This window comes from Medicago sativa, chromosome 6 (assembly GCF_051527215.1).
Source record: "Medicago sativa cultivar Bolivia chromosome 6, Bolivia_mono, whole genome shotgun sequence".
Taxonomy (NCBI): Eukaryota; Viridiplantae; Streptophyta; class Magnoliopsida; order Fabales; family Fabaceae; genus Medicago; species Medicago sativa.
Window position 1 is genome coordinate 54,913,095 of NC_140754.1, and position 144,179 is coordinate 55,057,273.

The following is a 144,179-nucleotide window of genomic DNA, read 5'->3' on the forward strand; positions in this document are numbered from 1 at the left end:
ATATGTTGCGTGCTTGCATTCTAGAAGATGGCGGAAGTTGGAATCACCACTTACCTTTGATAGAATTTTCCTACAACAATAGCTATCACTCAAGTATTGGAATGGCACCTTACGAAGCATTGTATGGTAGGAAATGTAGAACTCCTTTGTGTTGGGCTGAAGTTGGGGATAAGAGCATCATTGGGCCAGAAATCATTCAAGAGACAACTCTGAAAATTAAGTCAATTCAGGAAAAGTGAGAACAGCTCAGAGTTGTCAGAAAAGCTACGCGGACAAGAGGCGAAGACCTTTAGAGTTCAATGAGGGTGATCATGTATTCTTAAAGGTTACCCCTAAGTTAGGTTTAAGGGGTGCCTTCAGAACTAAGAAGCTGTGTCCAAGGTATGTAGGACCGTTTTTGATACTCAAGCGTATCGGACCAGTGGCTTACCAATTGGCCTTACCTCCAGCTATGTCGGGATAACATGATGTATTTCATGTATCGCAATTAAAGAAGTACATTCCGGATCCTTTCCAACCTGTTGAGTTAGATTCTATAGATTTGAGATCAGATTTGACATTTCAGCCGGAACCAGAAGGAATAATAGACCGTGACATCAAATCCCTCAGGAACAAAGAGATTCCTATAGTGAAAGTGGTTTGGAGAGGTTCGCCGGATGGGGAAGTTACGTGGGAGCTTGAATCGGAGATGTTAAGTCAGTACCCGCACTTGTTTTCAGGTATATTCTAAATTTCGAGGACGATTTTTTTTTAAGGGGGGTAGAATGTAACATCCCGCTTAATAGGACCTGATAACGATGTAATGCGTGCGTTTAAGGCGAGGGGCATTTTTGGAATTTCGCTTGAGGAAGATATTTATTTGATTTTGGGACTTTTACCTTCATAATATTTTCTCCACTCTCTCTCTAGGTTTTCTATCTTTCTCTTTTGCTCTTCCTTCTCTCTAAGATTATTACCACTACTCATCACCCAAACTTGAATCACCACTCAATCATCTTCCAAACCTTCACTAGACTAGAGATTAGGCTTAGTTTGTTGGCAAGGGAGTTGGTGCAAGCTTCACCAAAGATTTCTCATATCTAGGGTTTGTGGATAAATTGTTGTCAAGAGCTTGAGCTTGTGTGAGTCTACTTATAATCATCCAAAGGTGAGTTCTTAGATAGATCCTTTCCATGGGTTGTGTGTTGCTTGTGAAAGAGTAGTTGTTTTGTTAGGGTTTATACATATAAATTATTTTCCCTTTTCATGTGATGCTTGTTTTGCTTATGGATACTTGCTCTAAGACTGTTTTTACAGGTTTAAATGTTCCTAAGGGTCATATTATGCTTTGGGATACTTGTATATGAGGTCTTTTGATCAAAACCACCATTTTGGGTGATTCTGGACTGTTATAGCTCGCCTCGCGAGTAAGTTGCTCGCCACGGCGAGCTCGAAGGCCGCAGGGGGGGTGTTGCTCGCCTTTTGCTCGCAGCTGCGAGTAAGGCAGCTCGCCTCGCGAGCTCTTGTACTCGCCTAGGCGAGTAAGTCAGTGCAGCACTGCACTGTTTGCTCGCCTCTTGCCTTTGGTCGTTCTTCGAGCTGTTTTCCTTGGACAGTCTTTTTATAAGTGAACCCCTCATAACAATGTCCTAAGGCATAGGCTTTCAAATGTTTTCTTGAGAATAAAAGAGTGAAGCAAGTATTCGTTGGTGATGGCAAAGCATGACATGAGAGAAAGCTAAGTCCTGAAGGGGTAGCAAGCTATACACTATGATAAAGGGAGAGAACTTAGAGCCTCGATCTATATATCGAGAATTAGATAGTTAGGTCTTGAGATTGATTAATAAGAAGAATAATGAATAGTAATCTATTCACAAGTAAGATAAGACAAGAATCATACGAATAAGATTATTAAGAAGTAAGGTGTCGTGTCTTTTGTATACCTTCCAAGGTTGGGTACAAAAGGTTCTCCAAGGGGGAATGGGGTAAGCCGTGAGGGACCCGCACGTTCACTAAGGGAGTCCGGTACGCCTTGTTAGGCATTATTACCGGTAGTAAAGGATTAACTTCCGGGGCTGCTCCTCCTGGAACTAATCCGTAAAATGAATCCAGATGTTCTTGATTGTTCAACGCTAACTTCTAATCTAATGCTTGAACATGTTTACGCTTGCGTATGATTTAAGCTATGATATAATATGTACAAGATTAGAATCAAGTAAAGAAGTATGTCAAAGACGAGTTAGGTTTTATCTAGTCGTCCGACTTAGAGATGTGTCATGAAAGATAGCTCTTGATAATTAACGCGTATCTTGATATAGCGATCTTAGTCTTTTCCCTTGATCGCCATGATATAAATAGAGTAGCGAAACCTCTAGTAAGTTTGAGAATCTACGACGGATCTAGCATGCACTACCGTCTAGCCAAGAAAGACCACACACGTATAATCAACCGGCAGGTTGTATATTAGACACGTGATGACCATAGATTTTTCCCCAAGGTTATCACTAGCCTAGGTTAGATAGAACTCACTGAGGCATTATGTCTCATCCAACTCCTTATTTGTTCAGGGTCACAGGTTGCTCAAAGAAAAGGTAAGGAAAAAGCTTTTGATTGATCGAGTTTGCAGAAATCAAAGTGGAGTTGAATTAAGGATGCATATGTTATATTATTTAAGTTATGTTGTTAGACTTCGTAACTAGATCTATGAAGCAAAAACTTTGGTGTGTAATAATGTAACATATGACACGGAAGCTTTGTATCTTAACTCTCGACTTAAAGTCGTTTCTGTATTGTATAATTAATGTAACCAATATCACTCTCTAACGCACGTTTGATTATTCTAGATAATTTCAAACTGGGCGTTACAATCACTATAACCGTGATTTGCATTAACTGGAGAGGTTCATTTGTGGATCAGACTCCTCCGTTAAATTTGAATAATCCTCTCTATAAATGCACCATCATTGCAACAAATCACTATAAACGTACCATCATTGTCAAAATTGAATAATCCTCTCCGTCTGGCATCATGCATAAAACATAATGTACTGGTGGTGGTAGTGCGGCTGCTTATAGCAGCATTTTTTATGCAGAAAATGATGTCAGGGAACTAGCTTGCAATGTGTGCCACTCTTATGGTTAGAATTGGATCGTGAAGCGAATGTGTGTCACTCTCATCGTGAAGCCATCAAATGTGTGGATGTTTTGGCTTCGTTGGGTTGTGAAGAAGATTCTGAGTTGATTTTCTATGAGTAGTGTCGAACTCATGTTAGACCTTTGTTTTTGCTGATTCTGTAGGAGTTACGACTTCACATTTAGTTAATGAGTAGTCTTCTTTTTCGGGATTTGACCCTCTATTTATCGAAAAACAAAAAGAAAAAAATAGGTTGCAATGTGAGGGTGGTTGATCAAAAAGGTGGGAGGTTTTTTTTTTTCTCTCCTTTTCCCTCTCATTTTTAGAGAGGGAAACTCTAGTACGGATGCTCTTGCCCATAATGTTCTAAGTTTGCCTCTATTTTACGTCTCAATGGTGGTACTCACCCCCTCTTTTCTTAGTTGCTATGATTCATCAGGATAGCCTAGGTGTGCCTTATATTAGGCGTTCTCTTGTGTAATCATGGTTTAGGTTTAGGCCTCTCTTGCTTTTATTGATTTCGATCTTTTTATTACAAAAATCTTAAAACTATAGGTCAATGTAATTCTACAAATTTGGACAATACAAGGTTTCAGATTGTATAATTCGGAAATCCTTATAAAATGGTTCAAACTATATAATCCGAACATAGTATTTGGAAGAAAAAAATATGGTACATGAGAAACTCATGAGGTGAGAAAATAATAGTCGGATCTTTTGTGTGTTAGTTACAATAATAGATATTTTTTTTTATATTTATGAATTTTTTTGAATGCATTTTTATATTTAAGAATGTTATTTACAATTTAAATAGAAGATTGTTATTTTAAATTACTAGTGTATTTACCCGGCGTTGCCCGGGTTAGACATATTCATGAAGAAAAAAAATTTTATGTATGATATCCGCAAATAAAATTTATCACGGATTAGTATGTGATGAATATCTTAATAAAAACACACAAATATAATAAAATAAACCATTGTTATAAATACTCGTAAATTTATAGATGCACATACACATAAAATTAACAGGATTTAGTAAAAATATTAACACATATAAAAAAAAATACTGAGTGCATAAGATCAAAAGTTTGTTGAGATATTTATGTTAAATAAAATATTGGTATTTAAAAATAGAAAAAATAATAAAAATATTGAGAATCCCTCAAAAAAAATAAAAATATTGAGAATGAATGTGGAAGTGACATGTGGCATAAAAAAACCTTACTTTATATATATACTAGCAACAGACCCGTGCTAAGCACGGGGCACGTGCTACGCACGGGCAGAGCGTTGAAGTGTAGGTTATGTGTTGAAGCACATTTGCAATGTTATATGAATTGAGAAGATAAGAAAAAACTAATGATAAAGCCAACGTTAATGATAAAAGGGAAAATTATTTTGACTTCCCTTGAGATTTTCTTAAATAACACAGATACCGCTTCTAATTTTTGAAACACATCAATCTCCCTTCATTTTATCCATTTCAATCACTTTGTATATATACAATTTAATCAGTCATTTTGGTTTTTTTATATCAGCATTCTCTTTTTACAAATAAGTTAAATGAAGTGTTTTTCTCGCAATGGAGAAACAATAACAACATTTGTTTTTACCACCAAATAGAATCTAACATCGACAATTACAGAACAGATCAAAAGAGAATATAGAAATTATAAATTTTTTGGTGGATGAACATTGTGGTTGATCAATGAAAAGGAAATAATATTCGATATATCTGTATTATACATTAGAGTTTAAAAAAAAAAAATTAAACCACCTTGACCCAGGAGCAATAAGTTGGGGAAAATTACCTACATGAAAAATGGAAAAAAAAATGGTCGAAAATTAAATGAGTTTCATACTTGTGTGAAGAAGTTAATTGCTCAAAATAAATGGAATTAACAAAGTTTAAATCATGTTATATTATAAGAGAAGTGTTTGTCAATTTGATAAAAAAAAGGGAGATTAGTATTTAGTTAAAACATAGAGCGGGTGTTTGTGTTTTTTAAGAAGATCTTAAGGGAGGTTAGTGTAATTATATGTAAAAATATTTAAAATTGTAAAGATTTCATTATCGATAAAGATGTCGTTATAAGTCTTGTTTATAAACTGTACAACTATATTATTTATTGTGTTGACGGTCGATCCATTAATTGTTTTTCGCAGAGGTTCACGTTTCATATTTTTTTTTAACCTGATGTCGCGCCCGTATATGGGTTTGCTAGGGTGCGCCCGTGATTAGTGATTTTTTGTTATGATAGATTTGGGTCGATCCACTTGGTCTGATTTATTATGTTGTATCCCCGTTTTGGGTTGTACCTGAGTCAAGTCTAATGCCCTCAGACTCTTTATCTATTCTTTTTATTTAATATAATTTTTCTTTTGACTAAGTATTTTTAGAAAAGAAGCAATCTTGAAAATGTCTAATTTTTTGACAAATAAATATATGCCTTGTAATAAATATTTTGTAACTTTCTCGAAGTTATGTTATTTTTTTTTTTAAGAATGAAGTTTTGTTATTTTGTGATTATCAATCAAAAATTATTATTTTTTTTCTTAATGAAAATATTTTTTCAATGTTTTGTTAGTATCGAAGTTAACTGCCTCAACCATATTTTGTTATTTTATTGATAAGTGAAATTTATTTGTTAATGTTTTTTATTAAAATTTATATTTATGAATATTATTTTTTAGTCTAAATATGTAAACAATTGTCATTTTTTCATTGGATTACCTACAAAAGAAAAACTCATAGGAAAGTAGTTCTATTGCATCCTAAAACTAAAAAATCATAGGAAATTAGTTATGTATCATCAATAGACTCAGTGTCTGATAAAAGCACATGAACATCATAAAAAAATAAAAAAATTGGTACAATCACAAAACTTATTTTTAATAAAATAAAAATATATTTTGATATTGAATTAAAGTTATATATATTTTGATATTCAATCATTTAGAGATTATTTTTGAAAAGGTGGAATCAATATTGTGTTTGTTTATCATAATAACAATAACTTCTTTGAAAAAAATTGTTTGGATACAACAATATAAAATGGATTTTGTGTTACAAGATTATCTTCTTGTTTAAAGTTTTTTAAAATTTATAGCGAACCCCGTAGTGCTTATTTGTTACGAATTAAAATAAAAATAATATTGACATTCAATAATTTAGTGGTTTTTTTAAATTTTAATCAAAATATCATAATCTATTTTGTGTTTGTTTATGGTAATATAAAATCATTAAAAAAATTAATATAATGTAGTTTGTGTAGATACATCAATATAAGTCATCGTGAACTTACCTCAGTTGGTAGGGACAATGCATAATATATGCAAGGTATGGGGTTCGAACCCCAGCTACCACCAAAAAAAGATACATCAATATAAAAGAAACTTTTTGTTGCAAAATCACATCAATCTTTTGAAATATAAAAGAAACTTTTTGTTGCAAAATCACATCAATCTTTTGAAATTTATGTTCTCTCTCAGCTAAATAGGTTATTTTGTTACAAAAGACACAAAAAGATAAATATAAATTGACGTGTCAAAATATTAAGATGTGGTAAAATTATGATTTTAATGATCATTAACTTTCATAATTAGAGAAAGATAATAGATTGTATTTGTTTTTTTAACTCTTTAGATATTTAAAAGTTGAATTATATAAAAATTTGTTTTGATTGGGATTAAGATTAAGTTTGTTTGTAGATTAAGTTAGTGTGTTTTATTGAGTGAATTTGTTTTAATTTGTTTTTAAAAGAGAAAAAATTGGGGGAAGTTGAAACAAAAGACACAAAAGGATATAATTTTGATGACGTGCCATAAGATTAAGAAGGGGTAAGATTGTATTTTTTGTAGACAATACAAGGTTTCAGATTGTATAATTCGAAAATCCTTATAAAAGGGTTCAAACTATATAATCCAAACATAGTATTTGGAAGAAAAAAATAGGGTACATGAGAAACTCATAAGATGAGAAAATAATAGTCGGATTTTTTGTGTGTTAGTTACAATAATACATATTTTTTTTATATTTATGAATTTTTTGAATACATTTTTATATTTAAGAATGTTATTTACAATTTAAATAGAAGATTGTTATTTTAAATTATTTGTGTTTTTGGTTTATTAGAGACCTTTTTTTTTGTTACAATTAGAGACTCATTTTTACTATTGGGAGTTGGAACTCCATTATAATTCAGACGATCTTATAAAGAGTCTTAATCCCTTATGCCAAATGTCATACCCCAATTTTTGACCTAAGGTCCTACATTCATGTGCCTTTTGACCCTGATTAGTCTCTGACTTTTCAAGGAAATTTCGGTAGAGGGGTACTTTAAAATACCTCATTTTTTGTTCCGATATCGGGCCCTTTTCTCTCCTTTCTTTTTTTTAGTAAAATTTCCATCTTTTATTAATTTTCTTGTAATTTAAATTTTAATTTTTAGTTATTTTTATTCTTTTATTTTAGTCACTTTTTTTTTCCTTTTTTAAATGTCCAAAAAACATAGTACAAGTCTTGTTTACACGCCACTTTCAAAGGCACAATCTCAGAGTCAGAAACTTTTTTTCCTATTATTTTCCATTTTACCTTTTTTATTTTTAGTTTAATTACTTCTATAAGTTTTTTTATTTTTTATTATATAACTTTTTTTAATGAGTCCAAAAATAAAATGTCCATGGTCCAAAAATTTTCAAGTCAAGTGTCAACTTTCACATTCCTCTTTTAAAATTCACCATTAAACACCATTCAAATCACCATCAAAATCCATTAAACCACTTTTCCATTCTCATCAACCTCCTCACCTATAAATAGAGCCCTCATTCCACACTTCAAAACACACCAAAAGTTCTCTTGAGTTGTCAAAGAACTTTTCTCTCTTCTCCCTCATTTAGCTTGTGTTGACGAGCTATTCTTTTCTTCTCTCTCTTTTTTCTGTCCCTTCGGAATAAGTCCCTTCGGAATTTTGTCCCTTCGGTAATTTTTGTCCCTTCGGTTGTCCCTTTCTTTTATTTTCTTGCATTTTATTTCTTTTTAGCATTTTATTTTATTTTTATTTAGCATTTTAATTATTGTCATTTATTTTCCAGCAATTAGAATGTATTTAGGTCCAATGTAAATATAAAATGAGAAAAGTGTGTGTGTGTGTGTCTTTTATTTCTTTACCGCTTTATATATATAAAAAAAATACAAAAAAATAGATTAGGGATTTTGTGGTGACCCAACGTCACTACAAAAATCCACGCGCTTTTATTTTTATTGCTCCGTTGGTTTAATTTTCATTTATTATTCCAAAACAACAAAAACATTCAAATAACCAAAAAAAATCACAAAAATATTTTCATAATAAACCTTGATTTTCAATTAAGTGATCGTTCTTTTTACTTTCTTTCTTAATCAAATATCAAATCAATTTTAATCATACTTTGAGTCATCTTTCTTTCAATATAAAAAATACAAACAAATACTCATTTTCCACCTGGCTTTTATTTTAAAACCTTTTTTCAAAATTAATAAAAAACACCAAAACAAATCAAACGTCATTTTCTTAACCCCGAACTACGAGGTTTTGATCCCTCACGGGTGCGTAGGCAGAGGACACTCGTCCTTCCAAATCAATAAAATGTAGATAAACTAGGTCTCCTTTCTTTTATCATTTCAAAATTCCTTTTTAAAATAAGCAAGTTTATAGCACATCATTTAGATAAAACCAAGAGGTTCCCGTAGAGTACTACGGATATTTAGGGTGCTAATACCTTCCCTAAATATAACCAACCCCCGGACTCCCCAATTTAAATAAATTTTTTCAAAGTCGTGAAATAAAAAGTGAGTCAAAAGCTAACCAAATAGCCTTGATCTCCGAAAAATGACGCGACAGAAATGGCGACTTCACTGGGGACCCCTAAGAGGGTTAAGCCTAACTTGGCTTTGTTTAAAATTTTGTGCTTTAAACTTGCTTAAAAAAAATCAAAAAAAATCAAAAAATAAAAGATGGAAATTACGTGTATATTTGTTCTTTCTTCTTCTTTCTTCTTTCTTAACGTGAGTGGTGAGATAAGTCCTAACCCGGGCTTGAGAGAAATGTAAGATAGAAGTGGTAGAACCATAGTGGCATACCGAGAGTATTCTCATGTCTTGACGCATGTGATATGGCCACACTTAGCAGAGGAGCTTGAAGTGATATATGTCGGCGTGTGTTGTCACGTTTAGACTTTATTACTCTTAAGTTTCCGTTGAACGCTAAGGACCTTTAGTAACCCTTAGCCCATCTTGGCCTTTTAGGACGTAGTGCGGTGGCTAACCGAGTGTTGTCTCGGAATTAGTCGACACGCGATGCTACACTCAAACGAGACTTTCCTACGAACGTTGTTGGACCGGGTGTTGTCTCGGTATCCAATAAAATTCGGAGGGGGTTGGACTTTGGGAACTTGGTAGAACCCTTGTTACAAGTACAAATGAAACCATAGTCCTTACCAAAAGACGTTATTACCCTTGACTCCAACATTATGGACTTAAACCTAACCATGTTTTCACCGTTCTTTTTGCATAATCATGCATACATGCATTCATTCATAAACAACTCTTTTTCTCATTAAATACCGAAGGACTTCGATAAGTTTTTATAAACATCAGAGATATGAACCTTGTAAAAGGAACACCGAGAAATACATTTTCAAAAGTCTTTAATGGACCTTAGCCTTTGTTGGGGTGTTTTTCCTTGACTTTGCTTTTGCCCTTAAGGGAACTGTTCGTAATATTTCAAAATATCAAATGAAACAATGTTCCTTATGAAGTTTACAACTACTTTGACAAGTCTTTCAAAAAAATGTGTATATTTTTGCATAAACATATCATGCATCATCTTGCATTCATAGTTTCTAGTCCGTGTCTCATACTTTGTTTCTGTCTACAAAAGGTCAATCCACCAGTCTACTCGCATCTATAACACTCGTGCAAACAGAATGCATCAGTTTGAACAAGAAATCCACGAGCATTCGTGAAGAGGTAACAACACTCCAGGCCGAGTTAGAAAGATGGAGTACCCTGGTAGTTTCATTGGTAGCTTCGCAATTCCAGCAAGGGCCCGAACGCCAACATCAACAGCAGCATTGACAACAGGCTCCAAGGATACAGTTTGACCCAATCCCAATGACATATGCGGAGCTGCTTCCCATCTTGCTCATGAAGAACCTTGTCCAAACTAGAACGCCTCCTCGGGTGCTTAACGAGTTGCCGGTTTGGTATCAACCTGACCTCTCCTGTGCCTTCCATCAAGGAGCACCCGGCCATGACATCGAGCACTGTTTCTCTTTGATGATTGAAGTCCATAAGCTGATTGAAGCCAATGTCTTGCTTTTTGAAGATTGAATTCGGACGTGCTAGTTAACCCACCGTCGGACTATATTGTGACACATGGAGTGGATAGCCGCAATTGGGTCGCTTTTGATGTTCTTTCTACTACTTATCTGTTCAAATAATGTGTTTGTTGGTTGTTTGCTGCTTTTCAAAAAATCATTTCGTCCCGCCCGAGACAAAAGTGAATTTGTGCAGGGCTTTTTGCTTCATGTATTTTCCATCATTAATAAAAAGTCGTTTCTATCCCGACTTTGTTTTTATTTCATGCTTTTTCTGGAAAAATGGTAATACAAAAAACCAAAAAATAAATTTCATTCTCAAACATCTGCATAATCATAACATGTACTTACTTGTCAAAATCAATAATCAAATCATGCATTAATAAACCCGTTGAACACTTTAACCTTGTACTCTCTTCCAACTTTGAGTTCCTTGTGTCCAAAACTGAAGAAGAGAATGAAGAGATTCCTAATGAGATCTCTCACATACTGGGGCATCTTAGCCATCGAAGCTGCAAACAAAAATCAAGAACATTGTCTAGATGATGGCAGTCGTTTACAAAGACTGGCATGAGAGGGTACCATTGCCTCGCATGGATATCATACTTCAGTACACATTTCAACAGGGGTAACCCCCCTCCTTCCCTTAGTATACAACATGGAGATCGTGCTTCCCGTGGAAGTTGAAGTCTCATCAATAGGAGTTCTGCTAAAGTCCAAGCTTGATCGAATTTAAACGTATGACGACCTTGTACAAATATATCAAAAGAGGTTTGAAACAAACTTCCAACAAGAAGGTTCATCCCCGTGAATTTCAAAAAAGGAGACTTTGTGCCCAAAGGGGTACTATCTTTTCAACCAGACTACAGGGGCAAGTGGATGCCTAGTTACGAAGGCCCATGTGCAATGACTTTTACAAATTATGGACGACAACAAACTCACACGTCCTTTGAATGCCGGTGCAGTCAAGAAATACTCTGTCAAAAATAAAAGCTCGGTAAGTCGCAAATCTTAAAAAGTGGCTTAGGCAAAAATGAGCGTCTCGGTGGACTGAAAACCCAAAAGGGTGGTCCAGGCAAAAATTAGAGACATGAACAAAAATGATTATCCTGATAGGTCGAAACCCGAAAGGGCGATCTATGCAAAAGTTAAGGATCATGACAAGTAACTGCATCAGTCAGCACAGTCCACTTGGGGCATCCAGTCGTCAAAAGAACCTCTGATTCGAAGCGTCCACAAATCAAAGACTCGAAACAAGGGCAATCAAAGACTCGAAACAGGGGCATTCAAAGTTGTTAGGGAGTATAATGGTTATTGTGTTCAATGTACCTTCCCATATATTTACCATTTTCCAAATTTTTCAAAGATCCGGGGAGCCATGCCATTGGCAGGTCACCACTCAATTCATCAAAATTTGAGCCTATGCCCATTTATTTGGAACTCTCATTTATTCTATTTGCAAAATTTCTTCTATTTTTGATGGCAATACTTGAAGCAAAAATTTTCAAAAAAATACAAAAACTTTTTACATCTTTTGAAAAGTGTGAACAACAAGCACACTCTCTTTGAACTCGTGAGTAGTTGAAGCGTACATCCGCGTCCGCCTCGAGAACGGTTACACTCCGGAAGAGAAACATAGCTAAGCACTATGGAGAGGACCTCTGCTTGGAACAAGATGCTGTCACAGTCCATGAAAAAATATATACAAAAAAAAAATCAAAGCTCGCTAAGTTGAAAACCTGAAAAGGCGGCTTAGGCAATAGAGAGCGTCCCGGTGGACTGAAAACCCGAAAGGGCGGTCCACGCAAAAATTAGGGGCTTAAAAAGGAATATATTCCCGGTGGACTGAAAACCCGAAAGGGCGGTCCAGGCAAAAGTTAGGGATTTTCAAAAAAAAAAAATGAAAAATGACTGTTGAAGCATACTAGTGGAAGAACACTCTGCGTCGATTTACAAATGGCGACTTCTTCCAGACTCTTGGTCAACAATGGGCTTTATCCCCAGGAGCATCAGCTGCTACCTTGTGCCAGGTTTTACCCCGTCAGCGGCTCGATTTGTTTGCAATACTATCATCCCCAAGGAAGTCTGCCGAGTGTTTGTACTACGATGTCAGTCTGCCTCCCATCTTACCTGTTTTGTCTCGTCTCATCAAGTTCATCTGTCACAATCCAATCTGTACAGTCCTACATTCATTCATCTATTCATACATTTATACACAACATATACACAACATAATCTTGTATGGCTGTACCCTTTCAGTTCGATCTTCACATATTGTTGTGTCAAGCGAATAGCTTGCAAAGATCTTTTGTTACCTCTGTGTCAAGCGAATAGCTTTCAAACATCTTTTGTTACCTCTGGGTCAAGCGAATAGCTTGCAAACAATCTTTTGTTATCATTGGTGTCAAGCGAATAGCTTGCAAACCTCTTTTGTTACCTTTGTGTCAAGCGAATAACTTGCAAACCATCTTTTCTTACATGTGTGTCAAGCGAATAACTTGCAAATATCTTTTGTTACCTTTGTGTCAAGCAAATAGCTTGCAAAGATCTTTTGGTACCTCTGTGTCAAGCGAATAGCTTGCAAACATCTTTTGTTACCTGTGTGTCAAGCGAATAGCTTGCAAATATCTTTTGTTACCATTGTGTCAAGCGAATAGCTTGCAAGCCTCTTTTGTTATCTGTGTGTCAAGCGAATAGCTTGCAAATATCTTTTGTTACCTTTGTGTCAAGCGAATAGCTTGCAAAGATCTTTTGGTACCTCTGTGTCAAGCGAATAGCTTGCAAATATCTTTTGTTACCTCTGTGTCAAGCGAATAGCATGCAAACATCTTTTGTTACCTTGGTGTCAAGCGAATAGCTTGCAAACATCTTTTGTTACCTTGGTGTCAAGCGAATAGCTTACAAACCTCTTTTGTTATCCTTGGTGTCAAGCGAATAGCTTGCAAACATCTTTTGTTACCTTGGTGTCAAGCGAATAGCTTGCAAACATCTTTTGTTATCATTGGTGTCAAGCGAATAGCTTGCAAACATCTTTTGTTACCTTGGTGTCAAGCGAATAGATTGCAAACATCTTTTGTCATCATTGGTGTCAAGCGAATATCTTGCAAACATCTTCTGTTACCTATGTGTCAAGCGAATAGCTTGAAAACATCTATTGTTACCTGTGTGTAAAGCGAATAGCTTGCAAACCTTTTCTGTTGCCTTTGTGTCAAGCGAGTAGCTTGCAAACACCTTTTGCTTCATTGGGTCAAGCGAATAGCTTGCAAAATACCTTTAGAGTCGGGTTAATATCCTGCCAGATGTCTTTAAATCAGGTTGATACCCTGCAAATGCTTCTAATCAAGTCAATTTCAATGGTGTCGTCCCCAGTTTATCTGTTCTAGAGACGTCGCCAATCAATTTCAATTTCAATAGTGGCATCCCCAGCTTAGTTGTTCTAGTGATGTCACTAATCAATTTCAATTTCAATAGTGTCATTCCCAGCTTAGCTGTTCAAGAGATGTCGCTAAAAGTCTTGTAGACAATCTTTTCCCCAGTGAAACTACATTCCCTAGCGTAGTCGGATCCCTTTCTTTAACAAACTTGGGTATCCCGTTGTTGTTTCTCTCCCCAGTCAAATCATCTTTGCCGTCCTGCATTCATACTTATATCATGAGCATTTCACAGCATCTTAGGTCCAAAATTGGTGTACTTTTGTATTTAAGTCTCTTCGTTCCGTCAACTCGAAGATTCCATCTTCAACTCTCCGGACGAAGAAACTTAAATAAAGGCATCTGTCATACCCCAATTTTTGACCTAAGGTCCTACATTCATGTGCCTTTTGACCCTGATTAGTCTCTGACTTTTCAAGGAAATTTCGGTAGAGGGGTACTTTAAAATACCTCATTTTTTGTTCCGATATCGGGCCCTCTTCTCTCCTTTCTTTTTTTTAGTAAAATTTCCATCTTTTATTAATTTTCTTGTAATTTTAATCTTAATTTTTAGTTATTTTTATTCTTTTATTTTAGTCACTTTTTTTTTTCCTTTTTTAAATGCCAAAAAACATAGTACAAGTCTTGTTTACACGCCACTTTCAAAGGCACAATCTCAGAGTCAGAAACTTTTTTTCCTATTATTTTCCATTTTACCTTTTTTATTTTTAGTTTAATTACTTCTATAAGTTTTTTTATTTTTTATTATATAACTTTTTTTAATGAGTCCAAAAATAAAATGTCCATGGTCCAAAAATTTTCAAGTCAAGTGTCAACTTTCACATTCCTCTTTTAAAATTCACCATTAAACACCATTCAAATCACCATCAAAATCCATTAAACCACTTTTCCATTCTCATCAACCTCCTCACCTATAAATAGAGCCCTCATTCCACACTTCAAAACACACCAAAAGTTCTCTTGAGTTGTCAAAGAACTTTTCTCTCTTCTCCCTCATTTAGCTTGTGTTGACGAGCTATTCTTTTCTTCTCTCTCTTTTTTCTGTCCCTTCGGAATAAGTCCCTTCGGAATTTTGTCCCTTCGGTAATTTTTGTCCCTTCGGTTGTCCCTTTCTTTTATTTTCTTGCATTTTATTTCTTTTTAGCATTTTATTTTATTTTTATTTAGCATTTTAATTATTGTCATTTATTTTCCAGCAATTAGAATGTATTTAGGTCCAATGTAAATATAAAATGAGAAAAGTGTGTGTGTGTGTGTCTTTTATTTCTTTACCGCTTTATATATATAAAAAAAAATACAAAAAAATAGATTAGGGATTTTGTGGTGACCCAACGTCACTACAAAAATCCACGCGCTTTTATTTTTATTGCTCCGTTAGTTTAATTTTCATTTATTATTCCAAAACAACAAAAACATTCAAATAACCAAAAAAAATCACAAAAAATATTTTCATAATAAACCTTGATTTTCAATTAAGTGATCGTTCTTTTTACTTTCTTTCTTAATCAAATATCAAATCAATTTTAATCATACTTTGAGTCATCTTTCTTTCAATATAAAAAATACAAACAAATACTCATTTTTCACTTGGCTTTTATTTTAAAACCTTTTTTCAAAATTAATAAAAAACACCAAAACAAATCAAACGTCATTTTCTTAACCCCGAACTACGAGGTTTTGATCCCTCACGGGTACGTAGGCAGAGGACACTCGTCCTTCCAAATCAATAAAATGTAGATAAACTAGGTCTCCTTTCTTTTATCATTTCAAAATTCATTTTTAAAATAAGCAAGTTTATAGCACATCATTTAGATAAAACCAAGAGGTTCCCGTAGAGTACTACGGATATTTAGGGTGCTAATACCTTCCCTAAATATAACCAACCCCCGGACTCCCCAATTTAAATAAATTTTTTCAAAGTCGTGAAATAAAAAGTGAGTCAAAAACTAACCAAATAGCCTTGATCTCCGAAAAATGACGCGACACCAAACCATTATTGATATTATTATTTTTTTTTATGTAAAAGATTAATAATTTATATTACTAATAGTTTAGTTTAATAAGTAATTATTATTATTAAATTAACGTTAGTTTGCCAATGTTTGTTCCTAACCTCGGTATCTCTCTGCCTCACTCACCCCGAAACACAATAAATCTTCATACACAGACGGAGTAGAGATACTTTCCTCTGCCTCACCAACACCCAAATTCCTCTCCGTCGCTCATCGCTCAGATGTCCTCCTTTCCATGCTGCTTCAGGTTTCGTTCATATTCTTCTTCTAATCCCTCTTTTCTTTTTCCCTTCTTAGAAAAAAGACTATACTCTCATTCTAGGTTTGTTCCCAATAATGTTGATGATGTTGATAATGCTATTTCTTCATTCAATCACATGCTTCGTATGAATCCCACCCTATCCATTGTTAAATTCAGCAAAATCTTAACTTCCCTTGTTAAGTTCAAGCGTTACCCTACTGCTATTTCCCTTTCTCACCAATTGTAATTACATGGAGTTACTCCAAGTATTGTTACTTTGAATATTTTGATCATTTGTTACTCTCATGTTGGTCATATCAGATTTGCCTTTTCTATTTTAGCCAAGATTCTCAAAATGGGTTATCAACCTGATACCATTACTTTAACTACACTTGTCAAAGGTTTTTGTCTTAATGGTAAGGTCAAGGAAGCTCTACACTTTCACGACCATTTGCATGCACTTGGATTTCATTTGAACCAAGTTAGTTACGAGGCCTTGATCAATGGATTGTGTAAAATGGGACAAACAAGAGCCGCCTTGCTGATGTTGAAACAAATTGAAGGAAAACTGGTCAACACCAATGAGGTAATGTATAACACAATCATCGATGGTCCGTGTAAAGATAAATTTCTAACCGATGCCTATGAGTTATATTCTGAAATGATTACAAAGAGAATTTCTCCTACTGTTGTCACTTTTAGTGCTCTAATTTATGGATTTTGCATTGTTGGTCAACTGAAAGAAGCTTTTGGTTTGTTCCATGAAATGGTATTGAAAAACATCAACCCAAATGTGTATACTTTTAATATATTGGTCGATGCTCTTTGTAAGGAAGGAAATGTGAAAGGAGCTAAGAATATGTTAGCCGTTATGATGAAAGAAGGTGTAATACCGAATGTTGTTACCTACAGTTCAATAATGGATGGATATTGCCTAGTTAACAAATTTAATAAGGCCAATCATGTATTAAACACTATTTCTCGAATGGGAGTGGCTCCTAATGCCCACAATTATAATATCATGATTGTTTTATCTTGGTTTTCGGGTGTCAAACATTGATTACGTTTGAACCTTTTTAACCGGTGATATCTTATTTTTTCTTGGGAAGGGAAAAAGTAAGCAAAACCCTTGAGAATCGAGGTCCGGGAGTTGTTTTCGCTACGGGAAGGTGTTAGGCACCCATAACGACTATAGTAACCTATAGGAACCGTCTTTAATTTCTACGCGCGCGCTCTAATTTTTAAATGCTATTTGAAAGGTATTTATTAGTCCTAAAGGTTTTCTAAATGAAGAATTGGAGGGAGAAAGAAGTGTTCGAATTTTTATTTTATTTGAATTGAAGGAATTTTGATTCCCTGCCTACGTACCCTTTTAAGGGATCAAATCCACCGTAGTTCTCTTCCAAAAATGTTTTTGTTTTTGTTGGTTGATTTTAAGTTTGAAAATTGGATTTTGAAGAATAAGAGAGAGGCCTCAAGGGCATGAGATTAGAAAAAGGTGAGGTGGAATTAGTTACTTTGCAAAATATGGTCTAAGCATGATTAAAATTCTTTAAGATTTTGTTTAAGAAAAGAAAAGGAAAATTCAATGGGATTTAGATCCCAAGGTTTATAAAAAAAAGTATTTGAGTGATGTTGTTCATATTTTTGGAAAATTGATTTTTCTAAGTGTAAATCCTAATCATACATCTAAACATACAATCCTAAACATACACCTAAACATGCATATTCTAGCTATGTACCTAAAGTGATGTGTGTGCATTTGTCGGTGCTTGTGTCGGTGTACATCATTAGAGTCCATTGTCCTTATTACATCATTGGCCTAGATACATTCTATGGTCTTGCAAGAAATTTAAAGGCATAAAGTAAAATATTACAAAATTCCTAAGCTTTACATTCTAATCTTTGCATGAAAGTTAAAGTGTAAGAAAAATAAAGGATGAAGATATGAGATGGAAGGTGAAATGCTCATGATGAATGCAACAAAATAGAGGAAATTGTTAGTAGTATGGGGAATAAAGAGATGGAGGCATAGGTAAGTAAGATAGTACTAACAAAGTGACAAAACTTAGCAAAGCAAGTAGCACAATATGCCTAAAAGTTCACCACAATGACAAGGCAAACATAGGACTTATAATCCTCACATCATGACCACTTTACAAGGTATTTTAATTCAGTTTCTAACACAAGAATTATGAGGAAAATATCAAGCCAATCCTTGTAGCACATCTTAGGCATATTGTACACTTTATTTTCACAAGAATACTATCATTACTTGCAAAACAAGGAATTGACAAATCCCATTCACAAACAGCAAACACAAAGATGCAAGTTAGTGACAAGCACATCACAAGATTACACAATAAGCACATGTACCAATTGGATAAAAAAAGTCATACCAAAATATAGTAAAAATTTGCAAGAATTTAACAAGAAAGATATCTAAAGCACAAGCTACATCATGTACATTTCTTTTACCAATTTTGACATGTAAAATGTTCACAAAAGTATCAAGAAGCATACTAAAATCACATAGGAATTTTTAGGAATTTTTTATGGAAAATTTTAGACAAGCAGGGGTGAAAATAGCAAAAGGGATGGTACATATTGCAAGAAAAATCCAGAAAAGAACGAAAACCAGCAAGGGACAAAAGTCCAGGCCCAAACCCTAACCAACTTGGATCACCAGGAGCAAACACAGCCGTTGGATTGATCCAATTGGATCAAACCTTAGATCCAACGGCTAAGATGTAAAACCAAACGAACCAGGACTGAACCAGACCGGTTCAGTAGTTTATAAAAGAACTTGCTGACCGGTTCACTTCATTTTACTTCTTCGTTTCTCTCTCTAAGTTAAACCTTAGAGAGAGAAGCTCTCTTCTCTCACCTTATGATCTTCATCTTCTCCGATGGACACAACGGCGGAGGTGTGGTGGTTCGCCGGCGGCGCCACCACACCTGAACGTTTTCTGCAAATTTTTTACACCGTTGTGTTCACCTGAGTTTCCTCTTTACGATTTCGAAACTGATTTTTCGAAAACAGGCCTGGATTTGAACAGATCTACGCTTGAATCTACATCCTAGGGTTTCAAAATTTTCTTCTAATCTTTTTGAAATTAAACCCTATCTTGACTTATTTTTCACACTGATGATGATTATGAATCTGGATTCATGAAATAAATGGTGAATCTTGGAGGATTTTCATTTTAGGGTTCGGTCTTCAATCTTTTTCAAATCTTTTCGAAATATTCACTCTGATTCACCGTTTATTCTCGATTTCAAACCTTCGATGATGATTATGAACAAGACGAGAAGGTTTTTTCGAATATACATGGATTTTATTGTAGATTCGAACGAAAGATCCTTGAGTAAACTTCTACTTCCTCTGGTAAGCGTTGAACCGAAAATAAATCGGTGAAACTCTCTTCTCCTTCTTCACCGGTTCAAATCTTGCTTCGATCCTCTTCTTCTCACTCTCTCGTCTCTGTGATCGTTTGAGTTTGTCACTTTTGTGTCAAATTCAGGCTTGAATTGCAGAGTTTTGGATTCGATGATGATGATTTCGCAAGAAATCTCTGAGAATCAACACTAATTTGTTGAATTTTTGTTCAATTGAAACGGTTAGGGTTTACGTGTTCTTGAGTTCTGGAGAATTGGGGAAGAAACGGTTATGATTCGATCTTTTGGAAAGAGAGAGAGAAAGTTGAACTGTGTTTGTGATGTGGCGTGTTGTGATTGATCTCTGTTACTGCATTGAATGATGTGGCCCCTTTTATAGGCTGCCAAGTGGCCTTGGTGGCCAATGGTTGCTTGCCACCTGTCTGGACTTGTAACTAACTCGAAACTGGACTGAAAATTGGCTTGAGGGCCTTTGTGCAATTTCTGGACATTAAGGGACTAACCTGCAAAAAAAATGCTAAGGACCAATCTGCAAAATTGTTAAGACTCTAGACTGAAATGTAATTGACCAAAAGAATTAAAAAGTTTGACCTAAAAAAAAAAAATCGAATCAAAAAGGACCTAGAGGAAAATAAAGTGACTCAAGGGACTAAAATGCAAATTTTTTAGAATTTTTAGGACTAAAATGAAAATAATAATAAAATTGGAATAAAATTGGTAAATTGGAAAAAACGTAAAGTCAAACGATTAAAAACGACAAAACGGACTAAAACGAACCAATGGCTTAAATGAGGTACTTTAAAGTAACCTCTCTCTGCCGAAATTTCGTGTGAAATGACCAAAATGCCCCTAAGGCTAAAACGACTAAAATGACTCAGATGCAAATTTAAAAATGGTTTTTTTTGGCAGGGAATTAAAGCAAGAATTTATACAAGCAATTTAAAAGACTCAGAGACAATTTTTAGAATTTAAACAGTGTTTTAACACATGAAAAGACTAAAATGCCCCTAGGGGCTAAACTGACTCAAAATGACTTCAAATGCAATTTTTGAAATGGGTTTTGACATAGAGTGGGAACAAAGACTTACTCAAACTATTTGAAAGGACTCAAACCATTTTTCCAAAGATTGAAAGAAATTTTAACATAGGAAATGACTAAAATACCCTTTTATGTGAATTTGCAAGTAACATTGAAATAAAATGCAGAGAAAGATGTAATTGCTCAGAGACAGTTCAAATGACTTGAAATGCAAGAAAAGAAGAATTGAGTTAGTATTTTTAGGTCCAAAATTAGGGTATAACAGCTGCCCCTATTTAAGTTTCTTTGTCCGGAGAGTCAAGAGACGAAGTCTTAGAGTTGACGGGACGAAGATACTTAAATATTAACATTTGCACTGCTTTTGGACGTAAAAATACGTTTTCAGATTTTCAAAAATATGAATGCCATGCGATACTTTGAGTATGAATGCAAGACAAACGACTGGATTCTATGGAACATGTCATGTCACTGGGGATTCAGGTGGACAATGACAGGGTAGACAAACCAGGGGATAGAAAAAGGGTACAAGCTGTTCTTTGGATCGAACTAGCCACTTGACCGGGAATATAGACATAGGTAGATACAAGCCGTTCTTTGGATCGAACTTGACACTTGATTGAAAATACAAACAGATAGGTAGGCACAAACTGTTCTTTGGATCGAACTGGCTGTTTGGCTGGAGATATAGACAAAAGGGTAGATACAAACTGTTCTTTGGATTGAACTTGCCGTTGGATCATCACCACATCATGTAGGTAGGTGTAAACTGTTCTTTGGGATCGAACTTGTCGTTTGACTGATGACAAAGCATAAGCAGGGTACAAACTGTTCTTTGGATCGAACGTGTCATTTGCCCGGAAGTATAGGTATATAAGCAGGTACAAGTTGTTCTTTGGATCGAACTAGTCACTTGACCGATAACAAGATATGAATTGGAAGTCTGATTTAACAAGATACCAATTGAGCGTAAATTGTCATTGACTTGATTTGAAGATAGACATGACCATTTTTGTTGGTCCAAAAGCAAATTGAGGGTGAATTGACATTGATTTGGATTGAATTGAAAGTTGACATCGGAAGAGGCATTGAAAGACATTGAATTGAGAGTTGAAATTGATTTGAGTTGAATTGGAAATTGGAATTGAATTGAAATTGAGATTGGATTGACATTGGAAATTGATTTTAGTTGAAACTGAAATTGAGACTGGATTGAATCGCAATTGAGGTTTGAGAGTTGAGATTGCATCGAATTTGACAGTTGAAATTGAACTGAATTTGACGGTTGAATTGAATTGAATTTGACAGTTGAGATTGAAATTGAGATTGAAATTGAGTTTGACAGTTGAAATTTGGATTGAAATTGGAGATTAAAATTGAGTTTGATAGTTGAAATTGAATTGAGTTGAAGTTGAGATTGAAGATTGAAATTGGAAATGCAACACGTATGTATGGTATAACAAGATTATTGAATGTATGAGCACATAAAATGCATGATTATGCATGTATGAATGCTTGAAATGCATGATTGGTTTGTAGCTTGACAGAGAAGTTTCACAAAGATAGACAAAACATTGGAAGATTGGGCACGTAGTGGCTCGTGCTACAACATATTCATAGGGGAAAACCTCTTTGGAGAGACCGTCGTCGAGAGCAATATAAGCTTGTAGAGGAGGGACCCTTGGAGGAGTCTTTGATACAGATCGCCGTTGTTAGGCGTGTCAGTGCTGGGTAAATATCAGATGTTCGCATCTGTGGTCAATGCTTTTATATCATTTTCATTCTTTCATTCTTTCATTTTTCAATCCCATTTTTGCCTGAACCCCCCTTTCGGGTTTTCGATTCACCGGGGAATAAAATTCTTTTCATTGCCCCATTTTTGCCTGAATTGCCTTCATAGGTTGTTAATCAGCGGGGTGCTCATTTTTGCCTAAGCCGCCCTTTCGGGTTTTCAACTTAGCGAGCTTTTCATTTTCATTTTTCAATTTTTTTTTATTTTCATTCTGTTTTTTCATTCTTGCCATTGACCACAGATCATCCTGGGGAATAACCTGCTTGTAACACGTATTGAAATAGACATTGACATTCATATATTCATGCATGTTTCATTGAAATGTACCATATTGCTCAGGTTTGTTTTCAAAATAGACATAAAACGATTTTTCAATTTTCAAAAATGTTTGTTTCAGACATTGACATTATCAAAATGGAAAGAAAATATTTTGTATATAGCATTGAAGGTAGAAAGAAAAATAGAGTTTCAAACAATAGCACAGGCTCTAATTGATGTAGAAGAGTGAAAGTCAGCCAAAGGCATGACTTCACGGATTTACAAAGCTTGGAAAATGGTAATTTTATTGGTTGGTGATACATTGAACACGACGACCGCTACATTTCATAGAAATTTTGAATTCACAAGTACAGAAGCTTCTGACGAAGATGATCATTGACAGTTGCAGATGTCCCAAGGGTGATGGTGATTTGCCAGATATAGTTACTTGTCTTTTATTGTCAACCTCATTTTTGCATGAACCACCCTTTCGGGTTTTCGGCTCATCGAGGCGCTCATTCTTGCCTGAGTTGCGTACAATCTCAGCGAGCTTTTCCATATTCATTTTTTTTGTCCCTAACTTTTGCCTGGATCGCCCTTTCGGGTTTTCGATCCACCGGGAAGCGCATTTTTGCCTAGGCCGCCCTTTCGGGTTTTCAACCTACCACGCTGTTCTTTTCTTTCTAGACAAAGTATTTCTTGACTACATCGGCATTAACAGGATTTGGGAGTTCAACACCATCCATGTGTGTAAGAATCAAAGCACCACCAGAGAAAGCCTTCTTGACAACATAAGGACCTTTATAGTTAGGTGTCCACTTGCCCCTCGGGTCGGGTTGCTGACTTATCCTTCTTTTCAATACAAGTTCGCCTTCCTTGAATTCTCGAGGTCGGACTTTCTTGTCAAATGCATTCTTCATTCGCACCTGATACAACTGTCCATGAGCCATAGCATCCATACGCTTCTCTTCAATCAAATTCAATTGGTCATACCGACTTTGGCACCATTCAGCCTCAGTTAGTTTTGCTTCCATGATCACTCGAAGAGATGGAATCTCCACTTCTAGAGGGAGAACTGCTTCCATACCATATACCAAAGAGAAAGGAGTTGCCCCGGTTGAACTACGCACTGTAGTACGGTAACCATGCAAGGCAAACGGTAGCATCTCATGCCAGTCCTTGTAAGTAGTGACCATCTTCTGAACAATCTTCTTGATGTTCTTGTTAGCGGCCTCGACTGCACCATTCATCTGAGGTCTATAAGGAGAAGAGTTGTGATGTTCAATTTTGAATTCTTCACATAAAGCTTGCATCATGCTATTGTTCAGATTGGAACCATTGTTAGTAATGATCTTGTTAGGAACACCATATCGACAGATGATGTTATTCTTGATAAACTTGACAACCACTTGCTTGGTCACATTTGCATAAGAAGCAGCTTCAACCCACTTGGTGAAATAGTCAATTGCCACTAGAATGAAACGATGTCCGTTGGAAGCTTTCGGCGCAATTCTTCCGATCATGTCAATGCCCCACATAGAGAAAGGCCATGGGGAAGAGATAACATTGAGAGCATGTGGAGGCACATGTATCTTGTCAGCATAAATTTGACACTTGTGGCATCTCTTAGCATGTTTGTGGCAGTCACGCTCCATAGTTATCCAGTAATAGCCGGCTCTTAGCAGTTTCCTTGACATGGTGTGACCCGAAGCATGGGTCCCAAAGGTACCGTCATGTACATCATGCATCAATTTCTCAGCTTCTTGCTTATCAACACATCTCAACAAAACCATGTCATAGTTCCTCTTATATAGGATTTTTCCGTCCAGAAGGAATCTACTAGCCCATCTTCTCAAGGTCTGTTATACCCTAATTTTGGACCTGAAAATACTAACTCAATTCTTCTTTTCTTGCATTTCAAGCCATTTGAACTATCTCCGATCAATTACATCTTTCTCTGCATCTTATTTCAATGAGATTTGCAAAATTCATGAAAAAAGGGTATTTTAGTCATTTCCTATGTCAAAGTTTCTTTCAATCTTTAAAAATTGTTTGAGTCCTTTCAAATAGCTTGAATAAGTCCTTATTTCAATTCTATGTCAAAACCCATTTCAAAAATTGCATTTGAAGTCATTTTGAGTCAGTTTCGCCCCTGGGGGCATTTTAGTCTTTTCATGTGTCAAAACTCTGTTTAAACTCTTAAAATTGTCTCTGAGTCTTTTAACTTTGCTTGTATAAGTTTTGCTTTAATTACTTGTTAAAAATCCATTTTAAAATTTGCATCTGAGTCATTTTTAGTCGTTTTAGCCCCAGGGGCATTTTGGTCATTTCACACGAAATTTTGGCAGAGAGAGGTTACTTTAAAGTACCTCATTTAAGCCATTGGTTCGTTTTAGTCCGTTTTGTCAATTTTAATCGTTTCACTTTACGTTATTTTCCATTTTACCAATTTTAATTCAATTTTATTAATTTTCATTTTTAGTCCTCAAACTTTTGGTAATTGCATTCCAGTCCTTTATGTCTCAAACTTTTGTTTTTGGTCCTTTTTCCATAATTGCAGTTTAGTCCGTTATTTTTGCAGAATAGTCCACTTTTTTGTCCAAGTTTATTTTTAGTTTTTAGTTTGCAATGTGGTCCTTGTGTTAAAAAGTAATTGCAGATCGGTCCTTCAACTTCCCAGAATTGCACAAAGGTCCCTAAAGTTCAAAATCAGCCAAGGACGAGTTTGTTAAGGTCCAATACACATGTCAACATTCTATTGGCCTACAGATACACATGGCAGCCTATATAAAGCCACCTAATCATTGCCACCGTAACGGAATTCCATTCACAACGTGCCAAATCATCACAAACACCAAATTGATTCTCTCTCATCTCATCCAAGATCAAAATCATAACCGTTTTCAAATTCATCAAGAACAGTGAAGAACACAATGAAACCCTAGAAATTCCAGAATTCAAATTCAGCCAAGATTCATCACAATTTCGAAGAATTCAACACTGTTCTCAGTAATCCTCTACAGGATCATCATCATCGAACAGTTTGCTTCGCAATTCAGTGCGAATTCATCACCAAGGGTGACAAATTCCAGCACGATCATGAAGGCTTGAGAAGAGGAGAAATTGAAGCAAAATCAGACCAGTTCGAAGAAGAAGAAGATCAAACACCGATTTATTTTCGGTTTTGAAGCTTACCTGAAGAATCAGAAGCTCGCGAGGATCTACCTGCTCGAATCTCCAAGCAAATTCAGGTAAAAATGCGAAACCTTCTCATTTTCATCATCGAAGACTTCGTATTAAAAACGAACGGTGAATCCTGATGAAGAACTTGAAAAAACTCGAACAAATTGAAAACCGAAACCCTAAAACACAAAATCATGAAGATTCACCGTTTACTTTTTAATTCAGAGTTCAAATTGATCATTAACACAGAAAACGAATCAAATTAGGGTTTCAGTTCTAAGAAAGCTTCAGAAATTCGAAACGTTTCGAATTTGTGAAGGTTTGAGATCAAATCCGTTCGAATCAAGTGTAGATCGAAACGATCCGAACATCTTTCTGCAGAAAACAACAAGTTCGAATCATTTCGAACAATTTTCCTTCAAAAAAATATCAAAATCGAAGCAGTTCGAACTTTTTTTTCAAGAAACATCAAAATCGAAGTGTTTCGAACATTCTTCTTCAAGAAGTATCAAAATCGAAATGTTTTAAGCATATTTCTGCAAAAAAATGACAAGTTCGAAACGATTTGAGCAACATCGTTCAAAAATAACAAAGATCGAAACGTTTTGGGTCCGATCTGTGCTAGTTTGTGGTTTGATTCATGGTTTACGACTCGAAAGTCATGAAAGAACGAGTGAAAACGATGAGAGAATATGGAGAGGATGAGAGAGGTCGAGAGAAGATGAGGGAGTCTGAAGAGAAGAGAGAGAAAGCTAGGGTTTGGAATGATTTTGAACCGGTCTTCCTTGTTTTATATTGGAGTGAACCGAATTGGTTCATTCGAACCGGTCTGGTTCACTCCTGGACCTTGTGTGCACCATCAGATCTAGGGTTTGGCCCCCTGGGTTGATCCAACGCTCCAGAAGTCTTCTGGATGACCCATACCCAGTCTGTGTTTGGGTTTGGGCCTTAAGCCCATTGTTTTTCTGCATCTTACGAATTTTCTTGCTATTTCCACACTTTTGTTTAGTAATTACGCCTCCTGTGTGTCAAAATTTTGTGCAAAAAATTCCAAACAAATTTCCATGAGTTCTTGGTATTTTTTAGTGTTTTATGGTATTTTTGCATGATAAAATTTGACAAAAATAGATGCATTAATTCTTGTTACTTGTTTACTTTTCTTGTTAATTTTTGTTAAATTTTGCTATGTTTTAACCATGATACCTTGTTGGGTGATATTGATACTTGACATGTGACTTTGTGGTGTGTTTATCTCTAGATATGTGCTTGTTTTCTTTACAACTTCGTGTGTCCAATTATGAGTTTCTTGTCTTGCAAGTAATGATGGCATTCTTGTGAAAATAAAGTGTAAATATGCTTAAAATGTGCTATAAAGCTTGGCATGACATTTCTTCATAATTCTTGTGTTAGAACTGAACTAAAATACTTTGTAAAATGGTCATGATGTGAGAATTATAGGTCATGTGTTTGCCTTGTTATTATGGTGAATTTTTAGGCATATGTTACTACTTGTTTTGCCAAGTCTTGCCATTTTGTTAGTGCCATCTTGCTTACCTATATCTCCATCTCTCTATGCCTTATGTTACTAACAATTTCCCCTATTGTATTTCATACATCATGAGCATTTCATTTTCCATCTCCCATCTTCATCCTTTTATTTTTCTACACTTTAACTTTCATGCAAAAATTAGAATGTAAAACTTAGGAATTTTGAAATATTTTACTTTATGTCTTTAAATTTCTTGCAAGACCATAGAATGTATCTAGGCCAATGATGTAAAGGACAATGGACTCTAATGATGTACACCGACACAAGCACCAACACATGCACACACTTCACTTTAGGTATATAGCTGGAATATGCATGTTTAGATGTATGTTTAGGATTGTATGTTTAGATGAATGCCTAGGATTTACACTTAGAAAAATCATTTTTCAAAAAAATATGAACAATATCACTCAAACCATTTTCTAATAAACCTTGGGATCAAAATCCCATTGTAGTTTTCCTTTTCATTTTCTTAATCAAAATCATAAAGAATTTTAATCATACTTAGACCATATTTTGCAAATAACTAATTCCACCTCACCCTTTCTAAATCTCATGCCCTTGAGGCCTCTCTCTTATTCTTCAAAACTCCATTTTCAAACTTAAAATCAACCAACAAAAACAAAAACATTTTTGAAAGAGAACTACGATGGATTTGATCCCTTAAACGGGTATGTAGGCAAGGAACAAAATTCCTTCAATTCAAATAAAATAAAAATTCAAACACATTCTTCTCCCTCCAATTCTTGACTTAGTAAACTCTTAGGTGTAAATATCACTTTCAAAATAGCACTTAAAAACAAAGCGCGCGCGTAGAAACTAAAGACGGTTCCTATAGGATACTATAGTCGTTATGGGTGCCTAACACCTTCCCGTAGCGAAAACAACTCCCGGACCTCGATTCACAAGGGTTTTGCTTACTTTTTCCCTTCCCAAGAAAAAATAAGATATCACCGGTTAAAAAGGTTCAAACGTAATCAATGTTTGACACCCGAAAACCAAGATAAAACAGCTGGCGACTTCACTGGGGAGATTCGAGAGTTACGCCTAGTCTTTATTCCCACGCTTGCGCTCTTTTTTGCTTGTTTCTTTTATTTGCTTTCTTATGTGAATAAATGTTTAATTTCTTGCAAACGTGTGGGGTGAGAATATCAAAAGTCCTGCACCCGGGCTGAGTGAACTTAGGATTTAGGAGGGATATAATCGACAATTCATTCCGGGGGTTGCCTCGTGTTTTGGATTATGCGATCAATCCCACATAGCTAAGGCATTTTGGAGGTGATGTTGTCGGCGTGTGTTGTCGCGTTTAGGCACTTTACTTCTAATTGTTCTATGACGCTATGAACCGTAGATAACCGAACCCATCCATGGCCATTTTCTAGGACGTAGTACGGAGGCTAGACCGAGTGATGTCTCGAATTTTAGTCGTCACGCGATACTACACTCAAGTTAGACCTTCCACAGATAATCATGGAGCGAATGTTGTCTCGTGACACCATGGTATGCGTCGGAGAGGTTGTAACTTAGGAACCTTTTTAGAACCCAGTTACTATTTCCTAAAGCCCTAGATTCACCGGACACCGTGTCCACCCATGACTCCTCGACTTTGAACTTCAAACCCACCATGTTTTCTCCGAACTTGAACATAATCATGCATTCATGCATACATGCATACATGCATAAACCTTTGTCATGCATTGTTATCGAAGGGCTTAGACAAGTTGAATCTGTAAACATTGTAGGAATGAAGAAGACTAAGTCCTACAAGTTCAAGGAAGTGGATTTGGCTAGTTTGAGAGATTTGGCACTCAAGGTTGAGGATCCGACTGGTTTCCGACATCGTTACGGGGCTTTACTTACTATTCTCCAGACTAATGTGGATGAGAAGCTTGTGCACACTCTAGTGCAATTCTATGATCAGGAGTATCGGTGCTTTACTTTCCCCGACTTTCAGTTGGTGCCTACTCTAGAGGCTTATTCTTCCTTGATGGGTCTATCTATTGCTAAGGGGGTACCTTTCTCAGGACTTGAGCATCCTCCTACTCCATTGGTTATTGCTAAAGATCTCTATCTCAAGACCACCGATGTCTCCAAGAATCTTGTCACTAAGGCACGTATCCGAGGGTTCACTTCAGAGTATCTTCTTGGGAAAGCCAACCTCAATACCACTTGTCAGGACACTCTTGAGGCTATTCTTGCACTTCTCATCTATGGGCTTATTCTCTTTCCAAATCTTGATGACTTCGTGGACATGAATGCTATTATGATCTTCCACTCTAAGAATCCGGTTCCCACTTTGCTAACTGACACATATCATGCTATTCACGATCGTTCTGGCAAAGGTCGTGGATACATTCTTTGTTGTGTACCTCTCCTCTATAGGTGGTTTATTTCGCACCTTCCGCAGTCTTTCCACGACAATCCGGAGAATTGGTCTATTTCACAGAGGATTATGGCTCTCACTCCTAATGAAGTGGTTTGGCTCACTCCCGCTTCTAGGGTTAAGGAAATCATCTTTGGTGGTGGGAAGTTTCCTAATGTACCTCTTCTTGGTACCCGGGGAGGAATCAACTATAACCCGGAGCTCGCCTTGCGACAATTTGGTTTCCCGATGAAAGAAAAGCCCATCAATCTTGCTATAGCTCCTTACTTCTTCCACCACTCCAATGCTCCCACGGGAATAAGAGAGGATTTCATGGAAGCTTGGTCTAAACTCTGAAAGAAAGAGGTGAAGCATATGGGTATAAGGTCCGGTGTCGCTCATGAGGCCTATACACAGTGGGTGATAAACCAAGCTGTGGAGATTGGTATGCCTTACCCCTCTATGAGATATGTGTCTGCATCTATTCCTACCATGCCTTTGCCTCTACTCCCACCTACTCAGGAGATGTATCAGGAGCATCTAGCTATGGAGAGTCGGGAGAAGCATCAGTGGAGGACTAGATGCTATGAGGCTGAGAACTTGATCATGACTTTGGATGGAAAGGATGGGCAGAAGACTCATGAGGTCTTGACACTGAAGAAAGAGTTAGTTAAGGCTAAGAAAGAGATTTAAGAGAAAGATAGGTTGCTTATGAGAGATTCTAAGAGGGCTAGGGGTGCCCGTGACTTCTATGCACAATACTGCAGCTATGAGTCTGAGTTTGAGGATGATGCTTCCACTTCCTATGCTTGAGGATTCCTTTTTGCTGTTGTTATTTCCAGTTGTTTATGTTGTTTTACATTTCAAAGTCTATCCCGTGGCTTAGTATTTCAAAGGGAATCGTCTTGTAAAAATTATATGCTGGTTGTTTGTTCCCCGTTTATGTTAATTGTTGTTTAGTAATGTTTACAAATTTCTAGTTTGTCTAAAAACCCTTCGATGGCACAAAAAAGAGTCTTTTTGCATATGCATTAGCACATTTCATGCATCATATGCATTCATTGGTCACAAAAAACTTCTCTCGTGCTCATTGCCTCTTGGTTTTGTCCGCCGCAGTCTGAAAAGTGGCTCGTGTTCGCAAGGTTTACCAACCAGATAGAATTCATCAAACAAGATTTCACAAGAGAAGGATTATGGCTAACTTTGAAGAAGAAAATGCTCAGCTCCGTGCCGAATTGGCTGCTATGAAAGAAGACTTGGCTAAGGCTCATGACACTATGTCTGCTCTGATGGCTGCACAAGAACAACCGGCCACATCTATTCCAGTTTCTACTGAAGCAATTCCATCTATCCCACTGTCTACTGTGGCTACCGATGCTCGGTTTGTTATGCCCAATGGGCGTCCTTATGGGCTCTCCGCTTACTATTCTCCTAATACTGCTGCTGGTGTCTCTGGTTTTGCTGGTCAAGGACAGATTCCTGTATCCACTGCTATGCCTCAAGTAACTACTGTTGTTACCGACCCTATTGTACACACTGTGCAATAGGTAATTGATGTCGATACTCCGCGTGGACAAGATCCCGCAATGGAAGCTATGAAAAGACAGTTAAGGGAGTTGGCTGGAGAACTCCGTGAGGTCAAGGCTATCCGTGGGAACAATGTCTCTGCTAAGGCTCGTGATCTGTGCTTGGTATCCCGATTTGAGATTCCTAAGAAGTTTAAGGTGCCAGATTTTGACAAATACAATGGATCCTCCTGTCCACATAGCCATTTCATTCGGTACGTTCGGAAAATGGCCAACTATGCAGATAATGATGCGCTAATGATACACTGCTTCCAAGACAGCCTAGCGGAAGATGCAGCAGATTGGTACACTGGTTTGAGCAAAGACAATATCCACACTTTTGAGGATCTGGCTACTGCTTTTGAAAGTCATTATGAGTTCAATACCCGTCTGAAGCCAAATAGGGACTCTCTTAAGTCCTTGTCTCAGAAGTCAGATGAAACCTTCCGTGAGTATGCCCAGAGATGGAGAGGGGCAGCTGCCCGTGTTTCTCCTCGACTTGATGAGGAAGAATTAACACAAACATTCCTGTAGACTCTGAAGAAGGAATATAAGGAAAGAATGATAGTATCTGCTCCAAACAACTTCTCCGACATGGATACTATGGGGACTCGTCTAGAGGAGGCTGTCAGAGAGGGTATCATTGTTCTTGAAAAGGGTGAATCTTCAGCCAGTGCACCAAAGAAGTACGGTAATGGCCACCATAAAAGGAAAGAATCCGAAGTAGGGATGGTATCTAGTAACTCATCTGCAGCTGCTACACAATTACCTCTGCCCTACCAATACATGCAGTACTCTCAACATCCTTTCTTCCCGCCATTCTACCAGCAATATCCTCTGCCGCCGGGTCAACCACCAGTGCCTGTCAATGCCATTGCTCAGCAAGTACAACATCAACCTCCTGCTCAACAACAACAGCAACAACAGGGTCCCCGACCCAGACCTTCTTTTCCACCAATACCAATGCGGTATGCCGAGCTGCTCCCAACTCTACTTGCTAAGGGACACTGTGTCACTAGACCAGGCAAGCCTCCGCCTAATCCATTGCCTCCCAGGTTTCGACAAGATCTCACATGTGAATTCCATCAGGGCGCTCAAGGCCACGATGTTGAAGGTTGCTATGCTCTGAAATATATTGTGAAAGACCTGATAGAAAAAGGACGGTTGACTTTTGAAAACAGTGTTCCTCATGTTCTTGACAATCCACTTCCAAACCATGCTGCTGTTAACATGATCGAAGCTTTTGAAAGAGTCCCTGTTCCTCAAGAGGATCCCATGTTGGATGTCCGCAATGTTGTTACTCCCTTGGTACCGCTACATATCAAACTTTGCCGAGCTTTTTTGTTCAATCATGATCATGCTTCTTATTCAGAATGTCTTCAAAACCCCATGCGATGTTGTGTGGTGCAAGATGATATTCAGAGTCTGATGGATGACAAACACTTGATTGTCAGTGATGTATGTGTGATTGTGCCAGTGTTTCATGATTCCCCTACCAGAAGTACATCCCAAACAAGGAATGTGGAGCCTTTGGTAATCAGGTTACCTGGTCCAGTATCTTATGCCTCTACCAAAGCAATTCCTTACAAGTACAATGCAACCATGATTGAGAATGGAGTGGAGGTGCCCCTGGTATCTCCAGCTACAGTTGATAACGTTGCTAGTGAAATTACAGCTCTGAGAAGTGGAAAAGTCCGTCCACCCTTGTTCCAAAAGAAGGTGGTTACACCTATTGCCACGATAACTCCACCAGTTGCTCCTCCTATTGACAAGAACACTGGCCCATCAGGCCAACCTATTGACGAGTCTAATCTAGATGAAATTCTGAGGCTTATTAAAAAGAGCGATTATAAAATTATTGACCAGCTGCTGCAAACTCCGTCAAAGATATCCATCTTGTCTCTGCTTATGAGCTCAGAAGCTCATAGGAAAATGTTGATGAAGGTACTGGAACAAGCTTATGTTGATCATGAAGTCTCTGTGGATCAGTTTGATGGAATAGTGGGTAACATCACTGCTTGCAATAACTTGGGGTTTGGTGACGATGAGCTCCCCGAAGCAGGGAAGCACCACAACTTGGCCCTGCATATCTCCGCGCACTGCAAGTCTGACATGATATCCAATGTGTTGGTGGACACTGAATCATCCTTGAATGTAATGCCCGAATCTACATTGAGACAGTTGAGTCATCATGGAATCTCTCTGAGGGGAAGTAGCTATCTGGTTAAGGCTTTCGACGGATCTCGCAAAGATGTTCTTGGGGAAGTAGACTTGCCAATTACCATTGGTCCGGAGACATTTCAGATTACTTTTCAAGTCATGGACATCAATGCTTCTTACAGCTGTCTCCTCGGAAGACCGTGGATTCACGACGCTGGGGCAGTAACTTCTACTTTGCATCAGAAACTCAAGTTCATGAGGAACGGCAAGATTGTCACTGTACATGGTGAAGAAGCATATCTGGTTAGCCAAGTGTCATCTTTCTCTTGTGTTGAAGCAGGGTCCGCTGAAGGGACGTCATTTCAAGGCTTGACTGTTGAAGGCGCGGAGCTTCGAAAAACTGGTACTGCTATGGCCTCATTGAAAGACGCCCAGAAAGCTGTTCAAGAAGGGCAAGCTGCCGGCTGGGGCAAAGTGATTCAGATTCTGGAAAACAAGCGTAAAGAGGGCCTTGGATTCTCCCCAACCTCGGGCGTTTCAACAGGAACTTTCTATAGTGCTGGGTTTATCAATGCTATTGCTGAAGATGCTGCGGAGAGTAGTTATGTGCCTACATTTGTTGTACCAGGAGGCACCGTGAGAAATTGGGAGGCCATTGATGTTCCTTTAGTCATGCATGCTTCCATGTAATGTGTCTTGTTGCTCATGCTTTTTTGTTTTCAAAATAACAATCCTTTCGCTCTGCCCAAGGCGAAAGTGATATCATTGTAAGGGCATGTTTGTTTCGGCATTGCCGTTATCAATAAAAGTTGTCGTCTTTCTCACGACTCTTTGTTTTTTACTTTTAGTGCCTTTTCCTTGGAAATAATGGTAATGCCAGAAAAAAACCAAAACATCTGTATTTTCTTATTAATTTCAAAAATCTGCATAAAAAACATTTTTCTAAAAGTCATCCCAATCATATTATGCAGATTGAACCATAATAAACCCGTTGAACACAGTGACCCTATGGTTCCTCCAAATTTTGAATTCCCTGTATATGAAGCTGAAGATGAGGATGATGATGAAGAGATACCGTATGAGATCACTCGACTGCTTGAGCAAGAAAGAAGAGCCATTCAGCCTCACCAGGAAGAGATTGAACTCATCAACCTGGGTACTGAAGAGAACAAGCGTGAGATCAAGATTGGTGCTGCACTTGAGCCAGAAGTGAAAATGAAGATTACTCAGCTTCTCCATGATTATCCAGATGTCTTTGCATGGTCCTATGAAGATATGTCGGGTCTAGATCCCAAGATTGTGGAACATCGGATACCGACAAGACCTGAATTTCCTCCTGTCAAACAGAAGTTGAGAAGGTCTCGTCCAGACATGGCTCTTAAGATCAAGGCTGAAGTGCAAAAGCAAATTGATGCGGGTTTCCTCATGACGGCTGAATATCCTGAGTGGATTGCCAACATCGTACCAGTACCAAAGAAAGATGGGAAAGTCCGAATGTGTGTTGATTACAGAGATCTGAATAAAGCTAGTCCAAAAGATAATTTCCCATTGCCTCACATTGACGTGTGTTATACCCTAATTTTGGACCTAAAAATACTTGTTCAATTCTTCTTTTCTTGCATTATAAGTCATTTGATATATCTCTGATCAATTGCATCTTTCTCTGCATTTTATTTCAGTGTTATTTGCAAAATTCACATAGAAGGGCATTTTAGTCATTTCCTATGTCAAAAGTTCTTTCAGTCTTTCAAAATTTTGTTTGAGTCCTTTCAAATAGTCTGAATAAGTCCTTGCTTCCATCCTATGTCAAAACCCTTTCCAAAAGTTGCATTTGAAGTCATTTTAAGTCAGTTTTGCCCCTAGGGGCATTTTAGTCTTTTCATGTGTTAAAACTCTGTTCAAATCTAAAAATTGTCTCTGAGTCTTTCAAATTGGTTTAAATAATTTTTTGTCTCCATTCTCTGCCAAGAATCCATTTTAAAATTGGCATCTGAGTCATTTTCAGTCGTTTTAGCCCCAGGGGCATTTTGGTCATTTCGCACGAAATTTCGGCAGAGAGAGGTTACTTTAAAGTACCTCATTTAAGTCGTTGGTTCGTTTTAGTCCATTTTGTGTTTTTTTATTGGTTTCACTTTACGTTTATTTCAAGTTACGTTTTTTACCCAATTTTATTAACTTTTCTTATTTTAGTCCTAAGGTTCCAAAAATTGCATGTTAGTCCTTTGAGTCATTTTATTTTATTTTAAGTCTTTTTTGATTCGTTTTTTTTTAAGTCAAAACTTTTAAGTCTTTTTTGGCCAAATTACATTTCAGTCCACTTAAGTCTTAAAATTGCATATTAGTCCAGTCCTTTCATACTGCAGGTCAGTCCTTAAAGTTTCCAAAATTGCAAAAGGGGCCCTTAAGTCTCAAATCCAGCAAAGCCGAAACTTTTAAGTCCAAGCACAGGTGTCAAGTTCCTAATGGTCCAAGTCCACATGGCAATTCCTGATTCGTCCAACACCCACACTTGTCAGCTATAAAGCCAACTCATGGTCAAAGTCAGAGCCAGATTTTTCAGACCCCAATAATCCAGTGACACATCATAACCAACTCATCACAAAACACAGTGACTCTTCCCACGCGCCACCGTAACAGAATCCCCAACAAACTTTTCCGATCACTGTAACCACCCCAATTCCATCATCTAGGTTAGGATTCTAACCGAATCATCATCACAAGCAAACCCTAACCAGTTCCAGAATTCACCAAAAACAAACGAAAATCAACAAATTCTTCATCAATTCCACAGATTCAGTACGAAGAAAGGTGAGTTCTCAGAATTTCGATTCGAAATTCACATCATCGAACTGCAACAAGCATCAAAGGCCAGCAAAATCCCTTGCAATTCAAGTGTGAGCTCGTTACAAATTGTAACAAGCTCAAACACGATCACGAAGAATTTCGGAGAGTGAGAAGAAGAAGAGGATCGAAGAACTAGAATCAAACCGGTGAAGAAGAGAAGGAAGAACGCCGATTTATTTTCGGATTCAACCACTTACCAAAAGATTTGCGTGGATCTTCGTTCGAATCTCCAGAATCCAAAGAGGTAAACCCCAAACTCACCGTTATTTCTCAGTTTTCAATCGTACAAGTGATGTTTCTTCATTAATCAGTGTAGATCGAACAAGAACGTGAAAATCTCTTTCAAAAATCGTTAAAAATCCTGAAACAGTTCAAAACCCTAATTTCAAGTTTAGATCTACACTGATCTAGTGAGTTTTAGAAAAAACGGTTTAGGTTTTCAAACTCAGGAAGGAAGAACGAACACATTGACGTAAACAGTTTTCGAAAATAGACAGAGGTAAGATTCCGACGCGGTGGTTCCGTCACCGGAAACCTAACCACCGTCGGAATCTTCATCGGTGTTCTTCGTTTTTTCCAGAAAGCATGAGTTTGAAGATGAAGATGTAGAGAGAAGAGGGAGCTTCTCTCTCTAAGGTTTAACTTAGAGAGAGAAACGAGTGAGAAGAATGATCAAACTGGTATAAACATGCTTATATAAGGGGGGTGAACCAAGGCGGTTCGTCTGAACCAGCCAGGTTCATCTCCAAACCGGTTCCATCCTCCTTCTCCGCCGTTTGATCTAGGGTTTGGGTCCCTGGATCAATCCTGTGGCTCCTGCGTCTCTCTGCGATCCAGAACCCACCAAGGCTTTGGGCATGGGCCTCTTTCTTTGACTGGATTTCGCCCCTGCTTGTTTCGTGCTATATGAACACTGCCTTTTAGTATTTGCACCTCTGTTTCACCAAAAATGTTTTAAAAAGTTCCTAAAAGATTTCCTAGTGCTTTTTCTTGATGTTTTTTTGTGGATACTTGGTGATTTTTACTTGTTAATATTGGCTGGAAAATATTGGTGAAAATGTTGATTTCATGATTAGCTTAGCACTTTTTAATTTTTGTTAAAATCTTAAAAAGGGTGTGAAAGTTCTTATGGTTGTTGTTGATGCTTGAGACTTATTTCTTGGGTTATTTTTGCATGTTAGAGTCTGTTAAAAATATATGTGATGTTCCTCATTGGTATTTTCACTTGTTTGATTAGACTTTTTTGTGAATTTTCACTATGTTCTTGATTCTAATACTTTGGTATATGATGGTGCTACTTGATGTGTGATTCCATGATACATATGCTCTTGAAATTGTGGTTATTTTACTGTTTGATGTGCTGATTGGTGACTTACTTGTGCTACAAGTTATGCAAATAGCTCTATATGGAATTAAAGTGTAAAATAGGCCTAAAAATGCTTCATAATTGCTTAGTTCAATGCTTCTCTCTAATCCTCATGATTAAAATTAAAATGAAACCTCTAAAATTGATTGAGATATGAGGGTTAGGAATTATGTGTTGGCGTTGCTTTTGTGGTCAAGTTTTAGGAATGTTTTGCCTTGATTTTGGGTATTTTTCTATGCTTTGTGCTATAATGTCTTTCTTGCTTTGTTTCTTGTGATATTGTCATGTGTTACTAACCATTTCATTTCATGTCTCATATTCTCCATAAGCATTCCCATTTCATTCCATATCTCATCTCTTTCTCCACTTTTATTTCTTGCATTTTAAGTTTCAATTTCATGCAAAAATTAGAATGTAATAATTAGGAGTTCTTGTAATATTTTACTTTTATGCCACTTTTAATTTCTTGGCAAAGAGGCCATAGAATGTATCTAGGGTATGATGTAAAGGACAATGGACTCTAATGATGTACACTGACACAAGCACCGACACATGCACACACATCACTTTAGATATAGCTAGAATATGCATGTTTAGATGTATGCCTAGGATTGTATGTTTAGATGAATGTTTAGGCTTTAAACTTAGAAAAATCAAGTTCTAAAAAATATGAACAACATCACTCAAACCTTTTTCCAATAAACCTTGGGATCAAAATCCCATTGAATTTTCCTTTTCCATTTTTTAATCAAATTTCAATAAAAATAATCATACTTAGACCATATTTTGCAAATTACTAATTCAACCTCACAATTTCATAATCTCATGCCCTTGAGGCCTCTTTCTATTCTTCAAAATTCATTTTCAAACTTAAAATCAACCAACAAAAACAAAAACATTTTTTGGAAGAGAACTACGGTGGATTTGATCCCTTAAACGGGTACGTAGGCAAGGAACAAAATTCCTTCAATTCAAATAAAATAAAAATCCAAACACATTCTTCTCCCTCCAATTCTTCATTTAGTAACTTTTAGGTGTAAATAATATTTTCAAATAGCATTTAAAAATAAAGCGCGCACGTAGAAATTAAAGACGGTTCCTATAGGATACTATAGTCGTTATGGGTGCCTAACACCTTCCCGTAGCGAAAACAACTCCCGGACCTCGATTCTCAAGGGTTTTGCTTACTTTTTCCCTTCCCAAGAAAAAATAAGATATCACCGGTTTAAAAGGTTCAAACTTAATCAATGTTTGACACTCGAAAACCAAGATAAAACAGCTGGCGACTTCACTGGGGACATTCGAGAGTTACGCCTAGTCTTTATTTCCACGCTTGCGCTCTTTTTACTTGTTTCTTTTACTTGCTTTCCTATGTGAATAAATGTTTAATTTCTTGCAAACGTGTGGGGTGAGAATATCAAAAGTCCTGCACCCGGGCTGAGTGAACTTAGGATTTAGGAGGGATATAATCGACAATTCATTCCGGGGGTTGCCTCGTGTTTTGGATTATGCGATCAATCCCACATAGCTGAGGCATTTTGGGGGTGATGTTGTCGGCGCGTGTTGTCGCGTTTAGGCACTTTACTTCTAATTGTTCTATGACGCTATGAACCGTAGATAACCAAACCCATCCATGGCCATTTTCTAGGAGGTAGTGCGGAGGCTAAACCGAGTGTTGTCTCGAGTTTTAGTCGTCACGCGATACTACACTCAAGTTAGATCTTCCACGTATAATCATGGAGCGAGTGTTGTCTCGTGACACCATGAGATGCGTCGGAGCGGTTGCAACTTGGGAACCTTTTTAGAACCCGGTTACTATTATCCTAAAGCCCTAGTTTCACCGGACGCCGCGTCCACCCATGACTCCTCGACTTTGAACTTCAACCCACCATGTTTTCACCGAACTTGAACATAATCATGCATTCATGCATACATGCATACATGCATAAACCTTTTTACATGCATTGTTATCGAAGGGCTTAGACAAATTGAATTTGTAAACATTGTAGGAATGAAGAAGACTAAGTCCTACAAGTTCAAGGAAGTGGATGTGGCTTGTTTGAGAGATTTGGCACTCAAGGTTGAGGATTCGACTGGTTTTCGACGTCGTTACGGGGCTTTACTTACTATTCTCCAGACTAATGTGGATGAGAAGCTTGTGCACACTCTAGTGCAATTCTATGATCCGGAGTATCGGTGCTTTACTTTCCCCGACTTTCAGTTGATGCCTACTCTAGAGGCTTATTCTTCCTTGATGGGTCTATCTATTGCTAAGGGGATACCTTTCTCAGGGCCTGAAAATCCTCCTACTCCATTGGTTATTGCTAAGGATCTCTATCTCAAGACCACCGATGTCTCCAAGAATCTTGTTACTAAGGCACGCATCCGAGGGTTCACTTCAGAGTATCTTCTTGGGAAAGCCAACCTCAATACCACTTGTCAGGACACTCTCGAGGCTATTCTCGCACTTCTCATCTATGGGCTTATTCTCTTTCCAAATCTTGATGACTTCGTGGACATGAACGCTATTATGATCTTCCACTCCAAGAATCCGGTTCCTACCTTGCTAGCTAACACATACCATGCTATCCACGATCGTTCCGGCAAGGGTCGTGGATACATTCTTTGTTGTGTGCCTCTCCTCTATAGGTGGTTTATTTCGCACCTTCCGAAGTCTTTCCACGACAATCCGGAGAATTGGTCTATTTCACAGAGGATTATGGCTCTCACTCCTAATGAAGTGGTTTGGCTCACTCCCGCTTCTAGAGTCAAGGAAATCATCTTTGGTGGTGGGAAGTTTCTTAATGTGCCTCTTCTTGGTACCCGGGGTGGAATCAACTACAACCCGGAGCTTGCTTTGCGACAATTTGGTTTCCCGATGAAAGATAAGCCCATCAATCTTGCTACAGCTCCTTACTTCTTTCACTACTCCAGTGCTCCCACGGGAATTAGAGAGGATTTCATGGAAGCTTGGTCTAAACTTCGGAAGAAAGAGGTGAGGCATATGGGTGTAAGGTCCGGTATTGCTCATGAGGCCTATACACAGTGGGTGATAAACCAAGCTGAGGAAATTGGTATGCCTTACCCCTCTATGAGATATGTGTCTGCATCTGTTCCTACCATGCCTTTGCCTTTACTCCCACCTACCCAAGAGATGTATCAGGAGCATCTAGCTATGGAGAGTCGGGAGAAGCATCAGTGGAGAGCTAGATACTATGAGGCTGAGAACTTGATCATGACTTTGGACGGAAAAGGTGAGCAGCAGACTCATGAGGTCTTGACACTGAAGAAAGAGTTAGCTAAGGCTAAGAGAGAGATTGAAGAGAAGGATATGTTGCTTATGAGAGACTCCAAGAGGGCTAGGGGTGCCCGTGACTTCTATGCACGATACTGCAGCTATGAGTCTGAGTCTGAGGATGATGCTTCCACTTCCTATGCTTGAGGATTTCATTTTCCTGTTGCTATTCCCATTTGTTTATATGTTGTTTGTTTATTTCCCGTTCATGTTAATGGTTGTTTAGTAATGTTTACAAGTTTCTAGTTTGCCTAAAGCTCTTCGATAACACAAAAAAAGAGTCTTTTTGCATATGCATTAACACATTTCATGCATCATATGCATTCATTGGTCACAAAAAAAACTTCTCTCGTGCTCATTGCCTCCTGGTTTTGTCCGCCGCAGTCTGAAAAGTGGCTCGTGCTCGCAAAGTCTACCAACCAGATAGAATTCATCAAACAAGATTTCGCAAGAGAAGGATGATGACTAACTTTGAAGAAGAAAATGCTCAGCTCCGTGCCGAATTGGCTGCTATGAAAGAAGACTTGGCCAAGGCTCATGACGCTATGTCCACTATGATGGCTGCACAGGAACAACCAGCCACTTCTGTTCCAGTTACTGCTGAAGTGATTCCCTCTATCCCACTGTCTACTGTGGCTACTGATGCCCGGTTTGTTATGCCCAACGGCCGTCCTTATGGACTCCCACCTTTCTATTCTCCTAATACTGCTGCTGGCGTCTCTGGTTTTGCTGGTCAAGGACAGATTCCTGTATCTACTGCTATGCCTCAGGTGACTACTGTTGTTACCGACCCTATTGTACACACTGTGCAGCAGGTGATTGATGTTGACACCCCGCGTGGACAAGATCCCGCAATGGAAGCTATGAAGAGACAGTTGAAGGAGTTGGCTGGAGAACTCCGTGAGGTCAAGGCTAGCCGAGGAAGCAATGGTGCTCCTGCTAAAGCTCGTGATCTATGCTTGGTATCCCGATTTGAGGTTCCTAAGAAATTCAAAGAGCCAGAATTTGACAAATACAATGGAACTTCTTGTCCACACAACCATGTTATCCGGTATGTCCGAAAGATGGCTAACTACGCCGATAATGATGCACTGATGATCCATTGCTTCCAGAGCAGCTTGACAGATGATGCAGCAGATTGGTACACTAGTTTGAGCAAAGACAACATCCATACTTTTGAGGAACTCGCTGCTGCTTTTGAGAGTCAATATGAATATAATACCCGTCTGAGGCCAAATAGGGACTCCCTTAAGGCCTTGTCGCAGAAATCAGATGAAACCTTCCGTGAATATGCTCAAAGGTGGAGAGGGGCAGCTGCCCGTGTTTCTCCTCGACTTGATGAGGAAGAGTTAACACAGACATTCCTGAAGACTCTGAAGAAGGAATATAAGGAGAGAATGATATTCTCTGCCCCAAACAACTTCTCTGATATGGTTACAATGGGAACGCGTCTAGAGGAGGCCGTCCGAGATGGTATTATTGTCCTAGAGAAAGGTGAATCTTCAAACAGTGCACCAAAGAAGTATGGTAATGGTCATCACAAGAAGAAAGAATCTGATGTGGGGATGGCGTCTGGTAACCCATCTGCAGCTGCTACACAATTACCTATGCCCTATCATTACATGCAGTACTCTCAGCATCCTTTCGTCCCACCATTCTACCAGCAATATCCTCTGCCACCGGGCCAACCACCAGTGCCCGTCAATGCCATCACCCAGCAAGTGCAACAACAGCCTCCTGCTCAACAGCAACAGCGGCAACAACAGGTCCCCGACCCAAACCTTCTTTTCCACCAATACCAATGCGGTATGGTGAGCTGCTCCCAACTCTACTGGCCAAGGGACACTGTGTCACTAGACCAGGCAAGCCTCCGCCTAATCCATTGCCTCCCAGGTTCCGACAGGATCTAACATGTGAATTCCATCAGGGTGCTCAGGGCCATGATGTTGAGGGTTGCCTTGCTCTGAAATATATTGTGAAAGACCTAATAGAAAAGGGACGGTTGACTTTTGAGAATAGTGTTCCTCAGGTTCTTGACAATCCACTCCCAAACCATGCTGCTGTTAATATGATTGAGGCTTTTGAAAGGGTCCCTGTTCCTTTAGAGGATCCCGTGTTGGATGTCCGCAATGTTGTTACTCCCTTGGTACCGCTACATGTCACGCTCTGCCAGGCTTCTTTGTTCAAACATGATCATGATTCTTGTTCAGAATGTCTGCAAAATCCCATGGGCTGTTATGTGGTGCAAGGTGATATCCAAAGCCTGATGGACGACAAGCACTTGATTGCCAGTGATGTATGTGTGATCGTGCCAGTGTTCCATGACTCTCCTGCTGAAAATGTATCCCATACAAGGAATGTTGAGCCCTTGGTGATCAGGTTGCCTGGTCCGATATCTTATACCTCTACCAAAGCAATCCCTTACAAATACAATGCAACCATGATCGAGAATGGAGTAGAAGTGCCTCTGGTACCCCCAGCTACAGTTGATAATGTTGCTAGTGAAGTTACAGCCCTCAGAAGCAGGAAAGTCCGTCCACCCTTGTTTCAAAAGCAGGTGGTCACACCCATTGCCACAATAATTCCGCCAGTTACTCCTCCTATTGATAAGAACCTCGGCCCATCAGGCCAATCTATTGAAGAGTCTAACCTGGATGAAATTCTGAAGCTTATCAAGAAAAGTGACTACAAGATTGTTGACCAGCTGCTGCAGACTCCGTCAAAGATATCCATCTTGTCTTTGCTCATGAGCTCAGAAGCTCACAGGAAGGTGTTAATGAAGATACTTGAGCAAGCTTATGTTGACCACGAAGTCTCTGTGGATCAGTTTGATGGGATAGTAAGTAATATTACTGCCTGCAACAACTTGGGGTTTGGTGACGATGAACTCCCCGAAGCAGGGAAGCACCACAACTTGGCTCTGCATATCTCGGTGCACTGCAAGTCTGATATGATATCCAACGTGTTGGTGGACACTGGATCGTCGTTGAATGTAATGCCTGAGTCCACACTTAGGCAATTGAGTCATCATGGAATTTCTCTGAGGGGTAGCAGCTATCTGGTTAAGGCTTTTGATGGATCCCGCAAAGATGTTCTCGGGGAAGTGGACTTGCCAATCACCATTGGTCCTGAGACATTTCAGATTACTTTCCAAGTCATGGACATCAATGCTTCCTACAGTTGTCTCCTCGGAAGACCGTGGATCCACGACGCTGGAGCAGTAACTTCTACTTTGCATCAGAAGCTCAAGTTCATGAGGAATGGTAAGATTGTCACTGTGCATGGTGAAGAAGCATATCTGGTGAGCCAAGTGTCATCTTTCTCTTGTGTTGAAGCAGGGTCTGCTGAGGGGACGTCTTTTCAAGGCTTAACTGTTGAAGGAGCAGAGCCCCAGAGGGCTGGTACGAGCATAGCTTCGCTAAAAGATGCCCAGAAGGCTGTTCAACAAGGGCAAGCTGCTGGCTGGGGCAAGGTGATTCAGATCTTGGAAAACAAGCGTAAAGAGGGCCTTGGATTCTCCCCAACCTCTGGTGTTTCAAAGGGAACTTTCTACAGTGCTGGGTTCATCAATGCTATTACTGAAGGTGCTGCTGGGAGTAGTTACGTGCCCACTTTTGTTATACGAGGAGGCACTGTGAGAAATTGGGAGGCCATTGATGTTCCTTTAGTCATGCATGCTTCCATGTAATGTGTTTTGTTGCTCATGTCTTTTGTTTTCAAAATAACAATCCTTTCGCTCTGCCCAAGGCGAAAGTGATATCATTGTAAGGGCATGTTTGTTTCGGCATTGCCGTTATCAATAAAAGTTGTCGTTTTTTCTCACGACTCTTTGTTTTTTACTTTTTAGTGCCTTTTTCTTGGAAATAATGGTAATGCCAGAAAAAACCAAAACATCTGTATTTTTCTTATTAATTTCAAAAATCTGCATGAAAAACTTTTTCTAAAATCATCCCAATCATATTATGCAGATTGAACCATAATAAACCCGTTGAACACAGTGACCCTATGGTTCCTCCAAATTTTGAATTCCCTGTATATGAAGCTGAAGATGAGGATGATGATGATGAAGAGATACCATATGAGATCACTCGACTGCTTGAGCAAGAAAGAAGAGCCATTCAGCCTCACCAGGAAGAGATTGAGCTTATCAACCTGGGTACTGAAGAGAACAAGCGAGAGATTAAGATTGGTGCTGCACTTGAGCCAGAAGTGAAAAAGAAGATCACTCAGCTGCTCCATGATTATCCAGATGTCTTTGCATGGTCCTATGAAGATATGCCGGGTCTAGATCCCAAGATTGTGGAACACCGGATACCGACAAGACCTGAATGTCCTCCTGTCAAACAGAAGTTGAGAAGGTCTCGTCCAGATATGGCCCTTAAGATCAAGGCTGAGGTGCAAAAGCAGATTGATGCGGGTTTCCTCATGACGGCTGAATACCCTGAGTGGATTGCCAACATCGTACCAGTACCAAAGAAAGATGGGAAAGTTCGAATGTGTGTTGATTACAGAGATCTGAACAAAGCCAGTCCGAAAGATAACTTCCCATTGCCCCATATTGATGTGCTTGTTGACAGTACCGCTCAATCCAAAGTGTTCTCCTTTATGGATGGTTTCTCTGGTTATAATCAGATACGAATGTCTCCTGAAGACAGAGAAAAGACGTCCTTCATCACTCCATGGGGAACGTTCTGTTATAAAGTGATGCCGTTCGGCTTGATAAACGCTGGTGCTACCTATCAAAGGGGTATGACCACTCTGTTTCATGATATGATTCACAAAGAGATTGAAGTATATGTTGATGATATGATTGTGAAATCAAGTGATGAAGAGCAGCATGTTGTGTATTTGAAGAAGATGTTTGAAAGATTAAGAAAGTACAAGCTGCGGTTGAATCCCAACAAGTGCACATTCGGTGTAAGGTCTGGGAACTTGCTAGGCTTCATTGTCAGTCAAAGAGGCATTGAAGTTGATCCTGACAAAGTCCGAGCCATCAGAGAAATGCCGGCCCCTCAAACTGAGAAGCAAGTCAGAGGTTTTCTCGGACGTCTGAATTACATTTCAAGATTCATATCTCACATGACCACTACTTGTGGACCAATTTTCAAATTGCTCAGAAAGAATCAGCCTGTTGTATGGAATGATGAATGTCAGGAAGCTTTTGATAGCATTAAAGAATACCTGTTGGAGCCACCTATCCTTGTCCCACCAGTGGAAGGAAGGCCTTTGATTATGTATCTAGCAGTGTTAGATGATTCAGCGGGTTGTGTTCTCGGTCAACAAGACGAGACTGGTAAGAAAGAACATGCTATCTACTATCTGAGCAAGAAGTTCACCGACTGTGAGACTCGATATACAATGCTTGAAAAGACTTGTTGTGCTTTAGCTTGGGCTGCCAAACGCCTGCGTCATTATATGGTGAATCATACAACTTGGTTGATATCCCGAGTGGACCCAATCAAATACATCTTTGAAAAGCCTGCTGTTACTGGAAGGATTGCGCGTTGGCAAATGTTGTTGTCTGAATATGATATTGTGTACAAAGCTCAGAAAGCAATCAAAGGAAGTGTCCTTGCTGAGCATCTTCATTGTCAGCCTCTTGATGATTACCAGCCTATTAAGTTTGATTTCCCTGATGAAGAGATTATGTATTTGAAAGCGAAAGACTGTGAAGAGCCACTGATCAATGAAGGGCCGGATCCCAATAGCAAATGGGGATTGGTGTTTGATGGTGCTGTTAATGCTTATGGTAAAGGGATTGGGGCCATCATTGTAACTCCACAAGGGCACCACATTCCTTTCACCGCTCGAATAACTTTTGAATGCACAAACAACATAGCTGAATATGAAGCATGCATCTTGGGCATTGAAGAAGCCCTTGACCTGAGGATTAAGCACCTTGACATCTATGGAGATTCTGCACTTGTTATTAATCAGATAAAAGGTGAATGGGAGACTCATCATGAGAAGCTGATCCCTTACCGTGACTATGCAAGACGTCTATTGACATATTTTACCAAGGTCGAACTGCACCACATCCCTCGGGATGAAAACCAGATGGCTGATGCTCTCGCTACTTTGTCTTCTATGTTTCGTGTCAATCATTGGAATGATGTGCCTGTAATCAAAGTGCAGCGTCTTGATAGACCCGCTCATGTGTTTACTATTGAAAATATGCCAGATCAAGCTGATGAAAATGTGAATGATAAAAAGCCTTGGTATTATAACATCAAGCAATTCTTGCAGAATCATGAATATCCACCTGGTGCTTCCAACAGGGATAAAAAGACTTTGAGAAGATGGGCTAGCAGATTCCTTCTGGACGGAGAAATCCTATACAAGAGGAACTATGACATGGTCTTGCTGAGATGTGTTGACAAACAAGAAGCTGAGAAGTTGATGCATGATGTACATGACGGTACTTTTGGGACCCATGCTTCGGGCCACACCATGTCAAGGAAACTGTTAAGAGCCGGCTATTACTGGATAACTATGGAGCGTGACTGCCACAAACATGCCAAGAGATGCCACAAATGTCAAATCTATGTTGATAAGATTCACGTGCCTCCACATGCCCTCAATGTTATATCTTCCCCATGGCCTTTCTCTATGTGGGGCATTGACATGATCAGAAGGATTGAACCAAAAGCTTCCAATGGACATTGTTTCATTCTAGTGGCAATTGACTACTTCACCAAGTGGGTTGAGGCTGCCTCCTATGCTAATGTGACCAAGCAAGTGGTTGTCAAGTTCATCAAGAATAACATCATCTGTCGATACGGTGTTCCCAATAAAATCATCACTGACAATGGTTCCAATCTGAACAATAGTATGATGCAAGCTTTATGTGAAGAATTCAAAATTGAACATCACAACTCTTCTCCTTATAGACCTCAGATGAATGGTGCAGTTGAGGCCGCTAACAAGAACATCAAGAAAATTGTTCAAAAGATGGTCACTACTTACAAAGACTGGCATGAGATGCTACCGTTTGCCTTGCATGGTTACCGAACTACAGTGCGTAGTTCAACCGGGGCAACTCCTTTCTCTTTGGTATATGGCATGGAAGCAGTTCTCCCTCTGGAAGTGGAGATTCCATCTCTTCGAGTGATCATGGAAGCAAAGTTAACTGAGGCTGAATGGTGTCAAAGTCGGTATGATCAATTGAATCTGATTGAAGAGAAACGTATGGATGCTATGACTCATGGACAGTTGTATCAAGTACGTATGAAGAATGCTTTTGACAAGAAAGTCCGACCTCGAGAGTTCAAAGAAGGCGAACTTGTATTGAAAAGAAGAATAAGTCAGCAACCCGACCCAAGGGGCAAGTGGACACCTAACTATGAAGGTCCTTATGTTGTCAAGAAGGCTTTCTCTGGTGGTGCTTTGATTCTTACACACATGGATGGTGTTGAGCTTCCAAATCCTGTTAATGCCGGTATAGTCAAGAAATACTTTGTCTAGAAAGAAAAGAACAGCGTGGTAGGTCGAAAACCCGAAAAGGCGGCCTAGGCAAAAATGCGCTTCCCGGTGGATCGAAAACCTGAAAGGGCGATCCAGGCAAAAGTTAGGGACAAAAAAAATGAATATGAAAGAGCTCGCTGAGATTGTACGCAACTCAGGCAAGAATGAGCGCCTCGATGAGCCGAAAACCCGAAAGGGCGGTTCATGCAAAAATGAGGTTGACAAAAAAAGACAAGTAACTATATCTGGCGAGTCACCATCACCCCTTGGGGCACCTGCAACTGTCAATGGTCGTCTTCATCAGAGGCTTCTGTACTTGTGAATTCAAAATTTCTATGAAATGTAGCGGTCATCGTGTTCAATGTATCACCAACCAATAAAATTACCATTTTCCAAGCTTTGTAAATCCGTGGAGTCATGCCTTTGGCTGACTATCACTCTTCTACATCAATTTGAGCCTTTCTATTGTTTGAAACTCTATTTTCTTTCTACCTTCAATACTATATACGAAACATTTTCTTTCTATTTGATAATGTTAATGTCTGAAATAAACATCTTTTGAAAACTAAAAATCTTTTTCTGTCTATTTTGAAAGCAAACCTGAGCAATAAGGTACATTTCAATGAAACATGCATGAATGAATGAGTGTCAATGTCTATTTCAATACATGTTACAAGCAGGTTACTCCCCGGGATGATCTGTGGTCAATGGCAAGAATGAAAAAACAGAATGAAAAATGAAAAATTGAAAAAAATGAAAATGAAAAGCTCGCTAAGTTGAAAACCCGAAAGGGCGGCTTAGGCAACAATGAGCACCCCGCTGATTGACAACCTATGAAGGCAATTCAGGCAAAAATGGGGCAATGAAAAGAATCTTACTCCCCGGTGAATCGAAAACCCGAAAGGGCGGTTCAGGCAAAAATGGGGTTGAAAAATGAAAAATGAAAAGAATATAAAAGCATTGACCACAGATGCGAACATCCAATGTCTACCCAGCACTGACACGCCTAGCAACGGCGACCTGTATCCAAGAATCTTCCAAGGCTACTTCCTCTACAAGTTTTATTGCCCTCAGCCATGGTTTCGATACGTCTCAACGACGGTCTCTCCAAAGAGGTTTTCCCCTATGAATATGTTGCAGCACGAGCCACTACGTGCCCAATCTTCCAATGTCTTGTCTGCCTTTGTGAAACTTCTCTGCCAAATTGCCAACCAATCATGCATTTCAAGCATTCATACATGCATAATCATGCATTTTATGTGCTCATACATCCAATAATCTTGCTATACCATGCATACATGTTGCATATCCAAATGTCAATGTCAATGCCAAATGTCAATGTCAATGCCAAATGTCAATGTCAATGTCAATGTCAATGTCAATGTCAATGTCAATATCCAATGTCAATGTCAATGTCAATGTCAATATCCAATGTCAATGTCAATGTCAATGTCAATATCCAATGTCAATGTCAATATCCAATGTCAATGTCAATGTCAATATCAATGTCAATTTCAATTTCCAAGCCAATGTCAATGTCAATGTCAATGTCGATGTCAATTTCAACTTCCAATTCAATCCAAATCAATGTCAATTCACTCTCAAATTACTCTTGGGCCAACAAAAATGGTCATGTCTATTTTCAAATCAAGTCAATAACAATTTACCCTCAATTGGTATCTTGTTAAACCAGACTTTCAATTTGTATCTTGTTACTGGTCAAGTGCAAGGTTCAATCCAAAAAGAACCACTTGTACCTGCTTATATGTCTATGTTTCCGGTCAAACGGCAAGTTTGATCCAAAGAACAGTTCGTACCCTTTGCTTATGTTTTGTTTCCAGTCAAACGGCAAGTTCGATCCAAAGAACAGTTTGCACCTACTTACATGTTGTGGTATTGATCAAGTGGCAGGTTCGATCAGAACAGCTTGTATCTACCCTTTGTCTATATCTCCGATCAAGTGGCAAGTTCGATCCAAAGAACAGCTTGTATCCGCCTATATGGCTATGTTTTCAATCAAGTGGCAAGTTCGATCCAAAGAACAGCTTGTATTCATTTCTTGTTTGTATTTCCTTGGTCAAGTGGCAGGTTCGATCCAAAGAACAGCTTGCACCCATCTCTTGTTTGTATCTCTCGGTCAAGTGGCAGGTTCGATACAAAGAACAGCTTGTACCTGTCTAATTGTTGCCCGTTCTTTCTACCTTGATGTCTATAAATCCCTTGGTGGTGTGACACAGCCCGTAGATTCCGGTTCGATTGTCTTGCATTCATAAATGAAATGATGCATGGCGTTCATGTTTTTTGAAAATCTGGAAACGTATTTTTATGTCCAAAAGCCGTGCAAATGTTAATATTTAAGTATCTTCGTCCCGTCAATTCAAAGACTTCGTCTCTTGACCCTCCGGACAAAGAAACTTAAATAGGGGCAGCTGTTATACCCTAATTTTGGACCTAAAAATACTTGTTCAATTCTTCTTTTCTTGCATTATAAGTCATTTGATATATCTCTGATCAATTGCATCTTTCTCTGCATTTTATTTCAGTGTTATTTGCAAAATTCACATAGAAGGGCATTTTAGTCATTCCCTATGTCAAAAGTTCTTTCAGTCTTTCAAAATTTTGTTTGAGTCCTTTCAAATAGTCTGAATAAGTCCTTGCTTCCATCCTATGTCAAAACCCTTTCCAAAAGTTGCATTTGAAGTCATTTTAAGTCAGTTTTGCCCCTAGGGGCATTTTAGTCTTTTCATGTGTTAAAACTCTGTTCAAATCTAAAAATTGTCTCTGAGTCTTTCAAATTGGTTTAAATAATTTTTTGTCTCCATTCTCTGCCAAGAATCCATTTTAAAATTGGCATCTGAGTCATTTTCAGTCGTTTTAGCCCCAGGGGCATTTTGGTCATTTCGCACGAAATTTCGGCAGAGAGAGGTTACTTTAAAGTACCTCATTTAAGTCGTTGGTTCGTTTTAGTCCATTTTGTGTTTTTTTATTGGTTTCACTTTACGTTTATTTCAAGTTACGTTTTTTACCCAATTTTATTAACTTTTCTTATTTTAGTCCTAAGGTTCCAAAAATTGCATGTTAGTCCTTTGAGTCATTTTATTTTATTTTAAGTCTTTTTTGATTCGTTTTTTTTTAAGTCAAAACTTTTAAGTCTTTTTTGGCCAAATTACATTTCAGTCCACTTAAGTCTTAAAATTGCATATTAGTCCAGTCCTTTCATACTGCAGGTCAGTCCTTAAAGTTTCCAAAATTGCAAAAGGGGCCCTTAAGTCTCAAATCCAGCAAAGCCGAAACTTTTAAGTCCAAGCACAGGTGTCAAGTTCCTAATGGTCCAAGTCCACATGGCAATTCCTGATTCGTCCAACACCCACACTTGTCAGCTATAAAGCCAACTCATGGTCAAAGTCAGAGCCAGATTTTTCAGACCCCAATAATCCAGTGACACATCATAACCAACTCATCACAAAACACAGTGACTCTTCCCACGCGCCACCGTAACAGAATCCCCAACAAACTTTTCCGATCACTGTAACCACCCCAATTCCATCATCTAGGTTAGGATTCTAACCGAATCATCATCACAAGCAAACCCTAACCAGTTCCAGAATTCACCAAAAACAAACGAAAATCAACAAATTCTTCATCAATTCCACAGATTCAGTACGAAGAAAGGTGAGTTCTCAGAATTTCGATTCGAAATTCACATCATCGAACTGCAACAAGCATCAAAGGCCAGCAAAATCCCTTGCAATTCAAGTGTGAGCTCGTTACAAATTGTAACAAGCTCAAACACGATCACGAAGAATTTCGGAGAGTGAGAAGAAGAAGAGGATCGAAGAACTAGAATCAAACCGGTGAAGAAGAGAAGGAAGAACGCCGATTTATTTTCGGATTCAACCACTTACCAAAAGATTTGCGTGGATCTTCGTTCGAATCTCCAGAATCCAAAGAGGTAAACCCCAAACTCACCGTTATTTCTCAGTTTTCAATCGTACAAGTGATGTTTCTTCATTAATCAGTGTAGATCGAACAAGAACGTGAAAATCTCTTTCAAAAATCGTTAAAAATCCTGAAACAGTTCAAAACCCTAATTTCAAGTTTAGATCTACACTGATCTAGTGAGTTTTAGAAAAAACGGTTTAGGTTTTCAAACTCAGGAAGGAAGAACGAACACATTGACGTAAACAGTTTTCGAAAATAGACAGAGGTAAGATTCCGACGCGGTGGTTCCGTCACCGGAAACCTAACCACCGTCGGAATCTTCATCGGTGTTCTTCGTTTTTTCCAGAAAGCATGAGTTTGAAGATGAAGATGTAGAGAGAAGAGGGAGCTTCTCTCTCTAAGGTTTAACTTAGAGAGAGAAACGAGTGAGAAGAATGATCAAACCGGTATAAACATGCTTATATAAGGGGGGTGAACCAAGGCGGTTCGTCTGAACCAGCCAGGTTCATCTCCAAACCGGTTCCATCCTCCTTCTCCACCGTTTGATCTAGGGTTTGGGTCCCTGGATCAATCATGTGGCTCCTGCTTCTCTCTGCGATCCAGAACCCACCAAGGCTTTGGGCCTGGGCCTCTTTCTTTGACTGGATTTCGCCCCTGCTTGTTTCGTGCTATATGAACACTGCCTTTTAGTATTTGCACCTCTGTTTCACCAAAAATGTTTTAAAAAGTTCCTAAAAGATTTCCTAGTGCTTTTTCTTGATGTTTTTTTGTGGATACTTGGTGATTTTTACTTGTTAATATTGGCTGGAAAATATTGGTGAAAATGTTGATTTCATGATTAGCTTAGCACTTTTTAATTTTTGTTAAAATCTTAAAAAGGGTGTGAAAGTTCTTATGGTTGTTGTTGATGCTTGAGACTTATTTCTTGGGTTATTTTTGCATGTTAGAGTCTGTTAAAAATATATGTGATGTTCCTCATTGGTATTTTCACTTGTTTGATTAGACTTTTTTGTGAATTTTCACTATGTTCTTGATTCTAATACTTTGGTATATGATGGTGCTACTTGATGTGTGATTCCATGATACATATGCTCTTGAAATTGTGGTTATTTTACTGTTTGATGTGCTGATTGGTGACTTACTTGTGCTACAAGTTATGCAAATAGCTCTATATGGAATTAAAGTGTAAAATAGGCCTAAAAATGCTTCATAATTGCTTAGTTCAATGCTTCTCTCTAATCCTCATGATTAAAATTAAAATGAAACCTCTAAAATTGATTGAGATATGAGGGTTAGGAATTATGTGTTGGCGTTGCTTTTGTGGTCAAGTTTTAGGAATGTTTTGCCTTGATTTTGGGTATTTTTCTATGCTTTGTGCTATAATGTCTTTCTTGCTTTGTTTCTTGTGATATTGTCATGTGTTACTAACCATTTCATTTCATGTCTCATATTCTCCATAAGCATTCCCATTTCATTCCATATCTCATCTCTTTCTCCACTTGTATTTCTTGCATTTTAAGTTTCAATTTCATGCAAAAATTAGAATGTAATAATTAGGAGTTCTTGTAATATTTTACTTTTATGCCACTTTTAATTTCTTGGCAAAGAGGCCATAGAATGTATCTAGGGTATGATGTAAAGGACAATGGACTCTAATGATGTACACTGACACAAGCACCGACACATGCACACACATCACTTTAGATATAGCTAGAATATGCATGTTTAGATGTATGCCTAGGATTGTATGTTTAGATGAATGTTTAGGCTTTAAACTTAGAAAAATCAAGTTCTAAAAAATATGAACAACATCACTCAAACCTTTTTCCAATAAACCTTGGGATCAAAATCCCATTGAATTTTCCTTTTCCATTTTTTAATCAAATTTCAATAAAAATAATCATACTTAGACCATATTTTGCAAATTACTAATTCAACCTCACAATTTCATAATCTCATGCCCTTGAGGCCTCTTTCTATTCTTCAAAATTCATTTTCAAACTTAAAATCAACCAACAAAAACAAAAACATTTTTTGGAAGAGAACTACGGTGGATTTGATCCCTTAAACGGGTACGTAGGCAAGGAACAAAATTCCTTCAATTCAAATAAAATAAAAATCCAAACACATTCTTCTCCCTCCAATTCTTCATTTAGTAACTTTTAGGTGTAAATAATATTTTCAAATAGCATTTAAAAATAAAGCGCGCGCGTAGAAATTAAAGACGGTTCCTATAGGATACTATAGTCGTTATGGGTGCCTAACACCTTCCCGTAGCGAAAACAACTCCCGGACCTCGATTCTCAAGGGTTTTGCTTACTTTTTCCCTTCCCAAGAAAAAATAAGATATCACCGGTTTAAAAGGTTCAAACTTAATCAATGTTTGACACCCGAAAACCAAGATAAAACAACGTGCTTGTTGACAGTACTGCTCAGTCTAAAGTGTTCTCTTTTATGGATGGTTTCTCTGGCTACAACCAGATACGGATGTCACCTGAAGATAGAGAAAAGACATCCTTCATCACTCCATGGGGAACGTTCTGTTATAAAGTGATGCCGTTTGGCTTGATAAATGCTGGTGCTACCTATCAAAGGCGTATGACCACTCTGTTTCATGATATGATTCACAAAGAGATCGAAGTATATGTTGATGACATGATTGTGAAATCAAGTGATGAGGAGCAGCACGTTGTGTATTTGAAAAGGATGTTTGAAAGATTGAGAAAGTACAAGCTGCGATTGAATCCTAACAAGTGCACATTTGGTGTAAGATCTGGAAAGTTGCTAGGCTTCATTGTCAGCCAAAGAGGCATTGAAATTGATCCTGACAAAGTCCGAGCCATCAGAGAGATGCCGGCCCCTCAAACTGAGAAGCAGGTTAGAGGTTTCCTCGGACGTTTGAATTATATTTCAAGATTTATATCCCACATGACTACTACCTGTGGACCAATTTTCAAACTGCTCAGAAAGAATCAGCCTGTTGTATGGAATGATGAATGCTAGGAAGCTTTTGATAGCATCAAAGAATACTTGTTGGAACCACCTATCCTTGTCCCACCAGTGGAAGGAAGGCCTTTGATTATGTATCTGTCAGTGTTAGATGATTCAGTGGGTTGTGTTCTCGGTCAACAAGACGAGACCGGAAAGAAAGAACATGCTATTTACTATCTGAGCAAGAAGTTCACCGACTGTGAGACTCGGTATACAATGCTTGAAAAGACTTGTTGTGCTTTAGCTTGGGCTGCCAAACGCCTGCGTCATTATATGGTGAATCATACAACTTGGTTGATCTCCCGAATGGATCCAATCAAGTATATCTTTCAAAAACCTGCCGTTACTGGAAGGATTGCACGTTGGCAAATGTTGTTGTCCGAATATGATATTGTGTACAAAACTCAGAAAGCAATTAAAGGAAGTGTCCTTGCTGAGCATCTTGCTTGTCAGCCTCTTGATGATTACCAGCCAATTAAGTTTGATTTCCCTGATGAAGAGATTATGTATTTGAAAGCGAAAGACTGTGAAGAACCACTGATTAATGAAGGGCCGGATCCCAATAATAAATGGGGATTGGTGTTTGATGGTGCTGTTAATGCTTATGGTAAAGGAATTGGGGCCATCATTGTAACTCCACAGGGGCACCACATTCCTTTCACCGCTCGAATAACTTTTGAATGCACAAACAACATAGCTGAATATGAGGCATGTATCTTGGGTATTGAAGAAGCCCTTGATCTAAGAATTAAGCACCCTTACATCTATGGAGATTCTGCGCTTGTTATTAATCAGATAAAGGGTGAATGGGAAACTCATCATGAGAAGCTGATCCCTTACCGTGACTATACAAGACGTCTGTTGACATACTTTACCAAGGTTGAGCTGCACCACATCCCCCGGGATGAAAACCAGATGGCTGACGCTCTTGCCACGTTGTCTTCTATGTTTCGTGTAAATCACTGGAATGATGTGCCTGTAATCAAAGTGCAGCGTCTTGATAGACCCGCTCATGTGTTTACTGTTGAAAATATACCGGATCAGGCTGATGAAGATGTGAATGATAAAAAGCCTGGTATTACAACATCAAACAATTCTTGCAGAATCATGAATATCCACCTGGTGCTTCCAACAGGGATAAAAAGACTTTGAGAAGATGGGCTAGTAGATTCCTTCTGGACGGAGAAATCCTATACAAGAGGAACTATGACATGGTCTTATTGAGATGTGTTGACAAACAAGAAGCTGAGAAATTGATGCATGATGTACATGATGGTACTTTTGGGTCCCATGCTTCGGGCCACACCATGTCAAGAAAGCTGTTAAGAGCCGGTTATTACTGGATAACTATGGAGCGGGACTGCAACAAACATGCTAAGAGATGCCACAAGTGTCAAATTTATGCTGACAAGATTCATGTGCCTCCACATGCTCTCAATGTTATATCTTCCCCATGGCCTTTCTCTATGTGGGGCATTGACATGATCAGAAGAATTGAGCCAAAAGCTTCCAATGGACATCGTTTCATTCTAGTAGCAATTGACTATTTCACCAAGTGGGTTGAAGCTGCTTCCTATGCAAATGTGACCAAGCAAGTGGTTGTCAAGTTCATCAGGAATAATATCATCTGTCGATATGGTGTTCTCAACAGAATCATCACTGACAACGGTTCCAATCTGAACAATAGCATGATGCAGGCTTTATGTGAAGAATTCAAAATTGAACATCACAACTCTTCTCCTTATAGACCTCAGATGAATGGTGCAGTCGAGGCCGCTAACAAGAACATCAAGAAGATTATTCAGAAGATGGTCACTACTTACAAAGACTGGCATGAAATGCTACCTTTTGCCTTGCATGGTTACCGTACTACGGTGCGCAGTTCAACCGGGGCAACCCCTTTCTCTTTGGTGTATGGTATGGAAGCAGTCCTCCCTCTGGAAGTGGAGATTCCCTCTCTTCGAGTGATCATGGAAGCAAAGTTGACTGAGGCTGAATGGTGTCAAAGTCGGTACGATCAATTAAATCTGATTGAAGAGAAACGTATGGATGCTATGGCTCATGGACAGTTGTATCAAGTGCGAATGAAGAATGCTTTCGACAAGAAAGTCCGACCTCGAGAATTCAAGGAAGGCGAACTTGTATTGAAAAGAAGAACTTGTCAAGAAGGCTTTCTCTGGTGGTGCTTTGATTCTTACACACATGGATGGTGTTGAACTCCCAAATCCTGTCAATGCCGATATAGTCAAGAAATACTTTGTCTAAAAAGAAAAGAATAGCGTGGTAGGTCGAAAACCCGAAAGGGCGGCCTAGGCAAAAATGCGCTTCCCGGTGGATCGAAAACCCGAAAGGGCGATCCAGGCAAAAGTTAGGGACAAAAAAATATATATGAAAAAGCTCGCTGAGATTGTACACAGCTCAGGCAAGAATGAGCGCCTCGATGAGCCGAAAACCCGAAAGGGCGGTTCATGCAAAAATGAGGTTGATAAAAGACAAGTAACTATATCTGGCAAATCACCATCACCCCTTGGGGCATCTGCAACTGTCGATGATCGGCTTCATCAGAGGTTTTTGTGCTTGTGAATTCAAAATTTCTATGAAATGTAGCGGTCATCGTGTTCAATGTATCACCAACCAATATAATTACCATTTTCCAAGCTTTGTAAATCCGTGGAGTTATGCCTTTGGCTGACTTTCACTCTTCTACATCAATTTGAGCCTGTGCTATTGTTTGAAACTCTATTTTTCTTTCTACTTTCAATGCTATATACAAAATATTTTCTTTCTATTTGATAATGTCAATGTCTGAAACAAACATTTTTGAAAATTGAAAAATCCTTTTTTGTCTATTTTGAAAGCAAACCTGAGCAATAGGGTACATTGCAATGAAACATGCATGAATGAATGAATGACAATATTTATTTCAATACTTGTTACAAGCAGGTTACTCCCCAGGATGATCTGTGGTCAATGGCAAGAATGAAAAAATAGAATGAAAATGAAAATGAAAAATGAAAAATGCAAATAAAAAGCTCGCTAAGTTGAAAACCCGAAAGGGCGGCTTAGGCAAAAATGAGCACCCCGCTGATTGACAACCTATGAAGGCAATTCAGGCAAAAATGGGGCAATCAAAAGAATTTTATCCCCCGGTGAATCGAAAACCCGAAAGGGCGGTTCAAGCAAAAATGGGATTGGAAAAAAATGAAAAATGAAAGAATGAAATATTGAAAAGCATTGACCACAGATGCGAACATCCAACGTTTACCCAGCACTGACACGCCTAGCAACGACGACCTGTATCCAAGGATCTTCCAAAGGTTCCCTCCTCTACAAGTTTTATTGCCCTCAACCATGGTTTTAATACGTCTTTCAACGACGGTCTCTCCAAAGAGGTTTTTCCCCTGTGAATGTGTTGCAGCACGAGCCACTACGTGCCCAATCTTCCAATGTTTTGTCTATCTCTGCGAAACTCTCTTGTCAAACTACAAACCAATCATGCATTTCAAGCATTCATACATGCATAATCACGCATTTTACGTGCTCATACATTCAATAATCTTGTTATGCCATACATACATGCTGCATTTCCAATTTCAAATTCCAATCTAAATCAGTTTCCACTTCCAATTCCAATTTCAAATCAATCCCAATTTTAACTCAACCCAAATTGCAACTGTCAAACTCAATTTCAATTTCAATTTCAATTCCAACTGTCAAATTCAAATTCAACTGTCAAATTCGATGCAATCTCCAATCTCAATTTCAAATCATTTCAACTGTCAAATTTGATGCAATCCCAACTCTCAAATTCCAATTTCAATTCAATTCAATCTCAATTCGAAGCAATCTCAATTTGAATTTCAATGTCAATCTCCAATTTCAATCCAATCTCAATTCAATTTCAAATGTCAATTTCCAATTCAACTCGATTTCAACTCTCAAATCAATGTCTATGCCTATGTCTCTGCTCAATCTCAACTTTCAATCCCTCTTTCAATGTCAACTTTCAATCCAATTCAGATCAATGTCAATTCACTCTCAATTTGCTTTTGGGCCAACAAAAATGGTCATGTCTACCTTCAAATCAAGTCAATGACAATTTACCCTCAATTGGTTGGTATCTTGTCAAATTTGTATCTTGTTACTGGTCAAGTGACTAGTTCGATCTAAAGAACAACTTGTACCTGCTTATATACCTATACTTCCGGACAAACGACAAGTTGGATCCGAAGAACAGTTTGTACCCATCTTATGCTTTGTTATTAGTCAAACGACAAGTTCGATCTAAAGAACAGTTTGCACCTACCCACATGATGTGGTGATAATCCAACGGCAAGTTCGATCCAAAGAACAGTTTGTATCTACCCTTTTGTCTATATCTCCAGCCAAACAGCCAGTTCGATCCAAAGAACAGTTTGTGCCTACCTATCTGTTTGTATTTTCAATCAAGTGTCAAGTTCGATCCAAAGAACAGCTTGTATCTGCCTATATGTCTATGTTTTCGGTTAAGTGCCAAGTTCGATCCCAAGAATAGCTTGCACCTATCTCTTGCTTTGTATTCCCTGGTCAAGTGGCTAGTTCGATCCAAAGAACAGCTTGTACCTTATCTTCTATCCCCTAGTTTGTCTACCCTGTCAATGTCCACCTGAATCCCCAGCGACATGACATGTTCTATAGACTCCAGTCGTTTGTCTTGCATTCATAATCAAAATATTGCCTGACATTCATGATTTTGAAAATCTAAGAATGTATTTTTATGTCCAAAAGCTGTGCAAATGTTAATATTTAAGTATCTTCGTCCAGTCAACTCAAAGACTTTGTCTCTTGACTCTCCCGACAAAGAAACTTAAATAGGGGCAGCTGTTATACCCTAATTTTGGACCTAAAAATACTAACTCAATTCTTCTTTTCTTGCATTTCAAGCCATTTGAACTATCTCCGATCAATTACATCTTTCTCTGCATCTTATTTCAATGATATTTGCAAAATTCATGAAAAAAGGGTATTTTAGTCATTTCCTATGTCAAAGTTTCTTTCAATCTTTAAAAATTGTTTGGGTCCTTTCAAATAGCTTGAATAAGTCCTTATTTCAATTCTATGTCAAAACCCATTTCAAAAATTGCATTTGAAGTCATTTTGAGTCAGTTTCGCCCCTGGGGGCATTTTAGTCTTTTCATGTGTCAAAACTCTGTTTAAACTCTTAAAATTGTCTCTGAGTCTTTTAACTTTGCTTGTATAAGTTTTGCTTTAATCCCTTGTTAAAAATCCATTTTAAAATTTGCATCTGAGTCATTTTTAGTCGTTTTAGCCCCAGGCGCATTTTGGTCATTTCACACGAAATTTTGGCAGAGAGAGGTTACTTTAAAGTACCTCATTTAAGCCATTGGTTCGTTTTAGTCCGTTTTGTCAATTTTAATCGTTTCACTTTACGTTATTTTCCATTTTACCAATTTTAATTCAATTTTATTAATTTTCATTTTTAGTCCTCAAACTTTTGGTAATTGCATTCCAGTCCTTTATGTCTCAAACTTTTGTTTTTGGTCCTTTATCCATAATTGCAGTTTAGTCCGTTATTTTTGCAGAATAGTCCACTTTTTTGTCCAAGTTTATTTTTAGTTTTTAGTTTGCAATGTGGTCCTTGTGTTAAAAAGTAATTGCAGATCGGTCCTTCAACTTCCCAGAATTGCACAAAGGTCCCTAAAGTTCAAAATCAGCCAAGGACGAGTTTGTTAAGGTCCAATACACATGTCAACATTCTATTGGCCTACAGATACACATGGCAGCCTATATAAAGCCACCTAATCATTGCCACCGTAACGGAATTCCATTCACAACGTGCCAAATCATCACAAACACCAAATTGATTCTCTCTCATCTCATCCAAGATCAAAATCATAACCGTTTTCAAATTCATCAAGAACAGTGAAGAACACAATGAAACCCTAGAAATTCTAGAATTCAAATTCAGCCAAGATTCATCACAATTTCGAAGAATTCAACACTGTTCTCAGTAATCCTCTACATGATCATCATCATCGAACAGTTTGCTTCGCAATTCAGTGCGAATTCATCACCAAGGGTGACAAATTCCAGCACGATCACGAAGGCTTGAGAAGAGGAGAAATTGAAGCAAAATCAGACCAGTTCGAAGAAGAAGAAGATCAAACACCGATTTATTTTCGGTTTTGAAGCTTACCTGAAGAATCAGAAGCTCGCGAGGATCTACCTGCTCGAATCTCCAAGGAAATTCAGGTAAAAATGCGAAACCTTCTCATTTTCATCATCGAAGACTTCGTATTAAAAACGAACGGTGCATCCTGATGAAGAACTTGAAAAAACTCGAACAAATTGAAAACCGAAACCCTAAAACACAAAATCATGAAGATTCACCGTTTACTTTTTAATTCAGAGTTCAAATTCATCATTAACACAGAAAACGAATCAAATTAGGGTTTCAGTTCTAAGAAAGCTTCAGAAATTCGAAACGTTTCGAATTTGTGAAGGTTTGAGATCAAATCCGTTCGAATCAAGTGTAGATCGAAACGATCCGAACATCTTTCTGCAGAAAACAACAAGTTCGAATCATTTCGAACAATTTTCCTTCAAAAAAATATCAAAATCGAAGCAGTTCGAACTTTTTTTTCAAGAAACATCAAAATCGAAGTGTTTCGAACATTCTTCTTCAAGAAGTATCAAAATCGAAATGTTTTAAGCATATTTCTGCAAAAAAATGACAAGTTCGAAACGATTTGAGCAACATCCTTCAAAAATAACAAAGATCGAAACGTTTTGGGTCCGATCTGTGCTAGTTTGTGGTTTGATTCATGGTTTACGACTCGAAAGTCTTGAAAGAACGAGTGAAAACGATGAGAGAATATGGAGAGGATGAGAGAGGTCGAGAGAAGATGAGGGAGTCTGAAGAGAAGAGAGAGAAAGCTAGGGTTTGGAATGATTTTGAACCGGTCTTCCTTGTTTTATATTGGAGTGAACCGAATTGGTTCATTCGAACCGGTCTGGTTCACTCCTGGACCTTGTGTGCACCATCAGATCTAGGGTTTGGCCCCCTGGGTTGATCCAACGCTCCAGAAGTCTTCTGGATGACCCATACCCAGTCTGTGTTTGGGTTTGGGCCTTAAGCCCATTGTTTTTCTGCATCTTACGAATTTTCTTGCTATTTCCACACTTTTGTTTAGTAATTACGCCTCCTGTGTGTCAAAATTTTGTGCAAAAAATTCCAAACAAATTTCCATGAGTTCTTGGTATTTTTTAGTGTTTTATGGTATTTTTGCATGATAAAATTTGACAAAAATAGATGCATTAATTCTTGTTACTTGTTTACTTTTCTTGTTAATTTTTGTGAAATTTTGCTATGTTTTAACCATGATACCTTGTTGGGTGATATTGATACTTGACATGTGACTTTGTGGTGTGTTTATCTCTAGATATGTGCTTGTTTTCTTTACAACTTCGTGTGTCCAATTATGAGTTTCTTGTCTTGCAAGTAATGATGGCATTCTTGTGAAAATAAAGTGTAAATATGCTTAAAATGTGCTATAAAGCTTGGCATGACATTTCTTCATAATTCTTGTGTTAGAACTGAACTAAAATACTTTGTAAAATGGTCATGATGTGAGAATTATAGGTCATGTGTTTGCCTTGTTATTATGGTGAATTTTTAGGCATATTTTACTACTTGTTTTGCCAAGTCTTGCCATTTTGTTAGTGCCATCTTGCTTACCTATATCTCCATCTCTCTATGCCTTATGTTACTAACAATTTCCCCTATTGTATTTCATACATCATGAGCATTTCATTTTCCATCTCCCATCTTCATCCTTTTATTTTTCTACACTTTAACTTTCATGCAAAAATTAGAATGTAAAACTTAGGAATTTTGTAATATTTTACTTTATGCCTTTAAATTTCTTGCAAGACCATAGAATGTATCTAGGCCAATGATGTAAAGGACAATGGACTCTAATGATGTACACCGACACAAGCACCAACACATGCACACACTTCACTTTAGGAATATAGCTGGAATATGCATGTTTAGATGTATGTTTAGGATTGTATGTTTAGATGAATGCCTAGGATTTACACTTAGAAAAATCATTTTTCAAAAAAATATGAACAATATCACTCAAACCATTTTCTAATAAACCTTGGGATCAAAATCCCATTGTAGTTTTCCTTTTCATTTTCTTAATCAAAATCATAAAGAATTTTAATCATACTTAGACCATATTTTGCAAATAACTAATTCCACCTCACCCTTTCTAAATCTCATGCCCTTGAGGCCTCTCTCTTATTCTTCAAAACTCCATTTTCAAACTTAAAATCAACCAACAAAAACAAAAACATTTTTGGAAGAGAACTACGGTGGATTTGATCCCTTAAACGGGTATGTAGGCAAGGAACAAAACTCCTTCAATTCAAATAAAATAAAAATTCAAACACATTCTTCTCCCTCCAATTCTTGACTTAGTAAACTCTTAGGTGTAAATATCACTTTCAAAATAGCACTTAAAAACAAAGCGCGCGCGTAGAAACTAAAGACGGTTCCTATAGGATACTATAGTCGTTATGGGTGCCTAACACCTTCCCGTAGCGAAAACAACTCCCGGACCTCGATTCTCAAGTGTTTTGCTTACTTTTTCCCTTCCCAAGAAAAAATAAGATATCACCGGTTAAAAAGGTTCAAACGTAATCAATGTTTGACACCCGAAAACCAAGATAAAACAAGGTCTTTTTATCCCTGTTGGAAGCACCAGGTGGATATTCATGATTCTGCAAGAATTGTTTGATGTTGTAATACCAAGGCTTTTCATTATTCATATCTTTATCAGCTTGATCTGGCATATTTTCAATAGTAAACACATGAGCAGGTCTATCAAGACGCTGTACTTTGATTATAGGCACGTCATTCCAATGGTTCACACGAAACATGGAAGACAAAGTAGCAAGAGCATCAGCCATCTGGTTTTCATCCCGAGGGATGTGGTGCAGCTCAACCTTGGTAAAGTATGTCAACAGACGTCTTGCATAGTCACGGTAAGGGATCAGCTTCTCATGATGAGTCTCCCATTCACCCTTTATCTGATTAATAACAAGTGCAGAATCTCCATAGATGTCAAGGTGCTTAATTCTCAGATCAAGGGCTTCTTCAATGCCCAAGATGCATGCTTCATATTCAGCTATGTTGTTCGTGCATTCAAAGGTTATTCGAGCAGTGAAAGGGATATGGTGCCCCTGCGGAGTTACAATGATGGCTCCAATTCCTTTACCATAAGCATTAACGGCACCATCAAACACCAATCCCCACTTGCTGTTGGGATCCGGCCCTTCATTGATCAGTGGCTCTTCACAGTCTTTCGCTTTCAAATACATAATCTCTTCATCAGGGAAATCAAACTTAATCGGCTGGTAATCATCAAGAGGTTGACAAGCAAGATGCTCAGCAAGGACGCTTCCTTTGATTGCTTTCTGAGCTTTGTACACAATATCATATTCGGACAACAGCATTTGCCAACGTGCAATCTTTCCAGTGACAGCAGGCTTCTCAAAGTTGTACTTGATTGGATCCATTCGGGATATCAACCAAGTTGTATGATTCACCATATAATGACGCAGGCGTTTGGCAGCCCAAGCTAAAGCACAACAAGTCTTTTCAAGCATTGTATACCGAGTCTCAAAGTCGGTGAAATTCTTGCTCAGATAGTAGATAGCATGTTCTTTCTTTCCGGTCTCGTCCTGTTGATCGAGAACACAACCCACTGAATCATCTAACACTGATAGATACATAATCAAAGGCCTTCCTTCCACTGGTGGGACAAGGATAGGTGGTTCCAACAAGTATTCTTTGATGCTATCAAAAGCTTCCTGGCATTCATCATTCCATACAACAGGCTGATTCTTTCTGAGCAATTTGGAAATTGGTCCACAGGTAGTAGTCATGTGAGATATGAATCTTGAAATATAATTCAAACGTCCGAGGAAACCTCTGACTTGCTTGTCAGTTTGAGGGGCCGGCATCTCTCTGATGGCTCGGACTTTGTCAGGGTCAACTTCAATGCCTCTTTGACTGACAATGAAGCCTAGCAACTTTCCAGATCTTACACCAAATGTGCATTTGTTAGGATTCAACCGCAGCTTGTACTTTCTCAGCCTTTCAAACATCTTTTTCAAATACACAACATGCTGCTCCTCATCACTTGACTTCACAATCATATCATCAACATATACTTCAATCTCTTTGTGAATCATATCATGAAATAGAGTGGTCATACCTCTTTGATAGGTTGCACCAGCATTTATCAAGCCAAACGACATCACTTTATAACAGAACGTTCCCCACGGAGTGATGAAGGACGTCTTTTCTCTGTCTTCAGGTGACATTCGTATCTGGTTATAGCCAGAGAAACCATCCATAAAAGAGAACACTTTGGATTGAGCAGTACTGTCAACAAGCACATCAATATGAGGCAATGGGAAGTTGTCTTTTGGACTGGCTTTATTCAGATCTCTGTAATCAACACACATTCGAACTTTCCCATCTTTCTTTGGTACTGGTACGATATTGGCAATCCACTAAGGGTATTCAGCTGTCATGAGGAAACCCGCATCAATTTGCTTCTGCACTTCAGCCTTGATCTTAAGAGCCATGTCTGGACGAGACCTTCTCAATTTCTGTTTGACAGGAGGACATTCAGGTCTTGTCGGTATCCGATGTTCCACGATCTTGGGATCTAGTCCCGGCATATCTTCATAGGACCATGCAAAGACATCTGGATAATCATGGAGAAGCTGAATAATCTTCTTTTTCACCTCTGGTTCTAATGTAGCACCGATCTTGATCTCTCGCTTATTCTCTTCAGTACCCAGGTTGATAAGCTCAATCTCTTCCTGGTGAGGCTGAATGGCTCTTCTTTCTTACTCAAGCAGTCGAGTGATCTCATACGGTATCTCTTCATTATCTTCCTCATCTTCAGCTTCATATACAGGGAATTCAAAATTTGGAGGAACTATAGGGTCACTGTGTTCAACGGGTTTATTATGGTTCAATCTGCATAATATGATTGCGATGATTTTAGAAAAAATGTTTTTTATGCAGATTTTTGAAATTGATAAGAAAATACAGATGTTTTGGTTTTTTTTGGCATTACCATTATTTCCAAGAAAAAGGCACTAAAAAGTGAAAAACAAAGAGTCGTGAGAAAGACGACAACTTTTATTGATAACGGCAATGCCGAAACAAACATGCCCTTACAATGATATCACTTTCGCCTTGGGCAGAGCGAAAGGATTGTCATTTTGAAAACAAAGAAAACATGAGCAACAAGACACATTACATGGAAGCATGCATGACTAAAGGAACGTCAATGGCCTCCCAATTTCTCACAGTGCCTCCCGGTACAACAAATGTAGGCACATGACTACTCTCAGCAGCATCTTTAGCAATAGCATTGATAAACCCAGCACTGTAGAAAGTTCCTGTTGAAACACCAGAGGTTGGGGAGAATCCAAGGCCCTCTTTACGCTTGTTTTCCAGAATCTAAATTACTTTGCCCCAGCTAGCAGCTTGCCCTTCTTGAACAGCCTTCTAGGCGTCTTTCAGTGAAGCCATGCTAGCACCAGCTCTTCGGGGTTCTGCACCTTCAACAGTCAAGCCTTGAAATGACGTCCCTTCAGCGGACCCTGCTTCAACACAAGAGAAAGATGACACTTGGCTAACCAGATATGCTTCTTCACCATGCACAGTGACAATCTTACCGTTCTTCACAAACTTGAGCTTTTGATGCAAAGTAGAAGTTACTGCCCCAGCGTCGTGAATCCACGGCCTTCCGAGGAGACAACTGTAAGAGGCATTGATGTCCATGACCTGGAAAGTGATCTGAAATGTCTCGGGACCAATGGTAATTGGCAAGTCTACTTCCCCAAGAACATCTTTGCGAGATCCGTCAAAAGCCTTAACCAGATAGCTACTTCCCCTCAGAGAGATTCCATGATGACTCAAATGTCTTAGTGTAGATTCAGGAATTACATTCAAGGATGATCCAGTGTCCACCAGCACATTGGATATCATGTCAGACTTGCAGTGTACCGAGATATGCAGAGCTAAATTGTGGTGCTTCCCTGCTTCGGGGAGTTCATCGTCACCAAACCCCAAGTTATTGCAAGCAGTAATGTTACCCACTATTCCGTTAAACTGATCCACAGAGACTTCATGATCAACATAAGCTTGTTCCAGCCTCTGAGCTCATAAGCAGAGACAAGATGGATATCTTTGATGGAGTTTGCAGCAGCTGGTCAACAATTTTATAGTCACTCTTCTTAATAAGCCTCAGAATTTCGTCCAGATTAGACTCTCCAATAGATTGGCCTGATGGGCTGGGGCTCTTGTCAATAGGAGGAACAACTGGTGGAGTTATTGTGGCAATAGGTGTAACCACCTTCTTTTGAAACAAGGGTGGACGGACTTTCCCGCTTCTCAGAGCTGTAATTTCACCCGCAACATTATCAACTATTGCTGGGGATACCAGAGGCACTTCTACTCCGTTCTCAACCACGGTTGCATTGTACTTGTAAGGGATTGATTTTGTAGAGGCATAAGGTACCGGACCAGGTAACCTGATCACCAAAGGCTCTACATTCCTTGTCTGAGATGCAGTTTCAACAGGAGAATCATGAAACACCGGCACAATCACACAAACATCACTGGCAATCAAGTGCTTGGCATCCATCAGGCTCTGTATGTCATCTTGCACCACACAACAACCCATAGGATTTTGAAGGCATTCAGAATAAGAAGCATGATCATGATTGAACAAAGAAGCCTGACAAAGTTTGACATGTAGCGGTACCAAGGGAGTAACAACATTACGGACATCTAGGGTGGAAGCTTCTCGAGGAATACGAACTCTTTCGAAAGCCTCGATCATATTAACAGCACCATGATTTGGAAGTGGATTGTCAAGAACATGAGGAACACTATTTTCAAAAGTCAATCGTCCTTTTTCTATCAGGTCTTTCACAATATATTTCAGAGCATAGCAACCTTCCACATCGTGGCCTTGAGCGCCCTGATGGAATTCACATGTAAGATCCTGTCGGAACCTGGGAGGCAATGGATTAGGCGGAGGCTTGCCTGGTCTAGTGACGCAGTGGCCCTTAGCAAGTAGAGTTGGGAGCAGCTCAGCATACCGCATAGGTATTAGTGGAAAAGACGGTCTGGGTCGGGGAATACCCTTTTATGTGAATTTGCAAGTAACATTGAAATAAAATGCAGAGAAAGATGTAATTGCTCAGAGACAGTTCAAATGACTTGAAATGCAAGAAAAGAAGAATTGAGTTAGTATTTTTAGGTCCAAAATTAGGGTATAACAATGATTAATGGATTTTGTAAGATTAAAATGGTCGATGAAGCCTTGGGTCTCTTCAATAAAATGCATTGCAGAGGTATTGCTCCTAATACAGTAACATACAATTCTCTCAATGATGGTTTGTGCAAATCAAAGAGAATCTCCTATGCTTGGAGACTTGTTGATGAGATGCATGATAATGGCCAACCAGCCGATATATTGACTTACAGCTCTTTAATAGATGCTTTATGCAAAAACCATCAAGTTGACAAGGCTACTGTATTAATTAAGAAAATTAAAGACCAAGGCATTCAACTAGACATGTACACATACAATATACTTATCGATGGACTGTGCAAACAAGGAAGGCTTAAGGATGCACAAGTGATTTTCCAGGATCTTTTGATTAAACGCTACAATTTAACAGTCTGGACATATACTATTATGATCAATGGTCTTTGTTTAGAGGGTTTGCTTGATGAAGCTGAGGCCCTGCTGTCAAAAATGGAAGACAATGGATGCGTTCCTAATGTTGTAACTTGTGAAACAATTATTCGAGCTCTCTTTGAAAATGATAAGAACGAAAGGGCAGAGAAACTACTACGTAAAATGATTGCTAGAGGTCTACTGTAAGAGAAGACTAGTTAAGGTGATATCTTCTTATATGTTATGTTATTTTGAATTTTGAAGAAAGTTGTCTAATCTTTTTTAGTTGTTAATTTATTTACTTTTAGGTTATGTTCATTTTGATATTTTAACCATACCAACGGTTTATTAATGCTGAGAGTTCAACAATGTATTTGTGATGTGCTATGATATCAGTTAGAAATTTGCTGAGAGATTATTTATAAAACTGGGAATTTGAAAGTAAGAAGGTTTGACAGATTTTATAGTTTCCAGTTATATTAACAAAGTTGTCGAGTAACTTGATGCAATTTTCAGCAAAGAAATATTCAGTTGGAATAAGTAATTGAAGAAGCCAAATTCAGAACTTGAAAGTGGATAACAGTTAAGGTTCCGGGTTTGTCATATTCCCTCTCTCTCGCCCTGATTTGAGTTTGAGCAAGTGAGAAAATGTAAGAAAAAGTTGGAAAATTGAAGGGAACTCGGGGAGAATCTCTCACTTGGTTGGATAATCTAAGTTGTATGAAATTGCAAGTTTAAAAGAATGTCCTTAGTGTTTGACCACAAGGAACAATAGATTTGATAGAAGATTCAGTTTATCATTGAATTCAGGGTGACAAAAATAATACACAGCTTCATATTTGTGAGTACTTGAGGTGTATTGGATCCTTTTTATTATTTTGTATACTTTGAGTTTCTATCAATGAGTTTGTTAATTGTATAACTGCAATTAACTTGAACGATGATGTTAATATAGAATCTCAGAAGGATTTAGATGTGCATGGTTTGTCTTTAAACATGATTTATGTGCTCTCTTCTGAATGTTCTGGTGTTGTTATGTATATAAATCATGTCAACCTATTGTTTAGGTTCTACAAGGGTAGGGAAAGCTCTGAAAGTAGTTCATTCAAGTGCAAGTTGCTTCATGCTGATGTTGCCATATCAAGAAAAAATGAAAACTTTACTAATTACTATATAAATAAACAAAGCTTTATTACTTTGTTACCTTTTAACTATTGAAAAATTTAGTACTGCTCTAATGCATTGCATTTTTATTTTTTAAATTTCTATGATAAGAATTAGTCAATGTGGCTTTTGTTGCACTTTAGCTAAGGTTATACCCTATACATCGTTTCCTTTCTGATATGATCCCAAATGACACGGTGGCCTGGTAAGGACAGTTAGCACATCAGCTGTCCAAGCCCATAATTTGGAGACTTATGTTAAGAGAACTATCGAAGGGCAGAATGGAAACACTCACATGACTAGGAGTGAGAAGAGAGAAGTGGGGAATGAATTGTGCGAGAGAAATTTTCAGAGCCACCTGATGCTAGCTTATTTTGATAGTTACAAACTGTCTTAGAGTTTGTTGGAGTGAGTGTAGGTTAGCATCAACCGGAGTGAAGGATAAACATTGTATAAATACTAGTAATCTGAACCTTAAATTTCAGTATTTCAATTCAATGAATATATGAGAATTCAGTTTTCCAATTATCTCTGCTTTTGCTATCTTTATTATGGTATTAAAAGTTAAATCCTATTGATTCACCCACTAAATTATCCACATACCAACCTCAATAGTTTTGGACGAGAGGAGGTATATTATGAAAAATCCAAGTCCTACATTGAAAAATAGATAAGTACTGAAAAGAGTTTATGAAGAGTAGAAATTCTCACCTTACAAGCCGGATTTACAAAGATTGGTTAGAAGAACCAATTCTCTTTGTTTTGCTTAAGCCAGTTTTGAAAAATGGAAAAATAAACATGGTAGCAAAAGGGGAAGGAGAAGGTAGGTCCTCATATGGTCCGTATATGGTCCTCATATTATTTTAGCCGCCATATTACACTCGTGTCAATGGTTGATTTTTTTTTTTTTTTTATCTTCATATGGTTATCCATTTTCTTTGCGAGTTACTGTCGATCAACTTCATTTACTTTTAAGGATATTTTCATTCATTGCTCATTTTTAGTGAGTCAAATCACAAACCAATCTGAGAAGGTAGGAGCTTTGAAAGTTGATGTTCTTGTATATGGCGGTGTTTAATTGAAGTAATAAGTTTATGCAAGTCTTGTATCTTGGCAAAAATTGGTACTACGCCAGTCCTATTATAGTGATTTGCATTACATTCCATTTTAGGCTTTGTTGCTAATTATGCCTATATGATAGTATTGTATTCTCATCGATTATGCCCCAATTTCATTTTATTCTGTTAGTTGTATTTAATTTTTTTGCACGTGAAATTGAAACAATTCTTGGCTAGCAGGGTCGAATTTGGAATTTTGTATTCTCCAGTGTTTGAGACTAGGACACTTTTGTACTCCTCGTGCTATAGTTTTATTGTTTTTGACTTGTCCTTGTTCTCAAATTTTGTTTGAGTTAGAATAGCCCTTAGAATTCGTTTCTTTATGGGGTTCTTCTCTGGTGTTAGTAGGTTGGGTCAGATACACTGTCTTGCTCAGGTGCTATACTGCTATCTTGAATCTGGTATTTTTATGAATTGGTGTAATCAGTATATATATTTTGATGAATTCCACTTAATTTTGCAAACTGAACCATATTGCAACTTGGAATTACTAGATAATGTACATATGAAGAATCCATATCTGAAATACATTTGAACTGATTCACGTTGAAATGTTTTGTCTCAAAACAGAATTGGGTTTATACTATATGACATCTAGCCATTCAGGTCATGTCGAACATGTCAGCTTGAATCAGTTTAAACATCTGGCTTGCGACTTTTTATATTTAGATGCGTATTTAGATATATTAATCATTCAAGTTAATAATTTATGCACGTTTAAGAAGAATGAGATGCTGGACTGATATTTAGTTTTCTATCTGATTTTATAGGGTATGCTTTGCATTATTTTGTCTGGTGCTTGTTCTCTATTTTCTTGTTTCTATCATGATTGTAAGGGAGGATAGTATAGGATTGGGATATTGTTAATAGAGTATGTGTTAAAGCTTGTGATATAGAACAGTTCATTGGTTAAAGTTTGAGTATGATTCATATTGAATTATTTGGAAATTAAATGTGATTGTGTGAGAGACTAGTTAAGGTGATTTCTTGTTACATATTTGGTTATTTTTTATGAAAGTGATAGAATTGTTATTATTTGTTATTTTATTTACTTATAGTTGCATTTACAAAAGATAATGGACTACACAATGTACTCACTATTAATTTAATTTTAATTAAAATTCATGTGTTATGTTCATTTTGATATTTTGATGATACCAATGGTTCCTTATGGCTTTCATAGTTTTGAATTTAAGTAGAGTTAGAGTTGTTTGTGAGATTGAGTTCAACAGTGTATTTGTGCTATGACGTCAGTTAGAAATTTGTTGAGAGGTTATATAAAGTAAGAATTAGAAATGAACTTTCTCATCAGTTTTGCAAAATGAATGTTGATAGAACTCATAAAATCCAGAAACGAAACTGTATATTATTGAATGGTATAATGATGAGCTCAAGAGCTCTACAATTGTGGAAACAGGAAATGAAAAGATAAACCGAAGTGTGAACACAGCTACTAGAGCTCAATGCTCTAAACCAGAGAGAAATCTCTTCTAACCAACTCTCTAACAGTATCTCGAATTGATATTTCTGCTTATTGTTTCTGGTTGTGTTATAATTTGTTGATACCTTATCTTTCTTGGAGTATTTGTGATAGTTTTTGCTGTCTTGAAGAGAGCAGATGCTATTGATGCTTACTGACATAGTTTAAACCTTGATGATGGCTAAATGAGGGGATGGATTTCTGTTAAGGAATGGTAAGAAAAGGTTCAGTGTGTTAGTGGCTGCTAGCCTGCAGTGAATGAATTGCGTCTAATGGATGGTTAGAATAGATAAATTTTCTAGGAGAGTTGTGTTCTTGATAAGGTGTTGGCCTGTTATTGTTTCATTCAATGATTAAGTCCTTAGCTTCAAGTGGCATGTGCTGGTTTTGGTCACGTGATGTTAATATCAGGAATTTTATATTTTGAATTGGGTGGAGTATGCAGCTCTTATTGTTACAACGTGAGCATGGAAAGTTGCTTGCTTGTATCTTCACAAGGGATCGTTTACTCTACTATATCATGATTCTTTTGGACTAATTTTATCATTTTGCGATTATGTTGAGTTGAATTGCTGTAATAGTTTAATTCTTTTTGATGTGTCCTTGTTTTTAGCTTGTATTTGGGATGGACTGAGTACATCTAATAGTCAAATTCTTTTTAAATTATCTATCTTTAGTGTTTAAAGAAAAAAAGAAAAATGTATTGGAAGAAATCTTGTTATGTGATACATTGTCCTATTTTAGACTTACAACGATTGCTATTGTTGAGTTAAGTACAAGTTGTTGTGTCTCTGGTCATGGAAAACTTCTTCTTTAGTGTCTTATTTTGGTATTATCTAGAATTTGGTATAGGATACAGACTCAAAGGGAAACATGAAATCAGAGGTATATATACATTTCAGATCCCACATTGTTTTAAAAAATTCCACCAGTATCATAATTGAAGATAATGATAACATACTTGTGCATTGTGGTTCTACATGCTTGTATGTTAATAAGGATATCTAGCACTCTGCCATTCTAAGTTCTTCTCTCCTGCTGCTTTTAGTAATTAATTACCCATTTCAATTTTCTGATATCTTCATGTGACCTTATAGCATATTTAATTATATATATAGAACCATACATCATAACCTGTCCCAAGTTTTCCATTAAGGGATGGATATTTACTTTTTGATAGATCTTCAAAGATGTTGAATGACGAAGATTCAGATTAATTCAGACAAAATGTTTGGCAGAATTACCTTAAATTGCATATGCCAAGTAGTTCATGTGTGTGACCAAACCAATGAAGCAGCCATATATAATTGCATATGCCCTTGCTCTTAATGAGAGAAAAAACATGTGATGCGAGATTTTTATTAGTCAAATATCAATATTTCAATCTTTCAATTTTTTTTTATCAATATATTATATTATAGATTTTACATTGTTTTAAAAAATAAAATAAATACTAAATGACACTTACATGGGAAAGAAAAAATTTGAATTAAAGTTTACATGGGTTCAAATGAAGGATGCGTGGCTAATCCAAAGACTTGAATATATCTACATTTGCAAGACTTGTGTATTTTGTCGTTTTATACTATTAATATAGATGTTGTGAGTTTGTTCGCAAATCCATCCTTTTTGTTTGTAGTAAATTTATATTGTATCGATGTACTCTATCAATTTTAATGAATAAAAATCATGTTTTTTATAAGAAAAATTATTATATAGGGTAAAATTTATTAGTAATTTATTTTTTATGTGAATATAATTTGAGGTTTTCTTGGTATCTTTTCTGAAGGAGGTTTTCTTGGTATCTTATAATCTATCTACTATTTTTTTTTTGTTTGTAGAAAATATAAATTGTCATTTAGTTACATTTGCGTTAGATTGAATAATAAATTCACAAACAATAAATTCATTAGGGTTAAATATGTTTTTATCCTTATAAATATATTAACCTTTTATTTTAGTCCCCATAATAATTTTCTTTTGACATTCAATTCTTTAAAAAAATTCGTGCACATTTGTTCATTGTTTTTGACTCAACTCATGTGTATCATTCAAAATTTAATTTTTGTTCACAATCATGTTTAGTACATTATATGATTGTCTTTTGCAAAAGTTTAGATTTAATTCATGTTTTCTTTATTAATTCTAATATTATTATTTTTTTAAGGAAAAATAAAATATATTTATTTTGTGGAAAATGCTAACTAATGCTAACTTTTTTTTTTTGACAAAACTAACTTATTTTATTTGATATTTTCCTGTAAATAAAATATAAAAATAAAATAAAAGTGTGAATAATGTGTACATTAGTGTGTGTTGCAGAAGGTTACTGTTCCAAATCTCTGCAAATTTAGTTCAACCACCATCAACAAGTGCCACCGTCACCGCTCTCCACCGTACCGTTGAAAATCGTTCTGCAGGAACAAGCGAGATACCAAATTCCATTCCCTCAATCACAACTAGTCGCTCCAATTCCAATGTTGTTTTCAAGTTTCAGGTTTCTTTCTTCTTTTAATTCCACTTTCCTTTATTCTTATTCTTTATTAAATCATTCAAATTCACTTCCACCCTTAGGGTTAAGGTTTTACCACTCTCACTCTAAATTAGTTCCCAATCATTTTGATGTTGATAATGTTGTTTTGTCCTTCAATCGCATGCTCCAAATGCGTAATACTCCATCCATTGTTGAATTCACCAAGATCTTAGCTTCCCTTGTTAAGACTAAGAACCACTACGCCACTGTTATTTCCCTTTCCAGACAGATGGAATGTAAGGGAATTAAGCCTAATTTATTTACTTCGAGCATCTTGATTAATTGTTACTGCCACTTAGGTCAAATGGATTTTGCCTTTTCTGTATTGGCCAAGATTCTCAAAATGGGTTATCAACCTGATACCATTACCTTAAATACTTTTGTCAAAGGTATGTGTCTTAACGGTAAGGTCAAGGAAGCTCTGCACTTTCATGACCATGTGCTTGCACTTGGATTTCACTTCGATCAAGTTACCTATGGGACCTTGGTCAATGGTTTGTGTAAAATGGGAGAAACAAGAGCCGCCTTGCAGATGTTGAAACAAATCGAAGGGAAATTGGTCAACACCAATGTGGTAATGTATAACACAATCATTGATAGTTTATGTAAAGATAAACTTGTAAATGATGCATATGAGTTATATTCTGAAATGATTACAAAGAGAATTTCTCCTACTGTTGTCACTTTCAATTCTCTAATCTATGGATTTTGCATTGTTGGTCAACTGAAAGAATCTTTTGGTTTGTTCTATAAAATGGTATCGAAAAACATCAAACCAAATGTTTATACTTTTAACATATTGGTTGATGCATTGTGCAAGGAAGGACATCTGAAACAAGCTATGAATGTGTTGGTGATGATGATGAAAGAAGGTATAAAGCCAGATGTTGTTACTTATAATTCTTTAATGGATGGATACTGCTTAGTTAATCAAGTGAACAAGGCCAAACATGTATTTAACATCATAAGCAAAAGGAGAGTAACACCTAATGCTCGGAGCTACAATATTATAATTAATGGATTGTGCAAGGCTAAAATGTTGGATGAAGCTATTAATCTCTTTAAAGAGATGCAAAGTAAGAAGATTATTCCTACTACGGTAACTTATAATTCTCTTATTGATGGTTTTTGCAAATCAGGGAGAGTATCTCATGCTTGGGAACTTCTTGATGAGATGCATGACAGAGGCCAACCTGCCAATATGATCACTTATAATTCCTTATTACATGCTCTATGTAAAAATTGTCATGTTGACCAGGCAATTGAATTGGTCAAGAAAATTAAAGACCAAGGCATTCAACCAAATATTAACACATACAATATACTTATTGATGGACTATGCAAAGAAGGAAGACTTGATATTGCACAAGTGATTTTTCAGGATCTTTTGATTAAAGGCTATAAGGTAACAGTCTGGACATATAATATTATGACTAATGGTCTTTGTTTGGAGGGATTGTTTGATGAAGCTACGACCCTACTGGAAAAAATGGAAGACAATGGTTGCACTCCTGATGCTGTAACTTATGAAACTATTATTCGTGCTCTTTTTAAAAATGACGAGAATGATAAGGCAGAGAAACTTCTACGTGAAATGATTGCTAGAGCTCTATTGTAAGAAAGTAGAGTTGATATGATTTCTTTTTGTTAACAATCATGATTTAGTTATGTTCATTTTGTGATGAGAATGCTGTAGTTTTAGCTAAAAATCATGTATTGTTATGTTTATTTTGTTATTGTAATGAATTTGTTTTGGTTACATAAGCTTAAGTATGTATTTAAAGCTTCTTGAACCCAGGTTTGATGCAAACATTTTAATAGAAGTCAAACTTTTGCGGATCATTGATAACAAAGTTTCAAGGACTTAAACTAGTATTTCGTCAATCACTTTTAAGTTTGAACTCCTATATCTGATTCCTAATCTTAGTTTTCTGCGTTTCTTCTAACAAAGCCATAACCGTCTTACATGTTTTTTATACCATTAGATAAGGATTAGCTTGATGACCTGATTGGTCTTTCATCTTGTGCTTTTCACTTGAAATACCGATTTGCTCTCAACAGGGCATGTTAATTTTTGAGATTACACTCTTGCTGTTGGCTTGATTAGTTACTGCATGAACTCCTTACTTCCAAAACAAATTAATTTATCTTCCTTTTCCTTTTGTTGTATTGTATATTTGGCATGTACCAGTCTTTGGATTTGATTATAGTTTCCTGAACAGTACTATCTGATTGAGTTTGCATGGGGGTAGATGTACCTTCGAATTAAAATGCTACGAGTGGTAGATTCAGTTGAGGGGGTAAGAGGTTTAATTAATGCTTTTAAAGTTTTGAAAAGAGGTAGAGCTAGAATTGTGAGTTTGAAATTGATTTCAATATTGTGTTTGTTCTAACATGTGTCAGTTAGAAATTGGGTCAGAGACTATATAAAAAAGTTGGAAATATAAATAAACTTCTTTAGTAGACTTTTGAACATGTCGGTTAGAAGTTGCGGATACTACTCATCTGTTCTTTGAATTTCAGTTAGAATTATAATCAATTTTGCATAATGAATGCATATCCTACTATTCTTTCTTGTATATTTTTTTACTGCCTTTCTGCAAAACAGAAAGTAGGAAGGCTTGACATGTTTTATTGGTTTCGGTAATATGAACAATCACGCTGGCTAAAACCTAGATGCAATTTGTAGCCATTTTTATTTTAACTTACAGTGTAATAGATTGGATTCTTAGAAGTTTGTCTTTGGTTTGAAGAAATTGAGGAGAATTGGAAAATCTATGGTTAATTACAACTCTTTCCACACAGTTCCATCACCCCCTCCGAACCGTATTGCACTCCAACATCACTAATGAGCCTGAGAAGCTTTGCTGAAGTCGCAAATTCCAATCTCAGTTTCTCATCCTCTGCAGCGAATTGAAACCGGAATCGTCATCCATGAAGAGCTTCGTTGCATGACGGAGAATAGAGATCATTTGAGGAACAATGTAATGAAGGTTGCGAAAAGAGGAACGATGTTTATGTAATGTCCCGCATAATTTTAAATAAATTGTCGTATCAGTTACATGTCAGAACGGAAATAATTTTCAAAGGATTAATTATTTATTTAGAAATTGACGATATTTGGTAAGTATCTCGCATATTATCCCAACAGACTTAAGGAATTAAAGGATTACAAATTAGCAAAGGATAATTGTGTCTTTTCCCTTTTAAGGGCAAAATGGTAAAATTGTTAATCATGATTTTTTTTTAGTGGACCAAGGCTAATTTTTCTCTCATTTTTTTTCCACATTCTTCTTCTTCATTCTAGAACATTTACTTCTCCCTTCTTCCTCAAAAAAAAATTCGGTTCCTTCTCCCTACCACCATAACCAACAAAAACTCTTAAATTTTCATGGAATCATCATGAATAAGCTACAAGGGAGTTGTTTGTAGAGATTTAAGTAGAAAGCAAGCTTCAAAATTAAACCTTCCCTCCAATTTAATTACTCTCAAAACCGACCTCTCTCTTTTCTTGGTCCAATTCATCATTTTTACTTCAATTCATGTGAATTCACTTGTAAGATTGTCTTTGGAGATACCATGAAGGAGTAAGCATAAAAAAAAAAAATTTCTTCCCCTACTCTTTCCATATGGTGGCCGAACCACCCACCACATTTGGGCAAATCCACTCTTTGTTGGAACCATTCAATATTATGATGTAAGGATGTGATATATGTTGTGGGTGGTTAGGGAAATAACTTATTTTGGTGATATAGGAACTTTTGGAAGAAACCGAAATTGGGCTAGTGGCTTGGGGATTGAATTGTAGCACAAGCTCCCAAGAGGGAATTTCTGAATGAGGTGAGTTTCTTCCTTTAAGTTTGAATTTGATTGTACGGAGTTGAAATTGTTGTTTAAAGTGATGAATTTAGTGTTATGCTTTAAATGGGAATTGTTAACTATAAACTTGGGAAATTAGAGATCACTATGTGGAGGTGTTCGTAATATTGTTGTTGTTGGACTGAATTGGAAATCAAAGTTAATGGGAGTGAGATTATGTTAAAAATTGAAAAAAAAAAGAAATTTAACCATTTAATTTCGTATAGACCTTCTGTCAGAAAAATTGTCGTAAATGCATGCATAAGCATCGTTTTTGAGTGGGAATTGAACCATTGGAAAATAGACAAAATTTGACACGAAATTGGCTTTGGAAGAACTTAATTTCGTTACTCTATGACGGAGAAAATTGAGTTAGAAGTTTGAGTTGCTGAATTAAAATATGCACTATTGCTGTTGTAATGTTTCTGTCATATCTTTACGTTCATACATCACTTTGGAATGAGACTTTTACCATTAGATTGCTGATGTGTGAATAAATTGGCATAAATATAGCATAACTGTTATGCCTTATGAATGGTACATTTGAAACGGAATAAATATGAGATAGTAGAATGAATATATATATGAGTTAGATATCCTTATTAGTGTAACCTAAAATATCTTTTATTTTAATAAGTATGTTAATGTTAGTATAAATGTTGGAGGGAAATTAACAACGCAATTGATGCATATATTCTTATAGAAATGTTTTGAAAGAAAATTTGAAATGCAACCTATGAGTAATATGCTCACAGAATTATAGAAAATCACAGAAAAATGGAAATGAGAAGAAAAATTGAAATGAGTAACATGCTCATAGATAAAGAAAGAAAAAGAAAAGAAAATATGAAAACACCGTTTGCTACAACGAGAGATAATGTAGCCTATGACGTACGGGTCATAGTAAACCGTTTGCTACAACGAGAGATAATGTAGCCTATGACGTACGGGTCATAGTAATCCGTTTGCTACAACGAGAGATAATGTAGCCTATGACGTACGGGTCATAGTAATCCGTTTGCTACAACGAGAGATAATGTAGCCTATGACGTACGGGTCATAGTAAACCGTTTGCTACAACGAGAGATAATGTAGCCTATGACGTACGGGTCATAGTAATGAATTTCATATCCGTTTGCTACAACGAGAGATAATGTAGCCTATGACGTACGGGTCATAGTAATGAATTTCACATCCGTTTGCTACAACGAGAGATAATGTAGCCTATGACGTACGGGTCATAGTAACGAATATGAAATTTTAAATCAAGAATTATTCGAATAATATTAAAAGAGAACAAAAAATAAAATTATGGAACCAAGGAAAAATTCTAAGGACCCTCCAACATGAACACTAACATAGCATACGCATATTAACATGAAAATTATGTTTAGAATGAGTTAGCTACAAAGAAATTTTTTATGGGCATTTTACCAATAGTTGGGAATTGACTCATACTTTATATCGGGTTTGTGTTCCTACTTACAAAATGTTTAATTCTTCATTCCTATTTGAAATGATGTTGTAATCTCGTAATATGTTAGTTTGCCATGTACCTCTTTATTCGGTTGAAGTTTGTTGTGTTTGTCATTACTCATTTCATAGGTTGTATTTGTATGTTGTCATACATCAGTCATGTTGTGCTTGTTCAATCATTGATGAGTGAATTGTTTGTTTGTTTGTTCATGTTCTGCAGATCATGAACAACAATTCAGCCATTGGTGCATGATTTAATATAATATCTAGGATGTTTATTTTGAGTTGTACAAGTAGTATAAAAATAAAGATGTTATTTGGAGATTCTGACCGATAGAACAGGTTTTTAAAACAGGATTTACATCTTGGAAATGTTGAAATTACAGAGGAAACTCTGTCGAAATTTCAGTTAATATTTTTTTTGGAATGAAATTCAAAATTGGAATTTTTATTTATTTATTATAGTTGTTAAGTTTGATTAATAGGCTTGCCGGGCTAGAATGATCTAGTTCGTGCGCCGGTCACGATGATTTTTTTTTTGGGTCGTGACAGTTTAAGGAAATGCTGAGTTGATTTTTCAACTTTACCCATTTTCCATATTGTGATTACAAGTGACCTAAATTGACAGATTGACAACTCAATTGCATTCTAGTTTATATAGTTAAAATTAATATTCTGGTGTTTTAAGGAAACTGTGGCGGCGGTTATCGATACCACGACGAGGTGTTGCTAGACTGTTACCACGAACGGAGAAATCCTCTGCCAAAGCTTGTATGCATTTTTTATGTTCCTTCTATTGTCCTTGTTTTACTAGTACTTTTTCAGGCCTACATACACAAATAGTGGCTTTCTCAATTTCATTATGATACCTAGTGTTTGTATTAATTTTATGCAGATTAACAAAGTAAAACGCTTATGTGAGTGCTTGATAGCTTCAGAGGGTACTAGTCTGAAGTTTGAAGAAGCTTTTTGCATATTCCTTCTTGGACTAGTATATGATTATCATTGAACTCTAGATATTTGTGCTGCCATCATAAACTATTTAGATATTTTGAATCATGGTTTCCTCCGCAATAGTTTTTTTCTACGATTATCCAAGTAAAAGCAGAAGCGCTAGGAAGATGAAAAGGAATAATAATCACAAGCGCTAGGAAGATAGACTTTCTGCTAGCTTTGCATCTTGCAACTATTTAAAGCTAAAGCTATACAAAAAAATTTATAATTATTTCAATGTCTAAACTGCACAATGCATTCTAGTAGTTCCTCGAGTGTCACTACTTCTTGTAGCTTCTTCTGTGCAGCCTGTTGCACAAATGATTTCTCTACTATTCTGTTATAAGTTGTGCCACGACTCTAGTTTCCTGTAATATTGAATTAAGAACAATTCAGATTATACTAACCTTTCTCATTTTCTCTGGGCACATTGCAGTCTAGTTAGTTAACCTGCTTTATCCTTGCCACCTTCTGGCGGATATCAGTACTCATGTCCTTCACTATCTTCCAATAAGGCTTGATCTTAGAACTTCTTTTTTTTTTAACAGCAAAAGATTGGCACTTGATCTTAGAACTGGTAAGCTGATTGGACCTTATCGTTTATTAGACGCAAACATTTACGCTGGGTTTCAAATTGGGTCAGTGTGATAATATTTAGGGGCGGACAAAATATTAATATCTGACCAAAATCCGAGGTAACTGTAACATAAATCTGTTTTGTAGTCAGATTTGGTGATAGAAAATGAGTTACAGACGATTTTAGTAGGACGGAATCAGATGAGTACTATTGTTGTCTGAGCCCGTCCGACACAGAAAAGTATTCCCTTTTTGTAGTACCTTTTCGAAGAGAGAAGGCAACTGAAGTTGAACATATCACAATTTAAGTTTTGGTTACTTGTCACACTGTCCCTTTTTGTTAGAGATTGACTGGACAGAAGGAACAATTGATGTTGAATTGTACTGAGTTTTCTATTTTCAAAAATTGTAGTGGACTCTGACCCTCTTGCTTGTTCATCAGAATGTGGGGCCATTCAAACATATATAATTTCTTCATCTATGATTAAAGATGTCTTAGACAATATTATGTTATTCTTCACGTCCCATAGTTTGTATAGCTCTTCACCAATCATTTATGTACCTAATGGTTTTCCAAAGCATATCTTCATCTACATGTATGTAGAGATAATCTTTGTTGCAGAAAAAAAATATGTATTTTGCACTTCTGAAGCATTGGATACTTCCTAATCATATATTAGATGAAAAACACTAAAAACTACTTCGATGGTTAATATTGAAAGAGAAATAGGTGTGTGTGTCAAATGAAGGTTGAGTGACTAAACAAGAGAAGCATTACAGTAGCAAACTAACTGCTCAAGTAACAAACATAGCTAACATAGTTATGAGTAGTAGAGGTGTATTTTCATTTTTATTATTTTGTATACTTTGATTTATATCAATGTCTTTGTTTTTTTTTTATGAAGTCTTACTAGCTGATTAAAAGGAGCACCGGAGAGAATTAAATCTGACACATTCAGAGGAAAACCTTCCAAGGTCCTAAGTCAACATTACCAAGCCAATCCAAGTGGGTTTATCAATGTCTTTTTTAATTGTCTTGCTGCACTTAACTTCAACTATCATCTTAATATATACACTCTCAAATGTAAATTATCAAATAGAGAAAACAAATCTAATTCAATCAATTTACAAGACTCGATTTTTTATTTTGACCCTTTCCTTGATCCTTCTCCATTGCTTCTGATAGCTTATTGTATGACCCAAGTCATTTCTACTTGCTATCAGTCTGAGAACTTCAGAAGCAATATCTTCCCACACATCCTTTAGTACTTGAGAATCCAGGTAAATTGTGGGAGGTGAAGGTTGTTTAGAGGGTTTTGGAGGGGCTAGGGGAACAATTGGTTGGTTTGATGATGATTTGTCATTTGTAGTTGATGATTGGCTGGTTGATGGTTGGTCAGGAGTGGGGTCAACTACCATATCAGAGGCATGATCATATTGATCATCCTCAGAGTCTGTGGCCATATCACATACACCAGTATGGTGGATGATCTTGATGACTTGAACTGGTGAAGAAGATATGGAAGCAGAGGTTAGCTCAGGAACAATGTGTTCAGGAGCGGTAGTTTCAGGTTCAGGTTCAGGAGTGGGTTTAGTAACTGGTTGTTCAGGAACAGAATGTTCAGGAACGGTCTTTTGAGGAGAGACTTGTTCAGGAACAGATAGTTCAGGAACAATTGGGGGTGATGAAGTTGTAGGGGGTGAAGAGGCTTTTTCTGGTGAAGGTTTTTGTTGTGGGGGGTCTTCTGAAACAACTTTATCAGAAGCAGCTGCTTCTGGAGTTGTCTCAGAGGCTTTCTCTGAGGTTGTGGTAAAGCCAGATTGGGGTAGTTCACCTAGATAATGACTTTCTAGGTGATCTAAAAGAGATGTGTCTTAAGAAGGAATAGAGGATGTGCTATAAGATGTGTGAGAAACTTGAGATACCTTAGATAACATTGCTGAGTTATCTACTGCTTCTGAAGTTCCAAGATTCTGAACTTGCTCCACATTTTCAGCAACAGCTTCATCCACTATTAGAGTCCTTTCTCCTTCCTGTTCTTTTTCAAGTTCTTTCATGGCTTTCCGTTCTTGCCTATTTGCCAAATAGTCATCAGAAAGTTCCTTAGCCTTTCTCTTCATGGCTAGAGTCATTTCAACCATGGAACTTTTCTTGTCAACAGGAGCCTTCTTCCTTTTCAGCTTTGGCTCAGCCTCTTCTTCTTCTATTTCATCGAGAGCTTCCTCTAGCTGCTCTTTGGTGATTACCAAATCTGCCTTACCTTTTCTTCTTTTCTGAGGAATAGAAGCAGCACCAACCTTCTGCATCTTTCCTTTATCCTTGGCAGAAACAGATTCAGCTTCAGACTTAGCAACTTTTTGCTTTTTGGTTTTAGCAACAGCAGCTTCTGACTCAGTACTAGTTCTGGCCCTCTTTCCGTTAGTAGGAGCAGCATCAGATTCCGAACTAGTTCTGGCTCTCTTCCCTTTAGGTGCATCAGAAACAGCTTCTGACACAGCAACTGCCTTGGCCTTCTTGCCTTTCCCTTTAGCAACAGCAGCTTCCTCCTGAGAGCTCGCATTTTCCTCCAAGACGTACTCAGCTACTAATTTAGCTAAGTGTTCAGGATTACTTTCCTTAAAGATGGAAGGAAAGTCCCTGATAATCTCAGTTTCTTCTGTGGTCATCTCCAACCACTTTTCATCTTTAGGAGCTGTCTTGAAAACATGCATAGAATGCAATGTATTGCTACTGATAGTCTTCTCAGCAGTAGAAACTTCGAAGCATTTATCAGAAGCATCTCTTGACTTTTTCAAGAAATCCAGCACTCTTCCTTGATAAAAGATTTCTGATAACAATCTTCCACAGGGCACTTGTTTCCTTCCTTTGACAGTGCCTTCATTAATAGCCCAGCAGAGATAATCCATGACATATCTGGGGAAATTAATCTTCTCAAGCATGGCCATGAAGTAAATTGCCAGTTTCTGTTGATGATTTGGTTGGTCAGACCCTCCTGCTCTTAGAAAGAAGCAATCAGTACAGAATTTCACCAACATCCTGTGATGAATCTCCATTTCAGAAGGCTTAGCATCTTTGTTACCACCCAGAAGAGTGTTGTAGTAGCTTTGCAGCAGGACATCATCCTTCTTAACTATTTCTTGAAACCTTCCTTCTGCATTCATTCTACAAGCTTTATCTATTATTTCCTCTGTGATGGTTACGGGAATACCCATCACTTCAGACCTTATCTCAAGGCTACTGAAGGAAGTGGGATTCAACTCTATCTCCATCTTTCCTTTCTTCGACCCAGCTTGTTTACCTGCTACCTTCACAGGCTTTTTGTAACACCCTATTTCTATTAAGCGGTAAAACGCGCGAATACATCAGAAATATTCTAGAAATAGATGCTACGTCTCCGAATAAACCACAAATCATACATGCATAAAGATCATGTTACACAACATAGCAGCGGACATACTTAAAAATCATAAAACATCTCCAGATCTCAACAAAATACAATTGTATTCTCCAAATCCCAAATAACATAATATATCAACAACTCCAAGATACATAGTCAAAATGGAACAACATACAAGGACTATTCTAGATCAGAGCCCTAATCTAGACACTTGCATGAAAAAGAGGAACTCCACTCCTCGGCATCAACAAACAACAACTAAGCATCCTGCACGCCGTCTACCCATCCATACAGAGAGGTAGGCGGTCCACCACAGACCACTGAGGGTTAGCATTACATCATCATAATTCATAAAAGATTTAAACAAGAACATTGGAAATGAAAGATATATTCAAGAATACAAAATAACAAATCATACATGTATTCACAGTATTCATGATTCTCATACCATTCAAACCATTCCATATCATCATTCCAAGTTCATATCAACAAGTGTATCATACACGTATCACATATACATAACCCTCCCTCCTAGAACACTAGCATCACATGATCATTATTATCCCCCATCACTTACATTTCAAGCTATCACATTATTATCATAGCATAGCATACATATTTAACCTCTAATCAAGTCATCAACAAAACCTCATCATTTATCAACATTAATCAATGAAAACATTACTCACTTCATTACTCATCTAGCATGCTTATCTCAACAAGTACAATTCATCATATCGAAGTTATAAGCAAGCCATCATCATTATCAAAGAACATCACCACATCATATATGTATATATACATATACAAATCTCACCTCATCATTATTATTAAAATAACCATCATCAATTGATTCACCAAGTGTATAAGCACAAACAATTAAGACATGCAATTAGAGCATAATACAATTAGTCACAACCATTCACAAAATTCACCAATGTACATATACACCAATCCACAAAATCACAACATTCACCAAATTTCACCAATACACAAATTCACCAAGTCATATATTCAATTATGACACAACTCATCAATTATTCAAATGCATGCAATGTTCTAGACTCTTCTCTAGATGCATGTGGTACCAAAACACCTCAAGGTCGTCACCTTCGATGCAACAAAAACATCGTACTCACCTCAATTGGATATAAAATCCGCCACCATCAGTCTTGGATATAAAATCCACCACCATCAGTCATGAATGCATGAACATATGACTCAACTACAAATGCATATGTTCACACAAACAATAATCACCTCACCATCACCAATACATGTATATATGCAATCATCAACAATTCATCACCAATTAACACATATACAATCACCAACAACATCAAAAATGACACAACATAAAGTTGTCACATAAATGCACCACCAATCATCTTCACATATCATATAACAATTCCCCATAAAGGATTCACAATCAATAGGTTCTCAAAAGTTATCTTTAGTCAAGTTCGTCTCTCCAAGTCATAACTTAAAATTAATTGAACAATTAATTCAAAACCAAGTAAACAAGCTCAATAGCCTATGCCTTGTATTCTCACAGTCCACATGTGTGTGCAGTAGAGGTTACGTAAGCATTTCATCGGCCAAATACGACGAATTCATAAAAATCACAAAGTTCGTCTCACTTTATTACTTTTCAAGAAATTTTCCATTTTCAAAGCAAAACAAGTTAGATCCATCACCTCATAGATTAGATAGTATTAAACAGCTTAATTGAACTCATAAAACCCAAGTTTGAAGTTTGGAAACAATCCATAAGGTTTGGGTCGACTTAGAAATAGTTATGCGGATTTTTCGTAAAATTTTCCTAAGACCACCTTGGAGTATTTTCCTCATAACTCACAAACCAAAAATCATTTGCAAGTCAAACCAAATCCTCTGGAAAGCTAACAAAATTATCTACAACTTTCATGTTTACGTCAAAAGCCAAATCAAAACAGAAATGTGAGAAAAAGACGCAAGAACACAGAACAGGAGTGTTGGCTTCTGATCTGGTTCGCTTCTGAACTTGTTCGCTTCTGAACTTGTTCGCTTCTGAACAGTAGCGCTTCTGAACGATGCTTCTGAACAGTAGCAGATTTTTTTTAACCTTCACGTTTTCGCGCATAAAAACCAAACCGTTAATCCGTTTTCGACGCCGTTTTCGCCTATACGCTCCTGACACTTAGCTCTATCATAATATACAGATAAATTCAAGTTTCAACCATCCCAAAATCATTTCTCCCAAACCTCACATAATCATTTTCTTTGCAAAACCGCTTAAACACCGACATTTCACACGAAAAACCCGTTTTCTCCCAAACAACTCGACTAACACAATCACAATATGCAAACAGAAATTCTACCAATTCCAATTCATCCAAAAACATCAAAAACTCAGTCAACAACCTCATATATCAAAATTTCATTTGGGTCCTTCACATGAACAACTTGACACAAATTTCACCAATTTGAACAACAACAACAAATCTCATCATAATTCATCATTTCAATGATACCCATTGCATCACTTCATCAACAACACATGTTAAAACAACAACAATAACATTTGAACATGAATTCATCAACAATTCAACAACCACAACTTCATTCTTCATCAATTTTTGCTCAAGAACACAATTTACCCACAATTATGCATTTCAACATGTTAATTCACATACTAGCTTGCAATTATCATATAAATCATGTTCTCAAACATAACAACAACAATCATGCACAAATTTACAACAATTAGATTCAATTCATCAATTTCATAAAAATGGGTAAGAAAGAAAAAGTTATGAATTATGGTTGAATTCTAACCCTCTTACCTCTAGCACCAAGACTCTCTAACCCAAGCTTCAATTTAGCTCCTAGATGATGAATCCTCTCTTGCCTCTAACCCTTGTTCTTGTTCTTCCTTCTAGCCTCTATCTCTTTTCTTCTCAAATGAAAAATGTTGTGGAAAAACCCTATTTCTCTACTAACATTAGTTTATATAGGTTCACTTAATTGGGCTTATCTCACAAACCTTAATGGGCCTAACCCATTTCTATTCCAACCTCAAAAATGTTATTACTCTCTTAACGGTAAAATACATCACTAACGGTAAAATACATCACTAACGGTCACTTACCGACAAATAAAATAATTACTACGCTCTCTAGTAAATTGGTGAAATAATAACTCTCACTAAGCACTAAAAATAATCCTCATCCAAAATTATAAAATTACCCCTTCTCTCAAAATGACCAAAATGCCCCTAAGTCCAAAATGACTAAAATACCCTTCTACACCGAATTCTACAATTCCCAACCAAAAATATACACAAAGGCAAATAATCACATAAGAGCACATATATCACGAATAAATAAATAATAAAATAAATCTAGCGAAAAATCGGGCTGTTACACTTTTCATTGTACACTTCAGCTTTTAACCAAAAGTCCTTGACCAAGTTCACATAAGTTGGCCCATTTAGCATCTTGAAATACTCAGACAGCTTCTGAGTTTCTATCAATCCTTCCATGTTCACTTTGTACTTCTTAAGTGAAGTGAAGTCCACCGGTGATTCTATTTGAACTATTAAAGATTTCCATGGAATATCCATAGTCTTCTCTTTGTAGACTGACCCAGATCCTGATGCGCCTTGCTTGCTTGATGAAGATTCTGAAACTTTCGAGCTTGATGATGCCATTTGATGATGATTGAAGAAGATTTAGAGAATTTAGGGTTCTAATGTTTTTGCGCTTACTTCGCAAGAGGTTTGAGAACAAAATGTGTTTGTTGTGAGTGAGTAGTGTGTGAATTGACAAAGTGTTTAAAGTAAAACGATTGCAATTCAAAAGAGACAAACAAACATAACATTAATGACAAAATTGGGGGCGCGTGAAAAGTACTTTCAAAGCTATTAAATCATCATTACCCTTTTAGTTATACACCAACACATACAGGCCACGTAAGAAGTTCACAGAGTAACTACCAAGTTAGTGGGCCAGAAGTTACTTTTAAAAAGTAACTCCCAACGTTTCCACTTATTCAACTATTCAGAAGCAATAAATCCAGCTTCTGGACTTCAGATGTTGACGTCATTATCAGAAGCGAGTTTTCCTCAGAACCTCAATAAAGAGCTTCTGATGAACTACTGCTTCTGAACTAACTTCAGAACCTAAAATCCTATTCAGGAGCAAGCAAACATCTAATCAGACACGTAGTGCATGTTCAAATTTTTCTTTATAAAATCAAATCATTCAACAGTTAAAGGCTTAGTAAATATATCAGCCCATTGATTTTCAGTATCAATGAATTGTATATCTAAAATTCCTTTTTGAACATAATCTCTGATAAAATGGTGTTTGATTTCAATGTGCTTAGCTCTTGAATGCAAAATTGGATTTTTAGACAAACAAATAGCAGCAGTATTATCACAATAGATGGGAATACTGTTAGCAGTTATATGATAATCTTCCAACAGATGTTTCATCCAAAGTAGTTGTGTACAACAACTTGCAACTGAAATGTATTCTGCTTCTGCTGTAGACATAGCAATAGTTGTTTGTCTTTTACTAGCCCAGGATATAAGATTATCACCCAGAAATTGACAATTGCCGCTGGTTGACTTTCTTTCAATCCTATCACCAGCATAATCAGCATCACAGAATCCAATTAGCTTATAATCTAAGGATTTCCTATAAAGGAGTCCAAGATTAGTTGTTCCTTTCAAATACCTGAAGATTCTCTTAACAGCAGTCATATGAGATTCTCTAGGATCTGATTGGAATCTTGCACACAAGCATACACTGAATAAAATATCTGGTCTAGATGCAGTAAGGTATAACAAAGAACCAATCATACCTCTATACAGCTTCTGATCTACTTTAGCTCCTTCATCTTCTTTGCTCAAGGTGCACGTAGGGTGCATTGGAGTGTTCATCACTTTACAATCTTCAAGTTTGAACTTCTTCAGAAGCTCCTTTGTGTACTTTGATTGATGAACATAGACTCCATCTTTGCATTGATTGATTTGAATGCCAAGGAAGAACTTCAGCTCTCCCATCATGCTCATTTCAAATTCATCCTGCATTAACTCAGAAAATTCCTTGCAAAGAGATGCATTAGTAGAACCAAATATTATATCATCAACATATATTTGCACAACAAGAATATCTTTCCCAAGGGTCCTTTTGAAGAGTGTAGTATCAACCTGTCCTCTTTTAAAATCATTCTTGATTAAGAAATTACTTAGTCTATCATACCAAGCTCTGGGAGCTTGTTTCAAGCCATATAGTGATTTCTTCAGTTTAAAAACATGGTCAGGATATTTAATATCCTCAAATCCAGGAGGTTGCTTGACATACACTTCTTCTTCTATGACACCATTTAGAAATGTACTCTTGACATCCATTTGATATAATATTATGCCATGATTAACTGCATAGGAAAGAAGTAACCTGATTGCTTCCAATCTAGCAACTGGAGCAAACGTTTCAGTGTAATCAATGCCTTCTTGTTGACTATACCCTTGTGCAACAAGTCTGGCTTTGTTTCTTGTTACTTCACCTTGCTCATTCAGCTTGTTTCTGAATACCCATTTTGTTCCAATAATGTTCTTGTGCTGAGGTTTGGGTACCAGATCCCACACATCATTTCTTTGAAATTGATTCAACTCTTCTTGCATAGCTAGGATCCATCCATCATCTGAAAGTGCTTCATCAACTGTTGTAGGTTCAATCATTGAGATTAGTCCAATCATTGACTCTACTTGTCTGAAATGTGATCTTGTTCTTCTTGGACTATCTTTGTTTCCAATGATTAGCTCCTCAGGATGTGAAGACTTGTGTTTGAATGTGTTTCTAGGAGGATCTGCTTGATGTGAGCCATCTTGTGCTTCATCAGAAGCAGTTTCATCTTGTGCTTCTGATGTGGGTCCAACTTCTGGACTATCTTCAGATTCAGCTATCTGATCAGGTTCTGGAGTAACTTCAGGAACCTGTATCTCTGCAAAAATTTCATCTTGCTTTGAAGTTTTATCTTCAAGCTCCTTGTCATCAAATTTAACGTTCATAGATTCTTCAACACAGAGTGTTTCTGAATTATACACTCTGTATGCCTTTGACCTTTCAGAGTAACCTAAGAAGATTCCTCTTTGGGCCTTGGCATCAAATTTCTTTAGGTAGAGCTTGTTGTTCAGAATGTAACATGTACATCCAAATTGATGAAAGTAAGAGATATTGGGTTTTCTTCCTTTAAAGAGTTCATATGCTGTTTTCTCCAAAATAGGTCTGATATAGATCCTGTTTTGAACATAGCATGCCGTATTCACTGCTTCTGCCCAAAAATGTTTTGGTAAATTGTTTTCATGGATCATGGTTCTGGCCATTTCTTGTAAAGTTCTATTCTTTCTCTCTACAACCCCATTTTGTTGTGGTGTTCTAGGAGAAGAGAATTCATGGAAAATTCCATGTTTTTCACAAAAAGCTTCAAATGGCTCATTTTCAAATTCTCCACCATGATCACTTCTGACTTTCAAAATTTTTGATTCTTTTTCAGATTGAATTTGAGTGCAGAAGCTACTGAATACATCACACGCAACATCTTTACTCTTTATGAATTTTACACAAGTCCATCTGCTGTAATCATCAACAATGACTAATCCATATTTACTTCCATATAAGGATGCAGTACTCACTGGTCCAAATAAATCAATATGGAGTAATTCTAAAGGTCTTGAGGTTGAAACAATGTCTTTGGTTTTAAAAGATGATTTCACAATTTTCCCTCTCTGACATGCACCACAGAGTGCATCTGAATGATAGTCAATATCTGGTAGCCCTTTCACAAGTTGTAAGTTACTAAGCTTAGAGATTAACCTCCAGTTAGCATGTCCCAACCTTCTGTGCCACATCCATTTCTTATCATTCACTGATAGTAGGCAAATCACCTTCTGATCAGCCAGTTCAGAAAAATTGATTTTATAGACATTGTCAACTCTCTTTCCTCTGAACACAATGGATTTGTCTTCCTTGTTGATTACTGTACAGTTGGGTTTTTCAAAAAGCACATCATAACCATTATCACAAAATTGACTAATGCTCAAAAGGTTATGTTCAAGACCATCTACCAACCATACATTATTAATTGAGGTAGAGGAATTACCAATAGTTCCTGTACCTATGATCTTGCCTGACTGGTTGCCTCCAAATTTCACATTTCCTCCCTCTTTCATTGTTAGGCTGAGGAACATGGACTTGTCTCCTGTCATGTGTCTTGAGCAACCGCTGTCTAGGTACCATGATCTTTGCTTTGGCACTGCTCTTAGACATACCTGCATCATTGACATTTTTAGATTTAGGTACCCATTGTTCTATGGGTCCTGGAAGGTTAGTACTTAAGGCTTTACTCTTCACTTCTTGTACCTTGTGCTGTAAGTTGGGTTGCTTCTGATTAACCATCACCTTAGGTTTTGGTACTTCAGAAGCAGTAACTGTCTTCTTCTGAAACTTAGACTTCAGAACCCCAGATTTTGGTTTCACCAGACTCTGAGGAATAGGTTCTGATCTTTTCAGGATCGTAACCTTTGAAGTCTTGGAATCAGATTTGATCATAGCCTTTGACTTAGAGTTCTTTGGCTTTGAAGTGATCTTAGCCTTAGAACTAGAAGCTTCAGGTTCTGATTGAACAACGGTTTCCAACTCAGCCCCTTCTGGTACAAAGAAGGTTTTCAGACCTTCCTTGATGCATTCACAACAAGATTTTAGATTGGTTTTCTCAAGTTTCACTTCTGGAAAACCAATTCCTCTGCCATTGTTCTTGTAAATGCTATAAATCATAGAAGCTACTCTGCTTCTGTCAATGCCAGATATAATAAAATCTTCAAGAGCAACTTCATGGTTACTTAAAGGTTTTTCATTACACTTTTCTTGTAGCTTCTGACATAAGAACCTGAGCTGATCTTCATATGTTTTACACATGAAGTCAAAGCCCCTAAGTCCTTGTTCAGAAGCTTTCAGATCCAATAGAGTTGATTTTTACTGTTGTACCAACTCAGCATATTTTTCTTTTAAATCCTTCAACTCATTGGTTCTTACTTCAAAATGTGTAAGAAGTTCTTTAAGTGACTCAACAAGTTCATCTATGGGAATTTTGGAATATACCTCATTTTCATCTTCTGAGTTTGAATCTGATCCAGCTTCTGAAGTTGCTGTTGCTACTAACCCAATAGCTACCTTTGCATCTTCGTCAGCTTCCTCTTTATCAGATCTAGATTCACTACCCAAATCATCCCAGGTTGCCATTAAACTCTGCTTAATCTGCTTCTTGAATTTGCTTGGTTTGAATGTAGACCTCTTTGACTTGTCCTTTGACTTTTCTCTTTGAAAATCAGGGCATTCAGCAATGAAGTGTCCCGGCTTCTTACAGTTGAAGCATCCCTTCTGATCTTCTTTCTTTGAGCTTCTGGAGTTACCCCTTCTGGAGAGAAACTTTCTGTTCTTCTTGGCCAGATATTGAAGTCTGTTTGAGAGCATGGCCATTTCAGCAGCATCTGGTTCAGAATCTGAACTTGACTGTTCTTCCTCTTCAGATTCAATCACTTTGAGAGCTTTTGATGACTTGCCTTTGGATGGAAGAGCTATTGATTTACTCTTCTTAGTAGACTCATGTTCATTAAGACTTAACTCATGAACTTTGAGAGAACTAACAAGATCTTCGACACTTAAAGTGTTTAAATCTTTAGCTTCCTCAATGGCAGTCACTTTTGGTCTCCATCTGGCAGGTAAGCTTCTGTGTATCTTGCTTACATGATCAGAAGCAACATAGCTCTTCTTTAGAATCTGTAGCCCAGAAACTAAGGTTTGAAACCTTGAGTACATCTCCTCAATAGTTTCATCATCCTTCATCTTGAATAACTCGTACTGATGTACAAGCAGGAGAGCCTTTGCTTCTTTGACCTTCTTGCTCCCTTCATAATTTGAACAGAGAGAAGCAAACATAGCTTTAGCAGTGTATTTGTCACTCATCTTCATGTATTCTGCTTTGGGTATGGCAGTGACAAGGGCTCCTCTGATAATATGATGCTTCTTGTAAAGTTTCCTCAGTTCTGGAGTATGTTTCTTTCTATCCACAGCAGCTCCTTCTTCATCAAGGACTAAATCACCAACACCATCTTCCAGAATATCCCATAATTCTTCATCTAGGCTCATGATGTAACTGTAAAAGTTGGTCTTCCACCAAGAGAACTCTTCAGCATCTCCATTGAATTTTGGAATCTTTCCAACACTGGATTTCTTACTATCACTATAATCATGTGAGACATATTTATAGCTAGTATCACCAGAACCAGTAGGAGGAGGAGTAGACATGTTTTTCTCAGATCTTTGACTATTGCACGGTTAAGTGTTACACAACAGACCAAGGCTCTAGATACCAATTGAAGGTGAGAAAAACACAAGAAGGGGGGTTGAATTGTGTTTTGAAAAATTCTTCGTTTCTCCTAAAAACTGAACACACTGATCAGAAGCTAAGTGAGACAGCTTTTGAAGTGATGATCAGAATCTAAATGCAGCGGAGTAAAACAGAGAGAGAGAAGAAGAACGACACAAAGCAATTATACTGGTTCCTTCCACAATCCGGAAGTAGTCCAGTCCCCCTTGCACTTCCAAGGAGATTTCACTAAGAGTAATATCTGATTACAATTGCTCAAGCACACATGCAAGAGACTTCCTTTGCTCAAGCACACAAGCTAGAGACTTCCTTTGCTCAAGAACACAATCAAGAGACTTCCTGCTCAAGCACAACTGCAAGAGACTTCCTAACTAAACAAAATTACACAGAAAATTGTTTAAGGTTGAACACTTGATATACAATCAGAGGTGCTCACAATACAAATCAGATACAGACTCAATGGACTTAAGAATTTCTAAGATATGACTTTGAGACACAGAAATTCTAAGTGAATGCAGAACAATGTCAGCAGAGGTTTGGCACTTGTAAAAAATGTTATGAGTCTTTCGTTCAGCGTTCTTGCATTACCAAAACTCTAAGTCTTCACTCCTTTATATAGAGGTGTGAAAGAGACGTTGTAAAATTGCCAGCACACCAAAGAGTCGTTGTTGAAGCTTGATCTTTCACCAATGATCTTTTGCCTGATTTGGTTGTTGTCCTATGAAGAACCAATTTGAAATCCATTCCTTATCCAAAGGAACATATATGCAGGCGAGACCGTATTCTGGAGCTGTTTTCTTGTCTTGTAGCGTGGACACAAAACAGAGTAGTGGAGAACGTGGTTGTACAATTCGTACAAAGTACAATGTCAACGCTTTCGTCCAAATTGCAAGCACATGCCTTCAAACACCTTTGAAATGACCGTTGCAATGTTCCACTGATTTTCTGTTGTGTTTTCGAAACCAATAGACAGCTTTTGCAATGTAGATTCTTCAATCTTTGAATGTTTTGCAAATCCAGTTGATCTTCAGCTTCTGGTGAAATGGCTTCTGATGAGGCAGCTTCTGATGATGCAGCTTCTGATGAAGCAGCTTCTGCAGCTTCTGATGGTGCAGCTTCTTCAGCTTCTGATGATGTGGCTTCTGGACCTCTTGTCTTCAGAAGCACTATTCTTCAGGAGCAGCTTTTCTTCAGGAGCGCTATTTCTTCAAGAGCAGCTTGACTTCAGGAGCGCTTTGCCTTCAGAATCATCTAAGCTTCATTTTCTTTTGCTCTTTATTTGCTCATTCAGAACCAATTAATGATGTAACTTTTTTTAACTGTGGTCCTTTACACTTGAACAAATATTAGCTAGTCCAATTTACAATTTTTAATACCTTGTTATCATCAAAACTTTCTAAGGTTCATTGTTAAACACATTTTGTTCCAACATATTTGTCTATCATTCAACTACATAATCCTTCTCTTGTCAATACAAGATTTATTATTTAATGTTTCTATTTTATATGGAATTTAATAACAATTATTTGGTTCCATATCAAGTTAAGTTTAAGTCCAAGCATAAGCTCTTATAGTCAATGAAACAATTTGTTCCGTTCCAGACGTAGGTGAACTTCACTTATAGTTAATGTTCTGCTTCTTTAAAACTCTCTATATTTCAACAAATATGAGATTAATCATCAAGTATCAAATACTTATGATGAAGAAGTAGAAATTTAACTTTCTATAACTATATGGGTAAATATGAAGTCTTACTTCTTTCTTATATTTTGACCCTTTCAAAACTACGAGCAATTTTTGTTTTTCAACTTTTGAAATAATTGCTTCCCCTTTTTGCAACCGTGTTTAACCTTTCAAAGGTAGAAAAACAGAATTTGAATTTTATTCTTATCCATGTACATCTACTTGATAGGCTTAAACTATTCATCTTATAACATTGAGGTTGAATGATCATATCATTCTCCATCGTCGTTATCACTATGAGATATCCTATATCTACTCATTTGATCCAATGCTTCTGATAAGCGTTGTTTTTGAAATATAGACATAGAAAGTTGCTAGGAAATAACTGCTCGAGAATATACAGTTTTTCTCATTCTTAAGAACAATTCTTAAATTTTGTACCAATTCAGAAACTCTTTTTCTGAAAATTTTGTTCTTCATAAGAACTTTTAACAGTATAATAAAATTTATATGCTAAAGAAATTCTAAATACAGAAAATAAATAAAATAAATGTATCATGATTTAAAACATTTAAATAGGTCTTTAATTAAATACGCTCCCACTATTTTACTCAAAACAAATGACCTTCAACATTTGAATCGGAAAATCTCATTGGAAGATTTTCTAGTGGGTTGAAATCCATATTTCACCTTGCTTTTAGTCAACGGGGGACTGTACTCAAAACTCAGTTATTTAGGTAGGAACTCCTTCCAATTGTATCTCATACAACTTTCAAATCATTTGAGTGAATAACTCCTTACTCTTATGTATCATATAGATGTTCCCAAACATTGCTTCTAAATTTATTTTAGTCTTATTAAAATTAATTTGGTTAAGTTAAACCCAAAAGAATAACACTTGGGTAAATTGGATTACCGCACCGCAACTTACTAGTATAGAAAGTGCACCTCGCGAAGGCGAAACCTACACATTTCGATATTAGTCTTGAAGGGTGTTAAACTTTTGGAAAGCATTAAACCTAATATTTTGAATTGAAGGATTTTTATTAAGTTTGATCTCACCTCACCACGGCTTATATATCATATATATTCGCACTCCAATCATAACATGCATAACGATTATACAATAATAAAAGTGACATGATTATGGCCATCCTAATGCTATGACTCTCTCAAGCCAATGAGAGAATCTAAACTAATCCTAGAAACGACCTTGCTTCTCGAAGCTTGACCTCCAGGACTATCCTAACGTCATGAGCCCTATTACTTCTTTGCATTCTATTTACATTACATATGAAAGAAACTCGTTTTACATAAGAGGGAGTGGATGAGAAGAGAATGTACAATAGAGATATAAGAGAGAGGCACGACACGCAGGCCGTATTTTAATATCCAAAAGAAATAAAATAAAAAGACTAAGACCATAATCATTCACATGATAATAATAACAAACACACTTTTATTATTATTAAGGTTTTATAATTAAAATAAATTAAATTAAAATTTGACATATGATCACACTACGCAGATTAGCTGGGGGTTTAATTGAGTACCAAAATATATTATATTGAGTACAAAATTATATTATATTAAGTACAAAAATATCTCATATTATGTACCAAAATATATTTTATTGAGTACCAAAATATATTAGATTGCATACCAAAATATCTCAGATTGTGTTCCAAAATATTCTAGATTATTGCGTATTTCGCATCAAGACTTGACACGTTTATGAACACCCAAATCGTTTCGGCAAATATTATGATCAAATCCAAAAGATCATATATGATATTGAAACTCTTTCAAATCATGATTCTTTTAAATTATAAACAAATCAAGTTAAAGTCATGCAAATCGATTAAATAATTTCAAAAGATCATATATGACATTGAAACTATTTCAAATCATGATCTTTTAAATTAACTATCAATTTAGGATCGTTTATTACCTTTCAAACAACTTTTGAAAAACAATCCAAAAGGTAGAATTTTTATTTACTTAATTATAGTAATATTGACACTCAATAATTATTATAATTAAATCTGCTTTATTTAGGCAATCAATTTGTTTCCAAAACAAATTACAGGGCTAAAATTAAGCAAATATTTTATTACCAAATTCAAAAATCATATCTGATATTAAAACTCTTTCAAAATCATGATCTTTTAAATTTACTACCTTTCTCCAATTAAATAAATTAATTAAACATAAATATTTTCAAGGATTGTTTGTTTAGCATGAACAACCGGATCTATGATGCTTCACCAGATTCGGATATTGAAGCTCACTCTCACAAATTGTTCAAATTTACAACAATCTCTTTGAAAACAATTGATTGAATAATACAACAATAATAATACAACGCTTGTATAGTTAGGTATCCTAATACAACAATCAAACATCAATAGTTTTAACAATTGTTTGTTCAGTATGGACAACCGGATCTTTGATGCTTCACCAGAATCGGTATTCGAAGCTCAATCTCACGAGTTGACTACAAATTCACAATCAATTATATAAAACCTGTTGAACGAATGATATCATCAATATATCACATATAATGATGTTGTATTAAAATCATATATCACATATATGATATTGATCAATCAATTTTAATTAATATTTAAATTTAAATAATAAAATATTAACACTTAATATTCTATTTTATTAACGGATTTGCATTCCAAATTAATTCCTTATAGAATATCAAAATATTAGCAAATCAAATATTTGCGAAAATATTATTATCTCTTAAAACAATTTTAATAGATAATCTAATTTGATTTGTTTTCAATCATGTTCTCGTCGATATGTATAATCGATATGTCGATACTTCACCAGAAACGGTTTCTGAAACATCAAACAAATCGAAAAGCCATGCACAGAAAACATGATACGATGCCAATTTTAATTCTCTTTATAATTTAATTCCGATTCAAAATATTTAATCATATTAAAACATAAAGCAGTAACAAAGCAATCTGATTCATGGTTTCGTAATTGGCTCTGATACCACTGAAGGAAAATCGAAAGATATCATACACAGCGGAAGAAGAAGAAGAATTTCGATTTTCTTTCCTTGGATCATTACGAATTTGACATGAATCAGTGATACGATTGTTACCTCGATAGTTTCTGTTCTGAATCACGATCACAGCTAAGCAAAGCAGGAAAGCCTCTAGTAAGTCCACACGAACAGTGCTCCTCCAAAACTCGGTGCTAGCCAATGAATTGGAAGTGCAGAGAAGAAAGGGGTTGCTTCAGAACTTGTAACCAAAAACTTCAGCACCAGAGTTCTATTTATAGAACTTCTAGTGTGCTCTGCGAGTCATAAGTCACTATTGGGCTTCAGTAAGCCCAACAACGAGTTTAGTAATTTTGCTAACTAATTAGCGTTATTTACTAAACGCACCCCTTATATAAGTCATACTTATATATTTCTCTTTTGACTGTTCTTTGTGTGTGACCCTATAGGTTCTAGTCACGTTGGCAATAATATTAAATCTAATATTTAATAGTATAAACAATGAGCGGTATCTAGCAACACATCATTGCTACCCAAGTGACAAGAATGTCAAGTGATCTGACGAAACCTTTCCATGATAATACTCATGTGTATAATTACTCCTTTGTCTCGAACAGTTGTTGTCGTGTTGTCAAGTTGTCAATATAATTAATGAGTTGATAATGAGTAATTATGTGAAGCATTAACGTTGTACAATTGTTTCTTATGTTGTTAAATTTGTTATTATTTATGTTGTTAAATTCTGTTGATGAATAATATGCTTATTATTATTATTGAATGTGAATCTCACCCCCTTCTATTTGAATGTTGCCTCTACGTGGGTAACCTGCAGATAATCAGGATTAGCTGTTGATGTGAGTTGACTCCCTCACGCGTCGTCTTAGGGATGTTCTGATACGTAATGGGATGGGGATCTTTGCATTGCTTCCTTTTGTTACGTATCTTTATGATCAATGTTGATGAACCTTTGAAATGGAATGTTTAATAAATTGTTTATGATGTTGAGGCCTTTAGTGCCAAGTATTTGTTCATAAACTTTTAAGAATTTTTCCGCTGCGACGTATTCGAAATTATTGATAGCAATCGTATCAAATAAAGAGTAGATTTTAACTCTATTTATATTTTGAAGAACGAAATTTGAAATCCTGTTTGTGATGAACTCTGATTTATTTTATAATATTTATATGTTGGGAAAATGGGGTGTTACAATTGGTATCAGAGCAGGTCGGTCCGTCTGGCCAAGTAGTTGAGTCGTTTGTGTCGTGTGATTGTTGAATACTGTCGTTGTGTTTTCCTAATCAATGGTTGTCAAAACCCCGACTAAGGGTTCGGTGACTACTTCTCTAGTATGCTTGAAGTGTCCTTTGTTGATGTTTGGTAGAGATTTTGCAGTGGACTTAGTCTGTTTGCCGTTGAGTAGGATGGATGTGATACTAGGTATGAACTGGTTGGAATCTAACCATGTTCATATTAATTGTTTTAGAAAGACAGTGCATTTTTCTTCTGCTGAAGAAGAAGGACAAACTGAGTTCTTGTCTACTAAGCAGCTGAAGCAGTTAGCGCATGATGGAATTCTGATGTTTTCTTTGATGGCGTCTTTGTCTGTTGAGAATCAAGCGGTAATTGATAAGTTGCAAGTTGTGTACGAATTTCCAGAAGTTTTTCCTGATGAGATTCCTGATTTGCCGCCGGAGAGGAAAGTTGAATTTTCGATTGATCTTGTTCTGGGTACGAAGCCTGTGTCTATGGCGCCTTACCGTATGTCGGCTTCTGTGTTGGCTGAGTTGAAGAAACAATTAGAGGATTTGCTTGATAAGAAGTTTATAAGACCGAGTGTTTCACCTTGGGGAGCGCCGGTGTTGCTGGTTAAGAAGAAAGATGGTAGCATGAGATTGGGTATTGATTATCGGCAGTTGAATAAAGTGATGATAAGGAATAGGTATCCACTTCCAAGGAACGATGATTTGATGGATCAGTTAGTGGGTGCACATGTGTTTAGCGAGATTGATTTGAGAACGGGCTATCATCAGATTAAAGTGAAGGATGAGGATATGCAGAAGACGGCCTTTAGGACACGTTACGGACATTACGAATATTCAGTGATGCCTTTCGGTGTTACTAATGCATCGGGTGTATTTATGGAATAAATGAATCGTATTTTTCATGCTTATTTAGATCGCTTTGTGGTTGTGTTCATCGATGATATTGTGATATACTCTAGGTCTGAAGAAGAACATGCCGATCATTTGAAGATTGTTTTGCAAGTGCTGAAGGAGAAGAAGTTATATGCCAAGTTCTCAAAATGTGAATTCTGGCTGAATGAGGTGAGTTTCCTTAGTCATATTATTTCTGGTAGCGGTATTGCTGTAGACCCGTCTAAAGTTGAAGCAGCGTCACAATGGGAGACTCCTAAGTCGGTTACCAAGGTTAGCAGCTTTTTGGGTTTGGCAGGTTATTACCACAGGTTTATAGAGGGAATTTCAAAGTTAGCACTTCTGTTAACTCAGTTGACCTGTAAAGGTAGAACTTTTGTGTGGGATGTTCAGTGTGAGAACAACTTTAATTAATTGAAGCAGCAGTTGACGACGGCTCCGGTTTTGATTTTACCAAGCTCCGATGAACCTTTTGTTGTGTATTGTGATGCGTCCAAGTTGAGTTTAGGTGGTGTGCTTATGCAGAATAACAAGGTAATGGCTTATGCATCAAGGCAGTTGAGGATTCATGAACAAAATTATCCTATTCATGCTCTTGAGTTAGCTGCAGTGGTCTTTGTGCTTAAGAATTGGAGACATTATTTGTATGGTTCTAGATTTGAAGTGTTCAGTGATCATAAAAGTCTGAAGTATTTATTTGATCAGAAGGAATTGAATATGAGGCAGCGAAGGTGGCTTGAATTGTTGAAAGATTATGATTTTGGGTTGAATTATCATCCAGGTAAAGCTAATGTTGTTGCAGATGCTTTAAGTAGGAAAACTTTACATATGTCAGCTATAATGGTTAAAGAGTTGGAGCTGCTCGAACAGTTTAGAGACCTGAGTTTAGTTTGTGAATTGTCACCTCAGATTGTGAAGTTGGGAATGTTGAAGCGCAGAAAGTGGATGTAAAGTTTGTAGATTTATTGATTGGTAGAAATCAGGCTGATGATAATGACTTTAAAGTTGATGATCAAGGAGTGTTGCGGTTTCGAGGCAGAATTTGTATTCCTGACAATGATGAGATGAAGAAGATGATTCTTGAAGAAAGTCACCGAAGTAGCTTGAGTATTCATCCGGGAGCTACAAAGATGTATCATGATTTGAAGAAGTTGTTTTGGTGGTCTGGGTTGAAACGTGATGTGGCACAGTTTGTGTATTTGTGTTTGATATGTCAGAAGTCAAAAGTTGAGCATCAGAAACCTGCTGGGTTGTTGACACCTTTAGATATTCCATAGTGGAAGTGGGATAGTATATCCATGGATTTTGTGAGGATTTTGCCGAATACTTCAAGAGGACATGATGCGATTTGGGTAATTGTGGATAGCTGACGAAGTCGGCCCATTTTATTCCGATTAACATTAGTTTTCCTGTATCTCAGTTGGCGGAGATTTATATTCGCGAGATTGTGAAGCTACATGGTGTTTCGTCGAGCATTGTGTCAGATAGAGATCCAAGGTTTACTTCTAGATTTTGGAAGAGTTTGCAAGAGGCTTTGGGTTCTAAGTTGAGGTTGAGTTCGGCGTATCATCCGCACACAGATGGTCAGTCGGAAAAAACAATTCAGTCGTTGGAGGACTTGTTGAGAGTTTGTGTACTTGAGCAAGTGGGAACTTGGGATAGTCATCTACCGTTGATAGAGTTCACGTACAATAACAATTATCATTCTAGTATTGGAATGGCACCATTCAAAGCTTTGTATGGTCGGAGGTAGAACTCCGTTGTGTTGGTTCGAGTCAGAAGAAAGTGAAGTTTTTGGACTAGATATCGTTCAGCAAACTACTGAGAAGGTTAAGTTGATCCAAGAAAAGATGAGAGCGTCGCAGAGTCGACAAAAGAGTTATCATGATAAGCGTAGGAAAGACCTTGAGTTTCAGGAAGGAGACTGTGTATTTTTTAGAGTCACTCCTGTGACTGGTGTGGGACGTGCATTGAAGTCAAAGAAACTGACTGCGAGGTTTATTGGTATGTACCAGATATCAGAAAGAATTGGAATAATGGTGTATCGAGTCGGTTAACCACCACATCTTTCGAATTTCCATGATGTGTTTCATGTGTCACAACTTCGAAAGTATGTTTCGGATCCATCTCATGTGATTCCAAGGGATGATGTTCAAGTTAGAGATAACCTTACGGTTGAGACCTTACCAGTCAGAATTGAAGGTCGTGAAGTGAAGAAGTTGAGAGGCACGGAGATACCTCTTGTGAAGGTCGTTTCGGGAGCAGCGACTGGTGAAAGTTTAACGTCAGAGTTGGAAAGTAAGATGCTGGAGTCTTATCCAGAATTGTTTGCGTGAGGTACATTTTCGAGGACGAAAAATTCTATAAGTTGGGGAGAGTTGTAACGCCTTATTTTATTATTTATTTATTTGATTGAGTTTAGAGTCCTTTTTATAATTTAATTAATTTTTTTGATGAGTGATATTTTTGTTGTGTGTTGATATATATTAGTAGCCCCTATTTTATTATTTAGTGGAAGAATATAGTTAATTAAAATTATGAGACTTTTGGGGCAGAATTTGAGATAAGGGAAAATAAGTAGGTTAAGGATTTATATAAAGGAGAGGGTTAGAGTTAGAAAGATTAAAATACGTGAAAACTGTTTTTGGGAGAAAAGGGAAAAAACAAGAGAAGAGAAGAGAAGGTCTGTAGAAAGTTGCAATCAATCAATCGAAGGTAAGGGTGGGATTAACTTTCTCTAATTTTAGGTTGTATAATTTGGAAATTGAGTTTAGCATGTTGTTGTTTGTGAATTTGCGAATTTGGGAATTAGGTTTTGATTTGGAATTGACTGTTGAAAAAGTAGATAATTCAATGATTTCATGATTAACTGTTATTGTTGTTGTTGAGATATTAAGATTCAAAAACCAAAGTTTGGGTAATTGATTTGAGAATTTAATCATATGAAGAGTGATGCAATTAGGAAAATTGTGTGGAAAAGTAGTGTTTGAATGTTAGGGTAACCCTAAGTAATGTTTCATATCAGTTTTGGATCATAAGGGCTCTTAAAGTGGACATTTAGGGGAATGTAGAAGCACTCCCGTAACTCAAAAACGTAGAATTTAAGCACATCACAGCGCTGCGCTGCAGTAAGGGCGCCTAGCGCCCGCAACCCGAGAGCTGGCGCCTCGGGTGCCTGTTCCTGGCGCCTAGTGCCCACATATGGGTGTTTTTCACCCATTTATGTTCCAAACTGGGTCTTGCTGGAAACATGAAAGTTTTAGATAATTTTGTTAGCTTTCCAATGGCTTTTGTTTGACTTGAAAATGATTTTTGGTCTTGGAGTTATGATGAAAATACTCCAAGGAGGTCTTAGTGACAGCATACCCTGTTTCCTGTTTTTGTGTCTTTTTCACACGTTTCTGTTTTAAATTGGTCTTTGGTATAAACATGAAAGTTGTTGATAATTGTGATATCTTTCCAGTAGCCTTGGTTTGACATGAAAATATGCTGTGGATAATTTCTTATGTTTTTACAAAGATGCATGATGAATTGTTGATGTTTAAATACGATGTTATATGATGTTGTTTATGATTGATGAATTATGATATTATGATGTGAAGTCGTTGTTGTTGTCATTGCCGCTGTTGTCGTCAATGTTGTTAAGGTTTTAGGTTGTTGTCGATGTCGTTGAAGTTGTTGGTTGTTGTTGTATTGTTGTTGAGTCCATGCATCCTCATTAAAGTTGGGGGCCTGATGCCTTGTTGAATGCATAGTCATTCATATATAAAGTTGGGGGCTTGATACCCTGTTGAATGCATATTCATTCATATATAAAGTTGGGAGCTTGATGCCCTGTTGAATATATAAAGTTGGGGGCTTGATGCTCCGATGAATGCTTAATCATTCATACAACGTTGAGAGCCTATGCTCTATAAGTTGGGGGCTTGATGCCCTGATTGGTACCACACGCATAATACGTTGTCAAGTTGATGTAGTTGTCATTGCGTTGTCGTTGATGTTGGGTTGTCGATGTTGTTGTCGTGTTGTCAAGTCGTCAATATAATTATTGAGTTGACAACGAGTAATTATGTGAAGCATTAACGTTGTATAATTGTTTTTTATGTTGTTAAATTTGTTATTAATTATGTTGTTAAATTATGTTGATGAATTATATGCTTATTATTATTGAATGTGAATCTCACCCCTTCTGTTTGAATGTTGCCTCTACGTGGGTAACGTGCAGATAATCAGGATTAGTTGTTGATGTGAGTTGACTCCCTCACGCGTCGTCTTAGGGATGGGGATCTTCGCATTGCTTCCTTTTGTTACGTGTCTTTATGATTTATGTTGATGAACCATTGAAATGGAATGTTTAATAAGTTGTTTATGATGTTGAGGCCTTTAGTGCCAAGTATTTGTTCTTAAACTTTTAAGAATTTTTCCGCTGCGACGTATTCGAAATTATTGACAGCAGTCGTTTCAAATAAAGAGTGGATTTTAACTCTATTTATATTTTGAAGAACGAAATATGACATCCTGTTTGTGATGAACTCTAATTTATTTTATAATATTTATATGTTGGGAAAATGGGATGTTACAATTGGTATCAGAGCAGGTCGGTTCGTCTGGCCAAGTAGTTGAGTCGTTTGTGTCGTGTGACAGTTGAATACTGTCGTTGTGTTTTCCTAATCAATGGTTGTCGAAACCCCGACTAAGGGTTTGGTGACTACTTCTCTAGTATGCTTGAAGTGTCCTTTGTCGATGTTTGGTAGAGATTTTGCAGTGGACTTAGTCTGTTTGCCGTTGAGTGGGATGGATGTGATACTGGGTATGAACTGGTTGGAATCTAACCATGTTCATATTAATTGTTTTAGAAAGACAGTGTGTTTTTCTTCTGCCGAAGAAGGAGGAGAAACTGAGTTCTTGTCTACTAAGCAGCTGAAGCAGTTAGCGCGTGATGGAATTCCGATGTTTTCTTTGATGGCGTCTTTGTCTGTTAAGAATCAAGCGGTAATTGATAAGTTGCAAGTTGTGTAAGAATTTCCAGAAGTTTTTCCTGATGAGATTCCTGATTTGCCGTCGGAGAGGAAAGTTGAATTTTCGATTGATCTTGTTCCGGGTACGAAGCCTGTGTCTATGGCGCCTTACTGTATTTCTGCTTCTGAGTTGGCTGAGTGGAAGAAACAGTTAAAGGATTTGCTTGATAAAAAGTTTATAAGACCGAGTGTTTCACCTTGGGGAGCGCCGATGTTGCTGGTCAAGAAGAAAGATGGTAGCGTGAGGTTGGGTATTGATTATCGGCTGTTGAATAAAGTGACGATAAGGAATAGGTATCCACTTCCAAGAATCGATGATTTGATGGATCAGTTAGTGGGTGCACGTGTGTTTAGCAAGATTGATTTGAGATCGGGCTATCATCAGATTAAAGTGAAGGATGAGGATATGCAGAAGACGGCCTTTAGGACACGTTACGGACATTAAGAATATTCAGTGATGCCTTTCGGTGTTACTATTGCACCGGTGTATTTATGGAATACATGAATCGTATTTTTCATGCTTATTTAGATCACTTTGTTCTTGTGTTAATAGATGATATTTTGATATACTCTAGGTCTGAAGAAGAACATGTTGAGCATTTGAAGATTGTTTTGCAAGTGCTGAAGGAGAAGAAGTTATATGCCAAGTTGTCAAAGTGTGAATTCTGGCTGAATGAGGTGAGTTTCCTTGGTCATATTATTTCTGGTAGTGGTATTGCTGTAGACCCGTCTAAAGTTGAAGCAGTATCACAATGGGAGACTCCAAAGTCGGTTACCGAGGTTAGAAGCTTTTTGGGTTTGGCAGGTTATTACCACAGGTTTATAGAGGGATTTTCAAAGTTAGCACTTCCGTTAACTCAGTCGTCCTGTAAAGGTAGAACTTTTGTGTGGGATGTTCAGTGTGAGAACAGCTTTAATGAATTGAAGCAGCGGTTGACGACGGCTCCAGTTTTGATTTTACCAAGGTCCGATGAACCTTTTGTTGTGTATTGTGATGCGTCCAAGTTGGGTTTCGGTGGTGTGCTTATGCAGAATATCAAGGTAGTGGCTTATGCATCAAGGCTGTTGAGGATTCATGAACGAAATTATCCTACTCATGATCTTGAGTTAGCTGCAGTGGTCTTTGTGCTTAAGAATTGGAGACATTATTTGTATGGTTCTAGATTTGAAGTGTTCAGTGATCATAAACGTCTGAAATATTTGTTTGATCAGAATGAATTGAATATGAGGCAGCGAAGGTGGCTTGAATTGTTGAAAGATTATGATTTTAGGTTGAATTATCATCCAGGTAAAGCTAATGTTGTTGCAGATGCTTTAAGTAGGAAAACTTTACATATGTCTGTCATACCCTAATTTTGGACCTAAAAATACTTGCTCAAAATATTTTTCATCTCTGATATGGTCTTTGACCTTTGAAGGATTGCCAATTTGCTATTGTTTTACACTGATATTTTACCCTGCTTTATCTGCCAGTTTTGCTTTGAAAATCTTTTCAATTGTGATTTTGTCTATGTTTTCTTTCATTTAAAAACCATCCAAAATGTTTTCCTTGCATTGCAAGTCATTGGAAAGTCCCTCTGATCAATTGCATATTTCTCTGCATTTTATTTCAATGTTATTTGCAAAAATTCATGAAAAAGGGCGTTTTAGTCATTTCTTGCATTCAAACTCATTTTAGTCCTTGGAAATTGTCTCTGAGTCTTTTTCAATTAGTTTGAATAAATCTCTGCTTTAATTCCATGTTAAAACCCAATTCAAAAATTGCATTTGAGTCAGTTTAGTCCCTAGGGGGATTTTGGTCATTTCACATGAAATTTTGACAGAGAGAGGTTACTTTAAAGTACCTCATTTTGTAGTTGGTTCATTTTAGTCTTTTTGTTGATTTTATTTTTAGTTTCACTTTACGTTATTTTCAATTTACTCTTTTAATTCAATTTTAGTTATCTTTTGCATTTTAGTCCTTAGAGTTCTGTTATTTACAATTTGGTCCTTTGTTTGTTCATTTTGCAAGATTTTTGTCCAGGCGCCACATGGCATCACATCATTGGTTCAGGTCTTACACATCACCTATAAATATCCCAGTCATGGTCAAAGGGTAGAGGACTATTCATTTTTTCTGATTTCCCACTCATTCTCTGCCACATCACCACATAGAGAGAATCAGAATTCCTCTCTCCTCTAACCAACCCTCCTCCACCGTAATCACAACCCTATGATGAGTCATAGATTAGTATATTTTAATGCTTTATTTAGTTTAGTTTTAAATAAGATTTGATTTAATTATATTGCATTTTATTTCCTTTTAGAATATTTTACTTTAAATTGTCTTTTATTTTATTCTAGGAACGAATATATGGTGGAAGGTGTCTTGGAGCAAAAGAAAGAGGACTGGAGCAAATACAGTGCGAAAATACGAAGATACGGAACAAAAATATGTTCCCACCAAGTCAGAAGCTTGGCACGGCCAGTGCCAACATGTGGCACGGCCGTGCCACCTCCAAAAGCCCCTTTTGCTGCTTTTTCTTTGGGCCCAAGTTACCCTGTTGCAGCTTTACTGTTTTACCCTTTTAGTTGCTTAGTTTCTAAGTCGATTGTAAAGCTATAAATAGAGTAGCTCTCCACCATAAACATTCACCTTTTACTTTGTTTATTTCAAGCATTATTTCAATAAAAAGTCTTATTTCCTTTTACTTCCTTTGCAATTTACTTTTATCGCATTCTCTCTTCTTCCCCCATGTCTACGATGAACATGAGTGAGTAGACTTCTTTGTCTTGGGATCGTTGGATAAGTCTAACGACGTAATCCGGATCAAGCCAAGCCTTAAACCCTAATTATTTGATACCTTAATTCCTAATCTAAATTCACCGTTTTAACATGAATTAATTATTATCAAACTGTGGAAGCGAACGCGGAGGGTTTGATAATGGTTAATTCATCATCACAGATATCAATTCATAAAGCGAACGTGGAGCTTTGATATCCGATCAAGTGAATTTAGACAAGGTTTGCGAAACATGAGAATAGTCTAGCAAACCTTGGGACACATAAAGTTTCGATCTTCAAGGGTCCCAAAGGCAATCACCCATGAGAATAGGTGTGGTTGTTGGAGGGATACACTCACTGACTTCGAGAGGAGCTGTGATATGCTAAAGAGAAACTTGTCCTTAGTAATTAAGATTAACGTATAATTATAAGTTTAAGGCTTGCTTGTGAAAAGATTCGTTATTATGATGAACCAATGATCCCGAGGCTTTTTAATATTATTGTTATTTACTTTCAAAAACTGCACTCTCCAACCTCTTATTTCTTTCTCCTTTAATCATTTTCTAAAAGTTAATTAGATTTACCAACTCCCTAGCGGAACGATAACTCTACTTACTACTATTACTTCGATAGGCCGTGCACTTGCAGTTTGGCCCTATCAAGTTTTTGGCGCCGCTGCCGGGAAGTTAATTCTCTCTTCTTTTTTTTCTCTTTTCTTTTTATTTTTCCTTCACCATTAACTTCTTGGAATACACAAAAATAATACCAACATGGCTGAAAGACGTGCTCTTAAAGAATACGTGACTCCTTCAACGGAAGAGCCATATGCTATTATTGTGTATCCAACAGTTGAGGGTGAAGACTTTGAAATTAAGCCTGCCCAGCTTAAGATGGTGCAGCAAAATTATTTTTCGGGATCCCCCGATGAGGATCCCAATCTCCATATCTCAACTTTTTGGCGGCTCACTGTGACATATAAGAAAAACCAAGAAACTTTAAGACTGCATCTCTTCCCTTTTTCTCTAAAAAACAAGGCTCTTAATTGGTTCCATTCCCTAAGAGTTGGTTCCATCACTTCATAGGACCAATTAAAGCGTGAATTTCTCATCCGTTTCCTTCCCCCATCAAAAATCGGCCAATTAAGGGCAAAGCTTTTTCAATTTACTCAAATAGAGGGGGAATCTCTTTATGATTCATGGGGACGTTTTAAGGAAATGCTTAAACTTTGCCCCCTCCATGGTCTAGAAGAGTGGTTAATCATCCACACCTTTTACAACGGTTCATCTCATGCTACTAAAATATTTGTTGATACAGCTGCAGGTGGTGCCCTAATGAACAAGGACTTCGAAACAGCTTATGCCTTGATTGAAGACATGGCTCAAAATCTTTCCCTATGGACCGATGGAGAATTCACTACAAAATCATCACCCTCCAAAAAGAGGGCAGGTATGTACGAAGTCTCTAATTATGACCATCTCGCCTCTAGGATTGATGCACTAACCCACAAATTTGAAAAACTTAATGTTAGTGCTAGTACTCCTACTTCTACACCTTCTTCTTGTAAAGCATGTAGTGAATGCAAACTAGGTAGTGTTGAGCAAATAAACTTTATTCAAAACGACCAAGGGGTAAGTTTTAACCATAACCCCAATCCCTTGGTTCAAAAACCAACACCACCAAGTTTTGCAATTGATCAAAAGGTTATTCAAAAGTCTAATCTTGAACTTTTAATGGAAAATTTTCTTCTTAACCAATCCGAACAGCTCAAGGAGCTTGCAAATCAAACTAGACTTTTGAATGACTCTTTTATTACACTTACATCAAAAGTAGACTCTATTTCCTCCCACAACAAAATCTTAGAGACTCAGCTCTCCCTAGTTGTTCAAGAATTTCGCCAACCTAGAATGAACGCCGTTACACTTAGGAGTGGTAAGCAACTAGAGGACCCCCTAAGAGTCAAGCCTAGTGAGGAAGAAACTAGTGAACCACAAGGAGAGGTAATTGAAGAAGAGAATGAGAAGCCACAAGGTGAGGAAGTTACACCACCTCCCTTCAAACAAAAAATCCCTTTCCCTCAGAGATTTGCCAAGTCTAAGCTTGATGAACAATTTAAAAAGTTCATTGAAATGATGAATAAAATCTACATTGATGTTCCCTTCACCGATGTCCTAACTCAAATGCCTACCTATGCTAAATTTTTAAAAGAAATTCTTTCAAAAAAGAGGAAAATTGAGGAGAGTGAAACGGTGAACCTTACGGAAGAGTGTAGTGCTATCATCCAAAATAAATTGCCACCAAAGCTTAAAGATCCAGGAAGTTTCTCCATACCTTGTGTCATAGGCCCTGAAATGGTAAAAAGGGCAATGTGTGACTTAGGAGCCAGTGTCAGTTTGATGCCTTTATCTCTCTATGAGAGATTAGGGTTAGGGGAACTTAAGTCAACTAAAATGACCCTACAATTAGCGGACCGTTCCATTAAGTATCCAGCTGGAATCATAGAGGACGTCCCTATCAAGGTAGGAGAAATTTATGTCCCCACAGATTTTGTTGTGATGGAAATAGAGGAGGATAACCAAGTACCAATACTTTTGGGAAGGCCCTTCCTTGCTACCGCAGGGGCTATAATTGATGTTAAACATGGGAAATTGGAATTTAATGTTGGTAAGGATACTGTTGAATTTGAACTTGCTAAACTAATGAAAAATCCTTCCATTAAAGACTCTTGTTGCATGTTTGATATAATTGACCGTTGTGTGAAAGAATGCCCCTTAGCATCAACTACACATGATGGTTTGGAAGTATGCTTGGTTAGTGATGCAGGTATAAAGCTAGATGTAGATGCCAAAGAGTATGAGAAGATGTTAGATGGAACTCCTCCTATGGAAGATATGGGCATGGAGGAGCTAATGGGAAAAGAACCAGCCCCTCTACCAAAAGAGGCACCAAAGGTGGAGCTTAAACCACTCCCACCGAGCTTGAGGTATGAATTCTTAGGCCCTAATTCAACTTACCCTGTTATTGTGAATGCAAATCTAAATAAGGTTGAAACTGAAAAATTGCTTTATGTCCTCAAAAAGTATCCTAAAGCTATAGGGTATACCATCAACGACATTAAAGGAATAAACCCCTCATTGTGCACACATAGGATATTACTTGAGGAGGAATATAAGCCCTCCGTTGAACACCAAAGAAGGTTGAACTCTAACATGAAAGAAGTTGTGAAAAAAGAGGTCTTAAACCTCCTAGATGCAGGTGTTATTTACCCAATTTCTGATTCCAAATGGGTTAGCCCGGTTCAAGTAGTACCTAAAAAGGGTGGTCTCACTGTTATTAAGAACGATAAAAATGAATCCATTGCCACTAGAACCGTCACCGGTTGGAGAATGTGTATTGACTATAGGAAGCTCAACAAAGCAACCCGTAAAGATCACTTCCCACTCCCCTTTATAGACCAAATGTTAGAAAGGCTAGCTAAGCATTCGCACTTTTGTTACTTAGATGGGTATTCCGGATTCTTCCAAATACCTATTCATCCCAATGACCAAGAGAAAACCACCTTCACATGCCCTTTTGGTACCTTTGCCTATAGGAGAATGCCTTTTGGTCTTTGCAGTGCCCCCGCTACTTTTCAAAGATGCATGATGTCTATTTTTTCTGATTTTGTTGAAAACATAATGGAAGTTTTTATGGATGACTTTTCTGTGCATGGATCTAGTTTTGATAATTGTTTGACTAACCTGGAAAAAGTTTTGGAAAGATGTGAGCAGGTGAACTTAGTATTGAACTGGGAGAAGTGTCACTTCATGGTAAGAGAAGGAATTGTCCTAGGACACTTAGTTTCTGAACGGGGTATAGCGGTGGACAAAGCAAAAATTGAAATTATTGAAAAAATGTCTCCTCCTACCTCAGTGAAGGAAGTAAGAAGTTTCCTAGGGCATGCAGGGTTTAACCGCCATTTCATCAAATATTTTTCTTCAATAACTAAGCCACTAACAAGCTTGCTCCTTAAAGATGCAGATTTTGTGTTTGATGATGCATGCCTAAAGGCATTTTGCAGGTTAAAAGAAGCTTTGGTCACTGCCCCTATCATACAACCACCGGATTGGAACTTGCCTTTTGAAATAATGTGTGATGCCATTTATTATGCAAGTAAGACCCTTGATGGGGCACAGGTAAACTATGCCACAACAGAAAAAGAATTGTTAGCGGTCGTCTATGCCATTGACAAATTTCGGCCATACTTGGTAGGATCAAAAATCATCATTTACACAGATCACTCGGCAATAAAATATTTGTTAAACAAGAAAGATGCCAAGACGAGATTGATCCGGTGGATTTTGCTCCTTCAAGAATTTGACCTTGAAATAAAAGATAAAAAGGGCACCGAAAATGTTGTAGCTGATCACTTGTCCCGCCTTAGGGAGACCAATGAGAATGAGTTGCCCCTGGATGATTCGTTTCCGGATGATCAACTCCTCTTATTGGCACAAACTAACGCGCCTTGGTATGCAGATTTTGTTAACTTTCTTGCAGCTGGAGTACTACCACCCGGATTGAGCTACCAACAAAAGAAGAAGTTCTTCCATGACCTCAAACATTACTATTAGGATGAACCCTACCTTTTCAAAAGAGGCTCGGATGGAATCTTCAGAAGATGCATTCCTGAAAACGAGGTAAGTAGTATTCTCAACCACTGCCACTCCTCTTCTTATGGTGGCCACGCCAGTACTCAAAAGACTTCTTTCAAAATTCTTCAATCTGGTTTCTGGTGGCCATCACTTTTCAAAGATATGCATCAATTCGTTTCTAAATGTGACAAATGTCAACGCACCGGTAACATTACTAAGAGGAATGAAATGCCCCTAAACAACATCCTTGAAGTCGAAATTTTTGATGTATGGGGTGTTGATTTCATGGGACCTTTCCCCTCTTCTTTTGGAAATCAATACATATTGGTGGCAGTTGACTATGTGTCCAAATGGGTTGAGGTCGTTGCCTCTCCCACTAATGATGCACATGTTGTTATAAAATTTTTCAAAAAGATTATCTTTCCAAGGTTTGGAGTGCCAAGGGTTGTAATAAGCGATGGAGGGTCTCACTTCATATCTAAACTTTTCGAAAAACTTTTACAAAAGTATGGAGTGAAACACAAAATTGCTACACCCTATCACCCACAAACTAGTGGACAAGTTGAGGTCTCCAATAGACAAATAAAAGCCATTCTTGAAAAAACGGTTTCAAACTCTAGGAAGGATTGGTCAAGTAAGCTCGACGATGCTCTTTGGGCCTATAGAACTGCTTACAAAACTCCAATTGGAATGACACCTTTTAAACTAATCTATGGAAAATCTTGTCACCTTCCGGTTGAACTTGAACACAAAGCCTATTGGGCAGTAAGAAACCTCAACTTAGATCCCAATCTAGCTGGTCAAAAGAGAAAACTTCAGTTAAGTGAGTTAGAAGAACTTAGAATTGATGCTTATGAAAATGCCCGTATTTACAAAGAACGAACTAAAAATTGGCATGACAAGCATATCCTCAAAAGGAATTTCAAGAGCGGTGATCTTGTGCTGGTCTTTAACTCTAGGTTAAGGCTTTTTCCAGGTAAGTTAAGATCAAGGTGGTCTGGTCCATTCATTGTTCGTACTGTCTACCCCTATGGGGCAATTGAAATTTTTTCTGAAAAGATTGCACCTTTCAAAGTCAATGGCCAAAGACTAAAGATTTACAATGCAGGTGAAACTGTTGAGGAAGAAACAACACTAGCCCTCTTAGATCCTCCATGAGGAACCATTCTTACATCTTTCGTCAAGCTAGTAACGGTAAAAGAGCGCTTCGTGGGAGGCAACCCACGCATTTAATTGCTTTCGTTTTGTTTTAAGTTGTTTTGTAGGTAATTGTCCGAGTACGATTCAAGAAAATGAAAAAAAAAATTGAGACCTCCTTACCAGAATGTTGGCACGGCCCGTGCTAAGGTTGGCACGGCCGTGCCATGTTTTTAAAGCAAAAAAAGGGAGTCTGCCACAGAATGTTGGCACGGCCCGTGCTAGATATGGCACGGCCGTGCCAGCTTGCAGATTCCAAAAATTTAATTTTTCTGCTATTTATAGCATATTGTGAGCTTTCTGCACCCCTTCTTCTCTTTTAATTTCTTTTTCTTTTGAATCATTGAGGACAATGCTTCCCCTAAGTGTGGGGGGGCCTATTAAAGTGTCTAGAGTCGTAGTGTCCCAAACTCCCTTGAACTTTATTCTTTTTGTTTTGTTTTTATAGCAAGACTAGTAGCTTGTTTTTAATGTAAAAAAAATGGCATGAAAATTTTTGTTTTGTCTCTTCTTCAGGTCGCTTATTGTACATGAAAGTAGTTTCTTGTGTTTCTTATGATCATGCTATACCCATGTCTTGTTTTATTGTGAAAATTCTCCAATGAGAAAAGCACCCGGTTGCAATCCTTGAGCAAATGTATGAATAGGTATTTTAAGGAACACGTTCTATCTTTAGTGTTAACTTAGACCCTTTAAAGTCTTAAGAGTAAAAGTAGTATAAGTTTGTGTGGGAAATTAATCAAATATTCTTAATTGTTATATTCTTAAATTGTTAAAGTTATAATGGGGCGGGAGAATGGCTCCAACATGTGGGGGAAAGGACAATCCCTAACTTCCTAATTGTGGTGGTGAGTCCCTAATTTGAGCTTAAAAGTGAACCAAATTCATCAATGATAGGGGGAAAGGACAATTACATCCAAAAAGACTTCCTACGCGGAGATGAAACAAATAAAATTTTGCAGCACTGCTTAGGGTAATTTTGAATCTAGGGGGAAAGGACAATTACATCCGAGAAGACTTCCTACGAGGATAGATAGCCCCTAAGCATCTGCAGCCCCTTGTGCTTAATTGTTAATCTAATCTAATTTTAACTTAAAATCCCATCACTCTTATATGAAATGAAGAAAGGACTTTTCTCGGTTACTTTAGCATTAAGGATAGAACCTATTCCTCATAATATCTGTCTTATACAGGAGCAAGAAAAGGGTTGGACTGCACACACACACTCACTTGAGACTTGATGTTGGGTAGAATAGGTTCATGAGAAGTATTTGAAATTGTAATTAGTGTACTTGAAGCAAAGCCTTTCTTTTGAGACATGTGTTCTTAATATTGCCATAATAATCTTTTGTTGCTGCTATGTCTATTGCCTTTTGCTTGAGGACAAGCAAAGATTCAAGTGTGGGGGAGTTTGATGAGTCATAGATTAGTATATTTTAATGCTTTATTTAGTTTAGTTTTAAATAAGATTTGATTTAATTATATTGCATTTTATTTCCTTTTAGAATATTTTACTTTAAATTGTCTTTTATTTTATTTTAGGAACGAATATATGGTGGAAGGTGTCTTGGAGCAAAAGAAAGAGGACTGGAGCAAATACAGTGCGAAAATACGAAGATAACGGAACAAAAATATGTTCCCACCAAGTCAGAAGCTTGGCACGGCCAGTGCCAACATGTGGCACGGCCGTGCCACCTCCAGAAGTCCCTTTTGCTGCTTTTTCTTCGGGCCCAAGTTACCCTGTTGCAGCTTTACTATTTTACCCTTTTAGTTGCTTAGTTTCTAAGTCGATTGTAAAGCTATAAATAGAGTAGCTCTCCACCATAAACATTCACCTTTTACTTTGTTTATTTCAAGCATTATTTCAATAAAAAGTCTTTATTTCCTTTTACTTCCTTTGCAATTTACTTTTATCGCATTCTCTCTTCTTCCCCCATGTCTATGATGAACATGAGTGAGTAGACTTCTTTGTCTTGGGATCGTTGGATAAGTCTAATGACGTAATCCGGATCAAGCCAAGCCTTAAACCCTAATTATTTGATACCTTAATTCCTAATCTAAATTCACCGTTTTAACATGAATTAATTATTATCAAACTGTGGAAGCGAACGCGGAGGGTTTGATAATGGTTAATTCATCATCACAGATATCAATTCATAAAGCGAACGCGGAGCTTTGATATCCGATCAAGTGAATTTAGACAAGGTTTGCGAAACATGAGAATAGTCTAGCAAACCTTGGGACACATAAAGTTTCGATCTTCAAGGGTCCCAAAGGCAATCACCCATGAGAATAGGTGTGGTTGTTGGAGGGATGCACTCACTGACTTCGAGAGGAGCTGTGATATGCTAAAGAGAAACTTGTCCTTAGTAATTAAGATTAACGTATAATTATAAGTTTAAGGCTTGCTTGTGAAAAGATTCATTATTATGATGAACCAATGATCCCGAGGCTTTTTAATATTATTGTTATTTACTTTCAAAAACTGCACTTTCCAACCTCTTATTTCTTTCTCCTCTAATCATTTTCTAAAAGTTAATTAGATTGACCAACTCCCTAGCGGAACGATAACTCTACTTACTACTATTACTTCGATAGGCCGTGCACTTGCGGTTTGGCCCTATCACCCTAACAAACTCCAACAACGGCCACTCTCCACCCAAACAACCACTGTAACTACCTCATCTTCATCCATAGCCACCATAATCCACAACAATCACCATCCTCATCCAACACCGATTCAATCTCAACACAAAAAAAACCTTTCGAAAACGCAATTTGAGCCATACAGAGGCCAATCCGTGAATCATTCGTCAGAATTAGATTCAAGTTCGTGAAGAACAACAACCGTTCCTCAACAACAACAGATCGCGAACAAGAACGAAGCTCGAATCACACAAGTCAAAGTCGAATCCAGCAGAAGTGAGAAAGAAGGCATGAGAATCGGACGGTAACGGAATTGGAGTTGTACGAGAAAGGAAGCGAAGAACAGATCGGAATTCTCAACCACTTCAAGCTCGCACTGGATCGGAACCGAATCGAGAGGCAAGGTTTCGAAACCACTTCTTCCTTTTCACGTTTTTGATTCTCTTTTCGAACGATAAACATTAGATCTAGAGTGTTGAGTACGTGATTCCACAAAACTGAAGTCGTATTTGAAACGAATGTGAAAAAGAAGCTCAGATCTGTGTTTAGTTTTTAAAAAGGAGCGGATTGGCGCTCCGGCACGGTGGCTCCGACGCCGGAAGCCGGCCGGCCACCGTGCCGGAAATTGCAGTCACGCCGGAAAAGAAGAAGCAGATCAGAGCTTCTCTCTCTTCATTTTCGTTTTAGAGAGAGGAAGTTTTGTGGATTATGAGGTTTTCTCCATGAGTTTTGCTTTTATACCTGTTTCTTGCTTCCACGCGCGCGCGTGCGTTGTTCTTTCCATGCTCCTGCGATTTCTAACTGTTAGATTTGTTGCCTGATGACGCGTACGGTCATGATTTTGTGTTTCTGTGTATCTGCATGTCCCTTACCGTGTACTGAATGCATGTGATCCGGATCTAGACTGAGCGTTGGGCTTGGGCCTGATTTTACTGTCAATTTCGTTTTGTGCTTATTTTTTGCTATTTCAACACTGTATGTTGATAATTACACCCCTGTGATACCAAAAACCTTTTAAAAAAAATCCTAAAAAATGTTCAATCATTTTCTTGATATTTTTTGATGAATCTTGATGTGTTTACATGTTAAGCATTGATCAAAGATATGAGGAAATAATTTGTTCTTTGTTAATTCAATTCTTTTTCATTTTTTGTCAAAAATCTTGTTAAAAATTTCTAAAAAATCTTGTGAACTTTCTTGCAATTATTTTTGATACTTAAGACTTGTTTCTCATAATATTTTGACATGTTAAAAAATGGATAAAAATATAGGTGGATTTGCTTGTGATTTTTGGTGCCTTTTGTCAATGTTTGTGAAGTTTTTTTTGTATGTTTTGATTCCAATATTTTGTCTCATGATGATTGATACTTGATGAATAATTTTTGTGATATGTTTGTCTTTAGTTTAGTGTATTTGGTACTGTTTGTGATGTATGGTATTAGTTTCTTGTTTTACAAGTCATGTAAATAAATGTTTGTGAAAATAAAGTGCCAAATGTATCTAAAAATGTATCATAACTCTTGACTTGAATATGTTCATATAATTCTCACATTGCTGTAATAAAACCTTTGAAAAATTGTCACGATATGAGGATTATAGGTCATATACTTGTTTTGATATTATGATAAATTTTAGGTATATTTTGCTACCTTTATGTTAAGAGTTTTGTTACTTTTTTGTCAAGTTTTTGCTACTTTGTTTAGTGTTCCTTTTGCTTATAATTTCTATCCTATTGTGCCTTATGCTACTAACTCTTTTATTTCATGTTTCATTCATCCATAAGCATCTCATCCTCCATCTTATATTCTTAGCTTTTATTTCTTGCACTTTAAATTTTGCCAAAGACTTAGCATGTAAAAACTTAGGGATTTTGTAATTCTCTTTATGCTTTTAAATTCTTGCAAGACCATAGCATGTAAACTAGGGCCTATGTAACGGACAATGGACTCCAATGATGTACACCAACACAAGCACCGACACATGCACACACATCACATGTATGCTTTAGATGTATGCTTAGGGAATGTATGCCTTAGATGTATGCTTAGGAATCATGATACTTAGAAAAATCCTTTTTCCAAAAAATGTGAACAACTTCACTCAAATAATTTTCCAAAGAAACCTTGGGATCAAATTCCCATTGAATTTTCCCTTTTATTTTCTTAATAAATGATAAAACAATTGCTAAATACTTAGACCATTTTGCAAAGTAACTAATCACACCTCACATTTTCCAAATCTTATGCCCTTGAGGCCTCTCTCTCTTATTCTTCAAAATTCCATTTTCAAGATTAAAATCAACCAACAAAAACAAAAACATTTTTTGGAAGAGAACTACATGGATTTTGATCCCTTAAAAGGGTATGTAGGCAAGAAGTCAAAACTTCTCCAACTCTAATAAAACAAAAATTCAAACGCATTCTTCTCCCTCCAATTCTTAACCTAGCAAACCTTTAGGTGTAAATAACATTTTCAAATAGCATTTAAAAATAAAGCGCGTGTGTATAAAGTAAAGACGGTTCCTATAGGATACTATAGTCGTTATGGGTGCCTAACACCTTCCCATGACGAAAACAACTCTCGGACCTCGATTCTCAAGGGTTTCTCTTATTTTTCCCTTCCCAAGAAAAAATGAGATATCAAAGGTTAAAAAGGTTCGAACTTAATCAATGTTTGACACCCGAAAAACCAAGATAAAACAGCTGGCGACTTCATTGGGGAGATTTGAGAGTTACGCCTAGTCTTTATTTTCACGCTTGCGCTTTTGTTTTTACTTGTTTCCTTTACTTGCTTTCTTATGTGAATAAATGTTTAAATTCTTGCAATACGTGTGGGGATGAGAATATTAAAGCCCTACACTCGGGCGGAGTGAACTTAGGATTTAGGGGGGATATAATCGACAATTCAATCCGGGGGTTGCCTCGTGTATTGGATTATGCGATCAATCCCACACAGCTGAGGCATTTTGGGGGTGATGTTGTCGGTGCGTGTTGTCGTGTTTAGGCACTTTGCTTCCAATTATTCTATGACGCTATGGACCGTAGATAACCGAACCCACCCATGACTCCTTGACTTTAAATCTCAACCCACCATGTTCTCTCCATACTTGAATGTGATCATGCATACATGCATACATGCATAAACTTTTTTCCATGCATTTATCGAAGGGCTTAGACAAATTGAATTTGTAAACATTGTAGGAATGAGGAAGACTAAGTCCTACAAGTTCAAGGAAGTGGATTTGGCTAGTTTGAGAGATTTGGCACTCAAGGACAAGGATCCGACCGGTTTCTGACGTCGTTACGGGGACTTACTTACTCTTCTCCGGACTAATGTGGATGGGAAGCTTGTACACACTCTGGTGCAGTTTTATGATCGGGACTATCGGTGCTTCACTTTTCCCGACTTTCAGTTGGTGCCCACACTCGAGGCTTATTCTTGCTTGATGGATCTATCTATTGCCAAGGGGACACCTTTCACGGGTCTTGAGCATCCCCCTACTCCTTTGGTTATTGCCCGTGATCTCTATCTTAAGACCTCCGATGTCTCCAAGAATCTTGTCACTAAGGCTCACATCCGAGGATTCACTTCAAAGTATCTACTTGAGAAAGCCAATCTCAAAACCACTTGTCAGGGCACTCTTGAGGCTATCCTTGCACTACTCATCTATGGGCTCATCCTCTTTCCAAATCTTGATGATTTCGTGGATATGAATGCTATTGTGATCTTCTGCTCCAAGAATCCAGTTCCTACTTTGCTGGCTGACACATACCATGCTATTCACGATCGATCCGGCAAGGGTCGTGGATACATTCTGTGCTGTGTACCTCTCCTATATAGGTGGTTTATTTCGCACCTCCCGAAGTCTTTCGATGATAATCCAAAGAATTGGACTATTTCACAGCGGATTATAGCTCTCACCCCTAATGAAGTGGTTTGGCTCACTCCCGCTGCTAGAGCCAAAGAAATTATCTTCGGTGGTGGGAAGTTTCTTAATGTACCACTTCTTGGTACCCTGGGTGGAATCAACTATAACCCGGAGCTCGCTTTGTGACAATTTGGTTTCCCGATGAAAGAGAAGCCCATCTATCTTGCTGCATCTCCTTATTTCTTCCATTACTCTAATGCTCCTACAGGGATAAGAGAAGACTTCATAGAGGCTTAGTCCAAGATTCGGAAGAAAGATGTGAAGCATATGGGTGTGAGGTCCGGTATTGCTTATGAGGCCTATACTCAATGGGTAATAAACCAGGCTGAGAAGATTGGCATGCCTTACCCCGCCATGAGATATGTGTTCGCATCTATTCCAACCATGCCTTTACTTCTACCTCTGCCTACTCAGGAGATGTATCAGGAGCATCTAGCTATGGAGAGCTGAGAGAAGCGTCAATGGAAGGCCAGATACTATGAGGCTGAGAATCTGATCATGACTTTGGATGGAAAAGATGAGCAGAAGACTCATGAGGTTTTGACGTTGAAGAGGGAGTTGGCTAAGGCTAGAAGAGAAATTAAAGAAAAGGATAAGTTGCTTTTGAGGGATTCCAAGAGGGCCAAGGGGCCCGTAACTTCTATGCCCGATATTGCAGCTATGAGTCTGAGTCTGAGCCTGAGGATGATCCTTCCACTTCCTATGATTGAGGATTTCTGTTTCCTGTTGTTGTTTTCAGTCGTTGTTCATGTCGTTTTACATTTCAAAGGGAATTATCTTGTAAGACCTTGTGATGGTTGAATGTTTCGTCTGGTTATGATGTTTTAGTTGTTTAGTAATGTTTACAAATTTCCAATTCGTCTAAAACCCTTCGATAGCACAAAAAGAGTCATTTTTGCATATGCATTTACACATCTCATGCATCATATGCATTCATTGGTCACAAAAAAACTTCCTTCGTGCTCATTGCCTCCTGGTTTTTCCGCCGCAGTATGAAAGGTGGCTCGTGCACGCAAGATTCACCAACCAGCTAGAGTTCATCAGACAAGATTGTACAAGAGAAGAAACATGGCTAACTTTGAAGAAGAAAATGCTCAGCTCCGTGCCGAATTGGCTGCTATGAAAGAAGACTTGGCTAAGGCTCATGACACTACGTCTACTCTGATGGCTGCACAAGAACAACCAGCCACGTCTGTTCCAGTTACTACTGAAATGATTCCATCCATCCCATTATCCACTGTGGCTTCTGATGCTCGGTTTGTTATGCCCAATAGACGCCCTTATGGACTCTCAACTTTCTATGTTCCTAATACTGCAGCTGGTATTTCTGGTATTGCTAATCAAGGACAGATTCCTGCAACAATTTTTGCTTCTACATCTACCTCTATGCCTCAAGTGACTACTGTTGTTACCGATCCTGTTGTGCATACTGTGCAACAGGTAATCGATGTTGACACTCCGCGTGGACAGGACCCTATAGTGGAGGCTATGAGAGAACAGTTAAGAGAGCTAGCTGGAGAGCTCCGCGAGGTCAAAGCTAGCCGTGGGAACGGTGTTTCTACTAAGGCTCGTGATCTATGCCTGGTATCCCGATTTGAGGTTCCTAAGAAGTTCAAAGTGCCATATTTTGACAAATACAATGGATCTTCTTGTCCACATAGCCACATCATTCGGTACGTCCGGAAGATGGCCAACTACGCAGATAATGATGCGCTGATGATCCACTGCTTCCAGGATAGCCTGACAGAAGATGCGGCAGATTGGTACACTGGCTTGAGTAAAGACAATATCCATACTTTTGATGAACTCGCTGCTGCTTTTGAGAATCATTATAAGTTCAACACCCGCTTGAAGCCGAATAGGGATTCTCTTAAGTCTTTGTCTCAGAAGTCAAACGAAACCTTCCGTGAATATGCTCAGAGATGGAGAGGGGCAGCCGCCCGTATTTCTCCTCGGCTTGATGAGGAAGAACTGACACAGACATTCCTGAAAACCTTGAAGAAGGAATATGTTGAAAGAATGATAGTCTCTGCACCAAATAATTTCTCCGACATGGTTACTATGGGAACTCGTCTAGAGGATGCTGTCAGAGAAGGCATCATTATTCTTGAAAAAGGTGAGTCCTCAGCTAGTGCACCAAAGAAGTATGGTAACGGCCACCATAAGAAGAAGGAATCCGAAGTAGGGATGGTATCCGATAACCAGTCTGCAGCTGCTGTCGCTCCTATTAATGCTACTCAGTTACCTCTACCCTACCAATATATGCAGTACTCTCAACATCCTTTCTTCCTACCATTCTACCAGCAATACCCTCTGCCACCGGGTCAACCACCAGTGCCCGTTAATGCCATTGCTCAACAGGTACAACAACAGCCTCCTGCTCAACAGCAACCTCCCCAACAGCATGGCCCTTGGCCCAGGCCTTATTTTCCACCAATACCAATGCGGTATGCTGATCTGCTCCCAACCCTACTTGCTAAAGGACATTGCGTCACCAGACCAGGCAAGCCTCCGCCTACGCCATTACCTCCCAGGTTCCGACATGATCTCACATGTGAATTCCATCAGGGCGCTCAAGGCCATGATGTTGAAGGTTGCTATACTCTGAAGTACGTTGTAAAAGATCTAATAGACAGGGGACAGTTGACTTTTGAAAATAGTGTCCCACACGTTCTTGACAATCCACTTCCAAACCATTAACATGATCGAGGCTTTCGAGCGAGTCTGTACTCTTGATAAGGTTGAAACATCTCGGGTTCTTCGAGAAGTCCCTGCTTTAGATGTCCGTAATGTTGCTACTCCTTTGGTGTCGCTACATGTCAAGCTTTGCCAAGCCTCCTTGTTTAATCACGATCATGCTTCCTGTTCAGAGTGTCTTCAGAACCCTATGGGCTGTTGTGTGGTGCAAGATGATATACAGAGCCTAATGGACATTAAACATCTGGTTGTTAGTGACGTTTGTATGATTGTGCCAGTGTTTCATGATTTCCCTGCCAAAAGTGTACCTCAGACAAGGAAGGACGAGCCCTTGGTGATCAGGCCCTCTACTAAGGCAATCCCCTACAAGTATGATGTGACTATGATTGAGAATGGGGTAGAAGTGTCTCTGGTATCCCCAGCTGCGGTTAGTAACATTGCTGAAGAAACTTCAACTCTGAGAAGTGGAAGGGTCCGTCCACCCTTGTTCCAGAAGAAGGTCGTTACACCTGATGCCACAATAACTCCACCGGTTGCTCCCCATGTTGACAAGAATGCCAGCCCGTCGGGCCAGTCCATTGAAGAGTCTAATGTGGATGAGATTTTGAGGCTCATTAAAAAGAGCGATTATAAGATTGTAGACCAGCTGCTGCAAACCCTGTCAAAAATATCCATCTTGTCTTTGCTCCTGAGCTCAGAAGCTCACAGGAAAGTGTTGATGAAAGTGCTGGAACAAGCCTATGTCGATCATGAAGTCTCCGTGGATCAGTTCAATGGAATAGTGGGTAACATTACTGCTTGTAATAACTTGTGGTTTGGTGACGATGAACTCCCCGAAGCAGGGAAATACCACAACTTAGCTTTGCATATCTCAGTGCACTGTAAGTCTGACATGATATCCAACGTGTTGGTGGACACTGGATCGTCCTTAAACGTAATGCCTGAGTCTACACTGAGTCAGTTGAGTCATCATGGAATTTCTCTAAGGGGAAGCAGTTATTTGGTTAAGGCTTTTGACGGATCTCGTAAAGATGTTCTTGGAGAGGTAGATCTTCCAATTACCATTGGACCGGAGACGTTCCAGGTCACTTTTCAAATCATGGACATCAACGCCTCTTACAGTTGCCTCCTCAGAAGACCGTGGATTCACGACGTTGGGGCAGTAACTTCCACTCTGCATCAAAAGCTCAAGTTTGTGAGGAACGGGTCCGCTGAAGGGACGTCATTTCAAGGCTTGATTGTTGAAGGTGCGGAGCCTCGGAGAGCTAGTGCTACTATGGCCTCATTAAAAGACGCCCAGAAAGCTGTTCAAGAAGGGCAAGCTGCTGGCTGGAGCAAAGTGATACAGATTTTGGAGAATAAGAGCAGAGAGGGCCTCGGCTTCTCCCCGACCTCGGGCGTTTCAACAGGAACTTTCTATAGTGTTGGGTTTATCAACGCTATTGCCGAAGATGCTGCTAAAAATAGTCGTGTGCCTGTGTTTGTTGTACCTGGAGGCGCCGTGAGAAATTGGGAGGCCATTGATATTCCTTTAGTCATGCATACCTCCATGTAACGTGTCTTGTTGCTCATGCTTTTCTTTGTTTTCAAAATAACAATCCTTTCGCTCTGCCCAAGGTGAAAGTGATGTCTTTGTAAGGGCATGTTTGTTTCGGCATTGCCGTTATCAATAAAAGTTGTCGTCTTTTCCGCGACTCTTTGTTTTTTACTTTTTAGTGCTTTTTTCTTGGGAATAATGGTAATGCCAGAAAATCCAAAGCATCTTTATTTTCTTATTAATTTCAAAAATCTGCATGAAAAGACCTTTTTCTAAAATCATCCCAATCATATTATGCAGATTGAACCATAATAATAAACCCGTTGAACACAGTGACCCTACGGTTCCTCCAAATTTTGAATTCCCTGTATATGAAGCCGAAGATGAGGAGGATGATGAGGAGATACCATATGAGATCACTCGACTGCTTGAGCAAGGAGGAAGAGCCATTCAGCCTCACCAGGAAGAGATTGATCTCGTTAATTTGGGTACTGAAGAGAACAAGCGGGAGATCAAAATTGGTGCTGCGCTTGAGCCAGAAGTAAAAAAGAGGATTACTCAGCTTCTCCGTGATTATCCAGATGTTTTTGCATGGTCCTATGAGGATATGCCGAGTCTGGATCCCAAGATTGTGGAACATCTGATACCGACAAGACCTGAATGTCCTCCTGTCAAGTAGAAATTGAGAAGGTCTCGTCCAGACATGCCTCTTAAGATTAAGGCTGAGGTGCAAAAGCAAATTGATGCGGGTTTCCTCATGACAGCTGAATATCCTGAGTGGATAACCAACATTGTACCAGTGCCAAAGAAAGATGAGAAAGTTCGGATGTGTGTTGATTACAGAGATTTGAAGAAAGCCAGTCCAAAAGATAACTTCCCATTGCCTCATATCGATGTACTCGTTGACAGTACTGCTCAATCCAAAGTGTTCTCCTTTATGGATGGTTTTTCGGGCTATAATCAGATACGGATGTCACTTGAAGATAGAGAAAAGACGTCCTTCATCACTCCATGGGGAACATTCTGTTATAAGGTAATGCCTTTCGGCTTGATAAAGGATAGGGCTACCTATCAAAGGGGTATGACCACTCTGTTTCATGATATGATCCACAAAGAAATTGAAGTATATGTTGATGACATGATTGTGAAATCAAGTGATGAAGAGCAGCATGTTGTATACCTGAAAAAGATGTTTGAAAGGTTGAGAAAGTACAAGCTGCGGTTGAATCCCAACAAATGTACATTCGGTGTAAGATCTGGAAAGTTGCTAGGCTTCATTGTCAGCCAAAGGGGCATTGAAGTTGATCCTGACAAGGTCCGAGCTATCAGAGAGATGTCGGCCCCTCAAACTGAAAAGCAAGTCAGAGGTTTCCTCGGACGCCTGAATTATATTTCTAGTTTATATCTCACATGACTGCTACCTGTGGACCAATTTTCAAATTGCTCAGATAGAATCAGCCTGTTGTATGGAATGATGAATGCCAGGAAGCCTTTGATAGCATCAAGGAATACCTGTTGGAACCACCTATCCTTGTCCCGTTAGTGGAAGGAAGGCCTTTGATTATGTATCTGTCAGTGTTAGATGAATCCATGGGTTGTGTTCTCGGACAACAAGAAGAGACTGGAAAGAAAGAACATGCTATCTACTATATGAGCGAAAAGTTCACCGACTGTGAGACTCGGTATACAATGCTTGAAAAGACTTGTTGTGCTTTAGCTTGGGCTGCCAAACGCCTGCGTCATTATATGGTGAATCATACAACTTGGTTGATATCCCGAATGGATCCAATCAAATACATCTTTGAAAAGCCTGCTGTTACTGGAAAGATTGCACGTTGGCAAATGTTGTTGTCTGAATATGATATTGTGTATAAAGCTCAAAAGCAATCAAAGGAAGTATCCTTGCTGAGCATCTTGCTTGTCAACCTCTTGATGATTAACAGCCGATTAAATTTGAATTCCCTGATGAAGAGATTATGTATCTGAAAGCAAAAGACTGTGAGGAACCGCTGATTGATGAAGGGGCGGATCCCAATAGCAAATGGGGATTGGTATTTGATGGTGCTGTCAATGCTTATGGTAAAGGGATTGGGGCCATTATTGTAACTCCTCAGGGGCACCACATTCCTTTCACTGCTCGAATAACTTTTGAATGCACGAACAACATGGCTGAATATGAAGCATGCATCTTGGGCATTGAAGAAGCCATTGATATGAGAATCAAGCGTCTTGACATCTATGGAGATTATGCGCTTGTTATTAATCAGATAAAAGGTGAACGGGAGACTCATCATGAGAAGTTGATCCCTTACCGTGACTATGCAAGACGTCTGTTGACATACTTTACGAAGGTTGAGCTACACCACATCCCTCGGGATGAAAATCAGATGGCTGATGCCCTTGCTACTTTGTCTTCCATGTTTCGTGTGAACCACTAGAATGACGTGCCCATAATCAAAGTGCAGTGTCTTGATAGACCCGCTCATGTGTTTACTATTGAAAAAGTACCTAGTCAGACTGATGAAGATGTGAATGAAGGAAAACCTTGGTATTATAATATCAAACAGTTCTTGCAGAATCATGAATATCCACCTGGTGCTTCCAATAGGGATAAAAAGACCCTGAGGAGATGGGCTAGTAGGTTCCTTCTGGACGGAAAAATCTTATACAAGAGGAACTATGATATGGTCTTGTTGAGATGTTTTGATGAACAAGAAGCTGAGAAATTGATGCATGATGTACATGACGGTACTTTTGGGACCCATGCTACGGGTCACACTATGTCAAGAAAACTGTTAAGAGCTGGCTATTACTGGATGACTATGGAGCGTGACTGCTACAAACATGCCAAGAGATGCCACAAATGTCAAATCTATGCTGACAAAATTCATGTGCCTCCACATGCCCTCAATGTTATCTCTTCCCCATGGCCTTTCTCCATGTGGGGCATCGACATGATCGGAAGAATTGAACCAAAAGCTTCCAATGGTCATCATTTCATTTTAGTGGCAATTGACTATTTCACCAAGTGGGTTGAAGTTGCTTCCTATGCTAATGTGACCAAGCAAGTAGTAGTGAAGTTTATCAAGAATAACATCATCTGCCGATACGGCGTTCCCAGCAAGATCATCACTGACAATGGTTCCAATCTGAACAATAACATGATGCGAGCTTTATGTGAAGAATTCAAGATTGAACATCACAACTCTTCTCCTTATAGACCTCAGATGAATGGTGCAGTTGAGGCTGCTAACAAGAACATCAAGAAAATTGTTCAGAAGATGGTCACTACTTACAAAGACTAGCATGAGATGCTACCTTTTGCATTGCATGGTTACCGTATTACAGTGCGCAGTTCAACCGGGGCAACACCTTTTTCTCTGGTATATGGTATGGAAGCAGTTCTCCCTCTGGAATTGGAGATTCCGTCTCTTCGAGTGATCATGGAAGCAAAATTAATTGAGGCTGAATTGTGTCAAAGTCGGTATGATCAATTGAATTTGATTGAAGAGAAACGCATGGATGCTATGGCTCATGGACAGTTGTATCAAGTGCGAATGAAGAATGCTTTTAACAAGAAAGTCCGGCCTCGTGAATACAAGGAAGGCGAACTTGTATTAAAAAGAAGGATAAGTCAGCAACCCGACCCAAGGGGCAAGTGGACACCTAACTATGAAGGTCATTATGTTGTCAAGAAGGCTTTCTCTGATGGTGCTTTGATCCTTACACACATGGATGGTGTTGAACTTCCGAATCCTGTAAATGCCGATATAGTCAAGAAATACTTTGTCTAAAAATATGTAAAGAACAGCGTGGTAGGTCGAAAACCCGAAAGGGCGGCCTAGGAAAAAATGGGCTTCCCGGTGGATCGAAAACCCGAAAGGGCGATCCAGGCAAAAGTTAGGGACAAAAAAAAATGAATATGAAAAAGCTCGCTGAGATTGTACGCAACTCAGGCAAAAATGAGCGTCTCAATGAGCCGAAAACCCGAAAAGGCGGTTCATGCAAAAATGAGATTGATAATGAAAGACAAGTAACTATATCTGGCAAATCACCATCACCCCTTGGGGCATCTGCAACTGTCAATGATCATCTTCATCAGAAGCTTCTGTACTTGTGAATTCAAAATTTCTATGAAATGTAGTGGTCATCGTGTTCAATGTACCACCAACCAATAAAATTACCATTTTCCAAGCTTTGTAAATCCATGGAGTTATGCCTTTGGCTTACTTTCACCCTTCTACATCAATTTGAGCCTGTGCTTTTGTTTGAAATTCTATTTTCTTTCTATTTCCAACGCTATATACAAAATATTTTCTTTCTATTTGATAATGTCAATGTCTGAAACAAACATCTTTGAAAATTGAAAAATCCTTTTTCCGTCTATTTTGAAAGCAAACCTGAGCAATAGGGTACATTTCAGTGAAACATGCATGAATAAATGTGTATCAATGTCCATTTCAATACATGTTACAAGCAGGTTGTTCCCTAGGATGATCTATGGACAATGGCAAGAATGAAAAAATAGAATGAAAATGAAAAAATTGAAAAATGCAAATGAAAAGCTCGCTAAGTTGAAAATCGAAAGGGCGGCTTAGGCAAAAATGAGCACCCCGCTGATTGACAACCTGTGAAGGCAATTCAGGCAAAAATGGGGCAATGAAAAGAATTTATTCCCGGTGAATCGAAAACCCGAAAGGGCGGTTCAGGCAAAAATGGGATTGAAAATGAAATAATGAAAAATGAAAGAATGAAAAATGATATGAAAAGCATTGACCACAGATGCGAACATCCAATGTTTACCCAGCACTGACACGCCTAGCAATGGCGACCTGTATCAAAGAATCTTCCAAGGTTCCCTCTTCTGCAAGTTTTGTGTATGTGATATGATATATTGCCCTCAGCCATGGTTTCGATACGTCTCTCAACGACGGTCTCTCCAAGGAGGATTTCTATGTTCGTATGTTATAGCACAAGCCACCACGTGCCCAATCTTCCAATGTTTTGTCTGTCTCTGTGAAACTTCTCTGCCAAATTGTAAACCAATCATGCATTTCAAGCATTCATACATGCATGATCATGCATTCTATGTGCTCATGCATTTGTAAAATTGATATACTACATATACATGTTGCATTTTCTATCTCAACTTTCAAATCAATTCAATGCCTATGTTTCTTTCAATCTCAATTTCCAATTCAATGTCTCTGATAATACCTCTGTTAATGTCTCTGCCAATGTCTCTGTTTATGTCTATGTAAAACTCCTGTGAAAATTTCTGTGAGCCAACGTTACTTGGCCATGCTTCTACTTGCAAATTTGATGTCTATGTTAAGATCTCTGTGAAAGTTTCTTCGGGGCCAACGATAATGGTCATGTCTATCTTCAAGTCAAGTCAATGTCGATCTACTCTCAATTTGTATCTTGCTAAATCAGGCTTCCCATGTATCTTACTATGTGTTTTGTTATTGGTCAAGTGGCTAGTTCGATCCAAAGAACAGCTTGTACCTGCTGATATGCCTGTGTTTTCGGTCAAACGACAAGTTCGATCCAAAGAACAGTTTGTACCCTGCTTATGTTTTGTTATCGGTCAAACAGCAAGTTCGATCCAAAGAACAGTTTGCACCTGCCTGCATGTTGTGTTATTGATCAGGTAGCAAGTTCGATCCAAAGAACAGCTTGTACCTGCTTATATGCCTGTGTTTCCGGTCAAACGACAAGTTCGATCCAAAGAACAGTTTGTACCCTGCTTATGTTTTGTTATCGGTCAAACGGCAAGTTCGATCCAAAGAACAGTTTGCACCTGCCTTCACGTTGTGTTATTGATCAAGTAGCAAGTTCGATCCAAAGAACAGCTTGTATCTGCCTATATGTCTATGTTTCCAGTCAAGTGACAAGTTCGATCCAAAGAACAGCTTGTACCTGTCTTGTACTTCTGTCCCCAGTCAAGTAGCAAGTTCGATCCGAAGAACAGCTTGTACCCATCTTTTGTTTGTATCACTTGGTCAAGTGGCCAGTTCGATCCAAAGAACAGATTGTACCTACCTTTCGTCCCCTAGTTTGTCTACCCTGTTAATGTCTACCTAGATCCCGAGTGATATGACATGCTCTGTAGACTCCAGTCATTTGTCTTGCATTCATAATCAAAACGTTGCATGGCATTCATGTTTTTGCAAATGTGAGAGCGTATTTTTATGTCCAAAAACAGTGCAAATGTTAATATTTAAGTATCTTCGTCCCGTCAAATTAAAGACTTCGTCTCTTGACCCTCCGGACAAAGAAACTTAAATAGGGGCAGCTGTCATACCCTAATTTTGGACCTAAAAATACTTGCTCAAAATATTTTTCATCTCTGATATGGTCTTTGACCTTTGAAGGATTGCCAATTTGCTATTGTTTTACACTGATATTTTACCCTGCTTTATCTGCCAGTTTTGCTTTGAAAATCTTTTCAATTGTGATTTTGTCTATGTTTTCTTGCATTTAAAAACCATCCAAAATGTTTTCCTAGCATTGCAAGTCATTGGAAAGTCCCTCTGATCAATTGCATATTTCTCTGCATTTTATTTCAATGTTATTTGCAAAAATTCATGAAAAAGGGCGTTTTAGTCATTTCTTGCATTCAAACTCATTTTAGTCCTTGGAAATTATCTCTGAGTCTTTTTCAATTAGTTTGAATAAATCCCTGCTTTAATTCCATGTTAAAACCCATTTCAAAAATTGCATTTGAGCCATTTTGAGTCAGTTTAGTCCCTAGGGGCATTTTGGTCATTTCACATGAAATTTTGACAGAGAGAGGTTACTTTAAAGTACCTCATTTTGTAGTTGGTTCATTTTAGTCTTTTTGTTGATTTTATTTTTAGTTTCACTTTACGTTATTTTCAATTTACTCTTTTAATTCAATTTTAGTTATCTTTTGCATTTTAGTCCTTAGAGTCCTGTTATTTGCAATTTGGTCCTTTGTTTGTTCATTTTGCAAGATTTTTGTCTAGGCGCCACATGGCATCACATCATTGGTTCAGGTCTTACACATCACCTATAAATATCCCAGTCATGGTCAAAGGGTAGAGGACTATTCATTTTTTCTGATTTCCCACTCATTCTCTGCCACATCACCACAGAGAGAGAATCATAATTCTTCTCTCCTCTAACCAACCCTCCTCCACCGTAATCACAACCCTAACAAACTCCAACAACCACCACTCTCCACCCAAACAACCACCGTAACTACCTCATCTTCATCCATAGCCACCATAATCCACAACAATCACCATCCTCATCCAACACCGATTCAATCTCAACACAAAAAAAACCTTTCGAAATCGCAATTTGAGCCATACAGAGGCCAATCCGTGAATCATTCGTCAGAATTCGATTCAAGTTCGTGAAGAACAACAACCGTTCCTCAACAACAACAGATCGCGAACAAGAACGAAGCTCGAATCACACAAGTCAAAGTCGAATCCAACTGAAGTGAGAAAGAAGGCATGAGAATCGGACGGTAACGGAATTGGAGTTTTACGAGAAAGGAAGTGAAGAACAGATCGGAATTCTCAACCACTTCAAGCTCGCACTGGATCGGAACCGAATCGAGACGTAAGGTTTCGAAACCACTTCTTCCTTTTCACGTTTTTGATTCTCTTTTCGAACGATAAACATTAGATCTAGAGTGTTGAGTACGTGATTCCACAAAACTGAAGTCGTATTTGAAACGAATGTGAAAAAGAAGCTCAGATCTGTGTTTAGTTTTTAAAAAGGAGCGGATTGGCGCTCCGGCACGGTGGCTCCGACGCCGGAAGCCGGCCGGCCGCCGTGCCGGAAATTGCAGTCACGCCGGAAAAGAAGAAGCAGATCAGAGCTTCTCTCTCTTCATTTTCGTTTTAGAGAGAGGAAGCTTTGTGGATTATGAGGTTTTCTCCATGAGTTTTGCTTTTATACCTGTTTCTTGCTTCCACGCGCGCGCGTGCATTGTTCTTTCCATGCTCCTGCGATTTCTAACTGTTAGATTTGTTGCCTGATGACGCGTACGGTCATGATTTTGTGTTTCTGTGTATCTGCATGTCCCTTACCGTGTACTGAATGCATGTGATCCGGATCTAGACTGAGCGTTGGGCTTGGGCCTGATTTTACTGTCAATTTCGTTTTGTGCTTATTTTTTGCTATTTCAACACTGTATGTTGATAATTACACCCCTGTGATACCAAAAACCTTTTAAAAAAAATTCCTAAAAAATGTTCAATCATTTTCGTGATATTTTTTGATGAATCTTGATGTGTTGACATGTTAAGCATTGATCAAAGATATGAGGAAATAATTTGTTCTTTGTTAATTCAATTCTTTTTCATTTTTTGTTAAAAATCTTGTTAAAAATTTCTAAAAAATCTTGTGAACTTTCTTGCAATTATTTTTGATACTTAAGACTTGTTTCTCATAATATTTTGACATGTTAAAAAATGGATAAAAATATAGGTGGATTTGCTTGTGATTTTTGGTGCCTTTTGTCAATATTTGTGAAGTTTTTTTTGTATGTTTTGATTCCAATATTTTGTCTCATGATGATTGATACTTGATGAATAATTTTTGTGATATGTTTGTCTTTAGTTTAGTGTATTTGGTACTGTTTGTGATGTATGGTATTAGTTTCTTGTTTTATAAGTCATGTAAATAATTGTTTGTGAAAATAAAGTGCTAAATGTATCTAAAAATGTATCATAACTCTTGACTTGAATATGTTCATGTAATTCTCACATTATTGCTGTAATAAAACCTTTGAAAAATTGTCACGATGTGAGGATTATAGGTCATATACTTGTTTTGATATTATGATAAATTTTAGGTATATTTTGCTACCTTTATGTTAAGAGTTTTGTTACTTTTTTGTCAAGTTTTTGCTACTTTGTTTAGCGTTCCTTTTGCTTATAATTTCTATCCTATTGTGGCTTATGCTACTAACCCTTTCATTTCATGTTTCATTCAACCATAAGCATCTCATCCTCCATCTTCTACTCTTAGCTTTTATTTCTTGCACTTTAAATTTTGCCAAAGACTTAGCATGTAAAAACTTAGGGATTTTGTAATTCTCTTTATGCTTTTAAATTCTTGCAAGACCATAGCATGTAAACTAGGGCCTATGTAACGGACAATGGACTCCAATGATGTACACCAACACAAGCACCGACACATGCACACACATCACATGTATGCTTTAGATGTATGCTTAGGGAATGTATGCCTTAGATGTATGCTTAGGAATCATGATACTTAGAAAAATCCTTTTTCCAAAAAATGTGAACAACTTCACTCAAATAATTTTCCAAAGAAACCTTGGGATCAAAATCCCATTGAATTTTCCCTTTTATTTTCTTAATAAATGATAAAACAATTGCTAAATACTTAGACCTTTTTGCAAAGTAACTAATCACACCTCACATTTTCCAAATCTTATGCCCTTGAGGCCTCTCTCTCTTATTCTTCAAAATTCCATTTTCAAAATTAAAATCAACCAACAAAAACAAAAACATTTTTTGGAAGAGAACTACATGGATTTTGATCCCTTAAAAGGGTATGTAGGCAAGAAGTTAAAACTTCTCCAATTCCAATAAAACAAAAATTCAAACGCATTCTTCTCCCTCCAATTCTTAACCTAGCAAACCTTTAGGTGTAAATAACATTTTCAAATAGCATTTAAAAATAAAGCACGTGTGTAGAAAAATGACTCCAAGGAGGTTTTTCAAGGGTTTTTCTTATTTTTCCCTTCCCAAGAAAAAATGAGATATCAAAGGTTAAAAAGGTTCGAACTTAATCAATGTCTGACACCCGAAAAACCAAGATAAAAGAATGTCAGCTATAATGGTTAAAGTGTTGGAGCTGCTCGAACAGTTTACAGACCTGAGTTTAGTTTGTGAATTGTCACCTTAGAGTGTGAAGTTGGGAATGTAAAGTGGATGTAAAGTTTGTAGATTTATTGATTGGTGGAAATCAGGCTGAAGATAGTGGCTTTAAAGTTGATGATCAAGGAGTGTTGCGGTTTCGAGGCAGAATTTGTATTCTTGACAATGATGAGATGAAGAAGATGATTCTTGAAGAAAGTCACCGAAGTAGCTTGAGTATTCATCCGGGAGCTACAAAGATGTATCATGATTTGAAGAAGTTGTTTTGGTGGTCTGGGTTGAAACGTGATGTGGCACAGTTTGTGTATTTGTGTTTGATTTGTCAGAAGTCAAAAGTTGAACATCAGAAACCTGTTGGGTTGTTGACACCTTTAGATATTCCATAGTGGAAGTGGGATAGTATATCCATGGATTTTGTGACGAGTTTGTCGAATACTCCAAGAGGACATGATGCGATTTGGGTAATTGTGGATAGACTGACGAAGTCAACCCATTTTATTCTGATTAACATCAGTTTTCCTGTATCTCAGTTGGCGGAGATTTATATTCGCGAGATTGTGAAGCTACATGGTGTTCCATCGAGCATTGTGTCAGATAGAGATCCAAGGTTTACTTCTAGATTTTGGAAGAGTTTGCAAGAGGCTTTGGGTTCAAAGTTAAGGTTGAGTTCGGCGTATCATCCGCAGACAGATGGTCAGTCGGAAAGAACAATTCAGTCGTTGGAGGACTTGTTGAGAGTTTGTGTACTTGAGCAAGGTGGAACTTGGGATAGTCATCTACCGTTGATAGAGTTCACGTACAATAACAGTTATCATTCTAGTATTGGAATGGCACCATTCAAAGCTTTGTATGGTCGGAGGTGCAGAACTCTGTTGTGTTGGTTCGAGTCAGGAGAAAGTGAAGTTTTGGGACCAGATATCGTTCAGCAAACTACTGAGAAGGTTAAGTTGATCCAAGAAAAGATGAACACGTCACAGAGTCGACAAAAGAGTTATCATAATAAGCGTAGGAAAGACCTTGAGTTTCAGGAAGGAGACTGTGTATTTTTTAGAGTCACTCCTGTGACTGGTGTGGGACGTGCATTGAAGTCAAAGAAACTGACTGCGAGGTTTATTGGTCCGTACCAGATATCAGAAAGAATTTTTCAGTGGTGTATCGAGTGGGTTTACCACCGCATCTTTCGAATTTGCATGATGTGTTTCACGTGTCACAACTTCGGAAGTATGTTTCGGATCCATCTCATGTGATTCCAAGGGATGATGTGCAAGTTAGAGATAACCTTACGGTTGAGACCTTACCAGTGAGAATTGAAGGTCGTGAAGTGAAGAAGTTGAGAGGCAAGGAGATACCTCTTGTGAAGGTCATTTGGGGAGGAGCGACTGGTGAAAGTTTAACGTGGGAGTTGGAAAGTAAGATGCTGGAGTCTTATCCAGAGTTGTTTGCATGAGGTACATTTTCGAGGACGAAAAATTTTATAAGTTGGGGAGAGTTGTAACGCCCTATTTTATTATTTATTTATTTGATTGAGTTTAGAGTCCTTTTTATAATTTAATTGATTTATTTGATGAGTGATATTTTTGTTGTGTGTTAATATATATTAGTAGCCCCTATTTTAGTATTTAGTGGAAGAATATAATTAATTATAATTATGAGACTTTTGGGGAAGAATTTGAAATAAGGGAAAATAAGTAGGTTAAGGATTTATATAATGGAGAGAGTCAGAGTTAGAAAGATTAGAATACGTGAAAACTGTTTTTGGGAGAAAAGGGAGAAACCAAGAGAAGAGAAGAGTCAGAGAAGAGAAGGTCTGTAGAAAGTTGCAATCAATCAATCTAAGGTAAGGGTTGGATTAACTTTCTCTAATTTAGGTTGTATAATTTGAAAATTGAGTTTAACATGTTGTTTGTGAATTTGTGAATTTGGGAATTAGGTTTTGATTTGGAATTGACTGTTGAAAAAGTAGATAATTCAATGAATTCATGATTAACTGCTATTGTTGTTGTTGAGAGATTAAGATTGAAAAACCAAAGTTTGGGTAATTGATTTGAGAATTTAATAATATGAAGAGTGATGCAATTAGGAAAATTGTGTGGAAAAGTAGTGTTTGAATGTTAGGGTAACCCTAAGTAATGTTTCATATCAATTTTGGATCATAAGGGCTCTTAAAGTGGATATTTAGGGGAATTTAGAAGCACTCCCGTGACTCAAAAACATAGAATTTGAGCACATCGCAGTGCTGCGCTGCAGTAAGGGCGCCTAGCGCCCACAACCCGAGAGCTGGCGCCTCGGGTGCCTGTTCCTGGCGCCTAGTGCCCGCATATAGGTGTTTTTCACCCATTTATGTTCCGAACTGGGTCTTGCTGGAAACATGAAAGTTTTAGATAATTTTGTTAGCTTTCCAATGGCTTTGGTTTGACTTGAAAATGATTTTTGGTCTTGGAGTTATGATGAAAATACTCCAAGGAGGTCTTAGTGACAGCATACCCTGTTTCCTGTTTTTGCGTCTTTTTCACACGTTTCTGTTTTAAATTGGTCTTTCGTATAAACATGAAAGTTGTTGATAATTGTGATATCTTTCCAGTAGCCTTGGTTTGACGTGAAAATATGTTGTGGATAATTTATTCTATTTTTACAAAGATTCATGATGAATTGTTGATGTTTAAATAGGATGTTATATGATGTTGTTTATGATTGATGAATTATGATATTATGATGCGAAGTCATTGTTGTTGTCGTTGCCGCTGTTGTCGTCAATGTCGTTAAGGTTGTAGGTTGTTGTCGATGTCGTTGAATATGTTGGTTGTTGTTGTATTGTTGTTGAGTCCATGCATCCTCATTAAAGTTGGGGGCTTGATGCCCTGTCGAATGCATAGTCATTCATATATAAAGTTGGGGGCTTGATACCCTGTTGAATGCATATTCATTCATATATAAAGTTGGGAGCTTGATGCCCTGTTGAATATATAAAATTGGGGGCTTGATGCTTCGATGAATGCTTAATCATTCATACCACGTTGAGAGCCTATGCTCTATAAGTTGGGGGCTTGATGCCCTGATTGGTACCACATGCATAATACGTTGTCAAGTTGATGTAGTTGTCGTTGCGTTGTCGTGGATGTTGGGTTGTCGATGCTGTTGTCGTGTTGTCAAGTTGTCAATATAATTATTGAGTTGATAATGAGTAATTATGTGAAGCATTAACGTTGTATAATTGTTTTTTATGTTGTAAATTTGTAATTATTTATGTTGTTAAATTCTGTTGATGAATTATATGCTTATTATTATTGAATGTGAATCTCACCCCTTCTGTTTGAATGTTGCCTCTACGTGGGTAACGTGCAGATAATCAGGATTAGCTGTTGATGTGAGTTGACTCCCTCACGCTTCGTCTTAGGGATGCTCTGATTCGTGACGGGATGGGGATCTTTGCATTGCTTCCTTTTGTTACGTGTCTTTATGATTTATGTTGATAAACCATTGAAATGGAATGTTTAATAAGTTGTTTATGATGTTGAGGCCTTCAGTGCCAAGTATTTGTTCTTAAACTTTTAAGAATTTTTCCGTTGCGACGTATTCGAAATTATTGACAGCAGTCCTTTCAAATAAACAGTAGATTTTAACTCTATTTATATTTTGAAGAACGAAATGTGACATCCTGTTTGTGTTGAACTCTGATTTATTTTATAATATTTATATGTTGGGAAAATGGGGTGTTACACGCGTTGCTTGGTCAACAAGATATGAGAGCGTGGCTTCCTTAATAAGATAAAGCGTGCGTACATACATGCATGAAACAAGGGACACTGAACCGTGCCAGGATGTTGGAACAACGTATCCAACATCTTACAGAGATGCCTAAAATATGTTGGAACGGAACATAGTATCCAACATCACAAACATGGATATTTGTTTTAGCAATAATGCAGCCAATACATAGACCCAACACAATGCATCCCACATAGCTTTAGCGGTCTTACAATGAGAGACAAAATGATACTCATAAACTCCAACGGAGGAAATGAGGATTTTTCGCACCTTCAAGTCATAGTGGACCTTCTTTTTTTCATCATCGCTCCAATCGGCTTTTGGCTTTTCTTGTGCTACTCCATTGGCAACAACTTGTTGTTGAAACCGTCTGTTGACCACGGCGTCCCACCTGTATGCTTGATGATTAATAATAACGTGGAATTCTTTGTGAATGATTTAATTAAGTGTTACTAATCATTTGAACTAAATTATGTCATTTTACTTTCATTTGATTATACTTTATTTATAGAATGTTATCTAACCCCCAAAGGTCGTTTGGTCGACCGCTTGCCTATTTGTAAGAATGGGTAGAGAGTTTGCGGGATTAGTTTCTTTGTGTTTGCTTGTGAGTATGTTTGAGGACTAGCTTTGGAGCTACCTCGTCTCTTTCCTTTGGAGTCTTAGTTTAGGGATCTGATTAGGGTGTCGGTCTTATGTCGTTTATTTATTATGTCTTTATGAGATTTGTCACTCAGTATATTGAGATTTGAGATTTATATTATCTGTTGATGAGGTGTTATGATATTATTCCGCCGCGAGTTAGAAAAATTATCTAGGCATGTTTTGGATTAGTTGAAGATGTAAAATCTAAATTCTTTGAATAGTTGTATTATTTGCGTGTTTTATCGCTTTAAAGGTTTATGGTGTTACACTATACACATGTCTAACTCCGTCCCTAATCACGCGACACATAACCCGGAGACGGTTATGGCAAACACACGCCTATATAAGTGAGAATCTGCTTCACCCTCAAGGTATACATCACTTTTCACAACACTTCTTACGCACCCTTTCTCAGTTCCATTATTGACTTGAGCGTCAGAGTGCTAACGTACCTGTAGACACCCTTCATCCTACCGCAAAGACTCATCGTCGCCGTACCGGAAGTCGTTACCGCCACATTGGAGCATTCGTTGCTGTTGTAGACCATGATTTTCGGGTGTCAATCCATTGATTGGTCTTGAACCTTCAATCATTTGGACTTTTCTCGATTTTTCATGGGAAGGGAACATGAGTTAAACCCTTATTTGGATCCGGGGGTTGGTTACGATTGGGGAAGGTGTTAGGCACCCGCATCGTCCACGGTACTCCGTGGGAACCTCTTTCTAACTTTATCTTGTCCTAGGTTATTTTTATTTGGAAATTTATTGCTTAAAGTTTAAGTGAAAGAATGGAGGGAGAAGAAGTAGGAGTTTTTGTTATTTTTATTTGATCGATTTGGAAGGAATAAACCCTTGCCTACGTACCCTTAAAAGGGATCAAAACCTCCGTAGTTCTCTCTTAAAAATATATTTTTTGTGGGTTAGGTTGATTTTAATTTGATTTTGAAAATGGTTTTAAGAAGGGTTGCGAGACCTCAAGGTATAGAAGAATAAAATAGAAGTGAGGTTGTTTCATTTTATTTGAGAAATTTAGTCTAAGTTTAATTAAAGTTCATTAGAAATTTGATTAAGAAAATAAAGAAAAAACAAACTTGGATTTGGATCCAAGGCTTATTAATAAAATAATTTGACTTTTGCTTATTTGATTTTTGAGATAAAAAGGTTTTACTAAACTAATGGTAAGCTAGCGTAACGATGCGAAAAATAAAGCGAGTTAAAAGCGATAAATAAAGTGGTAGTGTCGGTGCTTCTGTCGGTGTGTGCAATTACTGCATTATTACATACCATCCTAGGGGCATTCTAAAGCAAGAAATAAAAAGCTCGAAAATAAATTACATCAATACCTAAAATACACACTAAGATAATGGAAATTAAATAAATTGCAAGAAAAAAAATGCATGAGATGATACTAGAAGTAAAGCAAGCATAATAGGATGATAAGGAATTTAAAAGCGTTGTATGAATTATCAAAAAGAAGCATGATGTCGAAATATTAAAGCAAGATATGAAGCATGAATTGAAATATTAAAGCAAGATCAACACAAGGTATTATAGAGCAAAAAAGTATTTAAAATGCACGAAATGATGTTTTTAAAATATTAAAGCAAAATAAAAAAAAAGTCAAGAAGATTTAAAGTATTTAAAATGTTTGGAACAAGGTCATAAAATGAGTTTAAAAATGCATGAAATGAAAGTATGGTCCTTAAATGAATTAGATAAAAAATGTATGATATAAAGAGTGATTTGAATTAAAATGCATGATGATGAAAAATTAAATCAAAGAGTTAACTACATGATGAGAGAAATATGACATGAAAAGAAAAAAAAATGAATTGAACGAAATGAATGGAAGTTGCTAAAACAAACATATGCGAAGAAAAATCTCAAGGGAACAGGGGGTGCAGTAGCATACTGGGTGGTTCAAACAGCAAAACTGTAGTGATTTTAAAAAAACACAGAAAGAGAGACATGGGCCAGAAGCAATATGATGGGCTGGGAGTGGAAACCGGTTCGGTTTGCAAGCTGATGGGTCAGACCGAACCGGTCTGGTATAAAAAGAATTTTACAGGTTTTTTATCATTTTTCACAGACATCTTCTTTCAAAAACATCAAAACCTCTCTCCTTTCTCTCTAAGCATAGAAAACGGGGAAGAAGAAGATAGGAGTTCCGGCGCGGTGGTCGCCAGCCATGGACGGCGACGCCGCCGCGTCGGAAGTTAAGCTTCTTTTATTTTTCTAAATTTTTTTTAAGAAAATGATCCTCTTCTCCTTCTCTACTCAAAAATCATGTCCAAAGTTCGAAAACAAGTCTACACAAAGCTAGATCTAACAAAATAGAACACGTGAATAAAACAATAATACCCTTTTCCTTGCTTGGACTGATTCGAACTGGTGTTGTCTCAATCTTTCGTTTCCGAGCCCCGATTTGAAACTGTTTGATCTTTGTACAGTTTAGCTCCGGTCGAATCGACTCTATTTCCGTTCCTTCTTCTCTGGATCTCGGCTACTTCTCACTCATTTGTGCTTGATTTCGTGATAGTTGGAATGTGTTGAGGTTGTTAAAAGTTGAATCCAAAAAATGTTGAAGGTTTAATGGATTCGTGTTTGTTAGTGTTGGTTTGAATCGGCTCTGTTTGGATTCGAAAGCGAGCAAATGGTTGCAATTGTGAGTTGAATTGAGTGGATTAGAAATCGGTTTGTGGAAGAAGGGAAATTAGTTGATTGTTATGGTGTTGGAATGCATATTCAACTTTGTGTAAATTTTGTGTGAATTTTGATGAATGATTATGGCTGGAAAAAATTATGGGTGAATACTCATGATATGTTCATGAAGAGTTCATCATTTTTTGGTTTTGATCTGAATTTTGTGACTGTGAAAATGCAAATGTGTTTGTGTGAAGAAAAACTGGGGCGGCTGAAAAATGTCAGTCTCTGTGAACAGTGCAGTCTCCTCGTTTGTGCCAATGATTGGACCATTTATAGTGACCAATTAGGGTTTGAGCTGAAAGTAACCTGGACGGAAATGACCTCCAAATGGGACAGCAAGGACCTTATGACTAATTGGACAAAATGACTAATACAAAAATAAAAAACAAAATAATAAATGATTTAAAAATTAAAGAAAAAACGAGAGTCACTTAAAGGAAAGTCAAATAAAAATATAACCAATGAACACTAATAAAATAAAAAGTGATAAAAGAAATTAAAAAGCTTAAAATAGTTGCCTTCGGAACCAAAATGAGGTATTTTAAAATACCTCTCTGCCGAAATTCTGTCTGAAACGACGAAATTACTCGGCGTTCAAAATACGAATAAAAACTTTAAAACAAAGAAAAGTGGTCAAAATTTGGGGTATGACAGATGCCCCTATTTAAGTTTCTTCGTCACGAAGATTTGAAAGAAGACTTTTAAATTGATGG

The 144,179-nt window shown here is 37.5% G+C and overlaps 1 protein-coding gene and 1 pseudogene across 2 annotated transcripts; both read left to right on the top strand.

The window, feature by feature from the left end:
- The first annotated feature begins 16,038 nt into the window (after positions 1 to 16,038).
- On the top strand, positions 16,039 to 71,477 carry LOC146915747 (uncharacterized; annotated as a pseudogene). Its single transcript, XR_015014754.1, has 2 exons — positions 16,039 to 16,910; positions 70,942 to 71,477. The product of XR_015014754.1 is annotated as an uncharacterized LOC146915747 (transcript).
- Positions 71,478 to 75,193: 3,716 nt separating this feature from the next.
- Positions 75,194 to 77,288, top strand: LOC146915748 (uncharacterized). Its single transcript, XM_085718091.1, has one exon. It carries the CDS (start codon positions 75,391 to 75,393, stop codon positions 77,062 to 77,064), a length of 1,674 nt encoding a protein of 557 aa, XP_085574217.1. The 5' UTR covers positions 75,194 to 75,390; the 3' UTR covers positions 77,065 to 77,288.
- Positions 77,289 to 144,179: the final 66,891 nt, after the last annotated feature.

Coding starts and splice junctions, on each gene's coding strand:
- LOC146915748 (XM_085718091.1), top strand. CDS start 75,391: ATGTTGTTTTCAAGTTTCAGGTTTCTTTCTTCTTTTAATTCCACTTTC.